At 34.0% G+C, this 144,179-nt stretch overlaps 8 protein-coding genes, 1 long non-coding RNA gene, 1 other non-coding gene and 7 pseudogenes across 11 annotated transcripts; 8 read left to right on the plus strand and 9 right to left on the minus strand.

The window, feature by feature from the left end:
• The first annotated feature begins 17,995 nt into the window (after window positions 1–17,995).
• Window positions 17,996–18,089, plus strand: LOC120188273. Its single transcript, XR_005522402.1, has one exon. It is a non-coding gene; the product is annotated as a small nucleolar RNA SNORD96 family (small nucleolar RNA).
• A 127-nt stretch (window positions 18,090–18,216) lies between these two features.
• On the minus strand, window positions 18,217–23,145 carry LOC120188219 (60S ribosomal protein L4-like). 2 transcript variants are annotated; one of them, XM_039191720.1, is made up of 3 exons: window positions 21,986–23,145; window positions 21,242–21,389; window positions 18,217–18,227 (listed from the first exon to the last, which is right to left on the minus strand). In XM_039191720.1, exons 1-2 carry the CDS (start codon window positions 23,087–23,089, stop codon window positions 21,276–21,278), a joined length of 1,218 nt encoding a protein of 405 aa, XP_039047651.1. In that variant the 5' UTR covers window positions 23,090–23,145; the 3' UTR covers window positions 18,217–18,227; window positions 21,242–21,275. The 2 variants fall into 2 exon arrangements, with proteins under 2 accessions (XP_039047651.1, XP_039047649.1); XM_039191718.1 differs by lacking the exon at window positions 18,217–18,227 and having other exon boundaries at window positions 21,095–21,389.
• Window positions 23,146–23,899: 754 nt separating this feature from the next.
• Window positions 23,900–30,743, plus strand: LOC120188139 (pentatricopeptide repeat-containing protein At5g02830, chloroplastic). The gene is made up of 12 exons (XM_039191652.1): window positions 23,900–24,565; window positions 25,097–25,184; window positions 25,320–25,521; window positions 25,752–25,862; window positions 26,271–26,435; window positions 26,710–27,273; window positions 27,556–27,621; window positions 27,757–27,837; window positions 28,112–28,209; window positions 28,818–29,028; window positions 29,975–30,035; window positions 30,210–30,743. Exons 1-12 carry the CDS (start codon window positions 23,983–23,985, stop codon window positions 30,554–30,556), a joined length of 2,577 nt encoding a protein of 858 aa, XP_039047583.1. The 5' UTR covers window positions 23,900–23,982; the 3' UTR covers window positions 30,557–30,743.
• A 129-nt stretch (window positions 30,744–30,872) lies between these two features.
• LOC120188141 (DNA topoisomerase 6 subunit A-like) lies at window positions 30,873–32,516 on the minus strand. The gene is made up of 2 exons (XM_039191653.1): window positions 31,090–32,516; window positions 30,873–31,054 (listed from the first exon to the last, which is right to left on the minus strand). The coding sequence occupies exon 1, from the start codon at window positions 32,431–32,433 to the stop codon at window positions 31,174–31,176; it is 1,260 nt and encodes a 419-aa protein (XP_039047584.1). The 5' UTR covers window positions 32,434–32,516; the 3' UTR covers window positions 30,873–31,054; window positions 31,090–31,173.
• A 1,636-nt stretch (window positions 32,517–34,152) lies between these two features.
• LOC120188142 lies at window positions 34,153–36,015 on the plus strand (annotated as a pseudogene).
• A 4,058-nt stretch (window positions 36,016–40,073) lies between these two features.
• Window positions 40,074–42,336, plus strand: LOC120188232 (annotated as a pseudogene).
• A 10,524-nt stretch (window positions 42,337–52,860) lies between these two features.
• Window positions 52,861–55,239, plus strand: LOC120188135 (annotated as a pseudogene).
• A 12,032-nt stretch (window positions 55,240–67,271) lies between these two features.
• On the minus strand, window positions 67,272–68,262 carry LOC120188240 (probable protein phosphatase 2C 38). The gene is made up of 4 exons (XM_039191729.1): window positions 68,228–68,262; window positions 68,020–68,109; window positions 67,739–67,960; window positions 67,272–67,623 (listed from the first exon to the last, which is right to left on the minus strand). Exons 1-4 carry the CDS (start codon window positions 68,260–68,262, stop codon window positions 67,272–67,274), a joined length of 699 nt encoding a protein of 232 aa, XP_039047660.1.
• Window positions 68,263–69,694: 1,432 nt separating this feature from the next.
• LOC120188190 lies at window positions 69,695–81,220 on the minus strand. The gene is made up of 4 exons (XR_005522397.1): window positions 81,209–81,220; window positions 70,444–70,544; window positions 70,105–70,340; window positions 69,695–70,026 (listed from the first exon to the last, which is right to left on the minus strand). It is a non-coding gene; the product is annotated as an uncharacterized LOC120188190 (long non-coding RNA).
• A 2,402-nt stretch (window positions 81,221–83,622) lies between these two features.
• Window positions 83,623–89,794, minus strand: LOC120188162 (dirigent protein 17-like). The gene is made up of 2 exons (XM_039191678.1): window positions 89,407–89,794; window positions 83,623–83,948 (listed from the first exon to the last, which is right to left on the minus strand). The coding sequence occupies exons 1-2, from the start codon at window positions 89,725–89,727 to the stop codon at window positions 83,751–83,753; spliced, it is 519 nt and encodes a 172-aa protein (XP_039047609.1). The 5' UTR covers window positions 89,728–89,794; the 3' UTR covers window positions 83,623–83,750.
• On the minus strand, window positions 83,955–85,068 carry LOC120188161 (E3 ubiquitin-protein ligase SGR9, amyloplastic-like). Its single transcript, XM_039191676.1, has one exon. The coding sequence runs from the start codon at window positions 85,032–85,034 to the stop codon at window positions 84,198–84,200; it is 837 nt and encodes a 278-aa protein (XP_039047607.1). The 5' UTR covers window positions 85,035–85,068; the 3' UTR covers window positions 83,955–84,197.
• A 450-nt stretch (window positions 89,795–90,244) lies between the features above and the next one.
• Window positions 90,245–95,790, plus strand: LOC120188241 (annotated as a pseudogene).
• A 9,762-nt stretch (window positions 95,791–105,552) lies between these two features.
• LOC120188206 lies at window positions 105,553–105,736 on the minus strand (annotated as a pseudogene).
• Window positions 105,737–107,410: 1,674 nt separating this feature from the next.
• On the plus strand, window positions 107,411–107,842 carry LOC120188242. Its single transcript, XM_039191730.1, has one exon. It carries the CDS (start codon window positions 107,411–107,413, stop codon window positions 107,840–107,842), a length of 432 nt encoding a protein of 143 aa, XP_039047661.1.
• Window positions 107,843–118,010: 10,168 nt separating this feature from the next.
• Window positions 118,011–120,109, minus strand: LOC120188243 (annotated as a pseudogene).
• An 18,228-nt stretch (window positions 120,110–138,337) lies between these two features.
• LOC120188212 (probable membrane-associated kinase regulator 4) lies at window positions 138,338–139,619 on the plus strand. The gene has a single exon (XM_039191713.1). The coding sequence runs from the start codon at window positions 138,475–138,477 to the stop codon at window positions 139,393–139,395; it is 921 nt and encodes a 306-aa protein (XP_039047644.1). The 5' UTR covers window positions 138,338–138,474; the 3' UTR covers window positions 139,396–139,619.
• Window positions 139,620–142,960: 3,341 nt separating this feature from the next.
• Window positions 142,961–144,179, minus strand: part of LOC120188244 — a 3,296-nt pseudogene continuing 2,077 nt past the window's right edge.

Raw genomic sequence — 144,179 nt, forward strand, 5'->3', positions numbered from 1 at the left:
TACAAATTCATGTGTGACACAGTCCATGCTATAAGAGCTCTGGTCCAACTTATTATTTTACCCCTGATTGAGATTAGCGGTGGATGGGTTTAGCCCGAGAATCTCCGCATCCCCCATAGTTTCCCAATTTTTCCTCTCAAATTTATTCTTTTACCAAATTAGTTACATTATGAACTTTTCAGCTGGACCAAGCAAAATTTGGATAAAGAAAATTCCATCAGTCTTCACTTCAGCACGGATTCTAAAATTACAAAGAGTTCAAGAAGAAGAGAAAAAAAAACTCAAATTCAGCCAACAAAACCAATTACGAACAAATACTTCACCTCTTCCATGAAACACTTTAAAATAAAGAGTACTGATTAAAATGAATGCTAATCGAATCGAAAATATTTAAATAATTAAATAAGAAAAAATATAATTTAAATATTTTTTATATTAAATTAGAAAAATAGTATTCTCTCTAAAAAATTTAGATTCGAGGAACTCCATCACTGGTTAAAAAGCCAGCGGGTCCGTCATTTCAGTCTCGGCATTCAGTTCTCTCAAATCGCAACAATCTTGCTCGTCTAAAATGGGTTTGTTTTCTTGTTCGATTCCATAGCTTTTCTCTTTCCCATAGCTTTCCTGTTTCCGTCCCTTTCTTATTCACAGTGTTTAAGCTGGTTTTGCTCTTTCAACGAAAGAAATGTTTGTCTTTTTGTGATGAGTGTCGGGTTTCAAATGTGGGGTTTGGATCTTTGAATCTTTTTTTCGTTTCTTTTATTTGTTTAGGGTGATGGGTATCAGAAAAACAGAAGCCTTTTATAGCTTTTAAGTTTATTTCCATTTGCCAGTGCTTTAGGTTTTAGGGAACCCTAGGCTTAATTTTTGTTCTATAAGAATTAGGGATTGTGATTTTTCATGTCTGATAAGTCATATATTAGCTTATGGAAGTGAAGAAAATGTTTGTTTAGATAGAGTTTCATGATTTGGAAGAATTCAAGAAGAACTTCCCAGAAATGTTGCTTGTTTAAAGGGTAGTTTTGCGGTACAACCTAAAATTTAAGGCTAAAAACTGTAGAAATCGGGTTAAGCTGTTATCAAAATGTTACATTCTTCATAACATTTTTCGGTTGCAACCTAAACTAGGCCGCCGATTTCTGGTCCCGCACAATATCCGCCGTATTTTAGCCTGAAATTAGGCTGCCCTTTTTTAGACTTACATTGTTTAAAACTATATATTATATCAATTTTTTCTCAGATGATATAGAAGTTATTGGACTAAAGAAAAGTTGGTATTTTTATCCATTTCAAACATTCATGAGACCATTGTGTAGAGTTTCAGCTGTGATGAAATTCAGGACATTAACGCTTTTATCTTTCAGGAAGACTCGAGGTATGGGCGCTGGGCGTAAGCTGAGGACTCACCGCCGAAGGCAGAGGTGGGCCGATAAAGTGTACAAAAACTCCAACCTTGGAAATGAATGGAAGAAGCCATTTGCTGGCTCTTCACATGCCGAAGGCATTGTCCTTGAGAAGATGTTAGACTAGATCTTCTTTTGGTTTTTTTGTGTATTCTGCCTTCAACAACTGTAATTCATTGTGTGTACTAATGAGTTTCAAACGTATATAGAGGTATTAAGGCTAAGCAGCCGAACTCTGCAATCAGAAAATGTGTAGAGTTCAATTGATCAAGAACGGAAAGAAGATTGACGCGTTTGTTCCCGATGATGGTTGCTTAAACTTACATTGAAGAGAATGTGAGTTCCACTCGAATTAAATTGGGCATGCAATTACTTTTTGCTGCTTTTTTCCTGACTGTAGTATATATTGATGTAGGATGAGGTATTGATCGCTGGATTCGGACGAAAGGGTCATGCAGTCGGTGATATTCCTGGAGTTAGATTCAAAGTGGTCAAGGTCTCTTGGCACTCTTCAAAGAGAAGAGAGAAGCCTAGATCATAAGTTAGCAGTTGGAAGGATTTTTATATCTCAATATGAAACCTTGAGCTTTATATATATTTCTAGATACTATTGGATTAAATTTGCTTTATTTGTTTTATATAAGTTAACACTCTTGGGTTTGAGCACGTATATTTTCAGGGTGTATATCGTCAATAGATTAAGAAAATTCTGAACAAATATTATTTTGTAGTCACTCCACATTATTAAAAAAAATTTGTATAACACAACACATTAAATTCAAATTAATATATATTTAATTTTTACCCCTTAGAAATTATGAAGTGTTTTTTAAAATTAAGTTTATTTAACCAATAAGTTTATATCAGTATAATTAATTTATGATATACCACATCTATAAAAATATTAATTAAAATTAACGGATTGGTGTGGTAATGCTAATAAATAAGAATAAAAGAATATTAATTCTAATAAAAATATAATTGAACAGATATTATGTAGTAATCAATCTATATATCTATATTTTAAACAATAACTTTATATAGATAAATAATAATAATAATAATACAATTAAGAATCTATACATTGTAGGTTAATAACTCTATATAGATAAATAAAATAGAAATTCGTATAACAAATAAATAGTAACAAAGTAAAAAATGACTTTTTTCGAGCTTTTTCTTTTTTTTGCATGCTGTAAGATCATAATTATCTTTTTGAAATTAATTAATTACAGTTTCGAATAAAAAATATAATTACATTTTAGATACAATAAATTCGAAACAATTAAATAATTTAAATTTTAAAAAATAATGAGTCTAAAATATTTGGTTCACTTATTATCTTGACTTTATGTTGTGAAATTATATATTTTCATCAAAATTTATAGAATAATAACATTTTATATCAACATTTATTGGATAATAACATTTTATTTAATGCGATTCAAGTTTTAAAAATGAAGTTAATTCAAAACTTGTTTATTGTTATATTCTAATTTTTTATTATTTTATTTATCCATAATATACTTCAACAACACCGTGGGAAAATACTTGAGTTACTGTAAACGGTCCGAGCCATTTTGATTTGAGCTTTCCTGCAAAAGTTTAAATTTGGAGTTAAATAATAAAATATTTTGACCGACAGAAATTTTTTTAAAAGAAATTCTACTATCGTGAAATTCTTTTGTTTTCTCTTTAAATATCATTATTATAGGCATTTCTTCGGATTTCCTCAAATTCTTGAATGTGTAATTTCCGAGCTTCATCAATTGCATCCATGTCCATTTTATATTGTTTAACGGCCCAATAAGCCCGATGTTCTAACTCAACCGGTAAATGACATGGTTTACCGAAAACAAGCCAGTATGGTGACATCCAATGGAACCTTTATAAGCGGTTCGATATGCCCAAAGTGCATCAATTAATTTTAAACTCAATTCTTTCGATCCGATTTAACAATTTTCTCAAGAATTGTTTTAATTTTTCGATTTGATACTTCTGTATGTCCATTGTTTGTGGTATTTTCTAGGAGTTAATGATATTTTTTATTATTTATTTATATATATATATATATATATATATATATATTATGGATTAAATTTATAATTTTTATCATTATCTTATTATTCTTAAATGTTTTTATTATTAGTATTCGATATAATTTATTTGATAAATTATCATAAATAATAAAAAAATAAATGAAGTTATATAAATATAATTTTCTAAAAATATATATAATATATTAAATATTTTTTTCAAAATAAAGATAATTCATCAACCCATTTATTTATTTTATGTTAAATGAAATAAATTATCATAAATTGATTTGATTAACTTTAAAGAGATAAGTTACAAAGTCTCATCACATTTATGTGAGTGATCCAAATTTATCATTAGTTTTTCAACTGCTACTCTATTCTATCTTTATACTTGTATGGAAAGAAAAAAAAATCATTTATACTACAAATTTTCGAGCAATCAATAAAGAATTATATAAATATAAATTATTTAAATTAATTAGAAAAAAAGTCGTAATAAAATTTTAAAATTTAATTTCAAGATATTTTCTCTCATAATAAAATTTCAAAATAGAGATAAAAAAGGAGTAATAAAAATTGCACCAATGAAAATATTGATAAATAATATTTGAACCACCGTCGGTAATAATTGATAAATCTACAAGTTTTAAAAAAATTAAACAGAAAATGCATTGAGATAATTATAAATAAAGGAGGTAACGTATAATAAATAAATAGAGTAGAATTTTAGGTTTGTTAGGAATCTCATACCAAAAGAATATTAAAACACAACAAAATGTATGCCCAAAGCTCCGAATTATACGTCGAGGTGAAGAAAGCAACGCACAAGGTGAGACGCGAAAGCTTTAAGGGTTGTTTGGTTCAAAGAATGTGAGATTTTCATGATAATGAAATTTATTTTTATGTTTGGTTGGTCGGAAATTTTAATTTCGGTAATGTTTTATTACCAATAGTAGATTTTTGAGATATATTACCAGAAATATCATTATCTCTCTTTCCTTAAATATTGTTGAATTACCGGCGTTTTGGTCTAAAATATCCTTAAAAAATTTCTTCAAAAATATCATTCTTTTGTCATTGAATAATAAAAATTCTATGAAGATTAAATTACAAATTTATCCTTAAACTATTTTAGATTTACAAAAAAATCTATAATTAAAATTTTATATGAAGTTTAGGGGTTAAAATAAATTTTACCCTTTCATTAAACATTTTAATATTTTTAATTTTATAAGAAAATATATACATTTTATGAATTTAATTTTTTTAAAGAAAATATATAAATATTTTCTAACTTGTTAAAAAATAAATATATAATAAAGATAATTTGGTCAAATATACATTTCAATAATCTTTTATTCCTTTAACCAAACACGGTAATCTTACATTACTGCTAAACCAACTAAACACAAAATACAACATTCTCATTAATCTTATTTCCTGGTAATCTTACATTCTCATTGGTAATCTTACATTCCATGAACCAAACGTCCTCTAAAAATTCTTGCAAATCGCAACATCTGGAATGGACGACGTCGGTCCACTCATTCATTTTATTTTATTAAATTTAGATCCAATTACTATTTAAATCTTTCGATTTAAATTTAAAAACCGTTATCGTTTCAAGTAAATCAAATTATATTTCTGTTTTAATTTATAATTTTATTTTTAATATAAAATATCATGTTTAAAATTAATAAAAATAATTTCAAAATATTGTACAACTATTTTTAAAAAATTATCATACCGATAAAATTCAATTTGATTTTGGTTTAATTTTGATTTTTTTTTCAAAACCAATTCTAATCGAATCACTATTGACATTAGAAACTTATCTCATTATTTAAAATATAATAGAATTGATGTTATTCCGGTCTCGGCCAGGGTTTCAAATCGCGGTTGCGGTCGTATTTTCGGTTATTTCGAATTTACCGTGATTGCGGCCGTCGCGGGCGCTATTGCGGCTGTCGCGGATACTATTGCGGTCGTCGCGGGTAACTCGGACAGCGGCGAAATCGCTATATCGCGGCTGAAATCGCGGTCGCAAACCGTTTTTTGAAACCCTGGTCTCGGCATCAAGAATGCCAAAGATATGAACGTTTAATGTCCAATGATTAAGAGTTATATTTAAACAGATATTACCTTGTACTTACCTCAGATTAATCAAATATATATATATATATATAATATTATTTCAATAATAAATTAGAGATGAATTAAGGTAACTCAAATTAAAAAAAAAATCATTTCATAACACGGTCTAATGATTTACCCAATCCATAATAATAAACGACCTTACCATCTTGCCTCCAATTCAGAATAATAGGGTGAAGAAAAGCACAGGTACCTAAGCAAATATACTATGCCCCATAGAGCTCAAATCTAAATTAACCCCCTAAGATCTACACAGTTCTTCGAAACCGGAATCTATCACAAAAAAACATCTGACATGCAAACATTACTAGAAAATAGCAACTTACAAGATAGGAGAATGCAAATCATCCGAAATGTCAGTTTTCACATCAGACCGGAGTTTGTTGCAGCACCGGAATATGATATTCGACGGGGTTTAGATGATCGGAATATGATACTCGGTGCCTTGGTTCAGAACCATCAGATGGCTTCGTTACTACAAAAACAGCAAGATGTTAGAACTGTCCATTTTCACACCCATCTAGTTTTAGAGGTCTCCAAGCAAAAGGTCTTAACACAGAAATGCAAGGATTGAAGATCATGCTTCATAGCCAAAAAAAAAAAAAACATTAGCTGTTGATTGCTAAAATGTAATTATTAGAACAATAACTCAATGAGTAAATTCCCAAACTGTTGAAATAGGGGCACCTTAATATTGTTCTCACTTCTATAAAATGAATTAGGTGTTTAAATTTGGGGAATATTGTAGGGGAATTTTTTTTTTTTTTGGAAAATGGGGTGTTTGAGAATTATTTGGGATCTGGGTCATTTGCTACTGTACACGTGGAATTTATCACCGCAGGAGGAGGGGGTGTCGATGATAAGTTCCATAAAATATATTAAAAAAATAAAACTCATCATATGAAATGGAACAAAATTGTATGGAAGTTGTCACAGGAGAGTGATGAGTTCCAATTATTTATTATATTTTATGGAGGGAAACGAGTTCTATGTAGATTGTAGCAAATGAACTAGATCCCAAAATATTTCTCAATTCAAAAAAAAAATTCCCACCTGCATTATTTAGCCGAAGAAGTCGAATTAGGTAGCATACAGAATAAGTAAATAACAAGAGTTAAAAAATATAAACAAGAAGTATTCTAAGTGATGACAGTCAGTCAAATAGCTACTAACTTCTTGAGGATCTTGTCTACCTTGACTTAAAGCATGTGAAACGTATAAAGAGATTCAGCATAATTTAACCATCAATTGTGCCAATTGTTTTATATACATTGTATAAAAATCAGTTCTCAGGTTCAAAACATATTCTTAGATCAATGTATGAACGTAGCAATTGATAAACTCCTAATATAGCTTTATTTACATCAGGGTACAAGACAGCCAACAAGGATTTTCCCAAATAGAAAACATTTTCCACATGTAAGGAAACAAAGAGTAGGACAATTATAAATACATACTTTCCAAAAGATGGAAAGCTCCATGATTATATTCATGCATTGATATGCCATGATGCAAAAAAAAACACACACACACGCACACAGAATGAGAGAGAGAGAGATTGTTTCGGAACAAGCTTCATTCTATATCTACATCATAATAGTACATTGATACATATCAGTATACTAATTGATATCTTCTAAATTGTCACTTCTTAGGCTAAAAGAAAAGCCCATTTTATCTTTTAATGAAGGTATGCATCGATGCACTGCACAGTGTATCGATGCATTCCCTATCGGTGCATCGATGCACTACCTGTGCATCGGTGCATAAAATACATTCGATGTTTGTTTATTACTGGGATGCATCGATGCATGCCTTATGCATCGATGCACTAATTGCATTCGATGTTTTTAGATTAAAAGAGTGCATCGATGCACTACCTGTGCATCGATACACCTTCAAACAATTTCTGGGTTTTAACCTTGATGCATCGGTGCACTATGAATATGCATCGATGCACTCTGCCCAGAATCCTCTTTTTGAACCCAAAAATTCATTCTTTTTGGAATAAATCCTTCATATTTCAACCCCTTTTATATTCCTAACTTACATATACATACTTAAACTCATTAATATTCATTTATCTCATTTTTAACCTCAAAATTCCATCTTTCATATGGAAATCAATAATCATAAACAATTTTCCATGTTATCCAAACTTAATTCTAACACTTCTAACTTCTTATTCTTATAGATGATAATTCAAATTCATCCTCCAAAATTCATCCTCCAAATTCATTTAAACCTTCTTATTCAAAATTTCACTTAAAACCCCATTTTCTTTAATCTCTTCTAACCTCTTCATCTTTGAGTTTTCACTTATCTTTAGACTTCTTTAAGCTTTCTTACTTTTCAAAGAATCAAAACCAACTTAGAATTCAAATAATAATCAACTAATAAAAATTCTCACCTTTGCTCTTGGCTTTCACGCGTGAAGAAGAAAGGAGAAGAAGAAAACTCTGGAAACTCATTTCCCTCATTTCCCACGTTTTTTATATCACCTAAAAGAGAAAATAAAAATCTTCTCTTAGAAAAGACCATAATACCCTTATTACTTTCAAACTTTACTATTAAATCCAACCTCAAAATTCTCCAATTAAAATTCTAAACTTTTAACTTATTTCGAAATTGAACACAATGCTTTCGAAATTCACCTTTAGGTCACTAGCCTGATATTGAGGATGTTACAAATCTTCCCTCCTTTTTAAGAAAATTCGTCCCCGAATTTTCACTGCACATCCTGAGAAGAACATATCTTCTAACGTTCTAATGCTGCTTTCTGAACTTAATCTTTTGTATCATCATTAATAACTTGGTTCTTATCTTTTCAATTATTCAACTACCTTTTTACTTTATATCTCCTATCATGTCACTTATCAGATAGACAATAACATTAATTCTTATTACTCAAACTCATAAATCAATCAAATTCCTTGTCAATCTTCAATTGTCTTTCAAGAATCACCAAACTTTTATTTCATCCTTACTTGACTGACTCCAAAACTTCCTTAATACATATAAATCTTTCTTCATTTCTCTGACTACATCCACTTGACCAAGAAACATAACCTTAAATCTTCATCATAACTGATTAAACATACACTTTGCATAACTAAACAATTTCTCATATCACTTGACATACCTTTCTTACTTCTAGTTAAACTTATAATCTATATCTCAACATAACCTTTATCACATCTGATTCTTTAAACTTTATCCTTTCATTTCCTTCATAAATCAAAATCTTCTTATACATCAATCATATCTTTCTTTCATGTTCACATACTCTATTCTTATCACTTAAACTTATCTCTGATTACCAATCTTTATTATATCTTTATAACTTTACTAATCAACTTCACTTATTCAGAACCTCATTCTTATCGTATCTTGCTTGTATTTTCTTCCTCCAAAATTTTCTTTAAAACACATAAATATTTATCTCATTGCCTATATCATATCTATATGATCAAAATACACAACCACATCCAGATTCGTATCTCATTTGATTAACTTACTTTATGTTTCCTTCAAATCTGATAACTCTAACATCCATGTCATTACAGCTAATTAACAACAACTTTTCAATCTAGGGCGTAAGCCTTGATCAAATTAATCATAAACATCATTTCAGTTAAAATCAACCCAGTGTAATTCACTTATTGAACCCATACTCTCATTCATATACAGTATTATGCCTTGTCTCCTTTATTACCTTTCATTTCAATGATTAAAATACATAAACATATTTCAATCCACGCCATACATAATTAGCTTACCCTGAAATCATCTTCTAATCCTTTAACTTTAATACACTACTATCTTATAACTCTGTTAGTCAACATCAGTTCTTCCAATCTAAAACGTAAACCTTCATCGAGCCATTCATATACATTCTTTGCAGTCGGAATTATTTCAACAATAGTTTACTCAACTAATCAAATAAACATTCAATCTCATACACCATGTCACTTCCATTATTCAAGCTTAACATTCTAACTTCCTTTATTTATAAACTGATCATTGATGTACCCATACTTAAACTCTTCTTATCAATCCTTAGTTTTACTCAAACATTTGAATCCTCATTTCATTCACTCTATCACATTACTATAATCACAGCATACAACTGTATCCAGATTCACTTCATATTTGGTTATCATAACCTACCATATCTTGAAATTTCAATACATTTCGTCCCATAATCTTGTTAGCCAACGCTAACTCTTTCCATCTTAAATAAAAAGACAGTATCTACCTCACTTGATACATTTAAAATACTTCTTATCCTTCACATTATTTAATCTCTAGCAAGGCACTTAATCCATTCCTCCACTTGTTTCAAAAATCACCATATTTCAATACTCATCTAATCTATTTAAAATACTTTTTCTGCTTCGATTTACATAACTTCTGAAAGAGCTTTTTAACCCAATTCACAAGGGTTGTCTTTAACCCTGACTTATCCTCAATTAACTCTTTGTTTAATCTTTCAAGATCAAACCTACTGTTGGAGTCTGTCGAACTCTCATCTGATTTGATTCTCTGACGGAGAATACAACTAATTCATGTCTGGTTTAAAGTTGAACCAGAATCTCTACCTTTCTTTGATGGTGCTAAAATTCTATGAAGCACTAATTCTCTTAATCATCTGAGATTTTTTTTTCAATCCTTTTATTCTTAGCTCTCTCTAGAGCTTTAACACGATCAACCATTTCTTGAAATGAGAACAACTTCAAAACCAATAAAACTCTTTTAATTTAAGGCACAAGTCTTAAACAATCAATCACATGTATCCTTTTTATCCTTCTTAATCAGAATCAATTCAACAATAAATCTGCTTAACTTATCAAACTTACTTTCATACACATGCATGGGTAATTCCCTTGCTTCAAGCTCATATATTCGAGCTTCATTTATCCGCCATACTCTAACTTGTCAAAGTAGTAACAAAACTACTCAATTTAATTTCTCCTCTTTGGAGAAATAAAAACCTTCTATCATATCATCTAACCATAGGTCTGTAACAATAGAACCTTCCTCAAATCCATCCTTGAACTCGGGTGCTCTTAACTTTTCAACTAATTCGATATATTCATTCTATGAGTTAAAAAAATATAAATTGAAAATTCATCAGAATATTCTTCAACATGGTGAAGACATTCCCTAAATTTATACATGCACTTCCTGAGGTTTTTCGCTCTTCTCCCTGCCTGGCCAGGGCAGGTGAATGCTATTACCTTCAGTCTATTACCTTGTGCTTCACTTTGGAAGCTCTCATGATCATACATCTAATATAACATAACATTTTAATTCTATTAGCAAGACAATACACTCCTTACACTATCAGATCAGAAATTGTTCACTCTATGTTGGCATGTATACTTTTTAAAACACTTTTTACTTCGATTTATGCCTAGAATCGGCTAAATCGTAGCTCTGATACCATTAAATGTAACACCCCAACCCGTATCCGACCCGAATACGAATCCGAGGTGTCACATTGACCTTTTAAAACATGTACTTGTATAAAATAGTGAGTAATTTAAAACTTTTATAACATATAAATGACTAATTTACCTAAAAGACATTTTCATTATTACAAAACCAATCAGAGCGTGTATATTTCACTTATTTATTTACATATAACTATTCGAAACATTTATAAAACGGTTCATAGCTTAAACAATATATTCTTTTGAAAACATACCAACTAGAACTTTATATACTAAAATACATATTATTCACCTCTTTTCTAATTTGACCTTTAGTAAGGAGAACTGACCTGCCTTGCTCCACATTGCTCTTTACTCTTCTCGAAACCTACGTGTAAATCACTTACACGCTAAGTCAAAGACTTAGTGAGGCATATAAATATATAAGGTAAACGGTAACTAATAATCATACCTAAACAATTACTACTATCATTTCATACCACTCATACTTTTACATGTAACAAATATATGCATACATATATGTCATTATCATTCATATCTTTTATCTCATGTTCCTATGATCTCTTATGTCCATATCATATAACATATACCATAACCAATTGCACATATACATATCATGTCATGTAAACCATATATATATATTATCATAAAACACGTACACCCAAGCAACTATATTATCATCTTCATTTCTTTCTTATTTTATCACTATCATTGATTCCTTTCATCATATGGTCTTATAAGTTACCATTTGTACAATCAATATCACACATGAAATTCCACAAGGAAACAAACATATTATCATATCACTTTATTAATATTATCTATTTAATAGCCCATGATACACATGTGAGAACTAAAGATATGCGAGTATATAGAGGTTGTGCACTAATGTTGTCACTACAGCTCATATAATTGCACCGAAGTATCACGTAGAATTGCACCGGAGTGCCGCGTAGAATTGCACCGTAGTGCCATATAATAATGTCCATAAGGACCGCATATCATTCCTTAAGAATCATATACATAAACTAGGGATCAAGTATGTGTCTCACCAGACTTCACACATGTTCCAAAGAATACATATATGTCACGAAGGACCACATATCATTCCTTAAGAATCATATACATATGCCAAGGATCAAGTATGTGTCTCACCAGACTTCACACATGTTCCAAAGAATACATATATGTCCCGAAGGACCACATAGACCCTCGACTCTTGGCATGCCAACTATACCCCTAGCTCTCATGACACATAACATGGGCATTATCTTTTATATCCTTTTACATATTCATGTAACCATATCATATATTCATATAAGCTCATGGTTTCATTCACATATACCTATCATTTCATTATCCTTATTATTATTCTTATCATCACTCTTAATTCCTTTTACTTACCATATTCATATCAATAACACATATAAATCATAACAAATACATACTTCTATGAATTCATGTTTTTTCATTATTGGAAATAGACTTATCGCAAGTCTTATTTTCCATTGAACCTCATATACTAAATAATATGCTCTCACCTTAGCCTTGTTTGCTTTGAATCAATCTTAATCCTTAGATTGTTCTGGAACAAGCTTCATTCTATATCTACATTATAATAATACATTGATACATATCAGTATACTAATTGATATCTTCTAAATTGTCACTTCTTAGGCTAAAAGAAAAGCCCATTTCATCTTTTAATGAAGGTATGCATCGATGCACTGCATAGTGTATCGATGCATTCCCTATCGGTGCATCGATGCACTACCTGTGCATCGGTGCATAAAATACATTCGATGTTTGTTTATTACTAGGATGCATCGATGCATGCCTTATGCATCGATGCAATAATTGCATTCGATGTTTTTAGATTAGAAGAGTGCATCGATGCACTACCTGTGCATCGATACACCTTCAAACAATTTCTGGGTTTTAACCTTGATGCATCGGTGCACTATGAATATGCATCGATGCACTCTGCCCAGAATCCTCTTTTTGAACCCGAAAATTCATTCTTTTTGGATTAAATCCTTCATATTTCAACCCCTTTCATATTCCTAACTTACATATACATACTTATACTCATTAATATTCATTTATCTCATCTTTAACCTCAAAATTCCATCTTTCATATGGAAATCAATAATCATACCCAATTTTCCATGTTATCCAAACTTAATTCTAACTCTTCTAACTTCTTATTCTTATAGATAACAAGTCAAATTCATCCTCCAAATTCATTTAAACCTTCTTATTCAAAATTTCACTTAAAACCCCATTTTCTTTAATCTATTCTAACATCTTCATCTTTGAGTTTTCACTTATCTTTAGACTTCTTTAAGCTTTCTTACTTTCCAAAGAATCAAAACCAACTTAGAATTCAAATAATAATCAACTAATAAAAATTCTCACCTTTGCTCTTTGCTTCCACGCGTGAAGAAGAAAGGAAGAAGAAAACTCTGGAAACTCATTTCCCACGTTTTTTATATCCCCTAAAAGAGAAATAAAAATCTTCTCTTAGAAAAGACCATAATACCCTTATTACTTTCAAACTTTACTATTAAATCCATCCTCAAAATTCTCCAATTAAAATTCTAAACTTTTAACTTATTTCGAAATTGAACACAATGCTTTCAAAATTCACCTTTAGGTCACTAGCCTGATATTGAGGATGTTACATGGCATGCCAAGAGTAGAGGGTCTACGTTGTCTTTTGGGACATATATGTATTCTTTGGAACATGTGTGAGGTCTTTTGAGACACATACTTGATCCTTGACATATGTATATGATTCTTAAGGAATTATCTACGTGGTCCTTAGGGACAATCTTATATGGCACTACGGTGCAATTCTATGCGGTACTTTGGTGCAATTCTACGTGGCACTTTGGTGCATTTATACAAGCTGTGGTGACAACATAGTGCACAACCTCACAGTACTCATATACCTTAGGTTCTCAGTATGGTATCATGGGCCAATAATCTTATTAATACGAATTCATGAATGTTAATATATTATGCTTACAGGTAAGGATCATGGTGATATAAACTGCATGGTTAAGTATTTGATTTCATCTCATTCCATTTTATTATGGCATTTCCATTACATTTCTTTGTTGTCATTATTATTATATTGCCTCACTAAGTCGATGATTTAGCGTGTGAGTGTTTCACACGTAGGATTCGAGAAAGTAAATGAGACAGGTTAAGCAGCTGGACAACACTACTCCTGCAACTATCAGATCAGAGGCAACTTAATCAGTAAGTCCTTTTGGTATGTAAATTAATGTTGGCATGTAATCAAAGGGTCACTTGCCCAATAGAGGCTTCATATTGCATCCGGGAGCTCGTAGCTTAACCGCCTTGCTTCCAACAAAAAAAAAAGTCCCAATAAGTGAAGAGGAAGAATAGTGAAGATGAAAAATAACTCTTGAAAAGAAGAAGAAGAAAAGTCGAGGAAAGTTGAAGAAAGAAGATGTTTTTAGGTGAAAGAGAATTTGTTCAGTAAATTGTTCATCAAGACGGTAAGACGGTTGAATTCCAACTTATTAAGTTTGCATTCTTTGTTTGATCAACTCTCTAATATAACAAGTTCATTTTGAAGAAAATTAAAAGGTTGAAAAGTAGGGTGAATGTTAGAGTGTTATTAGTTTGTTATTAGCTTGTTATGGTTTGCTTGTTATTAGTTTGTTATGGTTTGTTATTAGCTTGTTATTAGTTTGTTATGGTTTGTTGGTTACTTGGGCTATATAAGTCATCCTTTTTGTATTAGGTTGTAAGCAGTGTATTTTCTCGTTGTTAATAAAAAACTTCTTCTATCACCTCTTCCTCTTACCGTCTTCTTCCTCATCTGCCTCTTACTGTCTTCTTCCTCATTTGCTAACTCAGGCCACTGTCCTTCCATCACTCTCAGACTCCATGGCTGCATTCTCACAGTGCGAAACAAATAGTCTGAACTCATTTACATATATGACATTCAGATGAAAGGAACAAAGAACTTCAAATTAGTTATTCTTAATGATCTAAAACTATTACAGACATGTTCATGGCTTCAATAATTTACCCAGCCTTGAAAATTTTAAATCCACAAAAATTACCAGGAAGAAAAAAACACATAGTAGAGATAAAACCAAGAACCCAGAAAGTAAAACGTGAAAATTTCTAAGAAACAAATCCGACCCAGTTCAGAAATCTAAGCAAACAAACCAGTGAAACTCAAATTCTTCGAAACAAACACAGAACAAATCATGAAAATTTCGTATAAAGGAAATCGAACGAGGAAAATGTAGTTTCTGATTCAATCGGGAAAGCTTTCTACTAAAGGATGGAAAGGGCTCCAAAGACATCGACGGAGAGAGTATTAGAAGGCTGTGAAACGAGAGAGACGAGAAGCTAGAAAAAAATTGGTTGGGACGAAAACAGGGAAACAGAAGAATCTGAAATTACAAAAGAAGTAATAAATATTTTTTGTTACCTGAGAAGATGATCGTTGACCTCAATAAACGTCACCGGTGAGCAGTCGATGGTGGTGTTTGATCAGACAGTTTTGGGTATCAGCTTTAAAGGTAAAGCTGGAAAATGACTTACACTTTTACAGACCGTAAGTTGTTTTACGGGATAAGGGGCCATTTTCCTTTGACCGGGAAAATATTTTCCTTTGGCCAACCACTTTTACATGAACTAAACAAGGGAAAATAGGGAAAATAATTTCTGTAAATTGTTTTCCAAACAAACAGACCCTTAATTATTTTTTAAAACTTTAAAGAAACTATTAATTATTTTTTTGTTTAACTGATGTTGTTATTTGCTATGGGACAAATGGGTTAAATATGTAGTTACAGTTTATCCTTTCTGATTTGAATGTAGAGTCGCGAGCAATAGATTTTTAATCGTTGACCGGTAATTATTATGATGATGAGATAAAGAGATGAAGAAAGATTATTCAAGAGAGAAAAAGATCTCGGAGATTTCAGAAGAAAGTCGTTAACAGTTCACCCTTCTTCTTCTAATAGTAATTTATATATTGACCTTTTATGTATGATAGTGTCAGGCCTGGAATTATCATTATCTAGACGTAGACCATCAGTCAATAGATTTAACATTGACAAATCTCTTGGGTTTATCAAAGTTCTTGTTAAGAGTTTTTGCTCGGTTGAAGAACTTCCTTCGTAAGAGTCTCTTCGGAGTTGGTTTTCATAAGTAGTTGGGGAGTTGTATCTTCGAACAAATTATGTCTCCGAAGGTATAACATTTTATCTCTCATAATATAGGAAATGTCATGGAGTGATTGACCGAAGACATAAGTGTATCTAAGGGGCGTTTGTTTACTTCAGAATGATTAAGCATTGAATGATTAAAATGTTGAATGATTCAGATGCTTTGTATGAATTAGCTCTGAATGTGACATGTTGTTTGATAATGGCTCTGAATCATTCAGAATGTACTTTGATGCTGAATCATTCAACACTGTTTTGTTGAATCAGTCAGCACTGAATCATTCAGAGGTGAGAAACAAACACATTGAATGTTGAACGGTTCAACATTCAGCGCTGAATGGTTCCATTCAGAGCCAAACAAACAGCCTCCAAGTTAATTAATGTTTTATGAATGTTTGCTAAAATAGTTATCATTATTCTTTCTATCTCCATAGGGCTTACTCGCATGTTGCCCTATTGTTAGCGTATACTAAAAGGTATGGATTGCGACTGTAGTTTTTCTTTTATTTAAAGGGTAAATCAGGGTACCCTTTTCCATTCACCTCTTTATTTCAAAGATTCAACTTCATTTTTGCTGAAATATTTGTAAAAGCTTACTTCCTAATAAAATGGAGAAAGGTGCCTCCGTGAAGGAAGAGGGGGCTTGAGCCAACGAGGTGGCAGAAGAAAATCAAGAAAGGATTTTGAATATGATGATTCGAGGGTTACTTCTTGTTAAAGATTACGAAGAGGAATCAATTGATAAGGTCTTGGTGAAATTTCAAAATTCGAAAAATATGAGAGATAAGTGTAAGTGTAACTTGATTCACACACTTGAAGTTACCTCCATTTCTCAAGGTATATCGAAACAATCCCCTAATATTTTGGGGATTCTTCTGACGAAAATTTATCATTTAACTCCTATAACCCTACTAGGACAACTCAGAAGGATTTTAAGGAACGTTGGAAGCTTTATATTATGAATGACATATACTTTTCCCAAAATACATGCAGAAATTTGTTTAAAAGAAGATTCAAGTGATCTTGTTATTAACTCGGAATATTCTATTGATAGTCCGCCGGTTTAACCTTTGTAACATGTGTTATAATAGCAAACCTTTATTTATCCTGTTTTTGCCTTTTGAATTATTTGTAGTTTAGTGGTATAAATAATATACTGCCCAAAATTCAGTGATATAGGATGTAATTTTTCCAAAAATAAAAGCTGATCCTGGTCAAATTAACCCTAACGTCCCTTTTGTTCAAAAGCAGGAGAGAAAAAACTCAGTGGCGGCGAATTTCGCTATAAATAAACACCACCTTTGCAACATCACGACCAAGTTCTTCCAAGGAAAACTCCACAAATCGTCGTAAGATCTCTAATATTTTACTCTGAAGCTATTTGATTTCTTCTTCTTCCTTCTTCCTTTTTGTGTTTAATTTCAATCGATATGTGGCGTAGGATTTAAAAATCCTCATCTATAAAAACGAGGCAAACTGAAATCGTGTTTGTAAATCTCGAAGATAACGCCATAGAAAAACGCTCGTTGACGTTGACGGTCCTCCCCTCCGGGGAGCTCCGCCATTGACGGGCAGTCTCATATTCCATCGCCTTGGGGAGCGGCGTCGCTGCTATTACCTCTTGGGACCGGCCATGATAAGAACATTCAATTCTTTACCCCCTTTCTTTTAAGATTTCGCAAATTTTCTTTCACTTGTTTTAAAAATATTATTGTAGAATGAGGCCGATGAGGAAAACAATTACAAAAAGAACACCATCTTTCGGGACTGAATGGCTTCATAAAGCCCTGCTGTTATTCTGCAGTTCTGAGGCCCTTTCAAGTGATAGTGGTTTTCGCTTACTCAAAAAAAGATGTTTTACCTGTTTCGTGCATTGATTATTATAAGGGTAAAGTATAGTAATAGTCACTGAACATTTCTGAAGCTTGCATTTAGGTCCCCCAACATTTAAAACTTGCAATACAGTCCCCCAATATTTATTCCGTTTGCAATATGGTCCCCCAACTTAAACCACAGTTAGAAAATTAGGATAAATTATATAAACGGTCATTGAACTTTTCAGTCACTTGAATTTAGGTCCTCCAACTTTTAAAACTTGCAAAACAGTCATCAATTTCATTCTAAACCCCAATTTCCAAAGTAATTTAATTTTATTCTAAACCCTAAATTCTAAAATACTTCAATTAAATTCTAAAAATACTTCAATTTAAGGTAATATAGGCTTGAAGAAAGAGTTCAAGGCACAGACACAACGAATAAAATATATTTTATAAATGTATATTTATATTAGATGTATAAATAAAAAATATATTATATATTAATTATAATCATTATATTTTTTTGAATTTATTTTTAATAAGAAATTAAAATTATTAATTATATTAGAAATACTCAACTTAAGATTATATATAATCATGAATTATAAATATGAAAAATATAATTATTAAATTTAGTTTAAAAATATAAATCTTAAATTTATTCTTTTAAAATATTGTATCAACTAAATTTAAAAAATATATTAAATCTATCAAACAATTTATCAAATATAATATTTTTTATTGTAAAAATATAATATTTTCCCATCATTTATTGCTTTCAAATTTTTTGCCGAAGTTCAAATCTCATTATTTCCATTTTACATTATATTCTTTTTTTTTCTGGCATTGATCTATTAGTATATGTATATTGTAATCTCTTAACACAAACGATGGTGTTAGCTTAGTGGCTCCACTCTGTATCTTTCATTTGCGTGACTCAGGTTTGAGTTTGCCCAAGACCCAAATTTACTTCTTTGTAACTTAATTTCTTCTAATTAGGAGGGTGACATGTGTCACCAATAACACATATCATGATCATGTGTTAACACATGTCAGATCCTGATTAATGATTAATTTATTAAATTTTATTTAATTTAGGACCAAATTGATAGCATATATAAATAATTAGGTGGTAACATGTCACCAATGACACGTGTCATGATCATGTGCTAACACATGTCAGATCCTAATTAAATGATTAATTTATTAAATTTTAATTAGGACCAAATTGATTAAAATAATAAAGACTGAATGTATAATAATACCAATTCCTTTTAACTGCCACATCATCATTTTATCAATTGGTAACGACTAGTGGCTTAGTGAAACATTAAATAATTATGTGGTATGATTGATAAATTTAAAAAACGATGACAAAAGTAAAAAGGGCTAGATAGTTAAGTTGTCAACCGAGTAGTTTACACTTTTATTTATACGTCAAAATAACATTTTATAAATTTAAAATTCGAATTATTTTCAACCTCTTCTATATCCTAACTACTTTTTTTAATTAAAAAATTTCTTCAACAGATAAGAATTATACTATATATTATATAAAAAATACGTATCACATGAAATAAGATAAAATTAAATAATAATAAATTGACATAATTGAATTTAATTTAAGTATTGGAATTTAGGGTTTAGAATAAAATTGAATTACTTGGAAATTGGGGTTTAGAATGAAATTGATGACTGTTTTGCAAGTTTTAAAAGTTGGGGGACCTAAATTCAAGTGACTGAAAAGTTCAATGACCATTTATATAATTTATCCTAATTTTCTAACTGTGGTTTAAGTTGGGGGACCATATTGCAAACGGAATAAATGTTGGGGGACTGTATTGCAAGTTTTAAATGTTGGGGGACCTAAATGCAAGCTTCAGAAATGTTCAGTGACCATTACTATACTTTACCCTTATTATAATTTTGCAGCTTCAAGTAATAGGTTTTATTTCTTCAAAATCTTCTTCAACAAATAGACCTTAATCGCTACTCTGATATTGTTTGCATTCCATCAGTACTGGTATAAATTTAGTGATTTATGAAAATGTTGAGTTTAAATGAGATGTATTGGTTTAATGTTTTATGATTCATTAACAAATGATTTTGCTAATTATATTTTTTTTGGTTTTATGATTTTTATAGATTTTTTTAATATATATTTTTAAAAATTGTAACTTTGACTGATATAGATATTCATTCCACAAATATCACGTCAAAGAATAGCAATTTAACTCATAAAAACAATCTTTATTAACAAATGAACATATATAACACAATTTAATCCGATACAAATAGACTAAGGAGTTGAATTGATCTTATTATCCGATAAAGTTAATTACATCACATGTCTTGAGAATATAACCCTCATTTTAAAGTGGTACCTAAATTTTTAAATTCCAATTTCATCCCTAAACTCTTACACCAAATTATCGGATTGGGTTCAAAACGTAACTGCAATTTTAATTTTCTTTTATATTTCAAGGGACTTGGTTAATATTATAATTTTGAACATAATAAATCTAAAATTTTAAGGAAAATAATTTATACTAATTTTAAAGGGTTAATAATTTCTCACCTCTGGTGTTCACATTTCCATGAATTTAAGGAACATATCAATTCACTACAAAAATGTTATTTTATACTTGTATGTCGCATTAAAAATTCTCTTAAAGACTGTTTTTCATCAACATTTATCAAAGTGAACGCATTATTTAAAATTTATTGTCGATAAAAATGTAAAAAAAAATTAAAAACTCTGGTTAAATAATTTCTGAATATATATTTTATAAGATTTAATTATTTGAAATAATTATGGTGGAAGTTTAAAAAAAATTAATAAAGCTTAATTAGGAAACATAATGAGTCTCAATCTATTGGGATTGGAAAGGGAGGAATATGGTTGAACCATAGGTATGCACAAGTGTAAAAGCAACAAAGAAAATGAGGATGGGAATCAAAAGCTTATTTAGGAACCCAGCAAGAACAAGGAGAATTATAAACTAATTAAATTCCTGTTCTATAATCAAAACTATTCCACTAGCCACAGGGAAGGAGGAGAGTATAATAGCATGATATTTCACTAATTTTCCTGCCTTCCACCCACACACAAAAACTTAAACCAGACAACATCAGCAAAAACGTTCAGACAAGTTCTCATATTACTAAAGCAAAAAAAATAAAATTACTGAGACACACCCAACCACTTCGAGAAGTTCTCAAACTCTGTGTAATCACTGTCGGATATCATAGTCTGATACCATGCTTTGCCTGCTGCTTTAATTGCCGTTGCCTCCTCCTGAAACACACATGGAGTCAAAAACACCAACATACCATTTGAAAATTCACACATTTACAACATTTATCTGAAAACTGCAACATATTAGAATAGGAACTTATATATCTTGCATTTGGCTTCATTATACATGTTCTTGAGTTGTGTTACCTTCATGTTTATAATTTAGTACACTTACTCCTAATTTCTACAAGCACTACATTAACTGCAACATATTAGAATAGGAAATTATATATCTTGCATTTGGCTTCATTATACATGTTCTTGAGTTGTGTTACCTTCATGTTTATAATTTAGTACACTTACTCCTAATTTCTACAAGCACTACATTCATAAAAGACTAATCTCATAAGCACAACTACTTATACCGCAGATTAATCAAACTATGAAGCAGTAATAAGAAAAAAAAACATAAAATTTAAGAAGCAAAACATACAAATGCATTAAACATTAAGTAAAATTTGTCATAAAAAATTAAGTAAAAAACATGTACAATTCCATTCAAATTTTCTATAACACAATAATTCTAAGCCACAGAGAATTGCAATTATCATCGTTAAGGAAACAGCAAAACAAAAACCAAAACGAACATTATATACCTTAGTAATGGGTTTCCTCTTCTTGTCAAGCTTCTCCTTTTTGGCCTTAACACGTTGTGCCTCCGCTAAAAGAGACATCCTCTTGGCGGTCTTGGCATATGGGTTCAACTTCAGCATAGCATTCAAGTTCTTAAGTGGGTTCTTCTTCATAGGTGCCCTCTTGATCTCCTTCTTAATTGGCTTCACAACCGACTGAACCTCATCAGAATTAATGATCCTACCCAGATCAGCATTCACCATCTTAGACCGGGGCAGCACATAGCCTTTCTTCTTCTCTGAAGACTTATCGAATGACCCGTAAATCGAGTCAAGCTTCTCGTAAGCCGATTTAGTCCAAATAACGAACCTTCCAAGGTGTCCACCAGGTGCCAGCTTCAACAGATTAAGCCTCTCGACATTGGCAACTTCAACTCCAGGAATGTTACGGAAGGCCTTAACGAGCTTAGCTCCCTCGGTTCCGTAAACAATCAAAGGACCTTTACGGGAAATGTACCTCCGGTTCCTCATTTTCCCTTTTCCGGGTCGGATTCCTTGGCTGTCCTTAGCCTTTTCCACATCAGGATATGCTCCGATCTGTTTCAAAACCTTAATTGCACCTGATGTTTTCTCTACGCTCTCGACGGCATCAGAAATGACCAGGGGCATCTCCGGGACAGCCTCAATGCGGTGGCCTCGTGCCATGACGAGGGAAGGGATGGCAGTAGCGGCGATGGCGGAGGCAACAGCATAACGCTTCTGGTTAACATTGATTTTCCGGTGCCAGCGGCGCCAGATCTTGGTAGGAGCAAACATGCGCCCGCCACGACACATGTTTCCGAAAGCACCTTGGCCTGCACGGTGAGTACCACCTCCAGGAACACGAGGAATACGCGAGACGGCACGACCGGTACCCCAGGATTCAGCTGAGGTCTGGTGACCGGCGCGCTTGGAGACGGCATAGGGTTGACGGCTGTTTTTGGAGATGTTGTCGTGGACGAAGGTGACGATGTCGGGACGGATTGAGGCTTTCATGACATCGGCGAGAGGAACGGTTGGGGTGGCGTCAGTAGCCATGTCGGACTCTATGGTCTGGACGGAGACAAGAGGGCGCGCGGCGGCGGCCATTTTTCAGGGTTTGGGGTCGAAAGGGTGGGTGAAGGGAATGGAGAAAAGAGAGGGGTGCTAGGGTTTGGAGGTGTATGGTTTATTTATACTATGTTTTATTAGGAAATGGGCCAATGAGCCGAATATAAATAAGACTACACTCCGTACATACCTTACTTTATGGACAGCCCGTCCAAATATTTTTAAAAAAAATTAATTGTAAATAAAATGATATAGTAAATGGGGTTGATAATTACTTAAAATATAACTTTGGTTAAATTATCAAAATTAATATGTTTACTCATTGTTTGATCTCTTTTTAAGAGGGTTAAGGTTTGATTCTCTCTAATATCCCTAAAATAAAGCTTTTAAGAGACAAAAATAAATGAATTAAAATTTTTAAGATTTAATAATCGTGGACGATGGTCAAAGATGATGGTGTAATAATGATGAGCCACAATGAGTAATGAAAACTTGGATTAATGGTTGAATTTAATATTTTATCTAAAATTTAAATATTAGATTAATGCTCTATCTAAGTTTCAAGTTCAATAAAAATTAATATTTTTTACTAATGTGTCATGTTATGAAATTAAGAGGAATTAATGGCTCTGTCAGATAGAAAACAAAAATAACCAAAACACAATTTTTTAAAATAGATAACCAACATAAGACGGAGTTAAAAAAATAGGGACCACTCGTGTCATTTACCCTTTAATTTTTATTCCGGTGATATTTTCATATACGAAATTAATTCCGGGAAAAACACAAAACAATTGGCTCATAAACGTTCAGCAACGATTAAAGATACCTGCCTTTCAAATTCAATCCACAACCCAAAGAAAAATATCCATGGCAGAACAACAAACAATCTGAACCCACCACAACTGAAGCCTCACTTCCTTAGCCAAATAATGAAAGATTTCGTCGTCATCCTTGGCAGTTCCTCCATTCCCAACTCTCCGCCACCGCCCAATCTCCGCCACCGCCACCACTCTTCACCTAACAAAATCAACTCGTCTTTCCACAAGCTTTCTCCTTCCGAAAATCAACCTCAACCCATCTCTTCTTCAGTCCCCACCTCCCATTCTCATCAACACCCTTACCCTCCCCTCTCCTCCACCGTCCGATGGAACCCCTCTTCCCGCCGCGACTTCCCGCTCAAGTACTACGCGGACCTTGCCTCGAAGCTGGCGGAGGATGGCCGTCTCGAGGACTTTGCAATGACGGCGGATATGGTCGTTGCTTCAGGTGTTAATGCTTTGCGTTTTGCTTCTATGTTGAGTGTTGAGATTGTTTCTAAAGGGGTTGCTTTGAGTGTTCGAGAAGGGAAAGTTAAAAACGTCGTTGAAGTGTTTAAGAAAGTTGAGAAGCTTGGGGTTGCTCCTCTGAAATTAGTTAATGGCATTGGTTTGGATTCTTTGAAAAGGGAATTTCAAAGGATTTTGGGTTCTGGTGAAGTGGAGGAAGCTGTTGATTTGTTGGAGGCTCTAAGAGGTAACCTTTAACCAAGCATTGTGGATTTGCAGCTTTATTCTCGTTCATGGCCAAAAGAAAATCATAATTCCTTAGAATTAAACAAGATTATATAAAGCACTGATTTTATGATAATTGTTCTTATCATAAACAATTTTGCACCTTGCTATAATATTCTGAGTGCATTTGGAGTTTCTTAGGAGTGCCATATTCTGTACCCATATCGTATTGCATCAATACGGATTTTAACACAGATGCATGAAGAAATAGAGTATGTTGCTATGCAATTTGCTACATAATTAGAATTTTTTTATTAGTTGGAGTGACCACAAAATAGCATCTACGTATAATTTTCTTAATCAATTGACAATGAAAACACACCCTGGCAGACGCAGCTGCTCGAACAACTTAATTATATTCTCAGTGGCTAAACCACTTAATAGAAATATATTTTTTTTTTAATAATCTTTGGGTGTATTGTCCAATGTCCATATAGTTACTCTGTGTTTTACAGGTTCTTTGCATTGCTTGACAGATGTTTTCTCAATTTAGGTTTTCAATTCACAATCAAGGAATTAGTGAATCCATCACACATTGTAAAAATCTGTGTTGATAAGAGAAACCCAAATCTGGCAATAAGGTACTAGTTTTTGCTTCCTTTATGTTTGTTCCCTGTATTTCTCAACTTTATCAAAGCTAGTAAAACATTAGTCAAGTGTAGCTTCAATGATTTCAGAAATCAACTCTGCTAATCCTTAGAATATTTGCATTGAAGGTATGCTTGCCTACTGCCACATGCACGTATAATGTTCTGTAGCATTATATGTGAATTTGGAAAGAGGAGGGATTTGGCATCTGCATTGACAGCATATGAATTGTCCAAGAACATGAGTGGTCCTAATATGTATCTATACCGTGCTATAATCGACACTTGTGGTCTCTGTGGTGATTACATGAAATCTAGAAATATCTACCAGGTATTTACTCGTCTGCATTCAGAAACTGTATGAAATTTTCTTCCAAGTGTCCATTTGTTTGTACTATAATTGTAACTGGCATTATTCAATATGTATGCAGCATGGACAGTTTGATAATCATGTACTCAGAATTCAATGCTTTCCATGCAAAATCATCCCTTGTTTTGTCAAATTTCTAGTTTGATCTTCTGATGAGTTTTGGCTTACTTTTTAAATGAGTATTATTTCAGGAGGACTTAGTCAATCAAAGGGTCTCTCCCAATATATATGTATTCAACAGTCTCATGAATGTCAATGCTCATGATCTGGGATACACATTAGATGTTTACAAGGACATGCAAGTATGCCCATCTCCTTCTCTTTTCTTCTATGGTTAATCTATCTATTATTCATTTTATTAAATCTATTTTTCATGCATAGTACCAAGCATTCTAAACTAGCTCTCAAATTGGGTATTTTGAGATATCTAATTTCTATGTAATTGACCAACTGTTTGCTCGAAATTCTGATGTGTGACTCAAACACATATTGTGGCATATATTTTGCAAAAGATACAATACAAATATAAATATTAATGGGAAGTGTTGATACATGTCTAAGTGTTGTAGATTTGATAATCTAGTATGAATACTTGTGATGGAGATAAACTTTCCCCATTTAAATATTCCATAGTACTACAGCAGATGAAAATTTATGCTGCATCATCTATATTTGCAAAGATAAGATATTAGTTTGTGTTCCTTGCTCAGAATCTTGGTATCGCAGCAGATACGGCATGTTATAACATCCTTTTAAAGGCATGCTGCCTGGCTCACAGAGTTGATTTGGCGCAAGATATTTACAATGAAGTGAAGCATCTAGAGTCAACAGGAGTGTTGAAGTTGGATGCCTTTACTTATTGCACGATCGTTAAGGTACTTCTTCATGCCTACATTACTCAAACTCAAGTGAGTGTCGTATATGGATATTTTTCCACATGGGTATTTCAATTTTTTATAAGTTTTTTGATGATTTGGAAGATCATATCCCCCTACCCATGTCCGAAAATGTGTTGGACATGGATACTTATAGAAAAACAAAGTCGATGCAACATGGCTTGCTGTACTTTCCCAGAAACAATTTCAATTTCTATAACCTGTTCAATGAACCTTTTATGGTCTATTCTTCTCTTGATAATGTATGCATTAGGTCTTTGCAGATGCAAGGTTATGGCAAAAGGCACTGAAAATTAAAGAAGATATGATATCAGCTGGGGTTACCCCTAACACAGTTACATGGTCATCATTGATCAACTCATGTGCCAATGCAGGTCTAGTTGTACAGGCATTTCAATTATTTGAAGAGATGATTCTCTCTAGATGTGAACCTAATTCACAATGTTGCAACGTTCTTCTACATGCCTGTGTCGAGGCTAGCCAGTATGACCGGGCTTTTCGCCTTTTCCGCTCCTGGATGGGAGGCCAGGAGGGCAATATAGATAGTACGTTAAAGCAAGTAAACAATGGAACTTCAGTTTCTACTGTGTCAAACCACATAACTAATTCACATCATCATAGTTTTTTGAAAAAGTTTTCTTTCAAACCTACGACAGCAACATATAATATTTTAATGAAGGCATGTTGTACTGACTACTATCGTGCAAAAGCGATAATGGATGAGATGAAGTCTCTTGGCCTTTCACCAAACCATGTAAGCTGGACGACTTTGATCAATATATGTGGGGGTTCAGGCAATGTAGAAGGTGCAGTTCAGGTTAGGTATCCTTTCATTAAGGAATTTTATCTTATTTTCCTCTTCAATATATGTGGGGGTTCAGGCAATGTAGAAGGTGCAGTTTAGGTTAGGTATCCTTTCATGAAGGAATTTTATCTTATTTTCCTCTTCCATTTATGTTGTTTCTCTAACGTCAGAACTTTCTTACTGCATATTAGTTCACAGATTCCTAACATTGACGCTAGTCCTGTATTTTCTGTTGGCAGAAGTTCTTTACAACTACATACTTTCTCTGATGATGGTTTTTTCTTTTCAGTGCAGATCTTGAAAACAATGCATATGACTGGAATTAAACCGGATGTTGTCGCATATACAACAGCAATGAAGGTACAAAGCTGTCTCACGTATGCAGCAAACTTGGTTGTTCTATGATTGCTACCTTAGATATGCCAATGCTATTTTCTGTCACAATCTCAAATTGATTGTTGTTGGATGATATTTCAAGCTATTTTTGTATCCTAGGTTTGTGTGGAAGGGAAAAGGTTGAAGTTAGCTTTTTCATTATTTGAAGAAATGAAGAGATATCGTGTTCAACCTAATTTGGTAAGTGATATGTAACGACGCCAATCAGTTCAATTTTTTACAAATTAAAAAGATTGAAAGAATGACTAAATCATCTTGCTAACTGTCAGCATATGAGTTCACCTTGTATTACACTAAAGGGCAGTGTCATCAAAATGCTACAATTCTTCTTTCATGTTTTGAGCATTAAAATCTCTTATATGATGCTGGATAAAGAAACATGGAAGTTGGCATTGATTATATGTAGTACGGTTCAGGTACATCCAGTTAATAAATCTTGTGCTTGTTTTTAAAGGTAACGTATAATACACTTTTGAGAGCCCGTAGCAAATACGGTTCCTTACATGAAGTACAGCAGTGCCTAGCTGTGTATCAGGAAATGCGAAAAGCAGGGTATGTTAGCATTTGCTCTCAACTCCTTTTTCTGCATGTGTGGGTGGTAAATTGCAGATTGCCTTGAGAACTCCTGTGTTTCTTAGAGAACATCATTCAATGGTGCTTGCCATATTTTCTGGACCTAATAGGTTGTGGGATTTTAACAATTTTCATTGAAACTTTTTTTTATGATATTGGGGATTCATAATGGTTTTTTAAGCCAGTCTAGGCTAATGTTAATTTGGATTTAGGTGTGAGTGTCCAAAAAATGTGTTTTCAATTTTTTTAAGTTTTCCATGCATTTGGAGGATCTTTGAGGATCATATCTCCATACCCATGTTGAAATATAGGTCAGATAAGGTTTCTGGACATGGGTTTATCAAAAGAAATGAAGAGCAATACCAACACAGGTCTGGGTTATGGCTTGGGTAAAAGATGCTTGTTCTTGAAAATTTTCAAAAGTATAACAAAAGAAAAGCATATTTAATTCATTTATTTCTTAATTCAATCAAATAAAAGTTTCTTTATTGGACCTGTTACCCTCTGATGAAGCTATGGCATAGATTCATTCGTCGTTGCTATGCAAACCATGATAAGATTCAGTCTCTAAGTGGTATCTATTGCAGGTACGAATCCAATGACATTTATCTCAAGGAACTCATTGAAGAATGGTGTGAAGGTGTAATAAAAGAAAACAACCAGAAACAAGAAGGGTTAAGTGCCTGCAAAAGAACTGACCTGGAAAGACCTCACGGTCTACTGCTTGAAAAGATTGCAGTGCACCTGCAGATGAGTACAACAGAAAGCCCGGCTATTGACATTCGCAGACTTACAAAGGTATGATTGATCACTGTTAAATGCTATTGCAAAATGAAGAATAATTGATGTGAATGTTTCCAGTAGAGATAATATCAGATTTAGACCCTATGATTCAAGTAATTCTTAATGTGGTATTTTTACTTTTAAAATGAGCAATTTGATATCTGTATCATCCATTCGGGTGTGAATCGAGTTGATAAGATTAGTACCGATTAATAAGATGATGACATGACATTCAACAAATCATGTAATGACATGACAACATTTTTCCAAATCATTACTGAAAATCATCTTGAGCTACACATTTGACATCCACATGTAATAAACAAGACCATGAGATGGCACCTAAGTGGATTTTTTTGGAAAACAAAAAATTCAGAAATAGATTAGAAGTTATTAGAAACCATCTCCTCCAAATGTTTTCCACCTTACTTTCTCTTTGTGCTATAAAACATCCATAGTGACTGTTCATTCCCAATCTCCCATCACCCAATTTTCTTTCTTAATCGAATCCTCCAGCAAACAAACAACTAAAGACCAAAGGGGAATAAACTAAGAAGAAAGTTCTTTTGGGGTTTTTTATCATGCCTTTCTTCATGATGTTACAAGTAGATTTCAAGTGTGTAACTCGATGATTTTTAGTATGCCACGCATCACTAAGTAATTGGTTGATCTTTATATCATCATTTTCATTTAGAAATATCAAGTTGATGTACTAGATTGACAGAATAATTATATGACTACCACATTGCAAATTTTAGAAGTGCCTCTTTGAAAAGGTTCGTAAGGCATAATGAAAACCAAAGATATCATTATACATTTTCTATATAAATGTCTGTTTGATTGAACCAATAGTCATCTTAAATTAGAGGCCTTGAACCTTGAATTTGATCTTTTCATGATTTGTACTTTCCTGAGACCTAGTTAGATCTCTCATGAGAATCTGTGTAATGGCTACTGACAGGTTGAAGCTCGGATAGTTGTTCTTGCTGTTTTGCGAATGATCAAAGAGAACTACATCCAAGGTAGAAAATATCTTCACTAGCTTGCTTTAACCATTTCAAACATTTTATACCTTTTCTATCAAGCAGATTAATACTACACATGCATGCATCTGACACGTAAAGCTAAATCCACAATTAAATAGTCTGATTATCAAAGTGTCACATTTTGATGATTCTCACTAAATTCTATTGCAGGGCATTCAGTAAAAGATGATATGTTGATAATCCTAGGAGTCGGTGAAAGGTATGAGGAAGCAGCCAATGTAATAATATCCGGGGTGAAAGATGCAGTAATGAAACTTCTGCAGGACGAATTGGGGCTTGAGGTACTACCGGTTGAACCTCGAGTTAAAAAGGACAGATGGGTAGATTTGCAGGCTCCTATTGATGCAAATACGGTTTTATTAGAAGCAGCTGAAAATAACAGTTTATCAGAAAAGCCCTTATCTTCTACCAGGAGACCTGTGATTCTGCAAAGGTTAAAAGTTACAAGGAAATCATTGAATCGTTGGCTCCAGAGAAGGGCAGATTTTATTACGTGAGTGTTTATGTATTAACCTCAATTTTGTGCATTATTTTTTCTACAATAATTTTTTAAATAGATCTAAAAGAGAACAAGAGAGTCACTGTACAAGTATTGTAAGATTGAAGATGAGGTCAACCGTATAGATGTTGTATGACCGAATTTAACTCAAAATTTTATGAAATAAAATGAGGTTATTTTATTTGTCTCTATGGACTACTCTATTTCTAGTCTATCAATTTGGTTGTATATTAATATTTTTCTTCCTATACTAAGCATTTTCTATAATATGAGCAGCTGATGTCTCCAGAAAGATAACTGAGAAACACAAGTTGTATCAAGCGGGATATTGATGCTACCTGCAGTTGTAACCTATAGTCCTAACCCTAAAATTCAAGGTGATCAAGCAAGCCTTTTCAAATGTATATAATTTCTTACAGATTGTTTCCTTTCACAATTTCCTGCATATGGAAGTTGTGAATGCTACTAATCCATACAAGTAAATGAATAACTGAAAGTATATGAAATCCAAAGATTGCTATCATTAAGAAAATAAACATTGAACAAATTTCCAAGTTCCCATACATAATTGTTAAAACAACAAATTGCACAATGCTTGGTTCTTACCACTCCCACTCAAAGCCAGTCCTGCTGCTGCAACTTCAATGGCAAGTAAACCTCAGACAAATATTGAAACCCGAATGAACTCAATGCCTGAATCTCAGCCTTCTGCCTAGTCTTCACCATCAAATTCAACTCCTCAACCCACCCAGGGTTCTTCTTCACAAAATCTTCCTCCAGTAAATCTTTCCCCGTCTTAATATCCTGTTCTGTCATTGGCAACCTACATTGTTCTGGTATCTTATACTTATCCAAATCACTTGGCCTAATCCCCAACCACTTGATATCTGGGGTAGTCAAATTCGCACTGTCATAAGACATGTTCTTCGATCCACAACCGTATACAGACAAAATTTTTAATCCATAAGGATCACTATCAACCAATGCCAACACCGGAAGCTTCAACTCCGTCTTCATTTTCCTCAAAAACAACCTCGTTGCCACATCTGGCTGCCCTTTTGCAGTCACAATTATACAAGGAAACCGATTATAAAACCTATCTTCAGCTAATCTAATATAAGCTGCATCTTTTTCTACCAACAGAATAAATAATGCATCGCTTTGCATATCTCCAACTCGATCAATGTTAGGCGGAATTGCTTTTCCCCCCATTCCCATTTTAGTACAATCAATCATATCTCCATTGTCGCTAAAAATAAGCCTCCCAACGACCACTCCTTTTTCCGCAGCGATTACGTTTAGGCTGGATCGAGTGCAGCCGAGCATACATGAAACATCATCCAAAACAGCGTCGGATTGAATCTGATCTTGGAATAGTTTAACGTCGGTGTAAAAAAGGTCACGCTTGGTGACATGAATGTTTTTGAGACAGAGTTGGTGGACTAAAGAAAGGATTTTGGAGGTAATTGTGGTTTTCCTTACAGAGGAGATGTGGGAGAAAGGGCGAACGGTGGATTTGTCTCTCAAGACGATGCGGTCAAGTTCGGGAACGTAGAGTTGGTTTGAGGAAGAGCGAGACGGGACGGTGAAGGAGAAGCCTTGGCCGGAGAGGATTTGGTGGGCGAGCTGGAGAACGAGGGATTCGATGGCGGATTGGACGGAGGATAGCGAGAGGTCGGATACTTCCCGGCAGGTGGTGGAGAGGGCGAGGTCGGCTAGGGTTAAGGGTTTAGAAGTGGAAGAGGAGGAGAAACAGGTGGTGAAGGATTTGAGAATCTGGAGGATTTGGTCATCGGATTTTAGTAGGTTCTTGAAAGGCTGAGATGCTGACTCGGAGTCTGAGTCGGCACGGCGGCGCTTCTTCTTGTCGGCCATGGAGATGGTCTGTGGAGGGAAGATCTCACGTAAAAGGCGGGAAACTGGGAAATGACGAAATGCAAGGGTTAGGGCTTGCTGAGTGTGACCGTAGGCATATGTAGTTGAGTTCAGAGCACAGACTGAGCGTTTCCCCAGACGGCGCCGTTTCATCGTATAGGTTAAACACTTAAGCCTAATTCTCATTTTATCGCTCTTTACTTTTTTTTTATTTAGTATCTAAACTATCAGTTTTGATTCAATTTAGTACTTAAACTTTTAATTTTTTCAAAATCATACTTAAATATTAGTTTTTATTTTATTTTAGTATCACATTGTTAAAAACTTAAGGCGTTTGGTACCTAAAATATCAGTTTTGATTCGTTTTAGTACCTAAATTTTTATTTTTTTTAAACTTAAGTATGATTTAGGCACTAAATGTGTTTTGGTACCTAGATTTTCATTTTTTTTCAAAACCGAATGGCAGGATACTAAAATGAAATAAAAAGTAAATTTTAGGTGTGATTTTGAAAAAAATTAAAAGTTTAGGTACTAAAAGGATCAAAACTGAGAGTTTGTGTACTAAATGCGTAGTTTACCCTTTTTTGTATAACCATCGGTATTCGATCTACTAATCGACTAATCCAGGTCGAGTATTGCATAAGCAAAGATGGTCCTCTCAATCCAGTTAAGACGATTTAAGACGACCTAATTTAAACATCATTTAAAACGATTTTAACATAAAATGTTACTATGTTAACTTAAAGAGTTGGGTAAAATTTTAATATTTTATTACAATAAAAAGAGAGAGTTTAGGGATTATAACCAAAATATTATGAAAAAAGTAATATATTTTGTTGCATCTTGTCCAACCTAAAATACTACCCTCTTAATAATATTTTAGATTATAATTGATTTTTATCAATTTTTTAATTTTATATTAACCATTATATTTTGGAATTTCCTTTTCTTTCAATCATCTTCTAAATTATTATTTAATTCTCGATTACCTAGGCATAAATTCAGCTTACACACCCAAAAACAAAATATTACAATAACCAATTAATTATCGGCAGTTTTATTGAGTGACCAGGAAATCTAAAGTTAATTTGAGATGTTATTTTAATTTAAAATATTATAATATTTAATTAAAAAATTATATAATTAATAATAATTTCAATTCCAATTAAGAATATGTCATTAGGAAAAATAAAAACGTTTGAGATTCAAACGCAAAATAATATATTTTATTATTTACCTATAATAATTGTTGATATAATCTTTTAAATATAATTTTTTATTTGAGATGTTTCATTATATTTATATGTATTGTACACAAACATAAGCATATGATTCAATTATTAGTATAATTCAATATTAAATAATTTTTAAAAATAATTATATATACTGATATATTTTATGTATATGTTTATTTCATTTTATTTCTTATTTTATTGGGTTTAAAAATTATATTGATAAAAATCACATGTTAATGTCATTTCTCAACTTCTTAAATAATGGTCTTCACAAATTCGTCAAATTCGATGAACTTAAACAGGGAGAAGTAGAAGTGCGCTTCAACTGTAACCGTTGGATGTTTAATGGGAAACGGTACTCACACGTGGCAAGTTATTAGCTATTCATACTAAAAAACAGGTGTACGTGATTATTACCTTGCACCATTCCACGGCAGCAAAAGTGCGACCCGATTCTCTCTCAAAGGTCAAAACTAGAAAAAAGAGAGAGATCCACATAAATTGGAAAATTAGGGTTTCGAGGACCCAAAAAAAAAACAGTACTCTAAAACTCAGCTCAGCAAACCATATTCTATCCCATTCGATGGCGGCTATAACTCGCTTTTTGAAACCCTCGGCTATCTCTCACGCAATGAGATGCTTATATTATGCTTCGGCCGTCGCTGCCGAATCTAATCCACACGCGCCCTCTCTCTTCGGTAACTACAAGATCACGCGCCGAGATCCGAGCGAGAGGAACGTGCAGTGGGTGTTTCTCGGATCTCCAGGCGTCGGTAAAGGAACCTACGCCAACCGCCTCTCGACTCTCCTCGGCATCCCTCACATCTCCACTGGCGATCTCGTCCGTGAAGAACTCGCCTCCTCTGGACCCATAGCTAAACAAGTTCGTACTTTTTTCGCTGATAAAACTTTTATATCTGTTTAAAATCCGTTGTTTATGTAAATTTTCCCGCTGAGATCCGTTAACACTATTACGAGTTTATGAAATTAATTGGTGAGTTTTAAGAGTTTGCTATAGCCTATATTTTCTGATGATATTGTTACTTCATCGCTTGGCTACAGCTAACGGAGATTGTGAACCAAGGGAAATTGGTTTCTGATGAAATTATAATAAGTTTATTATCAAAAATACTTCAAGCTGGGGAGGCTAGTGAATCGGGATTTATTCTTGATGGCTTTCCTCGAACCATAAATCAAGCAGTAAGAATCTAATTCTATTTGTTTGTCCAGATTTCTATTTCTGCTCTATGTCGTTGGCTTAATAGTTTTTTTTAGGAAATATTGGAAGGAGTAACGGACATTGATTTAGTGGTGAATTTGAGGCTTCCGGAGAGTGTCTTGATTGAGAAATGTCTTGGTAGAAGAATTTGTGGTCAATGTGGCTTCAATAAATGTGAAGGGTCAGACCGGCTGCCCCGGAATTAGTATGGCTCCTCTTCTTCCTCCATCAAATTGTATGTCAAAGCTTGTAACTAGATCGGATGATACAGAAAAAGTGGTGAAACAGAGACTCTGGATATACAATGAAAAGGTATCAGTTTGTTCTCTAATCTTGCTTCATGTAAATGTTACTCAAACATGAAAAGTTTCTTGAAATCTACATGCCAAATGATATAGCTAGAACTTAGAATGATTTTCTTGTTCTCCTATGAAATGGGAAATTTGTGTTCTTTATGTGTAACGCACCTTCTCAGCAGGATAGTTGTTGTTTTTACCTTTTGGGATAGGGTGGGAATCTAGATGCTCATACGGTGCCCATACAAAATGGAAGTTTGTATGTTCAGATTCTCTTTACTGCTAATATACTTTCTTCTTTCACCAATAACCATTTGTTGGTGTCCAATTTTGCTCACAGAGTCAGCCTTTGGAGGACTACTACCGCAATCAAGGAAAGTTGATGGAATTCGATTTACCAGGAGGCATCCCTGAATCGTGGCCAAAGTTGTTGGAGGCTCTCAACCTTGATGATTTTGATGAAAGGCAGTCTGTTGCAGCATAAGGTATTACAGACTACTGTAGTTTTATAGGTGAGTCTCTTATTCTTTGCATGCTGGAGTAGCATGCTTATCAATTTTGCATTCACAAGAGAAAGAAACTTGCATCTTTTTGCAAATAAATACTTTGAAAACTTTTCCTTATTTGGACTATTATATATTTGTTGACAATGGAGAATATGTTGTATCGTAATTTCAGAGAGATACAAAGGGAAGGTTTTGTGAGAGATTTTCATATCCAAGAACAGCTTTCAGAAATAATACTTCCACAATGGTAAAATCATTGTGGGAAACTATATTTTCTTGCTGCAAACTATAGTTGTGATACAAGTACAACTTCATTGTTTATCTTTTGACCCTTGGATCTCTTATGATTAGCAAGCTGAAATTGTGGCAAGTATGCTTGAGGTTACTCTGATTGTCAATTTGACATATCCAATTTTTAAAAGTTAAAGTTATCAACTTGTGATTTTATTTTCCTTAATTTCCCCCCCCTCCATTTCTTTTCTCTCCCCGCTCATTCTCTTGTTATTCATGTTAATCTTAACCCAGAATTCTAAAGGTTGCCCAGCATCGTGCAACCATCAGTTTCCCTGTTCGTCGCTCACCAACCACCAGTCATCAGTCATTAATGGCAGCTTGAGTTGAAACATGCCCCTGAACTTATTTTCTCGTCCTCTTGTCAAATTCAACCTTCATTTCGTCTAAATCATCATTGATTTTCTTAGAGCAGGTAGTTATGAAAACCAAGCTCCAATTGCTGGACTTAGAGACTCCTCCGATAGAAAGACAAATTTTGGGGTAGGAGTAGGATCCTTACATATTATCCAAACCCAGAGATGGTAATGCTTGGCGTAAAATTGGTGCTATTATGGAGAATGGGTTAAGTTTTGGAATGATAACTACTCAGGTCTTGAAGCTACCAAATCTTTAACTACTCAGGTCTTGAATCTCTTGATTTGTTGTTAATTATTCCTAACTCCATATTTCAATTGTTTCTGAAACCATGATTGGAATGGAATTGCGTTTACTATGGTCTCTTTGGTAGGAATGCGCTTGAAGACTCAACTTTCTCATTCCTCGTTTGGTTGAAATCAGGTTTGGATTTCATTGGTATGTTGATCGTTACTCTCTTCGTTCCACAAAATTTTTTCGTCCTTTTTAAAATTTTAAATTATTTCATTTGAAATGTCCTATAAAAAAACTTAATATATATATATATATATATCATATTCTTTTATATTTATTTAAATAAATCTATCAAATGTGCTTTAGGAAGTCCATGTGCTTTCATCTATTATTTGATTGTTCCAAGTAAAATAATAATAAGAATAATGTATCCATTTGCATAAACTTTTATTCTTTCCAAAAATTTGTTTCTACAAGTTGTATAAAAGAAATAAGGCAAAATTATATAGATGGTTCCTTATGTCTTTGGTCCGTTTGCTTTTGATCATTGATTTAAAAAAATGATTTTATCGGTCTGTTCGATTTTAGTCTCTTAATAATTAACTCTTAATAGAAATTTGAGTTATCAATTAAAAAAAGTTACGTGACTTCTTCATCTTCTAGTGTATATGTTTTTATCTTTTGCATCTTCTAGTGTATAAGTTTTTTTCAGAAAAAGCTATGTATATATATTTTTTGTTTTTTTATTTTCAACTCAGATTTTATTTAATGAGCTAATGAGAGTTAACGGTTGAGGAATTAAAATTGAATGAATTGATAACGTAAGAGATCGAAATCACTTTTTTAAAATCAATGATTAAAATCGGACGAATAAAAAATATAAGACTATTTTGTATAGTTTACCCAAGGAATAATTAAATCACCTAAAAAGGATGTAGTGAAATTGAATGCTCTTTAATTTTTCTTACCCAAACATTTATGACATTAGTTAGCAGATTGTATGCTTCGATTTCAACGAACTTATGACCCTGGTCTTAACTCTGCACACCAAAAGTCGTTTACTATTATTTTTATATGTTTACTTTTTTCACATTGAAGTTATACGGTAAGAACGATGTGAAAATTGAAGTGGGAGTAGTATCATATTTAAAACTATTTCATTCGGTTCAATTAAAAATCTATCAAAAAATATACCAATTTTTAATCGTTATAATTATTAATATTAGATTTGCTCATAAATTTTTTTTAGTCATTGACAACCCACATTTTACAAACGTAATTGGTCAAGCTTAAAATCTCTTATGAGAATAAGACTCCTTTTAACTATTGAAATTATTTAATAAAATTTATTAATTTATACTAAATATCGTAAATATCTATTATAAAAATATTTCTTTTAATTTAATTTATCTTATTTATATCAACATCATAATTTGAATTTTATCATAAAAGATGATACCTTATCCTATTAAATCACCTTGATAATATAAGTTAAAATAATTTAGCTTAACGATACAAATATGAGTTACAACGGCATGCCGTGGACCAAACGTAAATCTACCTAAAAAAATAGTTAAAAGTAAGGGTAAAAGGAAAATGAGTTTGCATTTTTATTATATTAGGCTAACTATATATGGTAGTTAAATTATTATTTTTATTTTATTTTAGTATTTAATTTCTTTTAAAAAATTCATACATAACTTTTAGTTTAAATTTCATTTTAGTATCTCACTAACGATGATATTTGACGTGTCCTCATAAAATAAAGTCATGTCATCATTGAAAAAATAAAAATTATTACGTTAGTAGTTTTGTTAATTTTTTAATAACGGGATATAAAATTCAAACTTAAATTAAACAACAAGTATAGTTTTGAAAGAAAAAAAAAGAAGTTTAAGTATCGAAACATAACAAAATTAATAGTTTAGATATTAAACGTTTACCTTATTTATTATTTACTTACGTGAGTTTAACATTGACACGTGTGAAGCAGAGCAGAAAACACAACTACCAGTCAGTGACGACGTAGAAGTTCGGTTTGAAAGTTTAGGAAACAGCTGCCCAACCCAACCACATCTACTCTCGCCCCCAACTAACATTCCAAACACCCACAATTAATCCTCTATTTATTACAAAAAGGTTTTAATTATTTTTAAAATTATAAACTTAGTCACCGGATTTATGATTATTTCCACATTTAATAATTTAATTTCATTGACATTGAAATATAATGTATTCAATTTTATTTATTTTTTAATAATATGAAATATACATTATGTAGACATATTTATTTGAACTCAGGACATTAAAAAATAATATTTTCTTTAATTATCTTGTCCGTTCGATGAGTTTATGTGTTCAAATTTATTTATATGAAACAATTTTTATAATTTAAAACAAATTACTACCTTTCCTTTTTTATTTATTTTTCCCTAGTAAACATCCTCACATTCTCAGTTTCAGACACTGAACAGACATTGAAGATCTTGTGTTTTACCTTGGTCTGAAAATAAATGTATTGCTCCACATGAAATCAACTTCAGCTTAAACCCCTTTCTTCTTCCTGCCTGCAAACCTTTTTTTTCTTCTTCTGGGTTCCATTAATTAGTTCAAGAACAGATGGAAACATCATTTCTTGTATATATACATACATGTATTCAATAAACATAAGTATGCTGTTTCATCTGTTTTTATGTATACATGTAGATCTTCTTCTTTTTTTACTGCTAAAAAATTTTTTTTTTTTTTTACTCTCATTGAATTACTGGGTTTATCATGCAGACTGAGCTGAAAAGAGTGAGATTAAATGAGATTTCATGGGAGCAAACAAGTTGCTAATTTGTTTCTTATCTTCTATTCCGGTTAGTTCTCATTCTCTTTTGCTCTATTTTTATTGTTATATCTCTGAATTTATGCTCAATAATTTTCTGGGTTCTAGTTCAAAGTCTAAAATTTAGCCTCCGTTTGGTACGGGTGAGAATAGAAATTTTGTTATTGGAGAGAAAATATGGGACATAACAAGGAAATTGTTTCATAAAATGGAAGTTTAGCATATTTCACCTCAATTTCATTTTTCTGAGTGAAAACATTGCTTCGAATTGCTGTTGGAGAGTTGAATTTGAACTTTTGCCTGTGTCCTAGTTTGATTGCTGGTATGTTCTGCAACAGTCTGTTGTTTTGTCTTTGACATAAAGATTCTGCTTTGAGAAGAAGCTTTTAGTCGTTTTTCGATTATGGAGGTCGTTGGGATGATCGTGTTAGCTTCGGAATATGGCTCTATGTTGAACTAGAGCAAATTCTCATGAACTCCATAACCCAGATTATGCTACTGGTGTATGTACATATGCATGTAACATATGCATCTGTTTATATAACCCTGCAGCATGTAGGTCTGAATATGTTGATCTCGAGCTGTGAATTACCAAAGCCGACACTTGCAAAGAGTGACCTCTAACAAATCTTCTGCTGCTCAACGTCTTTCACCAAGCTGTCCTTAAGAACACTAGTATATATTTTCTACTGTTATCCGGCTTAATCGGTTTTCGAGGGGTGGCATAAATTGCGTTTCCAGGGCACATTATGCTCAAGTAGAACATAATTAGTCCATATATATGCACTTACTGAAATGGAGGTTAAAGAAGCAGAGAGGATAGTTATAGCTAAACCAGTAGCTTCAAGGCCTACTTGCTCCAGTTTTAAGTCTTTCTCGGAGCTCCTCGCAGGGGCTATTAATGTTTCACCCCCTAATGTCTGTTCTGAAAACATAGTGCCTGCAATTAGGCCGAAGACGGTTAGGTTCAAGCCGGTTGTCAATCGTGCTCCATTCGCCACAGTTTCTTCCCAGGTTTACTCTTCATCTGGTTATCTTTCTCATTTCAAGATATTTCGGCCTCTCATCTTTTCAACATTGGTTGATTTCAGGCAGAGCAGTCAGGAATAGGCATGTCTATCTCATCAGATAAGGTTTTAAAATCCGATCTCAAACGTACCACGGTATACAAACCACAGGCAAAGCTTGTATCAAAGACTACTGTTTCTATATTAGCAAATATGGTCAGTCTGTCTAACTTTTTCTTAATTGGTCAGTTTGTCCGGTCGGATGCTCATTATCTATGCCGTACTCATAGAGATGACCCCCTTTTTTTTTTGCAGGGGAACTTCGGTGCTAGCAATGAACTAACACTTCAATCAATGGAGGTAACAGCTAGACCAGATCTTCATAATACTTCATCACATACAGAAACAGATCAGACAAGTGAACCCTTAAAGGTGGGATCTCAGAACATGGACGAGGACCCCAAAGTATTACCTGCGGTAGCGAACAGCGATCGACCTTCGTACGATGGCTATAATTGGAGGAAATATGGACAAAAACAAGTGAAAGGAAGTGAATATCCGCGTAGCTACTATAAGTGTACGCATCCGAATTGTCCTGTGAAGAAGAAAGTTGAAAGATCATTGGATGGACAAATAGCTGAAATTGTTTACAAGGGTGAACATAATCATTCAAAGCCTCAGCCTGTGAAACGAAACTCGCCCCAAGGGGTGGGATTTAGTTCTGATGGAACCAGTCAAGATGCCAAAACATCACCTTGTGGAGTAGTAATCATAATGAATGGAACGAAGGTTCCGAGAGGAGAGTTGAAAATCATAATGAAGTTGGGTTGTCGATTCCTCCGGCTTATCAAGGCAAAGCTCTGCTATCTTACGAACATGTTACAACCGGAGCTGTTAATGCCGGTGGAACTTCTGAGACTTCGGTTGGACTTAGTGGGGAATGTGAGGAAGGAAACAAAGATGGAGCAGACGGCGAATCTAGAAGTAAAAGAAGGTAATAAAATTAGCTGATATAAAATTTATTGTTCATCCCAAGACTTAGCATGATTTTCTTAATCCGAAAGCATTAAGAAAATCGAAATCAAACGCCTGATTTATGTTGAATAACCGTGATCTGTTTCCTTCAGGAGAAATGAGAATCAATCAAGTGAAGTTGGCACCTTAGGGGAATGCATACAAGAACCTCGTGTTGTAGTGCAGAGTTCTACCGATTCCGAGATTATCGGAGACGGCTTTCGATGGAGAAAATATGGGCAGAAGGTGGTGAAGGGAAATCCGTACCCCAGGTTGAATTTGTACACTTCATATACATACATATATACACACATACACATAAATTATACAAAAGAATCTCTAGGCTTAATTTGGCAGTCTCTAAACCTTTGCCATGCAGTTGGTTCAAGATTGTCTGTTGAAACAATGTAATGATTTCAGCCTCAAGATTCCGAAAAACTACGAAGGATTGTTTGATTATCAGACATGGATCGATGTCCATTAAAATCGGAGCTGTTAAAATATGCTAATTATTTAGTTTTTGCCCTTTTTTCTTCTAACAGGTTATGGTAATTTTGCTTGCAGAAGTTACTACCGTTGCACTAATCTAAAATGCAATGTGCGGAAGCATGTGGAAAGAGCATCAGATGATCCAAGAGCTTTCATTTCAACATATGAAGGTAAACATAACCATGAGATGCCACTCAGAAACACAAATCATGCAGCTTCTTCCGATCCCGATTCCAGTTCGCCTGTAATCAAAGACAAGCGATGACGACTTCGTATTTGGTCTCGAGAAAGGCTCCGATCGAGGACACCGAGAGGCATACCGAGGCGATCGAGTACCAAGCTGACAATATACAACTTTCTCCTACAAAAGTTGCTTCATGAAAGCCAGTTTTTCAGACTTCATGCCTTCAGCTTATTGCATTATTTTCCTTTTATGAATAATTTATTTTTCCCATCACATATTAACTAAAAACTTTTGGGTTATTGTTATGCCAGTAATTTATGTAGCTTATGATGCTCTATGTTATCCTTTACATTTTTTTGGCTTAATATATAAATTCGCCCCTGATTTTGACAATTTTATTCAACTTGATACATGAATTTTTTTGGATCACTTGGTACCTAAACTTAAAATTTTTTCTTAAACTAATTATTAGTGTTGAAATGACGTTTCAACATCCAATTAAATAATGACACGTGAAATTTAATGTCATGACGAATCAATGCTAAATTAATAATATGATTGATTATTGAAATTCTATATCTGAACAAGTACTAGTATGAGAGTTTTTTTCTAAGTTAATCGGTCAAAGTGGTCAAAAAAAAGTTTATACCAAATTGAGAAGAATTACCAAATTTAAGAGCCAATTGATATATTAAGCCTAAGTTTTTTATACATGTATAATTTTAATATAGAGTTAATATATTATTTGTAGTTGAGTTTAAGGGTCAATTGATATATAAATAGATTAGAAACCTCGTAGCTCTATAAATATAAAATGAAACATTGGATTGGTTCAAGTGATAAGCAGTTTGATATTGTTTTAGTAGGTCTCGAGTTCGAGTCATTGTGTATGTAGAAAATTCATATTGGAAAACTCACACACTAAAATCAGATGTACGACCCGAATTAGTCTGAATTAGTCAGGGTGAAACCCGACGAAATATAAGATTATGTATGAATATATTTTATAAAACTATCTTTGTGATCGAACTTTTAAATAAAATTAATCATATATATTTAAAATAATATTTATTATTAATTGTTTTCTAGAAAGAGAAAATAACCTCAGTGACAAAAAATGTCTTATAATATACGATTTTAACCAATTTGTTTTTTGGATTTGCCAAAATGACCAACTAAATCGCAATGCGATCGATAATTCGCAACGCGATCTCCGGTATCGCAAATCAGTTTCCAGATTCGTAACGCGATTCTGACTATCGCATTGCGATTTTCCAAATTCGCGTTGCGATTTTCCGACTATCGCAATGCGAATATGTAAATCGCAATGCGAGTATGACTATCGCAACGCGATTCTGACTATCGCAACGAGATTTTGACTATCGCAACGAGATTCTGACTATCGCAACGCGATTCTGACTGTCGCAACGCGATGCTGACTATCGCAATGCAATTTTCAAAGCGCCATTATTATCGCAACGCATATTTTTTTCAAATTCTAAACACGAATATTAATATATCAGAACACTGAACCGTCCACAGTATATCGTGTAATCGCAACTCATAACCTAAAACCCTAAATCACAACTCAATCCCATCTCCATCTCTCACTCTCTAAGACGAAATCAGTCCCCAATCTCCGACGAAATCAGTCCCCATCTCCGGCGAAATCCATCTATCTCCATCTCTCAGAGCCACCCTCACAATTATTCACGGTCAGAAATGAAAAATCAACCAAATCAACCACCGAGGGTTAGTTTTTTTAATTATTTTTATTTTGAAATTTTTGCATTATTATTAGGTTTTTCATATTGAAATTGATGATAAGTTTACTGGTAATTTCAATAATAGATTAACCATTTCATTTAGATTGCTTATTAAATTCATTCGATTGCTGCCAATACTGCTAAACTGTTTAGTCTTTAAACCATGTGAATTTAGTATTTGTCTTTGTTTTGTCTTTTGGTTGAAGTAATGCAATCCATTCAAGTTTCAATTTTAGTATTTGAAACCGAGAATCGCAACGCGAAATGAAAATCACAACGACATAATCGCAATGCGATTTTAGTTTCGCATTTCGATTTTCATTTCGCGTTGCGATAGTCATTTTCGTGTTGCGATTTTCATTTTCGTGTTGCGATTTTAAGTTTCAGAAACTATTCTTCTTCTGCAAATTGAAACTTGAATGAATTGCATTACTTCAACAAAAAAACAAAGACAAATACTAAATTCACAGTGTTGCAAATTTAAGTTTGAAGAATAAACTACTACTCTTTATGTTTATTGTTCTTGGTATATCTTCACAGTGTAGTTTTTGGTATATCTAACTTGGTATGTTTATTGTTTTTGTAGAACTTTATTCGGCTCAATTGATCTTAAGAAATAAATTAAGCCTGGCCAAAACAATTGCGTCGAAGCTTTCACCTGCACAAAGAAAAATATTTGAGGATACTTGCTTCGGGCCATGGTTGAAAGTACAACATCCGGGTGGAGATGCTATATTGACCAATCTGTTTCTTCAAACCATGACTAGCGATCTACCAGATACTATACAATGTCGTGATGAAGAGATATGGTTTGATTTTCCACCGGCGTATACGTGTTTTGGGCGGGAGGAGTTTTGCTTAATCACCGGTCTACGCTTCGGACACGATAATGTAGGTCGGTACACTAGACATATTACCCGCCTATCATGGTTATCCCGGGTTTTTCTGAGCTGTCAATGGAGAAGCCGAATTTACACGTGGAAGACTTGACGAGATTATCGAATAAGAAAGATGGTTTTACTCGGATAGATGACGTCGATGTTGTCCGAGTATGCCTTCTAATACTTTTGCATGCCAGCTTTTTAGGCAGAGAGGCCAGACAACCTATTCCTAATTATCTAATTAAATTGGTAGAGGACCTAAATGCATGGAAACTATTTCCGTGGGGTTCGTATCTATGGAAAGCTACATGGAATAAGTTGTCGTCTGCCTTTGATGATCGAAAAAGTTTGCGTGGCGATGGTTTCAAATACACTTTGTCAGGCTTTATTTGGGCCTTTAAGGTAAGAATTTTTATATAATGTTTCCAAAATTATAATTAATTATTATTTAACAATTACTAATGTTTGTTATTATATTGTTTGTAGATTTGGATATTTGAGGCTTTTTCCGCCATGCAGACATATGCATTAAAAACTTCTAATGATATTCCTAGGGCTATTTCCTGGAAGAGGAAACGGACATTGCAGCAATGGGAAGATTTACTACCGTATACGACAATAAATAATGTAAGTTAACACAAATACTACCATATGTTTATAAACAAGTTATTACTAGTACACGTTTAACTTTGTTTGAGCTTTTATATTGTTAGGAGTCCAACACTCCATTACAGAGGCTGACACCCACGGAAGCTGAGCTTGCCACTGATTGGTGGCAAGCTAGTAAGCATTTTTTTGATGGCACGGATGACGAGCAGCCTCCACTTCGAGAGCCATCACCTCACCCAGAGCCATCACCTGATCGACCCGACTATACACTTCCACAACGAGAGCCATCACCTATTCTGCCACATCATCGAGCCTCTTCTCCACCATCACCTCATGATAGATGATCGGCAAAGATGCCACGACGTTTATCTCCCTGTTCTCCACCTCCACGGGATGAGTTAGGGGAGTTACGTGATGAGGTAAATGCCTTGCGTGAGGAGGTCGGTACTTTACGCTATGACAATGGTGCATGGCGTGTTGAGGTGTCTACTTTACGTGGTGAGGTAGCCTCTCTACGTGAGATCGTAGTATCGTTGCAGAATGAGGTTCATACTCTACGCAACGAGGTAAGTTTAATATTTTTCATATTTAACTTGATGATAAATTTACTCGTAATTTCACTTAGATTAACCATTTCACTTAGATTGTTTAGTAAATTCATTCGGTTACTGCCAATACTGCTAAACTGTTTATTCTTTAACCCTGTGAAGTTAGTATTTATTTTTGGTTGTCTTTTGGTTGAAGTAATGCAATCCATTCAAGTTTCAATTTGCAGAAGAAGAATAGTTTACTTTTGCAACGCGAAAATGACTATCGCAACGTGAAAATGACTATCGCAACGAAAGAATCGCAATGCGAAATGAAAATCGCATTGCGATTCTCTCGTTGCGATAGTCAAATTCGCGTTGCGATAGTCATTTTCGCGTTGCGATAGTCATTTTCGCGTTACGATAGTCATTCGTGTTACGATTTTAAGTTTCAGATTCTATTCTTCTTCTGCAAATTGAAACTTTAATGAATTGCATTACTTCAACCAAAAGACAAAGACAAATACTAACTTCACAGTGTTGAAAATTTAAGTTTCAAGAATAAACTACTACTCTTTATGTTGTCATTGAACCTGCACTAAACCTATATGTTGTCCTTTTAAATGTTTATATAAGTGATTACTTCTGGAATGTTATCTGATGCATTTTGTGAACAATGATAGAATAATGACTTGGGTGAATACCTTGCAAGTTTGAAATATATTTGTCTTTGTTTTCACTGTTTAATATCATGTCTTTTTATTTACTGATTTATGTATTAATTTATTTTTAGCGGCCCGCTAAGGTGGATGCTCTACGTCGGGTTTTTCTTGCAAGACGGAGTTCACGCATCAGACGGCGTGCACGTGCCATTAAGTCTCCGTTTACCCTAATAGTGCGAAGAATCCATAAGAAAAAGTCCGACTCACATGTCATCGTTCAAGAGGACTCCCCTATCGTTCAAGAGGCCCCTATCATCCCTCAAGAGTCCCCTCCCACCGTTCAAGAGGCCACTGTCATCGTTGAAGAGGTCCCTCCCAACATTCTAGAGCCCGATTCACACGGCATAATATATCGAATTATTGAGAAACCCCCTCACGTGCCGGACATGATGGATGACTGTTGGCTTTCGTATAAGTTACCGGCCAGTACCATTCCGGCAGATGAAGTCGAGAGGAAACAACTACCGGAAACAATTCTGGATAATACCCTTTAGGCTAAGACCGCAGTTGATTTTTATCTACATGAGCGGAGCCAAGGGTGTTACGCTGACATATACAAACTCAACGATGATATGCATTTGTTGATTGAACGGTCTTGGTGGGGTGTGTTATTAGGGGTTGAAGACAATCGATGGGGCGTAAGTTGAATATTTCTTATTATATTTCATTTTGATTAAGTTTTTTTAAATTTATGTAATTCACTAATATATGTCTTTTTTTGTAAAACAGCATATTGATGCATGGGTGTCAGGTCTTCTAATAGTAAGGAAATTGAAGAAAAATAAAAATAAAAAAATACGCGATATACAATTATGCCGACGTCTTTTCACGTAGTTCACTTGAAGAATCAACGATAGGAATCATATGTGTTGGCTAATGGACAAGCTAAACTTTATCCTGCATGGTGGGAGGTTGATAAGGTTAGTATTTATTTTTTTTTAATATTTTAAAGGTGTTCATAAATAAGTGCGCAATTTGAATTATTACTTATGATTGCAGGTGTTTATCCCTGTTTTGGAACGTACTCATTGGCTTCTCGTCGAGCTTCAACTCCCATCCCTGAAGACAATAGTATATGACAGCATGATAAATTACATATCATTGTCTGATTTGAGAGATATTATTAAGGGATGGAGCTCTCATTTGGCTAAATTCTTGGATGCGATTAATTATTGGACTTATTCTGGAAACAAGAAGCCAAAGAAGTTCAATGTTACAGTTATCAGAGACGAGACCGCGCCATAACAAACGCCGGAAGCCAGAGGGGATTGCGGTCCTCTCGTATGCATGTTCTTGGAGCGTTTGATGACAGGAAGTACACAATTTCTACCTCCCACCGATAGAGATAGAGGTGCAGTAGGCTTGTGGTTTCGGCATTTTATGGCTAGAGCGATATATTCGAGACGATGCCTACCTGTATCCGCGTTATGAAAGTGTCCATAAACAATTTGTAAGTCAAATGCAAGTGTTGTTAAGTACCTAGAATTCAATAATAATTTGTTGTTTGTTGGTTTTAGATGTGTAGAAAGTGTTATTTGAGCAAATGTTTAGTTTTTGCAGGTTAATCCTGAAGTGAGATGCGTGAAATTGATGTATGGGTGCATAAATAACTGTCTGGGGTACACTTTTTTTGATTGTTTAATTGATTCTAATTTGTTTAATTGATGAGGAAAATAAGAATTATTATCATTTTTTTCTTGTTTAATTGATTTATAAAAATTGATTTGTAAAAGTTGATTTGTTTAATATTGATGTGTAAATAATTCTTATTTGTGCTTGTTTAATTGATTGAAATGTAAAAGTTGATTTGTTGATTTCAATCTGCATCATATTGAAGGCAAAAGACCTGTTGGAGGTACACTTTCGCAACGCTAAACTTAAAATCGCAATGCGAAAGACAAAATCGCAACGCGAAAGTCAATTCGCGTTGCGATAGTCTAATACGCTTTGCGCTTTTCTCGTTGCGATAGTCAAATACCCGTTGCGATAATCAAATTCGCGTTGCAATACTCAAATTCGTGTTGCGATAGTCAAATTCGCGTTGCGATTTTCTCGTTGCGATAGTCAAATAGTCATTGCGATAGTCAAATTCGCGTTGCGATAGACAAATTCGCGTTGCGATAGTCATATTCGTGTTGCGATAGTCAAATTCGCGTTGCGATTTTTGAGTTGCGATAATCAAATTCGCGTTGCGATCGTCAAATTCGCATTGCGATATTCAAATGAATGTGTAATAAGTGATAACAACTGAACATATCATAGTAATGTTCAAACTCAAGTTACTAATACATGCCTAACTGATAATGTTAAAAGTTTACACATAAAATACACATAATAGTCAAATTCGCGTTGCGATATTCAAATGAATGTGTAATAAGTGATAACAACTGAACATATCATAGCAATGTTCAAACTCAAGTTACTAATACATGCCTAACTGAAAATGTTAAAAGTTTACACATAATACAACGTTTGCATTTAAAAATCACCTAAGTTAATAGTCCCAAAAGGTGAAGCCGGTTGTGATTGGGATTTTGATTTTGATTGCGATTTTGATTGCCTTTTTCTTGACACCATATGAGCTTTGGATTTTGATGAGCATCCATATTTTGGTAGAGGAAAAGATGATTGTGATGGCACTGGTGATCCACATAGTAACCTTGTATGACCACTTTTCTTGCATCGACTACATGTCGATCTCTTCTTCTCTTCACCCTTAGACGGTATACGATCGTGACTTTTTGGTCGGCCAGGTAGCCTTCTGTCCATGGATGGTGGCAAAACTGTTTGTAAGTCATCTGGTATGTCCCACTCAAAAGGATGTGGAATAAGGTAGATAATCTCGGCATAAGTCTGTCGATATACTTCTGTAGTGTAGCAATCCATAGCTTATGCGCTTGAATCATCTTGGTTTAGATGAAGAGCAACTTTTATAACATGCCCACACGGATAACCAGATGTTTGCCATTTCATACAACTACACGTCTTTGCATTTAGATCGACAAGCCCATTTAAGTTATTATCCAGTACTTCAAACAAAGTGTTTGAACATGGTTTAACTCTCCATGGCGTTGACTTCACAACACGTTTTGTTATATTTTTTTCAGTCCATGGTGTAACACGATGTTCCAATGTTCCTGTAAATTTAAATAAATAATACTTAGTAAAATATATGATAAGTTACGAATTTAAAGAAATAATATCTGCATGGTTTCTTTTCTTGTAGTACCACTGTTGAATTGAGGCTCGAATAAGCTCCATTAACATAGTAATGGGTAGTTTCCGGGAATGACGACTTAGAGCGTTGATTGATTCTGCACTATTAGACGTCATGAAATCATATTTTGCTCCAAGTTGATGTACTCTTGACCATCTTTGAAACCCGACATCTTCTAGTGTTTGAGCACACTGAGGCAAAACATGTATTAAACAATTTATATGCTTATTAAAATCCATTTCCCGATAAGCTTTTACAGCCTTCCAATATGTCCATTTATGATTTTTTATACCAGCAGACCTTGATTTTAGATTTCTATATAAATGAAAACCACAAAGTCCATGAAAAGCATCTGAGAAACACCTTATAACAGCATTGTCAATTGAGTTTGCCCTATCGGATATGATTGTCAGATTGCTAATAAGACCTATGCAATCCCTAAGATGCCCCATAAACCATGTCGATGAATCAGAAGTTTCAGATTTGCCAACCCCGTAAGCTATTGGCAGTATCCCATTGTTAACATCCATGGCTACTGCTAATAAGTTTACTCCAAGGTATCGACCTTTTAAATGTGCTTCGTCAACTATAATAACTGGGCGCATGCAAGTAGTAAACGAACGAATCTACAAAATCATATACACAAGAAATATAATCATTTAAATGTGAAATGCATGTAACTAACAAAAATAAGTCAACAAAATTATATTGATTTACTAACCGCAACACTAATGGCGATAAACAGCAACTCAAAGCGTCCATCTCTATCTGTTTTGATATGAGTTACCGACCCAGGATTTTTCAACTTTAAATTGTGACAATAAGCCGGCAGTTGGGCAAACGATGCTTTTGGCGACCCCTTCAACAATTCCAAGGCATAACATTTGGCTCTCCAAGCTTCAGAATATGAGATACTTATCTTGAACCGAGCATTCATGTCAGTCATAATTTCATGTCCTCGATATACCCTGCCATTCAAAAACATTAACTCAGCCAGAAACCACCCAACACCTTTTTGTTTGTCTGTCTATGGTGAGGAAAAACTTGGGTTCTTGAACATGTATGTTTATCAATAAAAGTCCTAACTTGAAACATTTCGCAATCTTTTATCCTCTTTGCAATCATACGCCACGTACAATTTTTGTCAATCATACACCTTGTTTCGAAACGATCTTTGCTTGATTTGTTAACTTTTAGTTGATAGCCATCTTCCACACATTTCGTATACAAAGCTATCTTCAAGTCTTCCTTTGTACCAAAACAATCATCTTTCTTGATACAAATAATTTTTGTGTAACAATCAACTGTTATTTTTACCAACTCTTCTTCCGGTATCTGAAGTAATTCTGACATATTCCAGTTATACTCCCGTGGCATTTTCTTCGGGGACTTTTCTTCGGGGATTTTTCTTCTTCTTTTTCTTCTTCAGGGTTATATGAATTACAAAATGGATGTTCAACATGTTCATTCATAGTCATAACTTTCTCCTTATTATCACCAACAACATCTTCCTCGGCAGCGGCTGTTTCATCATCAAAATTCGGGTATTGATCAATATCAAAATCATTACACGCAGGGTCTGTTTCTTCTTCTGAAACATCATCAAAATCCGAGTATTGACCAAGATCAAAGTCCGGGTATTGACCAAGATCAAATTTCGAATACCGACTAGTACTCACAATTTTTTCTGTTGGCTCATCATCGTCTAACTGGTTAATATGAAAACCAGAATTTGGTGCTGAAAGTTGATTGGGATTTGGATTAGGGAAAGGTTGTGGGTTTTGAGATTGTGTTTGGTATTGGAAATGTGGTGAAACAAAATTTGCTTGGTGATGAAATTGTGGTGGAACCATTAAATTTTGAGCACCATAAACTGGGGTTGAAAAACTTAGTTGATTACTACCCGCTACTGACTCAACTTCACTACTTCTAGGTTCAACAACATACAATGTAACATCATTTTGCGAAACACTAATGTAAGCAATGGATCGTTCAACATCTTCATTGTCAGTTAACAAATAAACTTTACCTTTTCTCTGATAAGATAGCCTAAATCCACTTAAGGGCTCTAAATTCAATTTATTTGCAACACGTAACATTAGAGTTTCATAAGTTAACTTTTTTAATGACAGTTTTAGTTGAAGATTCATGGGTAAAGGCATATATTGTAAAACACCATGAACATTCTCCCATGACCCTCCAAAACACAAATCTATCCAAACATGATCAACATTAGATGATTTCATTATTGTAAATTAATTTACTAAACAAACGAGCTGCGAAACTAAAACCTGTTGCCGGATGGGAAAGGATGTCGTTGGATATAGGAACGGATGTCGTCGGAGAGAGTGATAGATGGAGATGGAATGAGTTGCGATTTAGGGATTTAGGTTATGAGTTGCTTCTGCTGCGTAGTTATATACCCAAAATATTTGTGTTGCGAAACTAAAACCTGTTGCAAATTTGAAATTTAGTGTTGCGACAGTCAGAATCGCGTTGCGATAGTCATAATCGCATTGCGATTTACATATTCGCGTTTCGATAGTCATACTCGCATTGCGATTTACATATTCGCGTTTCGATAGTCATACTCGCATTGCGATTTACATATTCGCATTGCGATAGTCGAAAAATCGCAACGCGAATTTGGAAAATCGCAATGCGATAGTCAGAATCGCGTTGCGAATTTGGAAACTGATTTGCGATACCAGAGATCGCGTTGCGAATTATCGATCACATTGCGATTTAGTTGGTCATTTTGGCAAATCCAAAAAAGTTGGTTAAAATCGTATATTATAAGACATTTTTGGTCACTAAGGTTATTTTCTCTTCTAGAAATATCAAATAGTATTGTTATAAAATCAAACAATATAATGTTGTCTCCCACGGAAGCTGCTCTCGACTTGGTGTTGGGGGCATCCTACTATCTTACCTTCCCTTATCCCATTACTTATGAAAATAAAAGTCAGCTAATTTTTAGTAATTTATTTGTGATGGAAAAAAAATAAGTTTGATCCAATTGATTAGGCCAAATTAAGAAAAAAATTTACAAACCAAATTTAGCGGGCCCGACAGCTCATAAGGGAAAAATATCCCAACGACTTCCAATTTATCGCAAAGGAAAAGTTCCACATAGACGTTTCCCTCGTTTATTCTTCACTCACCCTAGTATCTACACACCAACAGTCACGATGGCAACCACCATCCAGAAACCACTAGCAGCCGCAAGCGCCATCGCAGCCATTCCTGCACCCGTCTCCACCGCCGCCGCCAATTCATTCACAGAACCAAAGAAGACCATGTCATCCTCCACGGATAAGTCAGATCCTCCTACCACCGTTACTCTTTCCAATACTGAAGGAACAGTAAAGGAAAATCGAGGGATCGAAGACCACCGGGACTACTGTGGGATCGGTCGCAAGGCATAGCAGCGGTCCCGTTAACGATATCCAGAAGAAGATTCGCCGAGCTCAGCGGTTCGGCGTGCCTGTCCAGTTGTCCGAGCAAGAGAAGCGCAATTCTAGGGCCGATAGGTAAATTATATTTTACCTTTTTAGTTTTGGTGTTATTTAGGGTTTTCTTTTTGGTTTATACCTAGTTGGTTAGCATTTCTGAAGAGACGAGAAGTTGTTTTATTTTGATTCTAAAATTTATAACCTTGTAATTTTCTTTAGATGTGATTATTGATTGTTGGTGCGCTGAGAAGTCTAGATTAATATTCTTGAAAATCGTTCGTTGTTTAGATTGTATAGGATCTCTTAGAAGCTCTTAATTTTCAAATTGATTGTCTCTTAACTTAATCAATTTATCCATTGGTTCTTTAGAAATTAGTGTAACCCCTTTATAATATTACCTAGTTGCCTTGATAGCCTCCGTTATAATCTTACCTAGTTACATATTTGGCTCATTTCGTGTTTATTTGAAGGAATTTCTTTTTACGATTAAGGTCTAGTAACTGTAGTCGTGGAAGTTGAACCCCAATTCTCGAGTTTTCATTGTGTTTGTTCATTTGTGGATAAAATTTGCAGGTTTGGCACTGCACCTGACTCAAAGGGATCAGAAGCATCTAAGCAATCGGAGGAGGTGAAGAGGAAGGATAGAGCAGAGAGGTTTTTGTCCATATCACCTTAACCCGGTCATGGTATTGCTCAGAGGATTTATCAATTCTCTTCGTTGGTTCCCAGGTTTGGGCTTGCTGTACCCTCTACAGCTGCTGACAAGGAAGAGAAAAAGAAAGCTCGACTTGCCCGATTTGCACCATATGCCAAACCTGATACAATGGAATGGGAAAAGAGAAAAGCTAGGGCAATCAGGTATGTTCCAATGCTAAAGCACCGTTTCCTACATTGTTAGATACCTATAAAGGCCTAAAGAAGTCTTCATTGAAAAAGCTTTATGTATGTTGAGATTGAAATTTGAATTTTTTTCTTGGTCATTCCAGGTTTTCTAATCCCCCGTCAAGTTCTTTAGTACAGGTAAATGACTAGAGGAATATTGAACCAGTAAGGGCTTAATTAGTTTCCTAGCAAATTTCATCGATCTGAGAAAAATACAGTGTTTTAAAGATGTATACTCTTTTCCAGGAGGCTCCTGGAAAGGCTGGTGGAGGGCTCTAAGTAGAAATTACCATAGTTAGAAGGTATCTTTGGAGATATGCATTGCCGTATGTACACATAATTTCTTGTTTAAATAGGTTGATCCATTTTATTATCAGTTACTCATTTTGCATTACTGTTTTCTTTTCCTTTTCAGGTCCAGTGTCCTAACAGCATGTGATTCTCTCGAAGCTTCTTTACAGTGTTTTTTTTTTCTAACATCAAAATTCTAAGAGCAGTATGCCATCTCCAGATGAATTTCTGAATCAGTGGAAGGTGTTTCATGGTGTCTTTTAATTTGGTGAGACCTATTGGAATCAACAACCACCTAAAAGTGTTAACCTATTTTAAATCTTACAAAGAGTATTAGAAATTCTGGAGTAATGGGATAGAAATTTTATACTTTCCCGTAATTTAATTGAGAAAGTATGAAGGTGGTTATTAGATTCACCTTAAAAATTGCTGAGTTTGTTTCTTATACTGTTTTAAGTTATATAGTATGATCAAGTGTCAGACAGCCGTAGTATTCATATTGAGACTGACATCTATTTCCATGGGTTAAAATAGCAAGTGATGTATGCTTCTTTGGAATTCGTGCTCTTTCTAATTTTAATAAGTTACAGTTTGTAGGGGTCTTTCTTTGTGTGTGGTGGGGTTAGGTGGTTTGGCTCTGGATGCAGGACAAATGACAGATACCTTTGTTTGATCAAAGATGGGTAACTTTGTTTTCAGTATTTACATTAAAAATGATTAGGAAGTATGTAGTCTGGGAGTTGGTAAGGAGGCTTATCTTAAGATAATTAGATTGTTTTTGTTCATTCGTTCTCCGGTATCTTGTAGATTTGAACTTGTTTTATCTAAATTTTTGTTGGATATGTACATGAGCATGCATGTTAATTCACGCTGTAGTTTTCATGCTTGCTATGTGTGACGTCTGGCATTAGTTCCACATGATTAGATCCTTGCAATGGTGTTAACTGTTATGGATATGTTACAAATGCTGTTCAGCGACTGATCATGAGAGAAATGCTGAAAGCTGGGAATGCTTTTATAATTATGAAAATTGCTCATGAGCAATATTTTCGTGGGTGATGAGCTAATATTTTCCAAAAGCTAAAACTTTTTCCTAAGCTTGTTACTTGAGAATCTCTGAATTTTTTTTTATTTTGTATTTGAGATAAGTGAACACTTGCCTTTAAGGTGATTGGTAGCTTCCATTGGTCTCGCCAGGTGAATTGGATAATCTCTGCAAGGTAATTTGTGATGCAAGTGAAGGTTGTTTAATCAATGTTTGCTTGTTTGGTTATGTAAATATTATTTTGTTTTTTATTAATAAATGCTAAGCTTCTTTGGAATTTGTTTTTGGGTTGGATATATGCTCATATATTCTGTATCGCTCTTAGTGTCAATAATGTACCATTTGATATTGGTGTAAGTAAAATTAACTCTATTGTTAATAGGAAACCATCTAAATTATATTATGATCCCTTTATAACATCAATTTCCCGTATACGTTTTCATACACGAGTTACAAATGTCACTGGACTTTTGAAACATTCTCGATACTTAAAAATCAGTAAAATTTTCGTTTTCTTTAGATAAAATCATTTAATAATATAGATTATAAGACATTCTTCAATTATATATATTAAACACGTCTACTCCAATTAGCAATACTTGTTCATGTTATCCATATTTAAAATCAATATAAGATGATCCAGTTAATCTATTACAAACCAATTTCTAAAATATTTAAATAGAGCTAATAAGACATTTATAAGTATATGCCACTAAATTAAGTCAAAAGTTACATCATAGGATGTCTTATTGATATTGCAGTATATTTTTTGATTTTTGGAGTTGCTCGGTACTCTTTACTTCTAATATCGGCTTTTACCTACACGTGAAACCAAAACACGCTAAGTAATTACTTAGTGAGGCATAACAATACAAAATGAATTATACTTAAATATAAGCATATCCCAAATTATCAAAATACAAATGAAAATCGTATATTTCATATCAATACATCAAATAAGTTTGGCGAACCAATCTTCAATCAAATAACATGATAACTATCTTTAGTATGCCCAACATACCTATCAATCAGTATTTTCTAATTTATCCTTTGTTTGCCCAATATATGTTGAATGAAAATGCATGGTACATGAGTTGCACCTAAATGTCGTAATTAAAACATAAGTATATCATAATTATAAAAATACAAATTTATTGTTTTCATAACATTATAAGTTCTTTGGGGTGCACAAGTAGTGCCGATACAGTCATTCATAAGCTCATTATGAATTTAGTGGGTTGTAAACTTAGTGTCGATACGGTAATTCACAAACTCATTATGAATTACGTGGAGTGCACATATAATGCCAAAACAAAATTCATAACTAATTATGAATTTCTTAAGTTGCACACACACAGTGCCAATACGGAAATTCATAAACCAATTATGAATTTCTTATGTTGCACACATAGTGTCAATACGAAAATTCATAAATTAATTATGAATTTCTTAGGATGCACATACAGTGCATATACGAAAATTCATAAACTAATTATGAATTTTTTAGGTTGCACACACAATGTCATTCGGTAAATGTAATACATACATTAAGCAAAATACATCTATGACTATCATAACATATAAGTACAAAATTAATGCACTCACCTTGTATGCCTCAATAGGATGCCTTACTGATGTCCGACTAATTGACAACTTTATCTTTTTCATTTTTCTTGCTAGACTCAGGAGCTTGATTTTGATATACACAAGTATCTATAATTACACATACAATACAAATGTTAGTATACTTTCTAACATTTATGCTTCTAATAATACTCAAAAGTACTATTATTTCCAAATTCTATTAAATTTCATCCTATCTTAATATTTCAGGTTGACTGATATCGGTACCCCTTCTATGGTATCAATACTTCTATATTATGGTACCGATACTCCATTTCAGTATCTATACCATTTATGTATTCTGGAATCCATGGTATAGATACCCGCATCAATATCGATACTAATTACATCAGTATCGATAATGTTCATCATATTTCTTCAAATTTAAACCTATAGTATCGATATTGTTCTTTCAATACCGATACCCTTACCTAGATTTTTCATTTTTCATCTCAATTTTTACCTTGATTTTGTTTAAATCTCTTACTTTTAACTCCAACAATATCATTAATGTAACACCCCAACCCGTACCCGACCCGGATACGAGTCCGAGATGTCACATTGACTTTTAAAACAATATTATTATAAAATATCAAACATTTGAACTCATATTAAGAAAATACAATAATATATTATTAAATTATGCTTCATTATAAAAATTTAAGGTAAAAAAATATTTATGAACAGTACTATACGGTATGAACAATACCGTGAACAATAATGAACAATACCATGAACAGTGCTACAGTGCATCGATGCATTGCTACAGTACACCGATGCACTAAAATTTTGAAGCAAAATTGTGAATCGATTCACTGCTACAGTGACTTTCGTAAAACGTTCATAAAACTCGTAAAAATCTAAACTTTCATCCGTATAAAATTTATCAATTTCATATACGCATTTAAAACATTACAAAACTCAATCGTATGACTTTTCAAAACCGATTAGAACATATCAGATTTAATCCCTTATTTACATGCCAACCACTTTCCTTATTACAAAATACTTACTATACATTTCTTTTCTGATCTGATCTTTAGAAAGGGGGAACTGACCTGTCTTGCATAACTTTTATCAATCTTCCTCTTCTCAAAACCTACGCGTGAAACAATCACACGCTAAGTCGTTCACTTAGTGAGGCATATAAAACATATAATAAAATATAGAACATTTCATATAATAAAATGCATACATATACATAACCATCATCATCATCATAATTTCTATTTATCATATGATTTTTTTACTTATCATTTCTGTATATCATGACACACATACATCATATAATTCATGTAACATATTTCATATCACTAAAACATATACATCATATGTATTGTATTTGTTATTGTCTCTTTATTAGCCCATGTACATTTTTTAGAACTTAAGGTATTTGAGTACATTGAGGTTGTGCACCACTATGCTGTCACCACAACTCATATAAATGTCCCGAAGGACCTATCCAGAGGTCATAAAGAACCTCGAAAACTGTCCATAGGTCCCGAAGAACCTAGGTAAAATGTCCATATGTTCCTTAGAACATAGGTATACTGTCCATATGTCTCGAAAGACATAGGTAATTCTGTCCATATGTTCCGTAGAACATAAGTAAACCCTCGACTCTTGGCATGTCAACTATACCACTAGCTCTCATATTACATAACATGGGCATTATCATCTGTAACATTTCATATCACTTATTCTTTCTCTTCTGTCACATACCACATATATGTGTAACCATATATCTCATATCATATCATATCACATGTATCACAAATGCATATATTCACGTAGATCATTTCATATGGCTTATATCATTTCTCATTTGTTCATGTAAACTCGCATGTCATATCATGTAACATATATCACATAATCATATAGGCTCACGGTTTCATCACCTATCATGTTATTTCTCATATACACTTTTATAACACATAAACTCATATCTTCTTATCACATAGCTTCTTATTATATCATTCACCTCATATAACTTATTATCACATAATCTCATATCACCTATACTATATTCACGTACTTCAATATCATTTGACTTATTTCACTTTATTACATTAAGAGATAGACATATAGTCTTATGTGCCCTATCAATAGTATCAGTTCATATAATCTCCTTTTACCTTATCAGTAAATACTACTTATTTTATCTCACATTTCCATTTATTTACATAAGCCACATAGCATTTACAAGAACATATCCACTCATATAATAAAGTATACATACATTTCATGTCATTTAATTTATTCATTTTATTCTCTATATCCTTATCACATAGCTTATTTTATTTCTCATGTTCTTATGTAAGCACATATGTCATGTCTTGTTTACTTATGTTTATATATATATATATATATCACACGACACATAGAACAACATGTCAAACATATCATAGCATTTTAAGAGTTACTTCTTACTATAATAACTCCATCACTGGCTCATTGCAAGCCAATATTCGTTCTATAACCTAAGCACAAATTAAATTGCACTCACCTTAGCCTTGCTTGCTTTGAATAAATCCTAATCCTTCGATTGTTCCGGAATTCGTTTAGGCTATGTATCTACATAAATATAATTTTCAAGATGATTATTAGAAGCCTAAACCTTATACTTCGATGTTATTAACTTAAAGGAATTTAATAAACTCATATTCCTAAATTCCTTTAGGAGTGTATCGATGCACTATAGGTGCATCGGTAACTAAATTAGGTTTGAAATTCCCATGCATCGATGCACCCCTTAATGCATCGATCCACCTTCAAATTTTTGTCTTAGTGCATCGGTGCCCATTCATAGTGTATCGGTATACATGTCAATAATAAACTGGTTTCACCCAAAATTCCACAACTTTTCATTAAATTTCCTCATATAAAACTCCTTTCATACCATTAAACTCAACTACAACCATTTTAATTAACTTTTATCATTTCATGTAACCCCCAGACCCGGTTTGTAAGTTAGACCCAAACCTAAGTGGTCACATATCCAATTCAGAGATTCTTTTTATATTTAAAAAGAAACTTATAAACTATTAAAAGTAATACGGAACAAAATATTGATAATACAATTATATCCAAAATAATAGCAAAATACATGTCACCATACACAACTGAAAACAGGTAGAGTTATTCGTTCATACAAAAGTAAAAGTAGTTGATCTCTCCTGATGCCAAATCTACTAGCTTACTGTCTGCTTTGATCTGAAAAAGGTTAAAATTTACAGAATGAGCTAAAAAGCCCAGTGTGCTCCATATAGTGTATAAAAACATACATATCAAAATAATTCAGATAAAAAAACAATTTATCAAATAAATTTTAATAATATGCACTACCCCCACCAATCATCAAAATGTGTAGGTTCGCCCGAACCGTACTCCACCTGTACACCAGTAAGGCTTAACCTGTGCACAAAGCAGAGGAGCCTAGGAAAACTGTAAGGCTTACCCTTGCACATAACAAAAGGGACATGGGAAACTGTAAGGCTTACCTTTGCACACAGCAAAGGGACCTGGGAAACTGTAAGGCTTACCTTTGCACACAACAAAAGGGACATGGGAAACTGTAAGTCTTACCTTTGCACACAAAATGGACCTGGGAAACTGTAAGGTTACCTTTGCACACATCAAAGGGACATGGGAAACTGTATGGCTTACCTTTGCATACAGCAAAGAGACCTGATAATACTTCCTTCAATCATACCCCCAATGAAAAAAATAAACATGTATGCATTGGAGTAAAAAAAGATAATTAATCCATTAAATATGGAAATGTTTCATATTTAGAAATCATGTACAAAAATACTATAACTATAAACCATATCAGAAATATACGGTAAATCAGACATTAAATAAACATTATTCAGAACACCATATATTTTCTCATAAAATATATTATATCCTCATAATATAAAACAATTCAGATATATAGTTTAAAACTGTAAGATAACACTGTCAGGAAACACATCTGTAACAGTCTGAGAAATCAGATAGGGAAGCCTACTACTAGGTCTGTCGATCACGTTCTGTTGTAGAGCCAGATCCTACGAATTGGAAAAATCCATATTGAATCCTAATATAAATAATCTTAACCTTGATTAAAAATAATATACGAAACCTATGGGTAATTCTCGTAGTACGCGATTCGGACTGATCTGACGAAGGGACAACTCCGGACCTAACTGATCCTCACTCAGGTGAAACACGAGTACCTTCATAAAATATTTTACTAAATCAATTCCTTGACCAAATCTCAGATAAATAATCAAAATACTAAAATACTAAGCCTTTTGGGTTCACATGCTCGATTTGGGGATTTCGGGTCATAATTTGGCAAAACGACTTCGGAATCAGATTCAGGACGTTGAAAAACATAAAATATGACCTTCTAGAAATTTGAATTCTTGGTCAAAATCAAAGTCAACGGGTTTGAATGACGATTTGGAGGCTTTCGGGTTCGAATTTGGCAAAACGGATCCCAAAATGGATTCGAGACGTCGAAAAATATCAGGATATGTATACTTGGAAAAGATTAATGGTCGTTTAATGGCCAGCCAAATCCGGTGAAAGTTCTTGTCAAAAGTGGTCAACAGATGATCAACCATTTTACACAATTATTACCCTTTTAAGAAATATTTAAGAAACTATCACTCTTTTAAAAATATTTACGAAAATAACACCATTTTAAAAATATTTACGAAAATAACACTATTTTTAAAAAATAATTATGAAAATAGCACCATTTTAAAAATAATTACGAAAATAGCACCATTTTAAAAATAATTACGAAAATAACACCATTTTAAAAATAATTACAAAACTAACACTCGGTCAACGGTCAACGATTAACGGGTCGGGTCAACGGGTCGGGTTGGAACCGGTCAAACCGGTTTTTAAACCTTCTCCATGCGTAGTGGCAGTGCGTGGGACCTTCTCCGGCATCGTAAAATTCACATAAAAATTTCTAAAAATTATTTTGAGCGATTTCGAGGTACTTACAAAGCTCGGTTCAAATTTTTGAACGGCGGAGAGCTCGATTTCAACAAATCGGAAACTTTGACCGCCTCACCTCCTCATGTGCCGCCGCCACCGGAGACCAAGGATGACACCGACGGACTCGGAACTACACAAGGAACATGATGGTGCGGGAGGTGTCGGACTCGAAAACTTACATTTCGTGGCCTAGTCTAGACAATTTTGACAACCTCCTGGTTGTTCAAGTGTTCCCAGAGACAGTCCGAAGTGAATACGGGAAACTGGTCCTCTGGATGGAGTTTATGTATTGACAATGATGGCTCGGCGCTGAGGATCGGCTTTTGAAAGGATTCGGGAAGTCTAAATTTAGGCAGGAGAGGCTCTTTGTTGAATTCTGTCTTCTTTAAATATGCATCACCAATGAATCTTGAAACCTGTATCAGTGTAGAGAGTAGTTGCAGGAAGTTATTCTGTTTGTACAGTTAGAGAATTTGTTAGTTAGTTACTGGGTAGTTAGACTCCTAGCTGCTGTATAAATACTTTAGTTTGTAATCTTATACTGGTATAAGAAATGAAGTATATTCAGTATTATCCAAATTATACATTTTAACATGGTATCAGGAAGGTTCTTTCTGGGCTATTGGGTTATTGGGCTTCTGCTTTACTAGTCCCATTTTTCATTTCTCGTTTCCCTTTCCCGTTCTACGATTTTTTTCCTTATCTCTTCGATTCTTCTTCGTGATGCCTCCACAGGACATTTCAGAGATTGATTTCACGCATCCCTTGTATCTACACCCGTCTGATACACCAGGTGCTCTTCTCGTTTCTCATCAACTCACTGGCGTCCATGATTATAGTATTTGGAGTCAATCGATGTGGATTTCTCTGCTTGCGAAGAACAAATTAGGGTTTATTGACGGCGTATGTCGTCGGTCTAATTTTGTGGAGCAACTTCAACCACAATGAGATAGATGCAATGCAATTGTTCTTTCGTGGTTAATCAATTCAGTCAGCAAAGATCTTTACTGGAATTGTTTTACCTCCAGCGCTGCTCTTGTGTGGTCTGATTTGAAAGAAAGGTTCGACAAGGTTGATGGTTCTCGGGTCTATTTTTTGCACAGAGAGATTGCAACCCTCGTCCAAGGCGATTCTTTAATTTTGTCATACTTTACAAAGTTGAAGCTTCTCTGGGATGAATACGGTGCTTTGGTGCCTCTTCCTTCGTGCGATTGTGCTAATGCCCAGCAAAACACTGCTAATGCTCTCCAGCAATGCCTTTTCCAGTTCTTGATGGGCTTGAATGAATCACACTCTGCTGTGCGTAGTCAGATACTTCTGATATAGCCATTACCAAGCGTTAATCAGGCTTATTCGATGATGGTTCAAGAGGAGTCTCAACGATCTCACTTTACTGGTATACCTTCATTAACTGATTCTACTGCTTTCTATTCTAATGTCTCTGCATCTCCTGGCAGTGTTGGTCGGCGTCGGTTCAATGGTGTTTGTGACCATTGTAAGATTAAAGGGCACAAAAAGGACCAATGTTATCGATTGATTGGGTTCCCTACTGACTTCAAATTCAATCAAAAGAAGGATGCTTCAGCTGCTCTTACTGGTCAGCTTGAAGAACCTGTTACTGCTTCAGCTCCTCATATGCCCTCTGCTCCAGTCTTTACTCAAGAACAGTAAAACCAGATACTGAGTCTGTTACATCAAACCCCTACTTCTGAGCCCTCTGTTAATTTTGTGGGACAAACTTCAGGTACTGATTCTTTCATTCATTGGATCTTGGACACTGGTGCTACTGATCACATTACTTTTGAATTCTCTTGCTTGATAAATCCTGTTGCGTGTGCTTCAAAGAATCATTTTGTTCATCTTCCTAATGGTAAAAAGGCTCTTATTACCCATACTTGTTCTTACATTCTGAAAAATAACTACATCATTCACAATGTTTTGTATGTCCCTGAATTTATAAATAACATTCTGTCAATCACTAAACTGACAAGTGAGCTTCAGTGTGTTGTTTTGTTTTATCCTGCATTTTGCATCCTGCAGGACATCTCCAGTGGAAAGATCAAGGGGATTGGTAAGGAACATGGAGGTCTTTACTTGCTCGAGTCTTCTTTTGCATCATCGGGTTTGAGTTCATCTTCTATTCATGATTCTTCTTTTTCAAATTCCTCAGTTTGTAAGCTTGTTGATCATCATTCTTCTACCATTACTGAACTTTGGCATGCTAGGCTTGGGCATGCTGCCATTAATAAAATTCACAAATTGCTTGTTCTTCAGTATGTCAAATTCAATTCTAGTGATGTACAACATTGTTCAGTGTGTCCTATGGCTCGACAAACACGTTTGCCATTTCCTTTAAGTACCTCTAGAACGGATAATCCTTTTGCATTAATTCATATTGATCTTTGGGTATTCTACTCATAGTGGACATCGTTATTTTCTTACCGTTGTTGATGATTTCAGTCGTATGACTTGGGTGTTTTTATTAAGACTTAAAACGGATGTTGTTCTTCATTTAAAAGCCTTGTTCCTCATGATTAAAAATTAGTTCACTACTTCTGTTAAGATAATTCGTAGTGATAATGGGTCTGAATTCTTCAATTCGGTTTGTTCTCCTTTGTTTTCTTCTCTTGGCATAATTCATCAATCGAGTTGTGTTCGTACTCAGCAAAATGGGGTAGCTGAGCGTAAACATAGACATTTACTTGAGGTTGTTCGGGCCCTCCGTTTTCATTCTAAAGTTCCCTTAAAATTTTGGGGTGAGTGTGTCCTTACTGCGTGTTATCTAATAAATAGGTTGCATTCTTCTATTTTGTCTTGGCTTACTCCATTCGAATTGTTGTATAAAAAGCCCCCTTCCTTGTCTCATATTCGTATATTTGGGTGTCTTGCTTATGCAACTCAAACTCATGTAACTGACAAGTTTGCTTCGAGAGCCATTCCTTCTGTGTTTCTTGGTTATTCGTCCACTCAAAAAGGCTATCTTCTATTTGATCTTGAAAAAAAGTTTTCTTTGTCAATCGTGATGTTGTTTTCCATGAATCTGTTTTTCCTTTTAGGTTTCCTCAATCATCTGATTCCTTTTTTCCTACTCAATCTTATAAGGATGATTCTGAATTCTTGGTTTTGTCTCAACCTCCTGTCTCTCTTGGTGATTCTTCCTCACCAGTTTTATCCGAATCATTGGAACCTTCAGTTATTCCATTACGTAAGTCTTCTCGAGCATCTAGACCTCCTACATGGCTACACGATTATGTGCGTTCCAATCAGTCTTCTTCTTCTTCTATTTCCACCTGTGAGTACCCTCTTATTCATAATGTTTCTTATGCTCATTTACCTATTCATACTCAACATTTTCTTGCCACCACTTCCTCCATTGTTGAACCACAATCCTATTCTGAAGCCATTTTAAACCCGATTTGGATTAAAGCCATGCAAGAGGAAATTCAAGCCTTAGAAAACAATGGTACTTGGTCTGTAGTATCTTTACCTCCAGGAGTGAATCCCATTGGTTGCAAATGGGTATTTCGTGTCAAGTATAGAGCTGATGGTACAATTGAGCGTTTTAAAGCACGTCTTGTTGCTAAAGGTTACAATCAAAGGGAGGGTGTTGATTTTGTTGAAACATTTTCCCCTGTTGCGAAGTTAGTCACTGTACGGACAGTTCTGGCCATTGCTGCTATGTATGATTGGTCTCTTTTTCAAATGGATGTGCACAATGCATTTCTGCAAGGTGATTTATTTGAAGAAATCTACATGAAATTGCACGAAGGTTTTAGCAGCCAGGGGGAGAATATGGTTTGTCGGTTGCAAAAATCTTTTTATGGTTTGAAGCAAGCTTCACGATAATGGAATTTAAAACTTACTGAAGCATTGGTAGCTGCAGGATATCAGCAGAGCAAGTTTGACTATTCGATGTTCACAAAAAAGGAGGGTGAAAAATTGGTGGTGATGCTCATTTATGTAGATGATCTCCTTTTAACTGGTAATGATTCAGCCTTGATTAATGAGCTGAAGGATATATTTGAATTACAACTTTAAGATGAAAGATCTGGGAGAGTTGAAATATTTCTTGGGGTTTGAGGTTTTGAGGTCAAAGGAAGGAATCATATTGAATCAAAGGAAATATGCTCTAGAGCTGCTAAAGGAGACTGGTCTTGAAGGAGTTAAACCAGCCATGACTCCTTTGGAGCATAATTTGAAGCTTACTTCCACAGAATATGATGAGCATTTGCAGCAAGAGGGAGATGAAGTATTGGTTGAAGAAAAGTCAACATTTCAAAGGTTAATTGGAAGATTAATATACTTGACACATACTCGGCCAGATATTACATTTGCAGTGCATCATCTTAGTCAATTTATGCAACAACCAAAGAGAACACATTTAGAGGCAGCATTGAGAGTTGTCAAATATTTGAAGAAGGAACCAGGTCAGGGGATTCTGTTGAAGAAAGCAAGCAAAAATCAGTTGTTGGCATATTGTGATTCAGACTGGGCTTCATGTCCTATGTCAAGAAAATCAGTTACTGGTTTTTGTATAAAGTTAGGTGATTCTTTGATATCCTGGAAATCAAAGAAGCAGAATACGGTAGCAAGATCCTCAGCCGAAGCTGAATATCGAAGTATGGCGGTTGTTGCAGCTGAAGTAGTATGGTTAAATGGCATTTTAAAGGAGCTACAAACTGACCTTTCGAAACCAGCAAAGTTGTATAGTGATAGTAAAGCAGCTTTGCAAATTTCAGCAAATCCAGTCTTTCATGAAAGGACTAAGCACATTGATATAGATTGCCATTTTGTTAGAGAAAAGATACAAGAAGGAATGATCAAGACCGAGTATGTATCATCTTCAGAACAGCTTGCAGACATATTAACTAAAGCACTTGGATTACAACAACACAATTATTTGATGGGCAAACTGGGGATGAAAAATGTTTTAATCCCTCAACTTGAGGGGGAGTGTAGAGAGTAGTTGCAGGAAATTATTCTGTTTGTACAGTTAGAGAATTTGTTAGTTAGTTAGTGGGTAGTTAGACTCCTAGCTGCTGTATAAATACTTTAGTTTGTAATCATATACTGGTATGAGAAATGAAGTATATTCAGTATTATCCAAATTATACATTTTAACAATCAGGCCCTTAACACGCCAGGCTTTGTGTTTTGTCACAACAATATGTGGATCATTGGAATGCAACTACCGTAGCTCGTCTCATACGGTACTGGAACTCGCATTTTGTTCGGTTGATAACTGCATTGCCAGTTAGTTCCGCTTACTGATCTGCCTAGGACTACCCTGGAATCACCGGCGGGTGCAATGTATAGCAGCCCATTGCAAATCACTCCCGTCAAACAGCACGATCCGACCGATGCCATTTGCGGCTTAACGAGCCATTGTTTCCTCACAAGGGAAAGAAATTCGTCTTCTGTCACCAAGAAAGCCTTTATGAGATCATTTATCGATATGTCTTGATTCTCAGACACGTGCTGCACATCAAGGGAAACATAATAAGCCTTTCTGTTGCCAAGTTCATATTTGAAGGAACAGCACAGAAATAGACTTACACTTAAAATTGCAAAAAAGGTTGTCATTGCTGAAGCTGGAAGCCTCAGGTCCACCATGTCCATCATACACACCGATGACAGTCACGTACTGACCAAAACGACTCGAACTCAACAACCTCAATTGGAGTTGGCTTCGATCCTCCAACAAACTATTGACTTGAATCACTGCCATCGAGAAATCTCCATAAACATGTTGCCCCAAATCTTTATACCACAACAAGCCATCAAGGCACCCTCTAGAATCACACTCAATAGATGGCTTCCAACAGGATTTAACCATTTTCAGGTTTCTGTTTGTTCCACAATGTTTAGAAGTATATAACCATGAATTCAGACACCATGTTATTACCTGATGGGCAAACTCCACTGCAATGTTTGTGTTTCAGCAACAGACTGAGGTGGAAAAGCACCTTGGGATTCGATAGAGACAAGCTTTGGTCTGAGATCAAAGTGATGAAATGAAGCAATGGATAAGAGGAGAGCTTGGGATTTTTCTGGCAGATCTTGAGCTTTATTTTATGTAGTCAGAGGAGATCCAAGATGAGATTTTAAATCACTTTCTGACATTGTTGTTTTTGTTCCCTAGCCACATGTTCTTGTGTCTTTTGCCCTAAGCCTATTAGATTATTGCATGGCTGAGATTTCAAGTTTCATTTATGTATCAGTAATGAACAAACCCAAGGTTTTAGGCAAGTTTTGTTCATAATTTACTTTACTCAACCATCATTCATGATTTATAAACATTCTGTAATTTCTTCCATCAGTCCTACATTTATGATTTAGATAGATAGTTATAATCGATAAAGATATAAATAATGATCGTTGGTCAATGTTTATTTGTGAGAGACATGGAAACGTAAGGGGAAGATAAGAGTGAAGAAGATAAGAAAGTTGATAGGATAACAATGACTACTCATAGCATGTTAAATAATTCTGATCGTTAAATATTATATTTTACTTTCTCATAAATTATATAGGTTTGTCAGAAGTCTTGTCTACGCATTGTAATTGGCTCAGAGATTATAATAATTTTATCCAGTAAGTGAAGAAGTTTATCGAAAAAACCGACAAAGAGTCGATAGTTTTCAGAAGTAACCTATAAAGATATAGCATTTATCTTCAAGATTTGTGATTAAAATCATGGTAAATCATTCTCTTGATTAGATAATTGAATGGCTGAAAAGAAAGGAGTGAAATCTTTGGGTTCACTGGATATGTAAGGATAAATTTAGGTATTAAACGTGTAGTTTACCCTTATTTATTTATAATTTCTCTATGTTGCACAACTCAAGCAATATCAATTATTACATGGATAGTTTTTATCTTTAAAAGTCTTGAATTCAAACATGTCATTTGCAGAAGTATTTGAACGTTCATTATCAAATGATTGAGAGTATTTCGAACATATATTATCTTATAATCACTCAATCTAATCTATAATGCGAGAAATGGAAAAAATATACAAGGCCAAAACTTTGTAGCCCAAATCAATGTACTAAATTGGAGGGTTATATCATAAGGATATAAATGAAACAAGATAGATCACGAGTTATTCGAGTTTGATTTGATCAAAGTTTGGTTGACATTCAAATCAAATGGACTTAACTCGAGCTCAAACTCGATTTGAATTCTTAACGAGTCGAAACTAACTACTTAATATCCGATTCAAAAAGTTTACAAGCTACTACAAAAATAAATATTTTTTAAATTAAATTATTAATAATATTAACATTAAGGTTCGAGTTCGAGCTTGAACCGAACTCGTGTTTAAGCTTTAATCGAGCTAAGTCTGAGAATGTTTCGAATTCAAGTTTTTTCGAGCTCGAGTTAAGCTTTAATTTTTTATTCCGACTTCGAGTCGAACTTAACAATTTTAAAATCGTGAGCATTTGAATTGAATCAAACTCAACTTAAAACTTTTCAAATGGAACTCTACTCAATCGGTTTACAGCCGTACGCACTCCCACATCACATGGCATGAGAGGGAAACTTTTTTTAACACCAACAAAATAATCTATCTTTTCCATTTTGTACCAATGCAAGAAAACATAACATCTGTCGCTTGCTGTTTTATTATCTAAAATGAGACACTGATTGATGTTTACTTGTATGAATTCAAGACGGTCCGACCCTAATCATTTGTCTTCTTTCCATTGAGCTGTGAATTCTTTCTCTGGCATGCCTTAGAACATCAAGAACTTCACCTACACTTTTTCTGACTATGCGTATCTCAGGGACCGGCTTTGTTTCTGGGAGCTCCAAAGGAACCAATGCCAATGAGTTATCAACATATTCATCATCATCTTCATAATTCATCGTGTTAATCTCAATTGTTGAAGGTTCCAAGCTTGAAGAACTGATCAAATGGATGGTACAAAGTGATCAAATTATAGTATGTTACATGAAGGATAAATTTGGGAATCAAAGTGGGTACCTTGTATGGCTTGAACTTTAGTTACTGCTGAATTTCTCATATGAAGACTTGTCTGGTGCAGTTTCCTTCACATTTTCTGAGATTTCTGGGGCTGTATTTTGAGACATTGAATCAGATTTTGATGAGCATGACCTTTCTGATTCTTCTAAATCAAGCAAAATTTTGAGGGATTCAAGCTTTTTCTTCAACAACCTTGATTTAGTCTCTTGTTTGAGTTTGTTCTCAAGTTCCAGCAGCTGCAGATTCAAGAACAACAAACACAAATTTCAGATCTTTTTAAAAAACTGAAACATAAAGTAAAATGCTTAAAACCCAGATTGATAGATTCAAAAACTTTACCTTACTTTCCATAAGTTGAGCATCTTCTTTAGCAGCCATGGATGCTTGTCTCTCAGCAAGAAGCCTTCCTCTCAAGCACTCAACAGTCCTCATTTTATCATCTCCTCTCATCTTCTTTTCACTAAACAGAAGAAACCCACATTAGATTATGAAGCAGCCAAGCAATTAAGAAGCACAAATGATAAAGAAAACAGAAAAAAAAAGAACCCCCTTTCATTTGATGTGAAGCAATCATTTGCATTGAACAATGATCTTAACTTTATCCTATTGCTTAAAGCTCTTGCAATGACTTAATTTCAGTAATCAACAACACATCAGTGTTCAGTCACTATTCAGTAAGCAACTTTGTACAAAACAAAAAACCCTAAAAGAGTAAGCTTTAGCCTGCAGTAAACAATGGTGTTCTTCTTCCTCTCTTGTTTTTTTCCTTCAAAATTTTATTTTGTTTTTTCATCTTGGGAGGAAGAATCTTTTTCTGATGGCTCAAAAATAAAAGATAAAATGGAAATAAATAAATTATAAGTTTTTAATGAAATAAATAAATAATTTAAATATTATAAGTTTAATTTAATTTATATAAATTATTAAAATTGTCATTAATATAGTATTATTTTATTTAAATATTACGCACACAAATAAGTATATATATATTAATATAGAAATAAGTATCTTTATTTTTTAAAATATATTGAATTAAAATTTCATCATGCAATTGAATCAAAATCAGAGTCTCACTATCTCAAAATTTATTAATATTTCTATTTGTGATTCAATCAACATAATTATATATATCAAATTTCATTTTAATCAATTTTGTTTAGTATAACACAATATTATAAAACTCCACAGTTATTTATTTATTTATCTTTACCTAACCTCTCTTGGCCTGTGAAGCATATAGCTTTAAGCACAATCATGACAATCATGAGGTGAACCACTGTTGCTTTTTTTAGGCGATTTTTTCCAAAAAAAGCATATTTTTTTAATTATTTAAATGTTATATATCGTTAGAGAAAATATTACGGATCTAACACTCTTTGTAAAAAGACGCGACCCATGCACCGCGCCTTACGTTACGTGTTGAAAGACACAGCCCATGCACCGCGCCTTCTGTCACATGTAAAGATCGGGTGTTAGTTTCATAATTTTTTTTCAAAATGGTGTTTAATATGTAATTAATTTTGTTAGTGTAATTTTTGTGAATTTTTTTGTGTGTGCCAAAAAAAAATTATGTATTAAAATCTTTAAATATTCTTTTATAAATTATTTTATAAATTGAAAAAATATTTAATTTTTCATGAAATTACACAATACATATAATTTAGTATATAAATATTTTGAGGGTAAATAATTTAAAATATGAATAATTTTAGAAAAGTTTTATAACTAGTATTTCTTTTACAAAATGATGAAGATGATGATGATAAGAAATATTTTATAATTTTAAAAATTATAAATTTCATATATTTTTGAAAAATTTATTGACTTTTAAAATTAATTGTTTAAAATATAAAAAATAATTAAAATAATCTTTTAATTACAATTGAGGGATCAAATGAATTATTAGTCATTAATTATTATTTTTTAACAACAATTAATAATATTTATTCATTTTTAATAAAATTAGAATTTAATATTTATTTAATATTTTTTAAAATTAATATTAGAAAGAATATTTTAAATATATAGGTGATATTTTTTATCTTTACATTCTTTTTGTTATTGAATTTTGTTACAAGTTTAGAGAGTAACACAAAAGAAAGGAAAATCTTTAGATTTTTATGTATGTATTTATATTTTTCTTTAAAAAAATATTTTACCATATTTTTTTATTAATTAATTTGAATAATAGCATAATAAATGGTTAATTTTAATTATAACTCATATATTTAAAATTTAATAAAAATACAATAGAAAAAGAATTAAAAGTGAATAAAATTCAATAAAAAAGAAGGTAAAACTAAAAAATATCACATATATATTTAAAATATTCTTTCTAATATTAATTTTAAAAAATATAAATAAATATTAAATTCTAATTTTATTAAAAATGAATAAACATTATTAACTGTTGTTAAAAAAAATAATTAATGAGTAATAATTCATTTGATCTCTCAATTGTAATTAAAAGTTTATTTTAATATTTTTTTTAATATTTTTAAATAATTAATTTTAAAAGTCAATAAATATTTCATGTAAAAATAAAAAATTTTCGAGTTATAAAATAATTTGCAAAAGAATATTTAAAGATTTTAATATAAAAAGATTTTTTTACACAAAAATAAATAAACAAAAGTTGACGTTTTTACACAAAAATTACTCTAATAAAAATTAATTACATATTAGTCATCATTTTAAAAATTTACGAAACTAACACTCAGTCTTTACACGAATACGCGGTACATGGATCGTGCCTTATTTGACGTGTCGCCACATCAACGTCATCTACCACGTCTTTATGCAAAAGGTGTTAGGTACATAATATTTTCTTTAACAATATCTGACATGTAAATAATAAAAAAATAATTTTTGAAAAAAACATCATTTCTTGAGAATAGAAAAAAATTGAAAAGAAAAATAATTATATTTTAATATATTTTAATAAAAAATATTTAAGTAATCAATTAAATATTATTATTATTTGAATAAAGAAGAGGTCAACGATCATTCCAGGATGAAATTAATTGCGAATGAAAGCAGGGCAAAAGTTCTCATATAATGCTACAGGGAATTTTTAATTCCCAAACTAAAGTACTCATCCGATTAATTCCTCAAATGGGGTGTTTTCTACAGTAAATTTGGGATCTCTCGGCGTCTTCAGGATTAATCAGATTTTTGGATTATTTATTGGGATTTCTAGGCGTCTTAGTGGAATTCATTAAAAAATTTAGTTTTTTTACACAAATATCACCTTAACATAAATTAATTACTTGTTAAGTACTGTTTAAGAATATTTTACGGATTTAACAAATTTTTAAATACTTTCTATAAATTTAATCATATTTTGTATTAATTATTTTATTATTTAATTTTTATTATTTAATTTAATTATTTTAATTTTTTACAGTTTTAAATTGGAAAGTGATCCTTGAATAATTATATTCGTATTTCTCGGCTTTTAAACTTTTCTCTTGGCTGTAAATACGCTCTCAACCTGTAAACATTCACATCAATCCTCTAAACTAGAAGAATGTCGTCGCTTCAGTATATATATCCACGTGTTGAGAGCGTATTTATAGCCGAGAGAGAAGTTTAAAAGCCGAGAAATCCGAATATAATTACTCAATGACCACTTTCCATTTTATAACTGCAAAAAAATAAAATAATTAAATAAAATAATAATAAAAAATTAAATAATACAATAATTAAATAAAATACTAACAAAATATGATTAATTTTATAGAAAGTATTTAAAAATTTGCTTGATCTGTAAAATATTCTTAAACAGTGCCTAACAAGTAATTAATTTATGTTAAGGTGATATTTGTGTAAAAAGGCCAAATTTTTTCATGGATTTCAACTAAAAACGCGAGATCCAAGCAAAGAGTAAAAAAAATCTAGTTCACCCTGAAGACGCCGAGAAATCCTAAATCTACCATAGAAAACACAAATAATCCAACACCCTGAAGACGCCGGGAGATCCCACAAAAAAATTGGTTAACCCTAAAAACGCCGAGAGATCTCAAATTTACTGTAGAAAACACCACATTTGAGGAATTAATCGGATGAGCACTTTAATTTGGGAATTAAAAATTCCCTGTAGCATTATATGAGAACTTTTGCCATGAAAGCAGGCCATGAAGGTCCCGAGAGATATGAGGAATGATTTCCGGGGGAACATCTGAGAAGATACGTAAGAGACCATCATTGATCGTGAAAAATTTTGCAAGGAAGTCAGCAGCGTTCGCTTCACGACGAATAAGGAGGAAATCCAGCATCCATGGCTTCGACATTAGACGGGCAACAGAGCGAACAAGACCAATGAGATTAGAGTGAGCTAACGGAGACGAAATCAGATGAAACGCTTCGGCACAGTCGGTTTGGACCGTTCAATACCATAAGACCATGCCAAATTAAGACCTTCGCAGACACCCAAAGTTCAGCAAGCAAAGGGGTCGAGACACCGACATACTTGAAGCTAATTACAATCACCAGCATTATTGTGGATCGGACCACTAACAGACCCAAGGCGTGAAGAATTGTGAACAGAACCACCGGAGATAAGAGTACACCGGGCCGCAGGAGCTGAAGTCCATTGAACGAAAATAGGGCCAGAGGTGACCATGGAATCTGAGGAAGAAGGATTGGCAGAGACACTGGCGAACCAGTGTATCTGACACCCCAAAAATTTTTTAATTTTTTTTTATAAATTTAATATAAAATATTTAAAAATAAAATAAATATTTTTTTAAAAAAAATATGGGTACCTTTAAACATAAACCGACACCCATTATTTAATTTCATCTGGTTAAATTTTTTATATGCAATATCTAGTTTTGACACCCTAAAATAATTTTTCTCTAAATTTGACACCTAAAATTTTTTTTTAGCTCTACCCTGGACAGAGATGAAATGTTGAGCCCAAACTTTGCTAAGTTGAAACAAATGGTCGTTCTGAATGTCAGCACCAGTGAAGATGAGCGAGTTCCGACCCTTCCAAACCTGCCAGATGAGTGAAGAAAAATAGACACACCAAGGGATATTAGTTCCAGCAAAGAGACGGTTAGAGCTAGTGTTCATCGATAACCACTCATCAAGATCAAGGATAAAAAAGCTTTGAAGATTCTGATGGCGGATGGTCGACTGCCAGAGATTTGCAGTAGTAGTGCAATCACGCAAGACATGGAGGATTGATTCATCAGCAGCACCACAGATAGGACAAAGGGGATCATCCGTGAGGTTCCTTGTGAAACGGCTGAGATTGGTGAGTAACTGGTACTTGAAGAAAATGCTTTATACGCGTAGGAATAGGGAGCTTCCATAGATCAGACCACTTTTTAGCTTTGTTATCCCATGCTTCTTCGGATAGGAGAGTATATGCCGATTTAACAGAGAAATCAGCATGCTTACCATGTCTCCAGTTGCACCGATCGGGACCATCATTGCTGTAGGCGGCTGGATATTCAATAAAAAAGGCAGTGCGACGGGGTCAAGGTCTCAAGGAGTTGCTGAAGAAGATTCCAATTCAGGTACCGTTAGGCAAGCTGCATCTCGAACAAGAAATTCATCATCAATGTCAATCCCTTCTAGTTTCCACTCAGATAAACGACCAAGATTGGGAATCCAAAAATCAAGCCAGAACCTAGTGCCGGTTCCATCTCCGATGGACCAAGAGAGGAAGCCATAAAAGGTTGCCCAGACTTTCGATAAAGCTCTTCAAAGATGGGAACAATTCGGCCGAGATATGGTTAATGATGATATATAAAGATTATATTTAATAAATAACTTACTTTATTAATGATAAACTTGATTAAAAATAATAATTTATTATTTAAATTAGAGGTCGATTGACGTGTAGTTTACTGATATCAATTGACCTCACTTGAATCTATAAAATCCTTATAAAAAATAAAAAAAAAAAGTTTAAGAGGGAAAAAAATTAAAGGTATTTAAATTTACTTGATACAGCACTTGATATGAAGTATTGATCCACCACTAATTTAAATAAAAGTTAGAAATTGAATTTATTGATCTAGAACGTAAATTACTATAATTTTTACTTATTGTTCTCAAATAGTTTAATATAAAAATAAGTGTTTAAATTATACTATTTTTTTTAAAGTGATATCTAATTTTTTTTTTTGTCAATTTAGATGTCTAACGTTATAAATATTATCATTTTAGGTGTTGAGATCGTAAAGCCTGTTAAATTCCATCATTGAGTGACACGTGTTGCGTTTAGGTAATTTTTATTTTTTAAAAAATAAAAAATAATATTTTAAAAACATTATAAAAAAAACCAAAATCCCGTGATCCCTTCCAACCCCAGCCCCCCCCCCCCAACACCCACGTGCATGTGCCTTTAGCCCAAACTGTCGACGGCCAAAGGCAAACAAGTGGGGATTGTCTCAGGAAAGGCGGGTTAATACACGGTTAATATACGGCAGTACCGGATACATTAAAATATATTTAATAAATTCGGTTTAGCGGTACCTATTATGTTGACAACTAATAATGTTTTAGGTAGAAAATATGAAAAACTATTAAAAAATTTGGTAACCGGTAAACTTTGGTTATCGGTAAGTATCTATCCTTTTTATAAAAGTGTCCATACTTTTAACATATCAAGTAAATTTTACCGGTTTTATCATAATGAATCTGGTTTTGTCATATTTTTACTTGTTATATTGTAAAGTATCTATCATTTTATAAAAGTGTCCATACTTATTTCACTGTGAAAATATATTTATTATTATCTTTGGTTAATATTGTTAAATTTAAATTCTAAATAATATTTTATAAAATATCAAAACAATCAAATAATTTTGTGTGTAAATGAAATTATTAAATTAATATTGTAGGTGGAAAACATGAAACACTATTAAAAAAAATTGAAATAAATTATATAACTTTAAAAAAGTATATATCATTTTTATAAAAGTGTCTATACTTATTTCACTGTGGAAAACATATTTATTATATCTTTGGTTAATATTGTTAAATTTAAATTCTAAATAATATTTTATAAAATATCAAATAATCAAATAATTTTTTGTAAATGAAATTATTAAATTAATATTGTAGGTGGAAAACATGAAACACTATTAAAAAATTTGAAACATAAATTACATAACTTTAAAAAAAATATATATCATTTTTATAAAAGTGTCCATACTTATTTCACTGTGGAAAACATATTTATTATTATCTTTGGTTAATATTGTTAAATTTAAATTCTAAATAATATTTTATAAAATATCAAATAATCAAATAATTTTTTGTGTAAATGAAATTATTAAATAATATGTAGGTGGAAAACATGAAACACTATTAAAAAATTTGAAACATAAATTACATAACTTTAAAAAAAGTATATATCATTTTTATAAAAGTGTCCTACTTATTTCACTGTGGAAAACATATTTATTATTATCTTTGGTTAATATTGTTAAATTTAAATTCTAAATAATATTTTATAAAATATCAAATAATCAAATAATTTTTTGTGTAAATGAAATTATTAAATTAATATTGTAGGTGGAAAACATGAAACACTATTAAAAAAAATTGAAACATAAATTACATAACTTTAAAAAAAGTGTCGATCCTTTTTATAAAAAGTATGGACACTTTCAATATAATAGGTAAAAATAGATGTATAGGTAGCGCTTATATAATGTAATAGGTATCGTTTATATAATGTAATAGGTAGTTGTAAAGTATCTCCTTTTTATAAAAGTGTCCATACTTTTTCATTGTGGAAAACATTAATTTAAGGTTATCTTTTGAGTGAGTTTTAAGATATTAATTTAGTAATTATAGGTGTCTAATGATTTATTTTTTACGTTACGATATATATTATTATTAAATTAAAAATAATAAAAATATATATTACATATTTATTATTATCTTTGGTTAATATTGTTAAATTTAAATTCTAAATATTATTTTATAAAATATCAAAACAATCAAATAATTTTTTGTGTAAATGAAATTATTAAATTAATATTGTAGGTGGAAAACATGAAACACTATTAAAAAAAATTGAAACATAAATTACATAACTTTAAAATAAATGTCGATCCTTTTTATAAAAAGTATGGACACTTTCAATATAATAGGTAAAAATATGATGTAATAGGTAACGCTTATATAATGTAATAGGTATCGTTTATATAATGTAATAGGTAGTTGTAAAGTATCTATCCTTTTTATAAAAGTGTCCATACTTTTTTCATTGTGGAAAACATTAATTTAAGGTTATCTTTTGAGTGAGTTTTAAGATATTAATTTAGTAATTATAGGCGTCTAATGATTTATTTTACGTTACGATATATATATTATTAAATTAAAAACAATAAAATATATATTACATATTATTATTATCTTTGGTTAATATTGTTAAATTAAATTCTAAATATTATTTTATAAAATATCAAAACAATCAATAATTTTTGTGTAAATGAAATTATTAAATTAATATGTAGGTGGAAAACATAAAAACTATTAAAAAAAATTAAAACATAAATTACATAACTTTAAAAAAAGTGTCGATCCTTTTTATAAAAAGTATGGACACTTTCAATATAATAGGTAAAAATATGATGTAATAGGTAGCGCTTATATAATGTAATAGGTATCGTTTATATAATGTAATAGGTAGTTGTAAAGTATCTATTCTTTTTATAAAAGTGTCCATACTTTTTTCATTGTGGAAAACATTAATTTAAGGTTATCTTTTGAGTGAGTTTTAAGATATTAATTTAGTAATTATAGGCGTCTAATGATTTATTTTTTACGTTACGATATATATTATTAAAATTAAAAATAATAAAAATATATTACATATTTATTATTATCTTTGGTTAATATTGTTAAATTTAAATTCTAAATATTATTTTATAAAATATCAAAACAATCAAATAATTTTTTGTGCAAATGAAATTATTAAATTAATATTGTAGGTGAAAAATATGAAACACTATTAAAAAAAAATTGAAACATAAATTACATAACTTTAAAAAAATTATCGATCCTTTTTATAAAAAGTATGGACACTTTCAACATATTATAATGTAATAGGTAAATTTGTAATGCTATCAGTATAAATATACCGGTTTACTTATAAAATAGGTAAATATAAGCCTACCTATTACATTATATAAGCGCTACCTAGTATGTTATTGTACTTTATAATATTTTCGGTTAAATAATATAACATAACCGGTCTAAATTTTAACCGGTCACTTGTTTTACCGGTCACGCCGTATATTAGCCGTTTTTTAGGCGCCGCACCGCAGAACTACCCAAACAAGTGGCCAAGGAATTTAGAGAATTTTTAAGGATTTAAATGTTGGCAATGACCAGAGTAGCAGTGGCGGCAGTCCACGTTGATATAGATATTAGATTTAGGGTTTTTATTTTTTTTTTATTTTTTTAAGATTTAAAAAAAATCAGATTTCCCCCCCCCCAAAAAAATATATATATAGAATTTTAAGTTTTTTTAAATAAAATTTTCAAAATTACTTAAATGCAACATGTGTCACTTAACAGTAAAATTTAACGTCTGCTACGGACTAGATACCCAAAATAGTAATATTTATAAAGTTAGACACCTGAATTAACAGGAAAAAATTTAAACGCCACTTAAAAAACAGTATAATTTAAACATCTATATTTATATTAAGCATTCCCAAATATATGAAAACTAGAGTATTTACCCACAACTTATCCCATTCATGAATGATTTTTCAGCCCAACTACAGCATCTGGGTTTGAAGACCTAGTCCTCTTCAGCTTTAGATCGTGCGACATTATATTTTTTAATAATTACGTAATAATTTAACATCAATATTAATTTTTTAATATATTAAAATAGATAATACATCACAAATTATAAAATGTTAAATTAAAAATTATTAAATAAATATATTATAAGTAAAAGGGTTACATTTGTCTCTGTAGTAGACCTAATTTATCATTTTCGTATCAATTTAACTCTTGAAGTTGTCTAATTGCATCATTATATATCTTAATCCTAACTTAAAACCCTAATTTGAGGGTTTTAAGTTAGAATTTAAGGTTGATGGTCTAGAGGTTATGAATTATGGTTTAGGGTTTAAGATTATCAATTTAAAGTTTTAAAATAGTTGTATAATACAAAATGATACAATTACACAACTTTAAAAGTCAGACTAATGCGAAAATACAATAAGTGCGAAAATGATAAATTGAGTATACTACAAGAATAAAAGTGACCCTTAAGCCTATATTATACCTTTTACTTTAGATCTTTGTGAACCTTTTTAGCCTCATATTTTTATGCTTAGATCAAAATTATTGACTCGTGAGAGGACTCTATTGATGATATTCCGATTTCTTTCGAGAATAAGTATTATAAGAAACTATTTTATATTATCTCTTTTTATTTAAAATACCAGTGAGCATGGTCATGTTTCATATATGTTATTTTATATGAATAGTACCCTTTATATTTTAATTTTTATTAATTTATTTTTTAATTTTTAATTAATTATTTTTTAATTTTTATGTTATGATATTTATATTTTTTAATTTTTTATATTTTAAAAAAATTAAATAGTCACTGAAATTTCAAAAAATCAATTTAACCCTCGAATTTAATCAAAAAAATTAACTTAACACAACATTCACGTCATCAACAACCAGACTGTCATGTCAACATTATTTATCGTAATGTCAGTATCTTAAACTGTCATATCAATATCGTAACAATCAACGATAAAAATTAATAATCAAATAATCACATTAAATTTTATTTTTAAGTCTAAGATTCACATTAAATATAAAAATAATTCAAAAATCGCATTGTTTTTTTCTTTTTAAATGTGAGTACCTCACATTCCATTAATCCATTAATTAGGGTAGTTTTGTTGTACAACAACCTTAATATACGGTTAATGAAATACTTTACCGAAAATGTTATTTTTTTTAATATTTCCAAAAAAATGTTACCTCAAACATTATTTTTTTTATCGAAAATGTTAATTTCTCTAACTAATTTTCAGTAGAACCTTATATTAATATTTTCGGTAGAAAAATAATATTTTAGGTAACGTTTTACTACAAATGTTAAACATTTTAGGTGGCGGTCAATATTAACATTTTCGGTAGAAAAATAATATTTTAAGTAACACTTTACTAAAAATATTAAAAATTATTAACATTTTTGATAACGCATTTCCTTGGATGTATATTAAGATTACCATACCAAAATATCCCTATTAATTATAATTATTAATGAATGCGCTTTTCCATTAGTCAATATCAGCTTTCTATTAACTCTAGTTTCCCAAATTTATTTATAATAGATATATTGATAAAATTATTCCTTTAACATTTGTATAAATAATTATTTTGATCTATGTTTTTGGGTTTATTTCGGTTCAAGGTAAGTAATATGAAAATATTTACCACTCGAACTAATTTAAGTTGGTTTTAATTTCTATTTTTTTGAGTATTTTAGTTTCAAATATTTAAATTTTAATTAAATATTCCTCATTGGAAAGAAATCATTAGTTAACTAATGATCAACATATGTTGTTGATATAACATTTTCACGTATGTTTAATTACTGATGTAATACATGTCACATTATCAATTGACAAAAATAATACAATCATTTGTTTTAAATATATTTTTAAATGATTAAAAATATTAATTAATACAAAATCATTAAGTTCAATAGTTTTGATAAAAAAAATTCCAAAATGTTTAAAGAAATTTATTGTCTCAAGTAATGAAATTAGAGTAATAAATCAAATTATCATTTCAAATTATTTAAAATATGCGATGAAATGAGATATGGTGTTAAAAAATAGATTAAAAATAATTAAAACCTGACAAAATAAAAAAATACATAAATTTACGAATCTAGCACATAAAATATAATTTAAATTATAATTATAAATTGTTTAGACGTAATAATACTAATAATAATAATGGATCTACACATGTAGATTTGATTGGATTGGGAGGTTTGGGGAAGCATGTGTGTTTGGTACGGAGAGGAGATGGTGTGTAGCTAAGAATGTAGGGTTTTTTGTCCTAAAGTTTATGTCGTGTTAATACATTATCGACGTCCCCATTTCTTTTCATTATCTCTTTCATCTTTGATGGGCAACAAAACAAACACAAGAGGAAAATGAAATCTTCACCCATCTCATACCATCTAACTCCATCCCATTCTCTATTGTTATTTACGACAACGAACATAAGATTTTATGATAGAGTTCAAATTTATAAAATTTTAAAAGGAGACGAACTTACAAAATTTTATGGGGTGAAAATAGGTTTTTAATAGAAAATACAAAAAAATCTAAAATATATATAAATTTAAATTTTTTTAGGGGAGTGACCGTCTTGGCCTAAGTCCACCCTTAGCTACCTATTTTCTTTTAGGTATAATACTGTTTGTGATTAGACTATGATTTATCGAAATTATAAAATACTCAGAATTTGGATTTATCGAATATGTTCATATTATATGAATTAATATATCTTTTATAGTTATTTTTGAAGATTGATTATGAGAACAAGGTGGACTCGTCGTCCCTTCTAATTTGGATGAAGAGTCACAATCGGTGATTGAGTGGTGGTAGTCGGTGTTAGAACAAAGTCCTAATTGATATAAAATCAAGAACCCAAAATCTATCATGTGAAATCATCAAAGGGTTTGTACATGAATTAATTGAGAGGTTAAAATCTTTGAGTCTAAATCTTTGAGTCTTTCTTTGATTGTGATACTCCAAGAAGATATGTTTTCTATTGCCGTAAAACTCTATGACGGGACAAGAGTAATAAAGTTAACTTATTCCTTGGGGACCGGTACATTTTTTTTATAGAATGAATATTAGGTCAATCTATATTAAATATTTATAATTCTACTCTTAATTAAATTATAATACAATTTATGACATCTACACTTTAATTCCATGATATTTTAATATCTATGATACATGTAACAAAATTAGCCATTTAATTTTGTTTCATTAAGGTGGTTAATATCAGATCTAAGGTCATTATAACTATTAATAAATTATCAGTTTGCATAATACAATTGTCCATCATCATATTTGATTATGAAAATCATATCAATTGATGAATGAGAGCTCCAAGTAATCTCACGTTTTTAGAAGGTTTTTAAAGTTCTTGTTTAGTTAGTGTTATGGATAACAACGTTGGCCGAGTGTCAATTTTCCGGAGAATTACCATATTAACCGATCTCTAATTCCATTAACTTTTAACATGATTTTAAATTGAATGGATTGAATACAGCCTTGGTTGCAACTGGCATCCTAAAATGGCTTATTTTGTAAACACACAAACTTCGCATATTTTTTTTATCATCTTCTTGCTTTGGAAAATGAGTTCATTTTCTCTTCTTCAATTCATAGGGGGATACTTGGATGTTACCAATTTACTTGCTAAATGACTGTCATGAACTCATAAGATTAACCTCTTAAAATAGTCTTCAGATTCGTTGCAATAGGGGACATGGGGCCCCAGAACCCACCAAAGGAAAGATGATACAATTATAAAATAGTACATCACTGTTAACAAATTTGTACATCACAGAATGCTTCAAGTGCAAGTTCTGGTTTTCCACATTAGCATAAGAAATAAAAGCAAAGCAAAGAAATAAAGATGTGTGCAATATTGTGATGATTAAAGGGTCTGTAATTTCTTTCCCACATGCTTGTCCTTGTGAATTTCAGAGGCATCAGCTGCCCATCTATCTGATTCCTGTTCAACACCTTCAATGCTACTGTTTTCAAAGGAACTCCAATGTCTACAGGCAAAAGCACCTCTTCCAATTCCACCCTTTCAGTATACGTAAGCTATGCATATATTATATATGGATTGGTTTAGGATTATAAAATGATATCAAAATCGAATTCTGTAAGGCACTATGATATCTAAACGTAAACCACATGTGTCCTTATCATAAGAATAAGTGATCGCCTTCACCCAATTCCTCCCAGCCTTTCACCAAGTAAACCTCCCCCGACACGACACTCTGATTCTCCCACGTGTCGTTCGTTGCCAACATTTAATCACGACCATTCATCATCAAGACTTTTGCCACCGGCCTTGACCAGGACACCCCACAGCCTTTGGATCTCGCCGAATATATTGTCACAAGGAAGCTGAAACCTGCAGCAAGGGCAAGTGTTCCTCTTCTTCAGCCATGGCAATATGCACATCCAATGGAACAAATGCTGGCACGGCAACTTACACACCTCTCGTCCTTCTCTCATCTCCTCTTTGCATATCACGCACTCCACGCCACCGCCTCTCACCTCCACCGCCGGCAACGACACCACCGCTTCCGGTGATGCGGCCACCTCCTTCCCTTCTTTCCCACCGCATCCCATTATTCCTAGCAGCCTCTTACACCTCGTCACCATTTCGATATACGGGATCAAAGCAGCACCGTCGAAGATGCCAGTGATACCGGTGATCTTCAACGTGATGTTGGAGCATATACTAGCTAAGACTTGGCGCCATTCACCGTGCGGTCTCTCGAGTGCTTCCGGGTTATCATGGTATGCTTCACAAAGAAAGAGGAGGAGGAGGACGGCGTCAAGATCGCGGTGGTTTATGGTGGTGGAACGGTTTGACAGCCGTGGAGGTGGAGGCTGGAAGTAACAGGTGAGGTGATGGAGGGAAAAGAGGAGGTGGCGGGCGATGAGGAGGGTCTTTTGGGGGAGTGATAGAGTGTGGAGGCGGTGGAGGGTGAGAAAGAAGAGACAAGGGGAGGAGAGAAGGTGGCAAAGACGGCGGCGGTGATGGAAAGAAAGGGAGAAGATGGAGTAACTGAGATCTGAAAGCTGAGAAGGGCGGAGAGTGGAGATTGCCGCCATAATTGTCGTTTCTTCTTCCATCATCATATATGGGATCGTGTGCTGTGTAAACTCTCTTTAGAAATGCGTGGGAATTTTGATTACTGCGGCTTTTTATGTCAAAGTTTTGGCCCATCACGTCCCTTTTTGTAATTAACGTATTGAAAATACCCTTTAAATACACCATTAAAAATAAATAGAAAAATACCCTTTTTTATTAAGGGTTAGTTTGGTAATGTTGTCTAAACGTATTTTTATCTAAAAATCAGATTTAAAAGTAAAATTATTAAGAAACGAGTAAAATTTAAAGATAAAATTATTATCCAATTTTTTTTTTAAAATTCAATTATTTTATAAATTATGTATTAATTTTATACTAATTATGTTTTCTCCAGGAAAAAAACTTTTAAATTCATTTATATTTTTATTATAACTAGATTCGTCATTTATATTTTTTTATAATTTAATTGATATATTCTAATACATTGTTTAAAATATTCTATATTTTAAAATTTTCCTTGTTAATATGCAAATCTTACTCATCGAATTCATTTACCAACCATCTATTTCAATATATTTTTAAATAATTAAAAATATTAATCAATAAAAAATTTCATTAAATTGGATCATTTTGATAAAAAAAACATTTCAAATATGTTTAAAAAATTTATTGTCTCAATTAAATGGAATTAGAGTTAAAAATTAAACTCGTTACAAAATTATATAAGATTGAAATGAACTATGATGTAAAAATATATTAAACGTGATATAAATTGAAAATTTACATAAGATTATATAAATCATGACTCTAGCACTTATAAAATACATTTTTTTTATTAATTTAAGGTACTTACAAATGATAGTTTCTATTCTAACATATAAAATAATAATAGTAAATACAATAATAGTAATAATAATAGATCTACACATGTAGATTTGATTGGATTGGGAGGTTTGGGCAAGCATGTGTGTTTGGTACCGATAGGAGATGATGTGTAGCTAAGAACGTAGGGTTTTTTGTCCTAAAGTTTATGTCCTGTTGATACACCATCCACATCCCCATTTCTTTTCATTATCTATTCCTTCTTTCATGAGCAACAAAACAAGCACAAGAGGAAAATTGAAAATCTTCACCCATCCCATATCATCTAATTCCATCCTATTGTCTGTTAGCCGTGATTAGACCTATGATTTATCGAAATCAAGATTATTCGAAATTTGGATTTATCGAATATCATAAGATTATATGAATTAAAAAATCTTTTGTAATTGTGATTAAAAAATCAAATTGTATAACTGGATTATCAAATCATTCGATCTCGATTCAATTGATTTTGTAAATGTGATTTTAAATTCAACGTATTGAATACGACTTTGCATCCTAACATGGCTTATCGTGTAAACACACAAATTTCATATTTCTTTTTCATCATCTTCTTGCTTGGGAAAATGAGTCCATTTTCTCAGTCTTCAATGCATTGGGGGGAAATACTTGGATGTTACCAATTTACTTGCTGAATGACTGTCATGGACTCGTAAGATTAAACCCTTAAAATAGTGTCTATATTCGTTGCAATAGGAGACATGGGGCCCCAGAACCGACCAAAGGACAGAATGATACAATAAAAAAACACCATTTGTCAACAAATTTGTACATGATGGAATGCTTCAAGTGCAAGTTCTGGTTTTCCACTAGCATATGAGAAAAAAGAAGCAAAGCAAAGAATAAAGATGTGTGCAAGATGGTGATGATTAAAGGGGCTGTAATTTGTTTAAAGTAATGCCTCAGATCAGTTCCTAAAAGTTTAATTTGCAACAGAAAAAGCTTACAAGTGATTGTATTTTTAGCTGGGAGCCAACAAAGTGTCGATTTTTGCTGGGAATTAAAAGAGAAATGGGAATATAGGATCCAATGTACTCCACATCTTTAGCCACAGTACTCATTGTGTGGTCACTGATTCGCTGGAACATAACAATCTTTTCTTTTTGTCTGAGGGTGAATGCCATATTCGTTGGAGCTTCATCTACCTATCAGTATGTGCACAAGCAGTTGACAGTGTAGAGAGATCGAGCTGAATTATATAATACATTAAATTTACTTAAATATGATGTAAAATACATTCGAATTTGATATACAAAATCAAATTTATTAATAAAAAGAAATAATAGTTTAAATTTTATTAATTTAACTTCTCCATGGCAGCATATATGCTGCGACTAATATTGCTGTTCAGATGATCAAGCTCCTAAATTTTGATTGATCAAAAACCCTTTGCAGCCTAAGCAGAAGCAATAGGCCTTTTCTTATATATATATAAAAAAAACAAAGAAACAATAGATTTGAATCTTTAAATGGTGCCAAAATTTATACATGGATAAATTTTGTATTTAGTCATTCAACTTTCATTTTTTATGTTCTGATCCCTCAACTTTTAAAATTTCTAACTTTGTCACTTAACTTTAGAAGTTTTTTTTTGTCACTCAGCCTTTAATTGTTTAATGATAGTACCAAAACCATGTGTTTTGGACATTTCCTTTTATGAAACAAGTCTAATATTTTACCCTACTTCCTTGTAACCGAAACCCCTCTCTAATGTCATTCAACCTTCATTGGTCATCATTCACGATGTCACTAGTACCAAAAAAAAAATCCACTTTCTCCCTTTGTAATCTTAATCAGACATAATCTTCATTATCTGACTATTGTGAAATCAAGATATGTTGTTTTCCTCTTCTTATCGACCTCTCAACTGTATGAATTTAGAAGAAAGTACTTCAGTACCAAAAAATCAAAGGGAATCTGAAAATATGGACTTGAAAGAAAAGTTTCAGGGACTCATTGCATAAATTTATCCAGACAATTTAAGCCACATTAGATACTAAAGGGTAGAGTTAAAAAAAAGTTTCAAAACTTGAGTGGAAAATCAGAAAATTAAAACATTGGATGATTAAAATAAAAATAAAGTGAAAGTTAACTGAGACAATGTGTAATTTACCCTTTATATATTCTAATTTTATTACTATCAATAAAGGATTTAAATAGCGATTGCGGTTGCGTTTATCACGTTTGTGGACATAACATGCGCTATTGCGATAATTAAGGGTATCGCGGTCATATAATAGCAATATCATAAGGCACCGCTACCACTATAGCGCAATATAACGGTAGCAGACTGCTATTTAAATCCATGCTATCAATTTAAGATTGATTACTTGTTCATAGGATCGCGAAAATAAGCACCTGTGGTTTCCTCCGTTTACGTAAAGGTAGGAAGAGTGTATGGAGTCTGAGAGCATTGGGCCTAAAACAACGCGCTTGCGTTCCCTAGACAAACCCAAAATCCCCACTGCTTGAAATCAAAGAATTCTATGTACTCAATCCAAGATATTTTCAATTTGTAGAAGAGGTCCATAACAGATACATCAATGCACAGGTGAGCGGAGCATTAACATCTCTAGTCGAGTTCTCAACCGATGAATTTCCAGTCTAAAAAATAAGACCATTGGAAAAGTTGCATCTTTGGATCATCTTCAGTATCGTTCACTACCTCAACAACAATAGTAGAATCCAAACCCCTGGCTTGTATTGACTTGACTGTCCATGTTGGTGTGTCGGATTCATACTCGAACTAGACCCTGATTCAACAAAGATGCAAGTACAATCGTTTCAAGCTTTGGGGGTTTATGGAGTGATTTGGTTCTTTTGCTCTTCATTTTTCTTCAAATGAATGAGCCTACAAGGTGGGTGCTTTGCTATTGATACGAGATGTGGCGTTACAGGTTAAGAGTGTTGAAAGTCGGGAGTGATGGTTCTAGTGAGCTTAGAGAGGAACAGAAGATTCTAAGAGAATTTTGGAATGAAAAGTAAAGAGTTTTGAATCTTTTGGGTGATGAAGAGCATTTGAATATGTGAGAAGATAGATGTGGGTTGAATAAATGTCCTAATATGCATGGTTGGTGACAGTCATGGATATCCTTACTAATTCATGGCTGGCAGCATTCCATTAATGTTTTCAACAACTGAAAGGGTAAAATCTGGGAAATCAAAGCTACATTTTTTTTTTGGATAAGTAGAATCAAAGCTAAAATTATATTTCTGCAAACGTTCAGATTCCCAAACTACATTTCCCATGGGAAAAATGTTAAGATATCAATGCCTAAAAACATGTTACACAAATGGGAAGTAAGCTTCTAATTCTTTTCTTATACTACCATGCAAGGAAAGAATTCTCAGTTTCAGAATCACCTACCAATTTCTTGTTCATCAACGTACTCTAGTCTTCTTCCCCTTCTTTCCCACATGCTTGTCCATGTGAATTTCAGATTCTGGAAGCACCAGCTGCCCATCATTCTGGTTCTTGTCCAACACCTTCAATGCCACTGTTTTCAGAGGAACCCCAATGTCTACAGGAAAAAGCACCTCTTCCAATTCCACCCAATCAAGATCCTCAGAATCCCCATCTTCATACTCCACCCTATACCACCCAGTTTCCTTGTCGAATTGGATCACTCTCCCATGATAATATTTTCCCCCAAACAGTTTCCGAACTTCCCATCCTTCCAACCATTCGCCATACCCTTTCTCTTTCCGAGACCCGTCGTCTTCCTTGATGGAATTAGAGGGAACAAGGGTGCTGCAATTTGGGTCTATCTTAGGGACGCCATTGATAACAACAGCCGACTCTCCCCGAATTTCGTATACAACAGGCTCTGGTTCTCCCTCCTTGGATTTCTTTTCCATTTCAATTAGGGTTTAACGAAAGGAAACATGGAGGAGGATTTGAACTAATTTGAGAAAAGCGAAAAAAAAACACCTAATCTGCTTTCGAGAGTTTGAATTGCGAGTCCGAGGCTTCATGGGCTATGATTCTATACAGGGTTTTAAAAAATGATCCGCAACCGCGATTTCGGCTGCGATATAGCAGTTTCGCCACCGTCTGAGTTACCCGCGAAAGCCGCAATAGCGTCCGCGACAGCCACAATAGTGCCCGCGACGGTCGCAATCACAATAAATCCGAAATAACTAAAAACGCGATCGCGACCGCGATTTGAAACCCTGATTCTATACACCAAGCGCCAATGTAACTGTCACTGCTTTCCATTTAATGATGTGATTTTGAACTCAAATTTCACCTGTCGCATTTCAGCTTGTCCTATTGGATTTGTGCTTATTTAAAATTACGAATCTCTGAAATAGTATCTCCCCGAGATGTCTCAAAATACAAAACTTTCTTATTAGGGAAAGGTAGATTCTTCTTCTTCAACCACAAAATCTGTAAAGCAAGCTCTTAACATGAACATGAACATGAACATGAACATGGTGGATTTTCACTCTGAGTTTCACCTTTCAATGGATGAGGATTGGATGTTTGAGTTCTTAAAAGGCATGGTGAAGCCAGTGGCTTCCCTTGCTGTTGTTCTCATAGCCGTGATCTTATCTTTCATGCAAAATATGGGTTTGGAAAAAGAGATGGTTTATTCCATTTTCATAGCTTTTCTTTAGCTTTCTATTATTGGGTTTGTTCTTATTAGGTATGGCTCATAAATATATCGGTAAATATACCATGTTTTATTTATTATAAAAGGAGATGTAACCAAAACCTATGAGATATTAAATAAAAATTCTAGCGCCGCCTAGGGCACCAAGGACGTAAGTACATTGTTGAACCTCGTTAAAATTCTTGTGTTCTTTCCGTTTCTTTACCCGATTATTCAACAATTGGTATCATATGTCAGGAGCCAAATTCGAAGTTGCGAAATTCGATGGTCAGGGTAACTTCGGATTATAGCAAACAAGGGTGAAGGATCTGTTGGCGCAGCAAGGGATCCTGAAGGCTTTGCGACCTACAAAATCGGCGTCGATGGAGGAGGAAGATTGGGAAGAATTGCGGAAGGAACCATACAATTATGTTTGGCGGATGAGGTCATGTATCACGTCATGCATCTGTCGTCTCCAGATGAAATTTGGAAGAAGTTGGAAAGTCAGTTTATGTCCAATTCCTTTACGACTAAACTGTATCTAAAGCAGCGGCTGTATGGGCTGAAGATGCATGATGATCATGATTTGGCGCAACACGTGAATGTCTTCAATCAAATCATTTCTGATTTGGCTCGGCTTGATGTGAAAATTGAGGATGAAGACAAAACGATGATTATGTTGTGTTCGTTGCCTCCCTCTTACGAACACATGGTTACTACTCTTACATATGGGAAAGAGACTATCAAAGTTGAGAAGATTACTACAGCCTTGTTGGCTCACAACCAACGGAAGCAGAATGCAGGGGAAAGCTCTCAAGTTAATAGCTTATATGTCAAGGGTAATCGAGACTGTGGACGGAAACTAGAGAAGACAGGGTTTGGGAAGCAGAATTTCAGATCCAAATCTAGGGATAAGAAGACAATTCACTGTTACAAGTGCAAGGAGGTGAGACATGTGAAGCGAGACTGTCCAAAGTAAAAAAAACAGGCTGATGAGAAGCGTGATGACTCATCCAAGTCTGTGAATGTGGTTGAGGATGAAAATTCTGATTGCAGTGATGGTGATATGCTCTCTATTTCAACGACTCAACTGATAGATGCCTGGATTCTTGATTCTGGATGTTCTTATTACATCACGCCAAATAGAGAATGGTTTTCGACATACATGTCAATTAATTCTGGTTCTGTTTATTTGGTTGATTATCGATGTTTCAATATTGTTAGTATTGGTGATGTCAGAATTAAGATGTATGATGGTTTTGTTCGGACGTTGTGTGGTGTTTGGCATATCCCAGATTTGAAGAAGAATTTGATTTTTTTGGACACTTTGCACAAAAACGGTTTTATCCCTAAGGCTATTGAGGATAGGGAAACCATTCAGATTGTTAAAGGAGTTTTTATTATGATGAAAGGAAAGATGACTGCAGAGAATATTTACATATTGTTAGGGAGTACCGTTGTAGGTGGAGTTCATTCTATTGAGTCCAGTGATGATACTACCAAATTGTGGTATATGCATCTTGCTCATCTTAGTGAACGTGGTATGACTGAATTACATAAAAGAAATCTATTTCATGATATTAAAAGTTGTAAGCTCGATTTTTGCAAGTATTGCGTTCTTGGTAAACAGATTAAAGTTCGTTTCAAGACGGGGAAGAACACAACTGAAGGGATTCTTGATTATGTGCATTCTGATGTATGGGGGTCTTCCACGACATCATCTTTGGGTGGATCTAGGTATTATGTTACTTTTATTGATGATTTTTCAGGGAAAGTTTGGGTGTATTTTTTGAAACAGAAGTCTGACATTTTTTAGAAGTTCAAACTGTGGAAAGCTGAGGTAGAAAACCAAACAGGACGAAAAATCAAGTGTTTATAGACTGACAATAGTACGGAGTACAGAGATTCACAATTTCTAAACCTCTGTAAGGAGCATGGGATTAATAGAGATTTTACAGTGCGCAAGACACCACAACAGAATGATATTTCGGAACGGATGAACAGGTCGTTGAATGAAAGAGCTAGATGTTTGCGGTTGAATGCGGGCTTCCCAAACACTTCTGGGCTGAGGCTGTTAACATGGCGTGTTATCTTATCAATAGATTGCCAAGGGCTTCATTGGCTGGGAAAGTTGCAGAATAGGTATGGACTGGTCATGATGTTACTTTTGATCACTTACGGATTTTTGGTTGTCCTGCTTACGTGCATGTACTTGCTGATGAGAGATCCAAACTAGATGCAAAATTGAAGGAGTGCATTTTTCTGGGTTACAAGACAGGTGTCAAAGGATTCAATTTCTGGGATCCAGTTGTGAAGAAAATTGTGATCCGTAGAGATGTTGTTTTTTATGAACAACCCATGTTGCAGCAGAAGAAAGACACGAAAGTGGTGGATTTCTAGCAGTTTCCAGTTGAGAAAATAGAAACTTCTCAACCGACTTTTGGTGGTTCCTCTACGGTTTATTTGTAGGATTATAGCCTCGCCAGAGACAGGGTGAGACGGACGAATATAAAGCATCCGAACAGATTGAGTTTTGAAGACTTGGTCTCTTTTGCACTTACTGTTAGCAGTAATGATCTGATTACTTTTCATGATGATGTTACTAGTCAGGAAAATGACAAGTGGATGGCTGCCATGGTTGAGGAGATGGAGTCTTTGAATCACAATCGCACATGACAGTTAGTTCGTCTTCTTGAGGGTAAGAAGCCTATTGATTGCAAATGGGTGTATAAGAAGAAACCAGCTGTAACAGAAAAAGAGGGGTAGAAGTTCAAGGCTCGTTTGGTAGCAAAGGATTTTTCACAGTAGAAAGAAGTTGATTATAATGAAATTTTTTCTCTTGTGGTCATGCACAATTTAATCCGAGCAGTAGTTGCATTGGTGGCTAGTTGGGATTTGCATTTAGAGCAAATGGATGTTAAAACTGCTTTTTTGCATGTTGATTTAGAGGAACAGATCTACATGCAGTAGCCTGAAGGTTTCACTCAACCTGGAAACGAGCATTTAGTTTGCAGTTTGAAGAAATCTTTATACGGGTTGAAACAGTCTCCGAGACAATGGTACAAATGGTTTGACTCCTATATGATCAAGATTGGCTACAAGAGACGTGAGTATGATTGTTGTGTCTATTTTAAGAGCCTTGATGATGGTTATTTTATTTTTCTGTTATTGTATGTTGTTGATATGTTAATTAATGCGAAGAACATGGATGATGTTATCAGTTTGAAAACTTTATTGAGTCAGAAATTTGATATGAAAGATTTAGGTACTACAAAGAAAATTCTTGGAATGGAAATTTGCAGGGACAAAGACTCAAGGAAACTGTGACTATCTCAATGGGGTTATGTTGAGAAAATGTTAGAAAGGTTTGCGATGAGCAACGCAAAACCAGTGAGCACTCCATTGGCGAATCACTTTAAACTCTCATCAGAACAGTGCCCTAAGACAGATAAGGAAGCTGAAGATATGACAAAGGTTCCGTATTGTAATGTTGTTGGCTGCTTGATGTATGCAATGGTATGTACTCGTCCTGATTTAGCTCATGTTGTTAGTAAAGTTTGTTAGTACATGTCTAAACCTGGTAAGCAACATTGGGAAGCAGTCAAGTGGATCTTTAGGTACTTAAAGGGTACTGTGGGACATGGAATTGTTTTTGGTAGTCAGTGGGATAATCCTTTGGTTGTAGGATATGTGAATTCAGACTATGCGGGTGATTTGGATAATAGAAAATCTACAACAGGGTATGTCTTTACTCTTGGTGGAGGGCCTATTTGTTGGAAGCCAATTGTTCAATCAGTTATGTCATTATCTACAACTGAAACTGAATATATAGCAGTGGCTGAAGCTGCAAAAGAAGCTTTATGGATTACTGGTTTAGTGAAAGAGTTGGGTATTCAGCAAGGTGGAGTTAAGTTGCTTTGTGACAATCAAAATACTATTCACTTGGCTAAGAATTAGGTATATCATGCTAGAACTAAGCATATTGATGTAAGATTTCACAAGATCAGAGAGTTGATTGCATCTGGAGAGATTTTGTTTCAGAAGGTACATACTGATGAGAATGCCGCTGCTATTTTCACCAAGCCAGTTACGACAGACAAGTTCATGCATTACTTGGACTTGTTGAATGTCGAGTTGTTAAAGAAGTAAGGTAACCCAACCCACATTGAATGTTTCTTAAAGGGCAGGATATTCGCCAAGGTGGAGAGTTGTAAGGTATGACTATACTGATAAAGATAGAGTTATTTTTGTAAATATGTACCAGAGTTTATTTATTATAAAAGGCGATGTAACCAAAACCTATAAGAATGTTTTTGGATATTATACAGAATTCTTGGTTTCTTTTTGGGATTTGAATATTAAATTGTATGCTTTTGGAGTGTTTGAATCATATCAGAATGTTTTATTTGTTGTTTCAAATTTGGTTCAGAGATTTCTGCATACAGATAAGTTTATCTGATATGATCAAAACACAAAATAATTATGCATTGCATCCTATTCTATAAAAACAGAAAAGATAAAAATATATCCTAATTTATCTTTAGATGGATCTTGCTTATCAATGTTCTTGATTGCCTACAATGCTGGGACTTTGAATAGTTTCCACTAAATTTGACATTCGATCTTGGGTGCTTGGAAACATGGGTTGCAGGTTTCGGTTGCGGGATACACAGCCGGACAACGTGCTAAACATGTGCCTCGCTGGAAGTATGTTGCTGGAGTATCTATCATGGCAGGAACAACGTTGACAATGTTTGTTCTTGTTGTACTAATGTTTTCCCTTTCACTCCGAGATACATTATCCCCGTCGCCGGAATGATGGTCGGAAACGCTATGACAGTAACCTGAGTCACCATGAAAAAACTTCGAGATGATATCAAGATACAACTGAACCTTGTAAGTTCTAACTTTCATAGTACCGAATACCTGTCAATGGTACAACATTTCTTTGGCTTTTCAAAATCCGTACTCTGTTAATGAGTTTGTATCGGTTTTCCATCACCCTTGGCAGGTGTAGACAGCATTGGCGCTAGGGGCGACTCCGCGTCAAACAACGGTAGAACAAGTGAAAAGGGCTCTGGTTATTGCACTGTCTCTGGTGTTGGACAATGCGAAAACAGTGGGTCTTATCTTACTTCCAGGGGCGATGACGGGACTCATAATGGGAGGCGCTTCGCCATTAGAAGCAATTCAACTGCAGATAATTGTGATGAACATGCTAATAGGTGCCTCTACAGTTAGAAGCATCATGCCAACATACCTTTGTTGGCCTGCTTTCTTCACTAAAGCATACCAGTTGGAGACAAAGGTGTTCTCTTCTTATTAATGAAGAGTTCCTACATCCCCTTCAATAAATGGATTTTAACATGCGAAGCAATTCGACTGCAGATTGTTGTGATGAACATGCTAATGGGTGCCTCTACATTTTGGTGCTAAAGATGCACTTGGTTTTTTACTTAAAGGCTTGATACAAAAATAAGTGCCTTAAATGCTTGATACAAAAATAAGTGCCTAAACTTTGGTTGAAAAATATTTTAGTGCCTAAAATTTTTTTCATTAAAAATGTGTCTAACGTTGACTTTTAGGTGCCTTGATCGTAACGATGGTTAAATTTGACCGTTAAGTGACATGTATCACGTTCTGATAATTTTGAGAATTTATTTAAAAAATTTTAAAAAATAAAATATTTTTTATTAAAAAAACCTAACCCAACAGCTCACGTCTCCCCTCTCCCCTATCTCTTTTTCCCTTTCCCCTTTCCCTTTCTATGGTCGTCAATCGACCATCCGTGACCGTCACCACCACCTTCACCGACGTCGATCACTGATCAAACTTCCGTTAGCCTTTCGTCGTAAAGTGTCACCATTTGTCGTAGAGAAGCGTTCAAAGGTTTGTCGGATTTTAAGCCACCGTTATTATTTTTCGTCTATTCTGACGTCTATAAGCTACACCTCCACCACCGTTTGAATCGCCGTGCAATTCTGATCAAAACTCAAGTGTTCGGCGACGATGGTGGCCGGAGATGACCGACGACGGTTGGTAATGGGAGTTGAAATGAGATATTTTAAGTTTTTAGAGGCTTTTTTTAATTTCATTAAAAGTTTACGTTTTTTATAAATAAATTAAGTTTTTTAAGTTTTTTTTAAATAAAATTTTTATTATTAAAAAATGTAAAAAAATTAAAAATATAACAGTAGGCACGTAAAAGTGTAACTGAGAAAACGTTAGACACTTTTTTAACAAAAAAATCTTTTAGGTACCAAAACATTTTTCGAGATAATGTTTAGTATTAAGCTTTTCCTTTAATAGTTTCGGCCTAAATTGCACATAATTTACTAGAAAACAGTCTTAGGTGGCGTTTTGTTGGATGAAATCCCTCGGAATTGAGGGGAATTGGAATCCAATTCCACCACTTTCTCATGTTTGGTTCAAGTTTTCTAAGGGAATTGGAATCCCTCATGGCTTCAACTTTCCTCGTCAATCTTTTGGTAACTTATTCATATATTGAATAAAAATATTTTTTTATTATTTTGGGTCGGGTCAGGTTTCTAATTCATATATTCGGGTCGGGTCGGGTGAAACTTTATTTTGGTCGGGTCGGGTCGGTTTTTTTAAGTGTGATATTCGGGTCGGGTCGAGTTCGGGTTTAGGGTAAAAAATACCCGACCCGAAAATATATATAATTTTACCTTATATATTTAGGAATAATTATAATAATACCCCTTTATATATATTTTTTCCAATTAAGTCACTGTTTTTATTGAATAAAAATAAATTTTTATTATTTCGGGTCGGGTTGGATCGAATTTCTAATTCATATATTCAGGTCGGGTCGGGTGAAACTTTATTTTGTTCGGGTTGGGTCAGGTTTTTTAAGTGTGATATTCGGGTCGGGTCGGGTTTTTTTAAGTGTGATATTCGGGTCGGGTCGGGTTTTTTTAAGTGTGATATTCGGGTTGGGTCGGGTTTGGGTTTAGGGTGAAAAAACCAGACCGACCCGAAAAAAATAAATAATTTTACCTTATATATTTAAGAATAATTACAATAATACCCCTCTATATATAATTTTTTTTTCAATTAAGTCAATGTTTTTATTGAATAAAAATAATTTTTTTATTATTTTGTGTCGTGTCGGGTCGGGTTTCTAATCCATATATTGAATAAAAATAGTTTTTGGTATATGTTTTGGTAACTAATTAACATACTCCGATTGGAATGTATCGAAATATTGCTCTATCTTTTGGTAACTTATTAACATATTTTGATTGCGATGATTTTAACTTATGATGTTTATTAGCATGATTTTTATAATTTATTGAAATGAATAATCAATCAATAAAATGAAAATTTAATTTTTTTTAATTTTTTATAATATATTAATACATGTAAGTTGTAAAACAAACTAAAATAAAGAAAAAAAAACAAGAAGGGCAATTCTATCATTTTACATTAATGAAATCAAATTCATCTGACATGTCTGCGAACTAAACAAATATGAAATTGGATTCCAATTCCATTTCTTGCCAACCAAACAGAATATGGAATTGGATTCCAATTCCATTTCCTGCCAACCAAACAAAATATGGAATTGGATTCCAATTCCTGACAGATTCAAATTCCTTCACAGATTCCAATTCCCTCATAAACATTCCAGCGAACCAAACGCCACCTTATATTCTCTAGAATACAAAAGAAAAAAAAGGAGGGGCGGGGTTGGCTCTGTAAATAATCTATACTATATTCTTAAAATTAACGCGATAACAAAATTTGAACTGAAAATAAACAAAAAAAATTACAACAAAATTGAAGATGCGGGATCAAATCCCCATACCTCTCACATGCAAAGCGAACTGTTACGAAATTAGGCTTATTCCCCATACTTTGGGCTGTTTTGGGCCATATTTGGTCTTGGAGGTTCATAGAATAGTATAGATTACTCTAGAACCTTCAAGGCTTGTACATATGTAGAGTATTCTAGAACATGCTTGGATATATTAGAGCATTCTAGATATTATCTAGAGTATTCCATGTTAGGTAGAGAATTATGGAGAATTCTATAGAATCTCTCCCAACTGTAGGATCAAGTCAATCTCCACCGTCCATTGAGGAGGTGGGATGCTATAAATAGGTGTAGGATTCTCATTTGCATATTCATATAAGAGTTGTAAGCACTCAAGAATATAAACAAGCTTTCCCACAAAGTCTCTTTACTTGTCTTTTTCGTTTCCTTGCCAACACTTTCCTACACTAGCACGAGTTTGAGTGAGGCTAACTTAGCTATCGCGATGGGCGAAAACAAGCTAAGGCCTCATGAGACTTATTGAGAGATTAAGTCTATGATAGTTGGTATCAGAGCCAGGTTAAGGCATCAATATCGTGCACGTGTCTTGTAGGAATGGTCGGGAACTCGAATGAATCAACTGTTACTGAGGAACGTGGGAGAGAAGCTGCACCTGCCAATACAAGGAAGAAGAGGGACCAGAGTAAAGCTCGCGAGGAAGCTCCCTTAGAACCAGTGGTGGCGGAGTTTGGCGAGAGACTGAAGAGGGTCCAACACGACTTCAAGATGCTGGAAGACCATGTATTGGAGCAAGTTGACGCGCTAAAGGGGAGTGCCGAGGAGACCAGCAACGAGGTAGAAGCTCGGTTCGTACGGCTAGAGGATATGATCCAAGTCTTACGCGAAAGCATCGAGGGGATGCGGGAGGACATGGCGCTCTGCAAGAGGGCTACCGTTAGCGGGGGTGCTAACATCACCGTCTCCACCCCGAGGGTCGAGTGCCCCAAGCCGTAAGGGTTTAACGGGGCAAGGGACGCCAAGGAAGTCGAAAACTATCTATGGCGGATGGAGCAATACTTCGAGGGAATCGGCCTTAACGACGAGGCCGCCAAGGTAAAGACTGCTGCCTTATATCTTTCAAATACTGCTATGTTAAGGTGGCGTAGGAAACATGCCGACATAAAGCAAGGGGCTTGTCGGTTAAATACGTGGGATGAGTTTAAGAAAGAACTCAAGAAACATTTTTATCCCGAGAATGTGGTATCACAAGAAATTGCGGGAGTTGAAGCAACGGGGTGCTATGCTGGACTATGTAAAAGAATTCACAACCCTTATGCTTCAAATTCCCAATATGTCTGAAGATGATCTCTTGTTTTATTTCATTGATGTACTACAAGGATGGGCCAAGCAAGAGATACATCGTCGGGACGTTAGAACGGTTGATGAGGCCATTGCCATCGTCGAGTCAATCGTCGATTTCCATCCCTACTCCCACACCAATGCGGCGAAGAATAAAGATAAATACCCAACCAAAGGTGGGGGAGAACGGTGGGAGAATAACCAAGGCAACCGAGACCGAGATCACCAAAAGTCACAAGCTAAAGAGGCAGATCGAGATCGACGTCCGGGCCGAAGGGACTACGAAGAGAAGAAAAAGGCCTTCGTTCATAAAGGGGGATGTTTCTTGTGTAAAGGGCTGTATTCGATGAGTAGCTGTCCCAAACTTGGTTCACTTTTCGCCATCGTCGATTGTCAAGACACAGAGTCTCAAGCAGAGATGGGGTCGCTTCAAATTCTAAATGCCTTGAAAGCCAAGTCGTTGACACCAATACCGAATAATGGGCTCATGTATGTGGAAGCGGTAATCAACGAAAAGCCGACAAGAGCTATGGTAGACACGGGGTCTACCCACAACTTCGTGTCTAAAGATGAAGCCAACCGTTTGGGATTAAAATACACTATGAGCACAGAATGGCTCAAGACGGTAAATGCACGAGCAGTACCACTCTACGGCGTGGCACGAGGGGTCGAGCTACGCTTAGGCACTTGGAAGGGCCAAGTGAACTTTTCATTCGTTCTCATGGATGACTTCAAGGTTGTTTTGGGGTTGGACTTTCTGCGACAGGTAACTGCTATCCCTATGTCTTCCTTTAGTTCAGTTTGCATATTGGAAAAAGGGTCTCTCTGCATGATCCCCATGGTCGAGGCATCAAAAGAGCAAGGCCAAGACGCCAAACAACTCTCGGCCATACAACTTGGTAAAGGCATCAAGAAAGGGGACATGACTTATTTGGCCATGCTAAAGGAAGATAACGAGATTGAGAAAACGGATGACCTACCACCGATCATCTGCGAAGTCTTAGAGGAGAACAAGGACGTGATGCCGCCCGAGTTACCAAATAAACTTCCACCAAGGCACGAGGTGGATCATAAGATCGAGTCGAAACCCGGTGCCAAGCTGCCTGCCCTGGCACCATACCGAATGGCCCCACCCGAACTTGAGGAACTTCAAAGGCAACTCAAGGAGCTACTTGACACAGGAAAAATTCGACCTTCGAAGGCACCGTATGGCGTACTGGTACTCTTCCAGAAGAAGCACGATGGGTTGTTGCGCATGTGTGTCGACTACCGGGCGCTTAATAAGGTAACAATTAAGAATCGCTACCCGATTCCTTTGATTGCTGATTTATTTTATTGACTTGGAGGAGCCAAAGTGTACACGAAAATGGACTTACAAAAAGGCTACTACCAAGTCCAAATTACCGAAGGTGACGAGCCAAAGACCGCATGCATCACCCGATACGGATCGTATGAGTGGTTGGTCATGCCCTTTGGTCTAACTAATGCACCGACGACGTTTTGCACGCTCATGAACAAGCTCTTCCAACCGTACATGGACCAGTACATGGTGGTATACTTGGACGATATCGTGGTATACAGTAACTCCATTGAGGAACATGTAGACCACTTGAGGACTGTGTTCAAGATACTTCGAGAGAACGAGCTATACGTAAAGAAAGAAAAGTACACGTTTACCACCGCAGAAATACACTTCCTTGGATATGTAATCGGCCATGGAAAGATACTAATGGATGTGAGCAAGATCAAGGCCATAACCGAGTGGGAGCAGCCGACCAAGGTGAGTGAACTGAGGTCCTTCCTTGGTCTAGTAAATTATTATCGTCGGTTTATACAGGGTTACTCGACGTGAGCATCATTATTGACGGACCTACTCAAGAAGGGGAAGACGTGGGAGTGGTCCAAACAATGTCAGAAGGCCTTTGAGGACCTGAAGGCAGTAGTGAGCCAAGAACTTGTCTTAGCCTTACCCAACTTTACCAAACCGTTCGAGGTTCACACTGATGCATCCAACTTCGCTATCGAGGGAGTACTAATGCAAGAGGGACATCCGATAGTATTTGAGAGTCGTAAGCTGAACGACACCGAGAGGTGATACACGGTGCAAGAGAAGGAAATGACGGCTATCATACATTGCTTGCGGGTATGAAGACATTACTTACTCGGCGCACACTTCACCATCAAAACCGACAACGTGGCGATGAGTTACTTTCAGACCCAGAAGAAGCTGTCACCTAAACAAACAAGGTGGCAGGACTTCCTAACCGAGTTCGACTACAAGTTGGAATACAAGCTGGGCAAAGCCAACGTCGTAATTGATGCCTTAAGTCGAAAGACGGAGCTCGCCACGATCTCTCTAGCCAAGGGAACTGTGTTGGAGCGCATCAAGGAGGGCATTGAACAAGATCCAATGGCAAGAGAATTGATAAAGTTAGCTGGAGAAGGTAAAACCTAACAGTTTTGGGTAGAGGACAGCCTACTCTACACCAAGGGACGGTGAATCTTTGTTCCAAAGTGGGACAACTTAAGGCGAGATCTTATTAAAGAGTGCCATGACACCAAGTGGGCCGACCATCCGGGCCAAAAGCGCACTATAGCATTACTAGAAACATCATACTTTTGGCCTCAGATGAAGGATAGTGTAGAGCTTTATGTGAATACTTGTCTTGTGTGCCAACAAGACAAAGTGGAGAACCGAAAGTCGACGGGATTACTCAAACCTTTACCAGTTCCCCAAATACCATGGGATTCGATCACATTAGATTTCATTAGTGCATTACCCAAGTCCGAGGGATACGGGTTGATCATGGTCATCGTGGACTGATTTTCTAAGTATGGAACCTTTATACCATGCCCCAAGGATTACACTGCTGAGGAGGCTGCGCGAGCGTTATTCAAGAACGTCGTGAAGCATTGGGGCTTACCAAGGATCATCATCAGTGATTGAGATCCTCGATTCACTGGACGCCTATGGACGTAATTGTTCAAGCTCCTTGGCACCGAGTTAAATTTCTCCACTAGTTTTCACCCTTAAACTAATGGGCAGACCGAACGGGTGAACACTTTATTGGAGTGTTATTTGTAGCACTTCGTAAGTGCTAACCAGTGAGATTGGGCAAAGTTGTTAGACGTCGCCCAATTCTCTTATAACCTGCACCGGAGTGAAGCCACATGCCGGAGTCCATTTGAGCTTGCGACCGGTCAATAACCGCTCATGCCACACACATTGACAACGCCACTTGACGGGGGTAAAAGTCCCGGAGCAGCCAAGATGGCCAAGTCATGGGAGAAGAACGCCGACAACGCCCGCGCATGCTTGGAGAAAGCTAGGAAAAAGATGAAGAAGTGGGCGGACGAAAAGAGGTGACATCGAGAATTCACCGTTCCTTGTGAAGCTTTTGCCACAACAGTTCAAAGTAACCCGAAGCGTTCACAAAGGACTAATACAAAGATATGAGGGATCGTTCCAGGTACTTTCCAAGGTAGGTAAAGTGTCTTATCGGTTGGACTTGCCAATTACACTCAAGATTCATCCGGTCTTCCATGTAAGCATGCTCAAGCCATATCATGCCGATAATGAAGGCCCAAGCTGAGGGTATTCACATCGAGCACCTACCGTAGTAACCAAGTCTTACGATAAAGAGGTTGAAACGGTGCTTACAAGGAGGACGGTCCGCAAGAGAGGAGTCCCACCGCGTACCGAGTATTTAATCAAGTGGAAAGGACTACCGGAGTCCGAGGCAACATGGGAACTAGCCGAAGACTTATGCAGTTCGAAGAACATCTCAAAGAGTACGAGGCGACGAGGACGACGCCGAAATAGGTGGGGGAAGATGTCACGAAATTGGGCTTCTTCCCCACACTTTGGGCTGTTTTAGACCATATTTGGTCTTGGAGGTTGATAGAATAGTATAGATTACTCTAGAAGCTTCAAGGCTTATACATATGTAGAGTATTCTAGAACATGCTTGGACATATTAGAGCATTCTAGATATTATCTAGAGTATTCCATGTTAGGTAGAGAATTATGAAGAATTCTAGAGAATCTCTCCCAACCGTAGGATCAAGTCAATCTCCATCATCCATTGAGGAGGTAGGATGCTATAAATAGGTGTAGGATTCTCATTTGCAAATCCATCCAAGAGTTGTAAGCACTCAACCATATAAACAAGCTTTCCCATAAAGTCTCTTTACTTGTCTTCTTCGTTTCCTTTCCAACACTTTCCCACACTAGCACGAGTTTGAGTGAGGTTGACTTAGTTATCGCGAGGGGCGAAAAGAAGCTAAGGCCGCACGAGGCTTATTGATAGATTAAGTCCGTGACAGAACGCTCTACCATTTGAGCTACACCCCTTTAGTAAATTTCTTTAAATTACATATATTAGTCACTCTTACTATTGCTAAGCAAATTATATTCGGAATCAAACAGAATAAAAACAGCATTAGCCTATACACTCTTTGCCTAAACACACACACACCCCATTATATAAATGTATATAATCTTTCTTTGCAATCAAAGCTTCTTTGAAGCTCACAAAAAACCTTTGAAGAAAATGAGCTCCGTCTGCATGTCTACTTGTTTGACTGATGCTAGAGACCCTCGGGTGCCATTAAGGGAAACATATATGAATCTCTACAAGTGGCCTGAGTCGGATGCTGAGTTCGTGAGCCCAATGAGCTCACGTGCCACCATGCACGGCGATGTTTCGTGTAGGCAGATTAAGGAGGTATTATATGTTTTCCGGGAGAGAAACTGTGGTTAAGAATATCGTGAATTTTATATTCTTCGTTCATTCATCTTTTCTTCTGCTTCATTATTCACATAACATCATTTATTCATCTTTATTTTTCTTCTTAAAAGCTAACTTGTTAGACTTCTAGCTTTACGGGTGCATCTGAAGTTCGTTTGAGGAAGAAAACACCTTCCATATGGTATATGGAAAGCAAGGAAGTTAAGCGGCTCTCCCCATATTTTCTACATGAAATGTTTTCTATATAGAATAAGCAACATGCATGTACGGAGGTAGGCGTGAGCAAAACTCGACTCAAAATTTTCAAACTGAAGTCGAGTTATAAAATAGAACTCGAATATTAATTCGAATAATTCAAAACTTTTAGTAATTAGAGGATTTGTTTTCAAGTTTAAGCAGAGTCTTTCAATTCTGTATGAACATGTATATCACATATGAAAAAAATGTAAATAAATATATATTATATATGTTTATAGAAAACGGTTTAAATTGGAAGCAAATAGTACCATGATATTATATATATTTATAATTAAATTTAAACATAAACTCGAATAACCCGATTTGATTCGAATTTGACTCGAAAAAATTTCAAATAAAATTTAAGTTGTAAAATAGGACTCATCAATTCGAACAATTCAAAAAAATTTGACTCGGCTCGATCGAATACTCACTCTTAACAGAGGCACGTTGTAGTGGGAGGGGTCATGGCCAATTAATGATTTAATTACATTTTAAGCTATGATAGTTTTGAAACCATTACAATTAAGCTCTTGCATCTTTAAAAACAACTGATTTAATTATATTTTAAAATTATGTCGATTTTAAAATTAATAAGGTTAAAACTTGGCCCTCATTTTTTTCCGGTTGAATTACTTTTAAAGAAATAATTTTAAAATTAGTGGAATTAAATCTTCATTCTCTTAATTTTTATGATTTAATTACTATTTAGAACCCTGTTCATTTCAAAACAAGCAATTTACGCCTCATAATTCAATCTTGACAGCATACGCTTTTTTGGTATTAGCCAAATAGCTGCAAAGTTGGGTTCATTAACAGAACTATTACCGGCTAGAATATCAACACTTTCTTGAAGGGCATGTCAATCATCTTTCCTTATAGTTGAAAGAAATCTTTAGTCCCTATTTCATCTTCATCATGTTATATGAGCATAAACCCGAAAGAAGGGAAGGATTACTGATTAGTTGTAGTAGACCTCGAGGCCTATGCCATCGTGAATCTCGTAGAGGATTATGTGGTCCTTGTAAATGCCACGGTGCACCACTTTTGGATTCAAACAGGTTACTATCACCGATGGTGTCGTCCTCGTTGCACTTCACCCGCACCTTCTTCCCCAGCATGTCGTTCAACACCACCTCTCTCATCTTTTTTTTTTCAAACACAAACCATTAGTGTTTGCCCCTAGGTCATTTCACCCATCAACATCCACTCTGTACCAACAACTACCAGAGAAGAGATCATCTCCCCAGTAGCCACCACAAGAAGCGTCATATGCAGATTGCCTCTCATGTTGTACCTGATAATTAGCCGTCTTTTGCCACGGAGAATCAAGATAAAAGTGGCGCGTATTGAACAACAAAGCTGGTTCTTCACTAGTACCAGTAATAACGGTAATTATAAATGACGGAGGTGGTTCTTCACCAGAGCATCCTATGCAAAAAATATCCGATCAACAAATTACACCAACTAGCAGTTACAAAAGGGATGTTTGGAATTCTATTTATAAATATAAGTTGAAGCATTAAAAAGACAAGGGTTATAGCTCAAATGATAGAGCGTTCGTTTTGCATGCGAGAGGCACGGGGGATCGCACGGGCTCCATTAAATTCTACTTACTTTGGCATGACTTCTTTTTCCCTTTTGTATTCGCAGAGAATATATATATTATATGTCACTTTTCTAGAAAGACTGCAAAGGTAGAGAAATAGAGGATAACATTGGAGGTCAAAGGTAGAATTCATAGATTAAGAATACTATTTCATTTTTGTTTTATTTGACTCACCATCCTTTTCTTTTTCTTTTTGGGGGTTTTATTACACATTCAACCGCTAGCTAGTTCACATTGAAGCTCCTTACCTATGCTCGAACTTGCCAGAATAAAATCAGTGTAAGGGCCATTTCGGTCAAATAAAATAGGGTTAAAAGACTTAAAGTACACAAATGGTCCTAATTATATAGGGTATTATTTTACTGAGTACATCTATTATTAAAAGTTATGGAATTGTCCTTCAACTATAGAATGCTTTTTAAGTTTTCTGACTATTAAAAGTTATAAAATGATCACTTGATTATTTATATGTTTTAAACTCGTTCTTTCCCTTAAAAAATGATGGGCATCTGCGCTGGACGTTAACCTGATGGTTGGGATATGATAAAATTGTATTTTAGTGACGTCTATCAGCACCATCGTTGCTTTCAAGAACTGACTCGATGGCATAATGTTTCAAGCTCTGACTTGACGACATATGTAAACGAAGACTTGATCCAAAAAATACAGCTTAAACGGTTCTGTGATCAGATTTTATCATATCCCAATGGTTAACGTCAAGCTAAAATGACCGTCAATTTTTTAACAGAAAAAGACGAGTTTGAAATATATGAATATGTGGATGACCATTTTGTAACTTTTAATTGTCTGATGAATCAACAAAGCAACACCCTATAATCATAGATTATTTTATAACTTTTAATATTTGTTGGAGGACTCACCAAAATAATGCATTATAATCATAAGACAGTTCTGTAACTTTTAATGATCAGAGAACTTAACAAAGCAACACCCAATAATCTAGGGACCATTATGTACTTTACCCAATAAAATAAAAAAGAGCAGCCTATCTATTATTTGCCTAAACACGACCACCATTACTAAAAGAAAACATTCATTCACTGCTATAAATAATAATCCCATTTTCAACCAACTGTAACCATCCCCATCATCTCCCTCTCTTTTCATTGTATATATAACCTGTCCTTGCAACCTAAACTTTGTTCAAACTTACAAAACTCCCCCGAAAAGGAAAAGCCCTTTGAATAAAATGAGATCTGTTTGCATTTCCAGTTGTTTGACGGACGCTAGAGACACTCGGGTACCATTTAGGGCTACATATGTGAATCTCTACGAGTGGCCCGAGTCGGATGCTGAGTTCTTGAGGTCAAGGAGCTCGCGCACCACCGTGGATGGTGGATATAGTAGAGTGGTGGATGGTGTGTCGTGTAGGCAGATGTATCTGAGGAGCTATAGGTTTTCAAGGAAAGAAATTGTGGCTGAAAAGAGTTTGAAATACTTTGGGAGAGCTAAAGAGAAAATGGGGAAGAGGTGGAAGAAGAGCATACAAAGGAGACGTATGAGGAGAAGGAAGTGTTTGGTTTGGAGGAAAATTAAGGTTGCATTGTTTAGGTTTTTCAATAACCTGCTTGCTTGCTCTGCTTCTGTAGATGTTGTTGATCAAAGGGGTGTTTTCTTCTGATTTTGTTTTCTTCTGATTCTCTTTTACTTAGCATCTGATGCTAACTTTATGATTGTGTTTGTTTTGTTTTTAGTAATATTATATTTGTAACATCCCAAATTACGGGTTAGTGATTAAATTGTAAAATTTTGGAATTTGGTGATTAAAGTAGAATAGTTCAATAGTTCAATGATTTATTCAGAAATATTTCCGGAAAGTTATTAGTAATTATCAAAGGAATTAAAGGGCAAAATGATCATTTGACAAGAAATATATTCCCCCCTTTTATATGAATGATTCACGTGGGGTGGGGGAGTTATCTACAAACTCTTGTCCCTTCTTCATCTTCTTCTTCCTCTCGTATGTCCAAGCTCAAAGGTGAGTTTTCTATTTTGTTGGTTATTTGTTGAATTAAAGGTTGGGTTTTGATCATTAGATGATAACTAAGCTTAAGGAAAGCTTAACTTATCTTAAAATCAAAAGATAAAGGAGTTATGACATATTAAAGAAAATGGGTTTTAAAGTGAAATTTTGAATAGGAAGGTTTAAATGAATTTGGAGGATGAATTTGACTTGTCATCTATGAGAATAAGAAGTTAGAAGTGTTAGAATTAAGTTTGGATAACATGGAAAATTTGGTATGATTATTGATTTCTATATGGAGAATAGAATTTTGAGGTTTAAGATGAAATAAATGGATATAAATTAGTTTAAGTATGTATATTTGAGTTAATAATAGAGAATGGAATGAAATATGAAGAATTGAAGCTAGAAATAGTGAATTTTTGTATTAGAAAAGTAAAATTTTGGGTTTACAGATTACGCAGGGGATACAAATACCCCCTGGGGGTATCGATTCCCCCCTAAAGAAAAAAATGGAATTTTGGTTCATTAAACCAGCTTAAGTTATTAACATCAAGTTTAAGGTTTAAGCTTCTGATAATTATTTTAAAATGTTATATTTATGTAGATATTGAGCCTAAACAAGTTTCGAAACAATCAAAGAATTAGGATCGAATCAAAGCAAGGCTAAGGTGAGTGCAATTGAATTGTACGTATGTTATTGAATAAACATTGGCTTGCGATGAGCCAATGACAGAGTTACTGTGGTAAGAAGTAACTTTTAAAATGTTATGTGATTCTTATGTGTGCATTAGTACATGGAAATGGGTGTATGTTATTATATGTTACATGATCTACATGCTTACATGAATATGCAATATGTGATATATGATGTATATATGAACATATGTGAACAAAATATGACATGCATGTTTACATGAACACATGAGAAATAATATAAGTTATATGATATGATTTATATGATTACATGCACATGTGATATATGTTATATGATATGGATCTATGTGACTACGTGAGAAAGAATATTTGTCTATGAGAAGACATAAGAACAAGGTATAAGCTATGTGACATGTGAATATGGATCATATGAAAATGTTCTACGTGTAAGTGAACTATGTGTCGATGTGAATATGTAATAAATATGAAAGATAATGACCATGTTATGTGTCATTAGATCTAGAGGTATAGTTGGCATGCCAAGAGTAGAGGGTCTACGCGGTCCTTCGGGACAAAATTCTACATGGTTATTCGGGACATATATGTATTCTTTGGAACATGTATGAGGTATTTGAGACACCTACTTGACCCTTGGTATATATATATGATTCTTAAGGAATTTCTATGTGGTCCTTATTGTAACATCCCAAAAGTCGTGTCAATAACCAAAATAGAATTTTTGGTAATTTAGTGACCAATCTCAGAAGAGATTGAAAGTTTAGGGATTTAAATGAAAAGTATTGATGTTGGATTTAAATAACAAAGTTTGAAGTAACAAGGTTATTATGGTCATTTTTTAGGAAAGATTTTTATTTCCCTTTATAAAGGGTAATAAGCACGTGGGAATGAGATAATTTCTCCAGAGCATTCTTTACACTTCTTCTTCTTCCTCCTGTATCTCCAAGCTCAAAGGTGAGTTTCTTTGCTTGTGGATTAATTATTGATTTTAAGGTTGGGTTATGATCATTAGAGGATAATTAAGCTTAAGGAAAGCTTAATTTGTTCTAAAACAACAAGATGAAAGATATAGAATAGATTAAATAAAATGAGTTTTTAAGTGAATTTTTGAAATATAAGGAGTTAATAGATTTTGAAGTTGAATTTGACTTGTCAAGGGTTAAATTAAGAGATGTGAAGTGATAGAATGAGTTTTAAAACATGTTGAAAATCTGGTATGATTCTTGAAGTTAATGAAGAGGAGAGGATATTAAGGTTAAAGACGAGATAAATGAATATAAATGAGTTTAAACATGTATATGTAAGTTAAGAATAAAAAAAAGGGATGATATATGAAGTAATTAAGCTGAAAAGAGTGGATTTTCAGGTATAAATTGGAATTCTGGGCTATGTGCATCGCTGCACATTCAATGTGCACCGATGCATCAAGGGTAAATCCCAGAAATTGTTCAAGGTGTATCGATGCGCCTGAAGTGCATCGATGCACTCTTCTAAAATACGAACATCGAATGCCATCAGTGCATCGATGCACAAGTAGTGCATCGATGCACCCCTTAAATGTAAACATCGAATAGGATTTATGCATCGATGCAAGGTGTGGTGCATCTATGCATACATTCATTAAAAGATGAAAATGACTTTTCTTTTAGCCCAAGAAATGATAGTTTAGAATATATTAATTAATATACTGATTAGTATCAATAAATTAATATGTTTATACAGAGCCTAAAAAAGTTATGGAACTTGGCAAATAAGATCGATCAAGGAAAATATAACAGATCGATATTGACTAGTGAGACCAGGTGAGTACATGATATTAACTGTACATGATGTTTATGGAATTAAGACTTGCGATGAGTCTAATTCCGATAATAGATGACATGAGTACAATAATATAAATATAATATGATATGATGTTTAAAAGTACCTGAGCATGATCCTGTAATAATATGGTGCTAGAAGTATATGAGTAAATGCATAGGTTTAATTGTCGAATGTATATTTATATGTGAACCTTTTGAATGCATGTATGTGTGATAATAGGTTATATGATCATAAGAGATAAGATATATGATAAAATATATGTGAAAGTGATATAACTCATATGTGTTTCTATGAGAACGTTACACGATATGCTATGTATGTTATATGAGTGATGTCAATATATGTTATGAGATAAGAATCATAATTATGAGCTATATGAAAAAAAAAAGAATACAAGTACAAGTGGAAAGTTATGTGATACGTGAATGTGAATTTCATGGAAAAATGCTACGTGAAAGTAAACTACGTGACTATGTGATATGAATATGTGAATGTGTAATGAGGTAAAAGATAATGCCCATGTCATGTGTTATGAGAGCTATAGGTATAGTTGGCATGCCAAGAGTCGAGGGTCTATGCGGTCCTTTGGGACATAGTGGTCCTTCGGGACATATGTGTTATAAGTGGTCTTTCGGGACATCTACATGGTCCTTCGAGACAAATTCTATGCACCCCTAGTGGGAATTATACGAGCTGTGGTGACAACATAGTGCACAACCTCTATGTACTCACATACCTTAAGTTCTCAGAAGTGTGCATGGGCTAACAAAAATGATAACGATAAAATGTGAGTTGCAATGAGAAATGTGTTACATGTTTTATATGATGATATATGTGAATGTTTGTATATATTACAGGAAAGAATGTGTGTTATGGGTTATAACATTTGTTATGGGATGTACATGAATATATGTTAAGGTATATATATGAATGAATATCAAGGACTCATATGATGATGTAAGAACATGTTATAAGATATAGAATATGAAAATAAGAGATCATATGAAAAAGAGATAAGAGATAGAAAGGATAACCATATAAGAGTATGAGAAAATATAAATGGTGACATGCATGTGTGTATGTAATTGTTACATGAAAAAGTATGTATACCAGTATGACGTTGTATTACATGATATGTACATGCATTTGATGATTTACATATGTATTTATATGTCTCACTAAGTCTATGACTTAGCGTGTGAGTGTTTCACACGTAGGTTTAGGAAACCAGGAAGAGAAGCTAAGAGGAGCAAGACATGTTAGTTTTTCCTTACCGAATGTCAGATCAGAACCTAAATGAATAACATGTATTTTGTTATATATAGAATTTAGTTGGCATGTAATTAAAAGATTTGTATTAGATGCGCTCTGATCAGTTTTGTAAAAGCATATGTTTTATATCATAGAAAATAAATGGTTTTATTAGAAATATCAAATTGAATCTTGGGTATTTTGTAAAAGTAAATGTTTTGAGTAGTCAATGTGACACCTCAGACTCGTATTCGGGTCGGGTACGGGTTGGGGTATTACATTTAATGGTATCAAAGCTAAGGTTTAGACGATTCTAGGCTTAAACCGAAGTCAAATGAGTTTTAAAAATGTGTACATGCCAACATAAACTGACAATTTCTGATATGATAGTGTAATGAGTGTGTTGTCTTGCTAATAGAATTAGATTACTAAGTTATAATAGAAGTATGATTATGATAATTCCGAAATAAAGTGAAAGGTGATATTCCTGATTGTTGTAGCTATTCACCTGCCCTGGCCAGGCATGATGAAGAGCGGACACCTCAGGAAGTGCCTTGTAAGGTCAAAGGTTGATTTCAAAAAGTTGAAATCATATCTTAATAGTGATAGAAGGTCTTTACTGTTTTGAACCGGGAAAGTGATATGGAATAGTTTTGTTATTACACGAATAAGATAGAATATGGTGAACAAGTTTCACCATAAGAAAGTTAAAAGATCTAACGATGTGATTAGAATTTGTAGAAAAGTTCAAGAATAAGTGAATTAGTGATCAGTTTATAAGATAAATGGAATAAGAGATATGAATTTGAAACAAAGATATAGTATCGTGTATAAGAAAGAGTGTTGCATTCTAGATGGAAAGAGTTAGTGGTGGCTAACCAGATTATGTGATGGAAAATGTATTGAAATTATAAGATTTTGAGATATTGTCAGGATAAGATAACTAAAGATAAGGTGGATATGGATATAGTTGTATATTTTGAGCATAATAATATGACATAGTGAAGAAGGTGAGGATTCATATGTTTGAGTAAAGCTAGGGATTGATAAGAAGAGTTTAAGAATGGGTGCATCAGTGATCAATTTATAAGATAAAGGAAGTTGGAATATTGGGTTGGAACAACAAAAATTTCATGGTGTATGAGAATAAATGTGGATTGATAAGTTAAGTAAACTATTATTGAGATAATTTCGACTGGAAATAATCCATATGAATGGTTCGATGGAGGTTTATGCTTTAGATTGAAAGAATTGGTGCTGACTAACAGAATCATATGATAGTAAGTGTATTGAAGTTAAAGGATTAGAAGATAATGTCAAGGTAAATTAATTAAGTATGATGTGAATTTGGATGTGATTCTGATCATATAGATATGATGTAGGTAAGAAAATAAATATTTGTTTGTTTTAAAAAGGGGCTTTAAGGAAGGAAATACAAGTACAAGAGATGGTAAAGAATGAAGTTCTCTATAAGTAAAGCGAATTATCAAAGTTACGAAGATACGATGAAGATCAGTAATCAGAGATGAGTATAAATGATAAGAAAAGAGTAAGTGAACTTTAAAGAAAAAGATATGATATGTATAAGAAGATTTTGATTTTGAAGGAAAGAAAGAATAAAAGGATAGGAAAAGATTGTGTGTATAGTAATACAGACAAGGATTAATAAATGAGCAAAAGCTTGATTTATGTACAAAGCACATAGAGACTGATGGAAAAGATCAATTGATCTATAATATTGAGGAATAAGGATTTGGGGTTGTTGTCCATGTAATGAATGATATTATATGGACTTATACAGATGTGAACGTATTTTAAGAATTGAGTATGGGAAAATGGTAAGTTTGCTAGTGGTAACAGGAAAGATTAAGGGAAACAACATGAAAATATTAGAAGACATGATATTATAAAGGTATGCAGTGAAAATTCGAGGATGATTTTTATTAAGGAGGGGAGATTTGTAGCATCCTAAAAGTCGGGTCAATGACCAAAATAGAATTTTTGATAATTTAGTGACCAATCTCAGAAGAGATTGAAAGTTTAGGGATTTATATAAAAAATATTGATGTTGGATTTAAATAAAAAGTTTGAAGTAACAAGGGTATTATGGTCATTTTTCAGGAAAGATTTTTATTTCCCTTTATAAAGGGTAATAAGCACGTGGAAATGAGATAATTTCTCCATAGCATTCTTCAGTCTTCTTCTTCTTCCTCCCTTATCTCCAAGCTCAAAGGTGAGTTTCTTTGCTTGTGGATTAATTATTGATTTTAAGGTTGGGTTATGATCATTAGAGGATAATTAAGATTAAGGAAAGCTTAATTTATTCTAAAACAACAATATGAAAGATATAGAAGATATTAAAGAAAATGAGTTTTTAAGTGAATTTTTGAAATAGAAGGAGTTAATAGATTTTGAAGTTGAATTTGACTTGTCAAGGGTTAAATTAAAAGATATGAAGTGATAGAATGAGTTTTAAAACATTTTGAAAATCTGGTATGATTCTTGAAGTTAATGAAGAGGAGAGGATATTAAGGTTAAAGACAAGATAAATGAATATAAATGAGTTTAAAAATGTATATGTAAGTTAAGAATAAGAAAGGGGATGATATATGAAGTAATTAAGCTGAAAAGAGTGGATTTTCAGGTATAAATTGGAATTCTTAGCTATGTGCATCGATGCACATTCAATGTGCACCGATGCATTAAAGATAAATCCCAGAAATTGTTCAAGGTGTATCGATGCACCTGAAGTGCATCGATGCACTCTTCTAAAATACGAACATCGAATGCCATCAGTGCATCGATGCACAAGTAGTGCATCGATGCACCCCCTTAAATGTAAACATCGAATAGGATTTATGCATCAATGCAGGGTGTGGTGCATTGATGCATACCTTCATTAAAAGATGAAAATGACTCTTCTTTTAGCCCAAGAAATGACAGTTTAGAATATATTAATTTATTCATTAGTATGAATGAATTACTATGTAGATACAGAGCCTAAACAAGTTCCGAAACTTGGCAAATAAGATCAATCAAGGAAAAGATAACATATCGGTATTGACTAGTGAGACCAGGTGAGTACATGATATTAAATGTACATGATGTTTATGGAATTAATACTTGAGATGAGTCTAATTCTGATAATAGATGACATGAGTACAATAATATAAGTATAATATGATATGATGTTTAAGAGTACCTGAGCATGATCCTGTAATAATATGGTGATAGAAGTATATGAGTAAATGCATAGGTTTAATTGTCGAATGTATCTTTATATGTGAACCTTTTGAATGCATGTATGTGTGATAATATGTTATATGATCATAAGAGATAAGATATATGAAAAATATATGTGAAAGTGATATGACTCATATGTGTTTCTATGAGAACGTTACACGATATGCTATGTATGTTATATGAGTGATGTGAATATATGTTATGAGATAAGAATCATAATTATGAGCTATATGAAAAAAAAAAGAATACAAGTACAAGTTGAAAGTTATGTGATACGTGAATGTGAATTTCATGGAGAAATGCTACGTGACTATGTGATATGAATATGTGAATGTGTAATGAGGTAAAAGATAATGCCCATGTCATGTGTTATGAGAGCTATAGGTATAGTTGGCATGCCAAGAGTCGAGGGTCTACGCGGTCCTTCGGGACATCTACGTGGTCCTTTGGGACAAATTCTATGCGCCCCTAGTGAGAATTATACGAGTTGTGGTGACAGCATAGTGCACAACCTCTATGTACTCACATACCTTATGTTCTCAGTAGTATGCATGGGCTAACCAAAAAGATAACGATAAAATGTGAGTTACAATGAGAAATGTGTTACATGTTTTATATGATGATATATGTGAATGTGTGTATATGTTACAGGAAAGAATGTGTGTTATGGGTTATGCCATTTGTTATGGGATGTACATGAATATATGTTAAGGTATATATATGAATGAATATCAAGGACTCATATGATGATGTAAGAACATGTTATAAGATATAGAATATGAAAATAAGAGATCATATGAACAAGAGATAAGAGATAGAAAGGATAATCATATAAGAGTATGAGAAAATATAAATGGTGACATGCATGTATGTATGTAATTGTTACATAAAAAAGTATGTACACCAGTATGACGTTGTATTACATGATATGTACATGCATTTGATGATTTACATATGTATTTATATGTCTCACTAAGTCTATGACTTAGCGTGTGAGTGTTTCACACGTAGGTTCAGGAAAGCAGGAAGAGAAGCTAAGAGGAGCAAGACAAGTTAGTTTCTCCTTACCGAAAGTCATATCAGAACCTAAATGAATAACATGTATTTTGTTATATATAGAATTTAGTTGGCATGTAATTAAAAGATTTGTATTATATACGCTCTGATCAGTTTTGTAAAAGCATATGTTTTATATCATAGAAAATAAATGGTTTTATTAGAAATATCAAACTAAATCTTGGGTATTTTGTAAAAGTAAATGTTTTAAGTAGTCAATGTGACACCTCAGACTCGTATCCGGGTCGGGTACGGGTTGGGGGTGCTACACTTATGGATAATCTTACATGGCACTACGGTGTATTTCTACGCGGTCCTTCGGGACAAATTCTACATGGCACTTCGGTGCAAATTTATACAAGCTGTGGTGATAGCATAGTGCACAACCTCACAGTAGTCACCATACCTTAAGTTCTCAGTAATGTACATGGGTCTATAAAAGACATCAAAAGTATTTACAAGATTCATATGTGATACTATGTGTATTCCTAAGTGAAATGTATTTATTATATGAGATTAGTAATTGTTTATGCAATGGTGTGATTTAGAGTTTACATTATATGCTGATATGGTATATAAAGAAATTAGTGACGATAAAATGAGAAATGATAAGCATGTTAATGATGTTATGTTACATGATATGTGCATGTATGTATATATTACAGAAAAGAATATATGCTTTGGTATGATAAGGTAATATCAAATGTTCATGCATTGTAGAAGTTACAGTGAGCATATAATTATGTTTTATATGCCTCACTAGGTCATCGACTTAGCGTGTGATTGTTTCACGCGTAGGTTTTAAAAGAGGGAGATTGATAAAAGTTATGCAAGACAGGTCAGTTCATCATTTCCAAATATTATATCATAAAAGAAATTAATAGTATGTATTTTGTAATTATTATAGTGGTTGGCATGTAAATAAAGTTTTGAATCTGATATATTCTAAAGGGTTAGTAAAATCATATAACTGAGTTTTGTAATGTTTTCAAATGTGTATATGTAAATGGAAATTTTATACAGATGAAAAATTAGATTTTTATGAATTTATATGTATTTTACAAAAGCACTATAGCAGTACTGTAGCAGGGAATCCGTACCCTGTAGCAGGGGAACCGGTTCCCTCAAGTAATTTGAAAAAATTTTAACATTTGGCACTGTTCACAATACTGTTCATGATACTGTATTAAAAAAGCAAGAAGCAAACCGAACTAAATAGAAGGTCTAAAAAAACTAGATCGAACCGATCTCACCCATACAATTGAAAACAGTTTTAATGAACTTTAGTTATTTAAAAAAATATTAACAGCTAATTTTATTAAATAAATAATAAATAGAAAATATAATAAAAATTATAATTTTAAGAAAGAAAAGTCTGCAACTTTTAAAGTAGACTAATTACACTGATATTTTTCTGGGTAAACTACACTTTAATAGTTAAAGTATTACTTTTATCTGCTTTGGTACCTAATTTTTTTTTCTTCAAAATCATAACTAAAGTTTAGTTTATGTTTCAATTTGATTCCTTGCCGTTAGAAAAAAATAATATAACTACTGATGTGGCATTTTATTTATTTTTTCAATGATGCTGTGAAATTACCTTATAGTGATTTTTAACGACATATATTAAATTGAAACTTAAACTAAAAGTCAGACATGATTTTGAAAAAATAAAATTCAGTTACTAAAACGGAATAAAAGTATTAGTTTATGTACTAAATGTATAATTTATACCATTTTCCGTAAAACTATCAAAGAGAAGCAAAATTCATTATGAGCTTCATTACAATTTCATTAAGCACTAAGCAGAAATAGAGTGACAAATGAACAAGTTAAGCAAAACTATAACAGTAAAGACAAGAGCAAAGCAAGTTGCAGACCAGATGCAGCAATTTGTATCCGTAAAATTTACAAAAGAGAAAAAAAAACTGCAAAATGATCCCAAATGCGTCAAAAGTTAAAATCAAGAGTAACCCTTTATACTAATTCCCTTTTCAACAGCCCATATGTTGTCAAAGCTCGAAATCTTCATCTCTAAGAGCGACCTCAGCAGCCTCTTCATCTTCTTCCGAAAGAATGAAGTACTCGTTTTTCTTCACGGGTCTAGACATGTAAAAGATAATCAAATAGAATGACAAACTCGCAGTCTCCTCGGCTGCATTGCTAACCCATTGATACTTGTAAGCTGCAATGATCCTCAAAGCAAACACCACAATTCTGGTGAAATTCAGATACCCAATCACCACAATGTAGAACTGCCTAAACGGACTCAATTTTGCCAAATTCCTCGTTGCCTTCCCATCAGTTTTCGAAGTTTCTCTCAACGAACGAATGGACCAAACAATTGGGAAAATTATGGCGCAATAGCAGATAATATATCAACCAGCAAGAACACCTGATTCCACGTAGCCCAATCTTTAATAAACGACCCGGTTTCGCCGATCACAACCGACGCAATATTAGCTAAGACTTGAAGCGGTATCACGATCATCAACACCTTTTCCCTTTCTTGAAAGAACAACTTCAAAAACGACCAACCGGTGCCGATCAAAACAATGACGGTAAATAACAAAACGACACGAATAAACTGAAAAATGTAGAACAAAACATCCCAACCGTGAGGAGTCCCGGTAACTTTAACGTAATGCTTATCTTCGGCGGCGTAGATCAGATTCAAAGCTTTGAATAACAGCAACCCTGCCATTAATAAATGGGTCCGATGTACGGATCGTTTATTAGTATTGCAAACGAAGATCCAATAAGCTAAGAAGGGATTAATCAGTAAGAAATTATTCCCATATTCTTCAAGTTCTTAAACCTGCTCTGCTCACTCCATTTATATATTCTTTGATGACCTTCAAATGTTTTGTTGGGGTTCATCCTGTAATGAATAGATAGTTACGTGAATAAAATCAAAGCCATTGTCTCCAAGGATGGACTGAGAGAGCTGGTAGGGATGATCGTTTCATTCACGTTTATGAAATGGTCTCTCATGATATAAAATCTTGCGTCTGTCTCGTATCTGTCTTGTACCTTTTGGATGAATAATATCATTCATGAAATGGTCCCTCCTTGGTAACCATTTTAATAATTTCGTTTTGCAGGATAAGAATCAAATGCAACGTATGTTCTTCTGGCTAGGGACAGTGACCTAACAAGAGCTAGCATAAGGGCATTAATGGTGTTATATTAGAAAAACTCCGAAAACCCAATAAATTCTTGCAATAATTTCATACTAGTGTAGACTGGTAATACTAATCTTGCCTGAAATCCTAAAAAATATTGCATTCAAATCAATAGTGATAACAGGTATGTCTAAATTACCCAAAATAAAACGACTTTTTGGAAGTTAGTAGCATAGATCCACTTGTAAAAGGTGTTTCTGAAAGTGACTTCCATGACACATGGAGCCTTTCTTTCTCTTCTGTAACACTCCAGTGCTATCTGGTAATCTAGGTTCGATTATTCTGAAGTTGAATCGAATCAAATCGATTTGTAAACGAAAGGAGCGCTCTTCTAACCTCTGTTATTTTCCATTCATAATATTTGAAATCGAAATCTTACTACCACTCAATCCAATAGTGGATGGTATGACACATTGGGCCTTGGTGTTGAACTTTTAGATCTCAGATTGGAGTTGAAATTGCAATTTGGAGTGTTTTGTGACAGTAGCTAGGTGGAAGCCTGAGAAGGCACATGCTTGCAGGCTGGCATTGAGAGCTAAAAGAAAAGCTAATTGCTCATATGAAAGTGAGAACTGAGTAACCTTGATGGACATGAACAAAGCTTTGGGTGCAGCATCACGTGATTACCTGCTTCATTTGTAGCAGTGAAAGCAGTGATTCGGGTTTGTATTTGGTTCCTTCCATTTGTCATCCCTCAAACAAAAAGCTATTTATTTTTTACTTTTACCCCCTCAGTTAAAATTTACATCTCGAAACTCTTTTCACTACACAAGAGAGTATTAACATCTGCAAAAGGATTGAACAAATTTACAAGGTGACAATGATTATCATCTGCCTGTGTTCAGTGGTGGTTGCACACCTATGTTAGGATAGATAAATGATTACTCTAAAATTCAAATTTCCTTTCATTAATAATTTATGTTACCGATTGTGTTCACTTAAAAATATTTCTGAATGTTTAGCAAAACATTGATTTTATCAGTTCATTTCTTTTATATGATACATATCCAGGTGCAGTGTTCTTATTGAATATTGCAGATATCTTGGATAAGCGGGAAATGCTTACGTGTGGCAGCTTTATATACGGCTAAAAAAATGTCTTATCGGTTTTGTTATTGTTTAAATAACAAAATCGGTAAAAAATGACAGAAACATTATTAGGAGCTACCGGTTTTGTTATTATTGGACGTTTTACCGGATTTGGTAAAAATGACCAGAAATATTATTAGGCGTTACCGATTTTATTATTGTTGCATTTTTACAAAAAATGTTAAAAAAATTGATGTTTTAAGTAAAAATAATAATATTTTAGGTAATTTTTTATCGATTTTATTATTTAAACAATAACAAAACCGATAACACTTATTTTAGTCTTATATCAAATGTCGTACCGTATAACTTCTGGTTCAGCGTTGGACCAAAATAAGGAGTTATTACAAGCGGAGATAACCAAAATAATAATAATAATAATAATAATAATAAGGTCCTAGAGCCTTGGATAAACCGCTTCCCCACACCAAAATGTTGGAGCTTAGTATTTGGTTATTATTATTGCTGCTTTTCTGGGGATGAACGGATTTTATGGTTGTTTTTAGCGAGGTCAGCAGCTGCAGTCAACGTATACATAGCCCCTATGGCAGTGATTTTTTTAAAGGTTCATGGCAGTTAATTTTCGGGTGAATGTTTGATCAACGTGTATGTTTTTTTGCATAATTGGTAAATTAAATAATAATATATTATATTAAAGGTTGATTTAAGTGGTAAACAGTTTGATATCACTTATACATATCTCGAATTTAAGTCATTGCGTATGCAAAAAATATCGCGGAAGACTCACTAATCAGGTGTGCAACTCGAATTGGTTCAGATTAATCAAGACAAAACCATAAAAACTAATATTAGATTGAGCCATTATAATATCAAGGTTAGTGTTTTTTTTTATTTTCAAAATGATGGTATGTCATCCCATCATCATTTAATACAGTAATTATATTAAAAATATTTTTTTATAAAAAAAGGCTAGTTTTATTAAAAATAGAAAATATTTAAATTATAAAAAATATTTACAATTAAAACAAAAACTAAACGCATAATAAAAATATTTTCCTAAACACAAGAAAATTAATTACTTAAGATCACACAATTACTCTACAAGTAAAAGGTTAAAAGCTTAACCAAATAAACTCGAACAACATGTAGATATAAAGAGATCTGATTGCATCAGCAAACGAACCACAAAAGGGATGAAACTATTGAAAGACCACCGACAAACCGTAAATCAGAATTGAGCAACATCAAAATACTGTCGATGAACGTAAATCACATATCAAAATTCAATATGAGGGTCCAAAGCAGGGAAGATCAACATGATAATAAATAAGCGTCATCTTGATCAGTTGCGACGATGTAAAATCCAATCCTAAAAAAAACAAAAACAACGGACAAACGACCGAAAATGTACCATAAAGATAAAAAAAATGTGTCATAAAAACAGAATTATTAAAAATAAAAAAATAAAAAAATAAAGATACGATATAATAAAGTAAAAAAAAAACAATAAATAATGATGATCGCGATTATCACTAAAATTAGTACGACCGTCGATCACAAAGATAAAGATGAAAAAAGACTAACCACGAATAAGAAAAAAGAAAGAAAAATTATGACAAACCCTATGCTTAACTATGTTAATAATATATTAAATATAAAGTTTTTGTAAAATTTTTATAGTGTAACAGAAATATTTTTATGAATTATAATATAAATATTTTTAATTTATTGAAAAGAAAATATATTACAGAAATAATTTAACAAAATATATATTTTTATAACCGTATATTTTCCATTGAATATTGTAGTCTTATATTCTTGCATAATAAATCAAATAGGATAAAGAAACATTACACTGATAATATTATCTGAACCAAACGCACCTCTTCAGTTTTAGAAAAACTTGTATTCCTTCCATCTCAACAAACTTAACACTTTTGAATTTTTAATTTCTCGTTCAAATTAATTAGTAATTAACAAAGTCAACAATTATTAAAAGTCGTAGTTCCTTTTCTACCGTTTTCGTTTTTTTAAATTTTTATTTCCTATCAAAATTAAATTATTATTATATTTTTTAATTAATATTTTGTGACTAATTCAGATCGAATTTTGTAAAGATTCATTATAGGGACATTCCTTCAAATCTAATTTACTCTATCAAAATAAATCTATCAATTATTATTTTAGTGATAATTTTTTTAATTAAATATATCTTATAAAATTATGTATATAATTAATATAAGACACAATTATGAGACTAGCGTTATATGTGATAATTTAATCAGAACGAAGTATTGAAAATTGGTATAAATGCACCGAAAGTTTGCAGTAGAAATTCCATCGAAAGTTGCACCGAAATTGTTGGAAAAAATGACATGGTAAAATGTCTCAATTAGTCTATGTACTTTAGGGTATTTACAAGATTAGTCCTTAAGCTTCAACTATAAATACCCTAACCCATTTAGCTTCAAAATCATCCCAAATTATTCTAGTTTTCTCCCAATACTAGAGAATTTAGAGAGTTTTCTTGAGAGTGATTTCTCTTTTTTATCAAGAGAGAATTGTTATTGTTTTCTCATTGTTAGATCGAGAGAAGTTGTAATTCCTATTTTTTCATAGTGAAATTCTTCTATATTTACCCGTGGTTTTTACCCTATATTATTTAGGGGTTTTCCACGTAAAATTTATGTCTTCTTTATCTTCATTTTTATTTTCTCAAATTATCAATTACGATTTTGCTCTATCCGATAGCCGTATTCCGTAACAATTGGTATCAGAGCCAGATTTGAGTGTGTAATATCTACTTATTTGTCTTTGTGGTTGTCACCAAAAGGTGGATCCTCAACATAAGAAAGTAAGAAGGTATTACCCATTCTTTGAAGGTTCTAGAGAATTATTCACGATAGTGAAATAGTGGGAGTGATCCGTAATAGAAGTTATGTCAACGAAATTTGATATTGAAAAGTTCAATGGGAGAAATTTCTCATTGTGAAAATTGAAGATGAAGGTCATCCTGAGGAAAGACTGTTGTCTAGCAGCTATTAGTGAAAGGCCATTAGATTTCACAGATGACAACAAATGGATCGAAATAGACGGAAATGTTATGGCAAACGTTCATCTAGCATTAGCAGATGAAGTATTGTCAAGCATCGAGGAGAAGAAGACAGCTAAGAGATATGGGATCATCTCACCAAACTGTACGAGCCATCATTGCACAATAAAATTTTCCTTAAGAGGAAATTGTACACTCTCCGTATGACATAATCTACTTCAGTGCGGCACTTAAACACACTGAACACTTTATTTTCTCAGTTACATCCTTAAGATGTACAATAGGAAACAAGAATGTGCTGAACTTCTACTTCAAAGTATACATGATTCGTATGATCAACTCATAATCAACTTGACAAACAGTAATGTCACTAGTCTATTCTTCGATGACGTTACAACAAGCAGAAGCATTGACAACGATGAGATGTAGATCAACAGAACGTGGCCAAAGAAGCAGTCACAAACATGGTAGATCAAAGTCGAGAAGCAAGATGAATTTAAGGTCCTACAACTATAGAAAAAAGGGTCACTTGAAGAAGGATTGTTGGAGTCTAGGTAAAAACTCCAATCCACAAGGCAATATTGCAAACACTTCAGATAATGAAGATGTTTTATGTTGTGAAGCGTCAACCATCGTGGAAGGTCGAAAGAGATCTGCAGATATATGGCTCATTGATTCAGGAGCAATATATCACATGAACTCAAGAAGAGAATGGTTCCATCATTATGAACTATCTCAAGATCTGTATATAGTTGCAATGATCATGCCTTAGAGATCATTGGCATTGGAACCATCAAATTGAAGATGTATGATGAACGATTAAAGTTATTCTAGATGTGTGACACGTGAAAGGCCTGAAGAAAAACTTATTATCCTATGGATTGTTGGATAATAATGCAAGCAAGATTGAAACACGAAAATGAATCATGAAGGTGTTTTGTGGAGCGCTTGTGGTGATGAAAGGCGAAAAGATAACAGCAAACTTGTACATGCTGAAGGGATAGACTTTGTTAATGTAGTTTAGATTATGCAATGCTATGGCATTAGAAACTTGGACACATGTCAGAACAAGGAATGAAAGTCCTTGTGGAGAAAGCTACTTCCAGGCTTAACAAAGGTATCACTTACTTTGTGTGAGCATTGTATAACAAGTAAGCAACATCAGTTAAAATTCAACACGTCAAATTTTAGAGGCAAGAGTGTTCTCTAATTGATTCATTCTAACGTATGACAACCAATTACATCCCTAAGCGGAGCAAAATACTTTGTCTCATTTATTGATGACTACTCCAAGAGATATTGGGTATACCCTATTAAGAAGAAGTCAGTCGTGTTTTCAACTATCAAAAACTTCAAAGCGCGGGTGGAACTTGATTCTGGAAATAAGATCAAGTGTTTCCGAATAGATAATGGAGGAGAATACACAAGTGAAGAATTATATGACTTTTGTAGGAAAGAAGGCATCAAAAGATAGTTCACAGTGGCGAACATTCCTCAACAAAATGGAGTGACAGAGCGGATGAACAGAACCTTGTTAGAAAGAACAAGAGCAATGTTGAGGGCTGCAGGCATAGAAAATTCATTTTTGGTAGAAGCGGTCAATACCGCCTGTTATTTGGTGAATCGAGCTTCATCAACTACAATAGAGCTGAAGATACCAATGGAGATATGGACTGGTAAACCAACTGATTATTCAAACCTCTATGTGTTGAGTTAATCGATCGACATAATAGGCCAAGAGGGGGGTGAATTGGCACAGCTATTTAGAGTGGTTCAACTTTCTCAACCAAAGTCTACGTCCACTACCTTAGCTATCCATACTAAGGATTTTCCATAAATTCACTAATTTGTCTTTCTTTTGAGGACAAAGAGTAACCTTACAAATCCCTCAAGAATTCCCCAAATTCTTGAGAACATTCTCTCCCAAAGAGAATAATACAAATTTTGCAAACTTACAAGAAAATCCTCATAAGGAAATATATGTTTGCACAATTCTAGAACAAAGAAAGAACACTCAAGAATAAAACAATTGAGCACAATAAGTGTTCTTGAAAGCAAAAATGAATATCGAATGTAATAGTCTTGAAAATGCTCAAACTTGAGGTTTGATGCTTTCTTTTTTATTCTCTCTTGATTCTTGTTAATTGTTGTTGATCAATGGCTTCTAAGCTTGTTTAAATACTCATTTGATCACTTCTGAACGTTGGCGATCATTAGTGGAGCCAATAGAGTCGTTATTGTGTAAAAACAATTAATAAAACAACTTGAAGCATAGGGGTATCGGTACCCCTTCATAGGGTATCAGTACCTGCAGTGTCAAATTCAAATATTTTGACCGTTATAAGACTGAGGGTATCGGCACCTCATGGGGGTATCGGTACCCTCCGAGCAATCTGCTATTTCTCGGAGCCAAATCTTACATAGGGGTATCGGTACCCTCTTGTGGGGTATTGATACCCTCTGAGCAATCTGTCTTCTCGGTTTAATATTTATTAAGAAAATATTTTTGGCTCGATTAAGACTCGTTAAGGCTCAAAATACTCTGTAAAAGATAAAAACACACTTTTACACTTGAGTAAGGATAGAAATTGACATTTGAAAAACTTGGAGTAATATTTTGATATTCTAAAGGTTTAATCGAATATATACTTGAAAATGATTAGAAAATCTTGAAATCCAATAACATTTAATTTGTTATATTTCAACAATCTCCCCTTTTTTGATATAACAAAACATTTTAGTAATTTTAAGATTTTCTAATTTGAAAATCATTTTTTTAAATCAAGTTTTGAAATTACTCCCCCTTACTCTAACACATTTCTTCTCCCCCTTTTTGTTAAATCAAAAAGGTTTTAAAACAGTGTAAACAAGATAAAGTGTAAGCTGCTAAGATCACAATCAAGAGAAATGTTAGCCATTAGTTCCATTATTCAATATTCAGAAATAATGTGAAATGGTAAATTGGTCATATTTACTAATATGTAAATGATGCAAAACATAAATCAAACATATATATAGAAATAAACATTTAAGTTCAAATATCCAATCATCCAACAAATTCAAACATCCAAAATAAAAGCAATCCATGGACATCAAAATGTTTCACAATTCAAAGTTTTGAGTTCGAGAGTTAATTCAAGCAGACTAAAGCAAGGTAGGTCTAGTCATCCATAGGAGGATCGGGAGGAGGAGGATAATGTTCTCGCACTTCAAGTGTAAGAGCATCCATACGTTCACGCATCTCCCATTGAAACTCAGTCAGTTGAGACTCCATGAAGCAAAACCTTAGATCAAATGACTCCATAAATATTCGAAAATATGGAGGCATTTGTTCCTCTTGCTGTACTTGTTCCTCATGCTGCTTGATTCATCATTGGGAACTTCGTCAATGTCTTGCATAAGCTGTTGAAATTCTGGATCATCTTCCGCAGCCGGTGCCTGTGGAGGTGGAGCTCTTGAAGAACTAGCTCCCGGCGTATGCTCACAGATATAACCCATTGCCTGGTTTTCTTATCCTTTATCCATCCCGATTTTGTTAAGGAAATAAGATTAATTTGATTTTTGAGAGGGAATACTCATCAAGTTGTACCCTAAGCTCGACTTTGACAAACAGATTACTTAGAAGACAACCATAAACTAGAGATGCACAAAGTTTTTTATTAGGAACAAGGTTTACGGTTTCAACAATTTCAGCAAAGATAATCCGGGGTAGGTTTATTTTATTATTGTTTTGGATACAATGTATCCACCAAAGATCTAGGGCTTAAGAGTGAAGTATTTTCCTCTGGATGGCGAAACCACCAAGAGATCATCAGATGAAGAAAACGATCATGGAGATCTAATACACTCGCACTCTTCTTTCTTTTATAAGGAGTACCTACTGTTTGTTTTTCATTGTCTAAGCCGACATTATCTAATCCAAATGCACGAGCTATGTATTCCGGGTCAATATAGATGAATTTTCCTAGAATGTAGGATCTAATTCCTATGGTTCCGGTTTTATCTCCGATTTTGGACACAAATGGAATTAGAATAGAAGATTCGAACATGTTGATGATAAACTATTGGTTCGAGTTCAAAAGTTTATCAAATTTCTACTCTCGTAGGGTATGAAGATATCTAAAATTTATTTCTAACATAGCTTGAAGAGATGGGTTCATTCTTCTCGAATTTTATATAACTCAAAATATTGAGAATACCTGAAGAAAAGATTTTGTCTGCACTAGGTTCATTGAAGCATGAATTATGAATCATATTAGGATCAATGGGATCAGGAATTTGTTGGATAGGAGGTGGATTTAGAGGAGGGTTAGGAGGTTGGTTTGAACGACTAGTGGACGTTCTAGGGCGTTTGTGAGACATGACTTAGGAAATCGGAATAGACAAGATTAACCTGCAATTTTAAAACACATGTATGCAATAATATCAATCCCAAAACTCAAATGAGTCTTCAATATTTCAAGGTTCTCTAAAATAGTTCTAATGGGCAATTTTGGAAAACCATATTTGAAAACAATGTTTGAAAATCAATACACGTATAGTTTTCATGAAATCAACATAACTAAATCAAAAACAACAATTAAAATTCATTTTTTTAATTTCAAAAAAAAATTGGTCAAATCTTGTTTTTTATGAAATTAGTTGTAGAATATAGTTTAAAAACATCATATAATCAAAGCCCGATCACTATTTCAACATAGAACTAATCGAAACTAGCTCTAAGTACAAAAATCAATAAAATAGAGTTTTTAGAAAAATTACCTTGAAAGATGAAGATTGAGTGGATTTTGATAATGTTTGTACTAAATTAATTAAGCTAGCAGGTTTAGGAGTTAAAAATTGAGTGAAATCTAACTTGAAATTGTTGATTTTAAGCAATGTAAAGATTAGGGATGAGTGGAGGTGCACATGTCGTGAGAGAAGAAGAATAGAGGGTTTTTGGCAAAAAGAGGTTCTGAGCGTTTAATAATCAAAACCCGTGGAGGGTATCGGTACCCTAGGGGAGGGTATCGGTACCCATTCAAAGGGGTATCGATAACTCATGCGCCAAAATATCCAAAAATCTAATTTTAAACACTTATAAAGCTAATTTAATCAGCTCTAGTGGTATTGGCAACTCATATTACGAAAATTAACAATGTTCAATTAATGTAAATCTATCCTTAAACATTATTTGAACATATAATTAATTCTCACTAAGAATCATAAACTCCCCTAACTAATAGCAAATGATGCAATCAAAAGTATTATTTTTATAAGCATTTCCTAAACTAATTAAAAGTGCTAAATTTATTTTAAACACTAAGTCAAGGTAGGTTGGTCAAACCTAATTCTCTCCTAAGTGTCCAAAATCTTTCTTTATCTAAAGGTTTTGTAAAGATATCCGCTAATTGGTGCAAAGTATCAATATATTCTAGAACTATATCTTCTTTAGCGACATGATCTCTAATGAAATGATGTCTAATTTCAATGTGCTTAGTTATAGAGTGTTGGATGGGATTTTTAGTGAGACAAATAGCACTAGTATTGTCACACTTGATAGTATGGTACCTACTTCAATTCCATAATAAAAAAGTTGTTGTTTCATCCATAAAACTTATGCACAACAACTACCGGCTGAAATGTATTCCGCTTTAGTGGTAGATAATGCAACACAATTTTGTTTCTTTGAAAACCAATAAATCATCATATTTCCTATGAATTGGTAAGTACCAGAGGTGTTTTTCCTATCTATTTTGCATCCTCCATAATCCGCATCAAGAAGGCATGCAGGCTAAGGCTAGAGTCTCTAGGATACCAAAGTTCTAAACTAGGAGTGTCCTTAAGGTATCTAAATATCCTCTTAACAGTTAGTAAATGTGATTCCTTAGGGCATGATTGAAATCTAGCACATAAGCAAATACTAAACATAATGTCCGGTCTACTTGCGGTTAGATAGAGCAAAGAGCCAATCATTGACCTATACAATTTAACATCCACACATTTACCTCATTCATATTTGTCAAGCTTTGTCGATGAGCTCATTGGAGTGGCGTGATGTTTCCCATTTTCCAGTCCAAACTTCTCGAGCATATCCTTGACGTACTTAACTTGATTAATGAAGATGTCATCTTTTCTTTACTTGATTTGGAGTCCCAAGAAAAATTAGAGCTCCCCCATCATCTCGAATTCACTTTGCATTAGCTTAGAAAATTCTTGGCAAAGAACATCATTAGTAGAACCAAATATTATATCATCAATATAAATTTGAACTACTAATAAATCTTTACCTTTATGCTTTAAAAACAATGTAGTATCAATCCTTCCTTTTGAAAAACCTTTTCAATTAAAAAGTTTGACAGTCTTTCATACCAAGCTCTAGGAGCTTGTTTTAAACCATAAAGTGCTTTTGTCAATTTGAAAACATGATCTAGAAATTTTGAATCTTCAAAACCAGGAGGTTATTCCACATATACTTCTTCTTTTATAAAACCATTTAAAAATACACTTTTAACATCCATTTGATACAATTTAAATTCATTGAAACATGCAAATGCTAATAACATTCTAATTGCTTCCATCCTAGCTACGAGAGCGTATGTTTCATTATAGTCTATGCATTCTTCTTAAGTATACCCTTGAGCAAAAAGTCTAACCTTGTTTCTCACTATATTACCACTTTCATCAAGCTTATTTCTAAATACCCATCTAGTACCTACAGTAGATTTATTACGAGGCCTTTCAACTAATGTCCATACTCTACTTCTCTCAAATTGATTTAACTCTTCTTGCATAGCCATAATCCAATGTTCATCATTTAATGCTTCTTTAATATTCTTAGGCTCTATGCATGAAATAAATGCAACATAATTACATATATTTCTAAGAGAAGATCGAGTTGTTACCCCTTTAGATGGATCACCTATTATTTCACCATCCTTGACATAGTTGAATTCCCTTGGGTAAGAGACTTCCCTTTATTCAATGGTTGGATTCTCGAGAGGATCTTGAGTTTCCTCATCTTTAGTTTCTTTCTTTGATGATGGTTCTCCAACGTCATGTCTAACGTCATTTGTGTTTATAATACCTACATCATAATTCACACAAGAATATTCCTCGGAAGGGGATATCATCGAAAACAACATGTATAGACTCTTCTACAACTAAAGTTCTTTTATTAAATACTCGATAAGCTTTAGAATTTAAGGAATAACCCAAAAAATTCCTTCATCACTTTTAACATCAAATTTGCCAAGATTTTCTTTACCGTTGTTTAAAACAAAATATTTACATCCAAAAGGATGAAAATAGCTAATGTTAGGCTTTTTATTTTTGAAAAGTCATATGGAGTTTTCTTCAAAATAGGCATAATCATTACTCGATTAATAACATAACAAGCGGTATTTGTGGCTTCCCCCAAAAATATTTTGGCAAATTGTTTTCACAAAGCATGGTTCTAGCCATTTTTTTAAAGTTCCATTTTTCCTCTCAACAACTCCATTTTGTTGAGGGGTTCTAGGTTCTGAAAAATTATGGCTAATACCATTAGAATTACAACACTCATAAATCCAAGATTTTCAAATTCAGTGCCATGATCACTCCTAACACTAGTTATAGAGTATCCTTTTTCATTTTGGATTACTTTTGAAAATGTGATGAATTTTTTTAATGCTTCATCTGTAGTACTTAAGAATAGAACCCAAGTATATCTAGAATAGTCATCTACCAAGACAAATGCATATTGTTTTCCACCCAAGCTAGTATTTTTAGATGGTCCCAAAAAGATCTATATGGATCAATTGTAATACTCTACTAGTTGATACATCATTAATGGACTTAAAGGAAGCTTTTCTATGTTTTTATTTAGCACAAGCATCCACAAATTTTATCATGATCAAAGTTTAGCTTAGGCAACCCTCGAACTAAATCTCCTTGAATTAACCGTTGCAAAACACTCATACTAGCATGTCCTAATCTTTTATGCCATAACCAACTATCATGCTCATCCTTAGAAACTAGGCATAAATTAGTCATATCTATAGAATCTAAATGCACTATGTATATGTTTTCTATTCTATGACCAACAAGCATAATCCGATTAGATGCAATGTCAATGACTTTATAACCATTAGTTTCAAACATGATATTGAATCCCTTATCGCATAATTGACTAATACTCAATAGATTATGCTTTAATCCATTCACATATAAAACATTCTTAATTTGTATGGAAGAGGTATTATCTATAGTACCTATACATTCAATATGACCTTTTGAATTATCACCAAAAGTCACATCTCCTCCATTTTTGGCGTTAAGCTCTATGAACCGGCTTTTGTCTCGGTCATGTGTCTTGAGCATCCACTATCAAGGTACCATGAATTTGAATTTGTTTCCCTTGCCTTGTAGCAATGCTCCTTTTCCTGAGAATTTTCCCCGATGGCCATTAAACACAAGTTTGTAACTTATTGTTCCTCTTCATCAGAGCCTTCTTCATTGCTCCATGTAGCCACATGAGCATTGTGCTTATTCTTTGATTGACCCTTCTTTTTTAATTGTGGCAATCATATTTGACATACCCTGGCTTTTTGCATTCGTAGCAAATGATCGGGTTATTCTCTTTTGGTTTATTCTTAAAGCCTTCATTTCGTTTGATTTTTCTTCCTCGGTTGAGCCTTATTAATTTTCTGAACCGTTTTGGAAATAATGTCATTTCCTCGTTATCGTTATCTTCATCTGAATCACTCTCATCTCTTGTGGATTTGAGAGCAACTCCCACGTTCTTTTTCTTTTCCGACTCCTTCTTTGGCTCGTCTCTTTTCTCGAGGTATTCCTCTTCTTTAAGCATCATTTCATGCGTGAGGAGAGAGCCAATAAGCTCACCGAGGGTCAAGGATTTTAAGTTCTTAGCCTCAATGATCGTCGTCTTCTTTGATTGCCAAGCTTTTGGAAGACAGTAAACTAACTTCCTCACAAGCTTGTCATTTGGAATAATTTCTCCATATGATTTGAGACCATTGACAATCGTGGAGAATCTATCCGTCATAGCTTTGATATCTTCATCTGGTTTCATCCTGAAATTTTCATAGCTATGAGTTAGAAGACTAATTTTAGATTCTTTTAGCTCGTTTGTGCCTTAATGAGTGACTTGTAGTTTTCCCATATCTCCTTGGCAGTTGTAAAAGATGAAACTCTCTCATATTCATCCGGTCCAAGAGCACAAAAAATAATATAGATAACTTTGGAGTTGAGCTGAAACATTCTTGTCTCTCATTCACTCCACAATCTTGGATGAGTGAAAGGTTTGATATATCCGTTTTCTACGATATTCCATGCTCCCATGTCACTTGCTTGAATGAAGTACATCATTCTATTCTTTCAATACGCATAATTAGCTCCATTGAAGAAAAGAGGTTTATTGGCGGGCAATGAATCAAGACCGAAGTCGTGGTTTGAAGTGGAGGCCATTGATGACTTGATTATTGATGTAACTCTTCCCGGATCTACTCAAGAGGTGATTAAACCTTCAAATGAGTCAAGCTTTGATACCAATTGTTGAGTTAATCGATCGACGGAATAGACCAAGAGAGAGGTGAATTGGCAATAAAAATTTCGGTGGAAGCTTTTGCAGAAATTTGAAAATTTTTACACAGCTATTTAGAGTGGTTCGACTTTCTCAACCAAAGTCTACGTCCACTACCTTAACTATCCACACTAAGGATTTTCCACAAATTCACTAATTTTTATTTCTTTTGAGGATAAAATGTAACCTTACAAATCCCTCAAGAATTATACCTCAAATTCTTGAGAACACTCTCTCCCAAAGAGAACAATACAAATTTTGCAAACTTATAAGAAAATCCTCACAAGGAAAGATATTTGCACAATTCTAGAACAAATAAAGAACACTCAAGAATAATACAATTGAGCACAATAAGTGTTCTTGAAAGAAAAAATGAATATTAAATGGAATAGGCTTGAAAATGCTCAAACTTGAGGTTTAATGCTTTCTCTTTGATTCTCTCTTGATTCTTGTTAATTGTTGTTGATCAATGGCTTCTAAGCTTATTTAAATACTCCTTTGATCACTTCTGAATGTTGGTGATCATTAGTGGAGTCAATAGAGTCGTTATTATGTGAAAACAATTAAAAAACAACTTGGAGCGTGGGGGGTATTGGTACCCCTTCATAGGGTATCGATTCTTGCAGTGTAAAATTCAAATATTTCGACTGTTATAAGACTGGGGGTATCGGTATCAGTACCCTCCGAGTAATATGTTATTTCTCGGAGCCAAATTTACATGGGGGTATCGATACCCTCTTGTGGGGTATTGGTAATTAAGGCTCGTTAAGGCTCGAAATACTTTGTAAAAGATAAAAACACACTTTTACACTTGAGTGAGGATAGAAATTGACATTTGAAAAACTTTGAGTAATATTTTGATATTCGAAAGGTTTAATCGAATATATACTTAAAAATTATTAGAAAATCTTGAAATCCAATAACATTTATTTTTTTATATCGAAACATTAAAATGTTTTTAACACCATGTATTTGGAAGTATTGTGTACATGATGTACAACTCCCAAGAAATTTCAAAGTTCGATCAAAAATCCAATAAATGCAAATTCTTAGGGTATGCTGATGGTGTAAAGGGGTATCTCTTGTGGGATCCCACTGCCTATAAAGTGATCATCAACAGGGATATTATCTTTATAGAAGATAAACTACAAAGAAAAGAAGAAGATAGTAGCGTTGAAAAGTCAGAGATTACACAGATACATGTGGAAAAGGTGTTTGAACAAGGATATTCTTCTGAAGCAGAACCAACACATGATGAACAAGAACCAGAGAGTTCTGAAGCTCCAACAACTCATCAATCAGATCGTGTGAGAAGACGACCCAATTGACACTCAGATTATGTTATAGAAGGAAATATTGCATACTGCCTTTTAACAGAGGACGATGAGCCATCAACATTCCAGGAGGTAATAAACAACTCAGATGCTTCACTACAGATGATGGCGATGCAAGAAGAAATTGAAGCCCTTCATAAAAATAATACATGGGACCTTGTGTCACTACCACAAGGAAGGAAGCCAATTTGTAACAAATGGGTCTTCAAAATCAAGCAAAATGTGACGATCAAGTGGAGAGGTATCGTGCAAGACTGATGATCAAAGGATATGCTCAAAAAGAATGTATTGATTTCAATGAAATCTTTTCTCCTATGGTTCGACTAACAACAGTTCGAGTAGTCTTGGCAATGCGTGCTACATTGAACTTACATCTAAAGCAACTAGATGTTAAAACAACTTTTCTTCATGGAAATTTTGAAGAATGGATTTACATGCTCCAGCCTGAAGGTTTTGAAGAAAAAGAAGAACTTGGTTTGCATGTTGAACAAATCTTTGTATGGTCTAAAGCAGGCATCGAGGTGTTGGTACAAGAGATTTGATTCTTTCATTATGTGCCTTGGATACAACAGACTTAATGCATACCCTTGTACTTATTTCAAGAGGTTTGGTGATAACGATTTTGTTATATTGTTGTTGTATGTGGATGGCATATTGGTTGCAGGACCCAACAAAGATCATATTGAAGAATTGAAAGCATAACTGGCTAGGGAATTTGAAATGAAGGACTTGGGATTAACAAACAAGATTCTAGGGATGTAATTTCAACGAGACAGAAGTAATAGGAAGATTTGGCTTTCACAAAAGAATTACTTGAAGATATCTTGTCAAGATTCAACATGAAATATTGTAAGCCAATTTCTACCCCTCTTCCTATTAACTTCAAATTATCCTCCAGTATGAGTCCTCACAGTGAAGAAGAGAGGATGGAGATGTCTCGAGTACCGTATGCATCGCAGGGGAAGTTTTTACTGTTCGCTATGATATGCACAAGACCAGACATTGAACAAGCATGGGAGTGGTTAGTCGGTACATGGCGAATCCAGCAAGAGCATTGGAATACAGTAAAGAGGATCTTGAGATACAGAAAGGGACCTCAAATGTTGCATTATATTACGGATGATCAAACTTACTTATCAATGGTTATGTCAATTCTGACTATGCAGGGATTGGATAAAAAGCAAATCTACTAAAGGATATGTTTCAAAGTTACTGGTGGAGCTGTAAGCTGGGTTTCAAAATTGCAGTCAGTTGTGGCTACGTCCAACAGAGGCATAATATGTAGCAGCTACACAAGCAGTAAAGAAGCAATCTGGTTGAAGATTCTATTGGATGAGCTTGGGCACAATCAAAAGTATGACTCTCTATTTTGTGACAATCAAAGTGCCTTGCATCTAGCAATGAATCCAACATTTCATTCAATGACAAAACACATACAAGTTCAGTACAATTCATTCGTGAAAAGGGAAAGAAGGACGGTAGATATGCAAATCCATACAAAAGCAACATAATAATTTCATATAAAGGCATCAATGTTGATAAATTTACTTGGTGTCGATCATCTTGTGGAATGTTAGAAACGTAAGCAACATGATGGTACAAGGTAGAAAGAATGGTGTGAAGATATGATTGTTCCAATCAAATCTTCAAGTGAGAGATTGTTGAAAATTGGTGTAAATGCATCGAAAGTTGGCAGCAGAAATTCCACCGAAAGTTGCATCGAAATTGCCTGTTAGAAACGTAGCACATATGGTACAAGGTAGAAAAGAATGGTGTGAAGATATGATTGTTCCAATCAAATCTTCAAGTGAGAGATTGTTGAAAATTGGTGTAAATACATCGAAAGTTGGCAGCAGAAATTCCACCGAAAGTTGCATCGAAATTGTTGGAAAAAATGACATGGTAAAATTTCTCAATTAGTCCATGTACTTTAGAGTATTTACAAGATTAATCCTTAAGCTTCAACTATAAATACCCTAACTCATTTAGCTTCAAAATCATCCCAAATCATTCTAGCTTTAAAATCATCCCAAATCATTCTAGCTTTCTCCAAATACTAGAGAATTTAGAGAATTTTCTTGAGAGTTGTTTTCTCCTTTTTATCAAGAGAGAATTGTCATTGTTTTATCCTTGTTAGATCGAGAGAAGTTGTAATTCCTATTTTCTCATAGTGAATTTCTTCTACCTTTGCCTGTGGTTTTTATCCTATATTATTTAGGGTTTTTCACGTAAAATTTATGTCTTCTTTATCTTCATTTTTATTTTCTCAAATTATCAATTACGATTTTATTCTATCGGATAGCTATATTCCGCAACACGAAGGTAGTAATATAATCGTATCCCTCTTCCATGGAGGCTGTAATTCATTATTAAATTGTAAAGTTGACCATGCCGAAAACCAGGTTTTGGAGTAAAGGCTGGCGTTTTGAAATTTTTAAACTTTGCAGCTTTGTTGATGTGCAGACAACAAGTCTGTTGTATAGTATAAAATTGGGATTTATATTCAAGAAAGTGATGATGTTTCAACACTTGATTAATTCAGAATCCAAACAAAATCAATAAACTAAACAGGAAAACATAAATGTTCAACAGTACTAGTTTGCATGTAATGAGGTAACTATAAACTATAGGCACAATGTCAAATTTAGTCCCTAATGTTTATCAAAAAATTAAAATGATCATTTTATCCAATTTCTTTTTGGAGTATTTTGACCACAACGCTTCATTTTAGGCCAAAAAAAGTATCTAATATTTGACCAAATAATCATTTTGACTCATACTTTTTTCCTGAAGTATTTTAATCCTCAACATTTAATTTTAGAATAAAAAGATCTCTATTTTAGAGTGTTAACCGTTTGTAAACGAATTATTACAATCCATGTAGGGTATTTTTTCCCTAAAATAAAATGTTAGATAAAATACTTTAAATATAAATATATAGTGACTATTTAGTCAAACATTAAGGATTTTTTTGATATTATGCCTAAACTATATAACCTATGAAGTTTAACCAAGGCAGACGGGCAGCAGATGACTGAGAATCCTTGAGAATTCCCAAGTAGATACACTATTTCATGCATGTCATAGTTTCAAAATATGATTCCATCCATCTAAGCTCCTTTCTTTTCATCTATTTTCTTCTATTTCGATTTTCCTTTTAACAGTGTTGATGAGCATTGTTTGGTGCTACTTTCATTGAAACTTCCAATGAAAAACCAAAGGGTACAGTGTACTTCTGTCACCTTCTTTCTGGTTTTGGAAGATTCCTTACCTTCTGCGCAACATTTCTAGTTCAAAGTATATACAAACATGGCAACTCTCAAGTGTCCTAAGAAAAAAATAGGCATAATGATAAATAATATATTTAACGTTTAATTAAATAGTTATTTTAACTTTAATTCTTTTTTTTGAAGTATTTTGGCTCCAATGATTTTTTTTGAAAAAAAATGTCTCTTTATTGATGAAAATTATTAGTCAACAAACGGTTAACGTTATAAAAATAGAAGGCTTTTGTCCTAAAATAAAATGTTGATGGCCAAAATGCTTTAAAAAGATAATAACGAAAATAATTATTTAATTAAAAAAAGTATGGGGTTGCACAAATATATAGTTCCTTTTGCATTGTAGGGCTTTTAATCAGAGGGGTCTAAGCTAACCTCAAGCTTATTAGTTATAATATTTGTCGGTCTGTCAGAAGTTCATTGGCTATGGATGTAAGTCAAAAGAGGACAAATGGCTATAATTCACATTTTGTAAAGGGCATGAGGTAAATGAAGGGTACTGTATTGGAGCCACATGAATTTTTGGATGCAGACTTGAAGGGATAAATTGAAAGGAAAAAAAAAAGTCTTCGAGCCATTTTATTGTTTGGAACCATTCAAGATATTACTATGGAGAAAAAGTGTGGGGGGAAACTGGAAGAGATCCTGACAAATCCTTATGATTTTTATTTGTTTTAACTTGGCTCCTTCCTTACTTTAAAGGATGCCCCTTTGGTCCTCTCTTTCCTCACCAAAGCTCTCACATTTCTTTCCCATCTCACAAGAGAGTTCAAAAACATGGCCATAAGCCAAGCTTCATTCAACAATGATGCAGATGAAGACTATATAGACATGGAGTTAAGTTCATCTTCCTCCTCCAAGTTCTTGTGTTACTCCATAAGCTCTCCACCACAGAGCAGAGAGTTTGAGTTCCAAATGTGTGCAGTTGATTGCAATCGAGAGATTACCTCAACAACTTCACCTGCTGATGAGCTTTTCTACAAGGGGAAACTCCTCCCTCTCCACCTCCCACCTCGGTTGCAAATGGTTCAGACACTCCTGCAAAGTTCAGAAACTCATGCAATTGGTTCAACGAATGGGAGTGTTACAATGGAATCATGTACAGTGAGTAGTGAACTCAACCCAGATGACTACTTCTTTGAATGGTCAACCGAAATGAATGGCTTCAGAGCCAATGATTCAAATAACTCTTGGTCTAAGAAGCTGAAGCAGATGAAGCAATCTTTGATGACACAGAAGCTCAAGGCATCCAGAGAGTATCTCAAGTCTTTGTTTACCAAATCTGCTTGTTCAGATGAATCTTGTGCCAAAGCTGCAACAGAAAATGGTTCAGAGACCAACAGCAAGTACATGAAAATGGCAAAGAAGAAGCCATTTGGGAATATTAATAGGGAGTTAGCTGAGGATGTTGCAGATAGCCACAGGAGGTCTTTTTCTGGGGTGATTCATAGGCATTCTGCAACAAAGTCTTCATCTGGTTCTTCTTCTTCTTCAACATCTTTTTCATTCAGTTCAAGTGGCTTCTGTGATTTGCAGTTGCTGAAAAGGAGCAACAGTGCCAATTCAGAGATTGAAAGTTCAATAGAAGGGGCCATTGCTCACTGTAAGCAATCTCAGAAGCTTGGGGTTTGTTCACTTTCAGCTTCAAAGATCTCTGTTTGTGGGGACCAAGAAAGATCAGAACTTTGCAGCATTTGAGCTGGAAATCCAACATAAGAAAACCCAGTTCCTGTTACATTCTTCAAAGTGAGTGCCATTTCACAATGCAGTGTGGTATTTAGAAACATGTTTGAAAATCCATCATTGTTCAAGTAATAAAAGGAAAAACTAAATTGATTTTGTAGAATCTTCCATGGAAGTTCTTTATTCAAATTTCAAAAAAAAAAAATAATCCACCCCACCCCCACTGTATTCCATTTTGTACTTGCTCAAGATTCTATAATTACTTGAACTGGGACAAGACATTCTTTTTGCTAAGAATTCCCAGTTTCCGTACAACTTCTTTTCACATTTGACAATGATCCATGTCACCTAACTGTGTGATATAACAATGAACTGAAACATCTTGAAACACAAGTAAATTTCTACTTAAAATGCACTGATACAAGCAATAAATAGGGTAGTTTAAAACCCAAAAATGCTACCACTGCAATTTGTTTTTCATTGAAACACTTTCATTTTATTTTAAATAGTTGAAGTAATTACAAGGTAGTATCTGGTTAGAATTTTTTTTAACTGTCAACGCCCAACCTTTTTTCCCCCTTGAACCACATTCTGTATCACTGTTTCAGCTAATAAGTTTGCTGCTCATTTTTTACATCATTAAAGAAGCAATAATATATCCAATCATTCATGGTATAACGGCCTTAAGCAAACAAGAAAAGGAATTGCATGCCCCTAATAGACATTGCTGGGACCATTCCACCAAATGAAAAGCATGTGAGAAATGTCAGGATAGATTCAAGGCATCAATATTACTTCCTCAAGACAATTTCTAAATTTAAGAATAATATTTTGTAAAACAACTCGTTGTCTTCTTACACTGTTCTGGGGCACAAACAATGAAACTTCATCTACAATTTTTTTTCTTTGCTTAATTACTTGGAAAACTAGAAAACGTTAACCCGCGTAAGTAGGTCCGTCTCTTTTATACCTTCGTCTTTGCTACAGTCTCGATCATCGACAAAAAGAGAATGAAAGAACAATAATAGAAGCAAAAGGTTCATTGCATTCAGCACTGATTGAAGACAAAAGAAAAGCTCAACCAAAAACACAAGCATAACACAGCAAACTACATGTTGACAACCTATGAAACTCGTGGACTTTGTACGAATATCGACTGCTTCGCTACAGGAAGAAGTCAGATAACAAGAATTTATATGGGAGAGACACGAAAAGATGTACTAGGAAGTGAATGTCTTACTAGCAGGTAGAATCTATGACTATCATGGTCAAGTACTGGTGCCCTCACTCAAATGAAGCCATAGTAGTATTCAACATTACCAGAGTATAAAAAGTTTACGGCTTTCATCTTCAATGATTGGCCTATGGAACCTTTTGAACTAACCTACAAATTATAAGTTATATGAAGAAAAATTGAAGACATTACAGAAAATCGGAGATGCAGGGCACGGTAAGCAAGGAGAAATGAATTTCATCTTCAATGTGTAAAATCTAAAAGGGCTTAGCCTATCCATGTCAAGTATTTCAAGATGCCAGACAAGAAGGAAACTATGTGGGAGAATTATTGCAAAACTCACTGGCACTCTTCCTTTGTTGTCTTGCAAGAAGAGGAAAAGGAACTGTATGACACTGAGAATCTTGTGCATGTGACATGGGAAAAGCACAATTAAAAGAGATATAGATAGATATTTCAATTATTTTTAAATAAAAAGAAATCAGTAAGTTAAATATGACAATGTTGATAGATGATCTAGGCAATCAAGCCAAATCATTGACTGATTTCTTGATCCATTGAACTCCAAAAATTAAATGTCTACATATTCTCCGCTGTTCTGCGATCTTCATAAGCTCAACCTTGCAATTTGCTGACATTCTGCTACGGTTAGTCAAATCTATATACGTGAGATAAAGAGTTTCTGGTGCATAAGAGCTCAAACTGCTTATTGTTTCTGGTACATAAGAGCTTGTGCTCATTGTTTAGAATATCTGTAAACATTTAAATAGGTGTGTCTCAATCTCGTGCTACACTTGTATGTGTACTGTATATGATGACTATGTATATTGCTGCTTGTACTGTTAATCTATAAGTAGGATTGTTCTGAAAGGGCATAACAAGATACCTAACATATACAAAGGCAAATCTAAACATTATTGTTACAATTACCGCTACTTAACTTTAATAATTAAGGTAGCTTGCATCCAAATTTTCATAGTGTAGACAGGGCCAACCACATCGACTTAGTGATCACCTCGACGATCCTTTTCTCTGCGTTCAATTCTCCTTTCTAGACAGTGATTAGTGCAAACACGACCGCGAGTGAAGTAAAGAGTGTGATCGCATTAAACAGGCAGAAGATCTTAAATGACATTCCCGGGCTGCAATGGCCTTCCGATGTCCAAATCACCCCGGGAACTGTGAAAAAAGTTGTGAATGCGACGGTTAAAAAAAAAGCACGGCTACCACTGTGAGTCTGTGACTGAATTGGTGGCATTGTAAATGCCTTGCGGGGAAGTTTGATCAACTCCAGGACAATGCCGTCCACGTTTCTGTTTGTTTTGAGGGTTTGTTCGAGCTGAGTATGCACTTCTTTCTTGATCTCTTTCATGGTTTTCGTAGTTCATTCACTTCACTCACAATTGCTAACTTTATCTCTCCCACCTTGTTAAATTAAGAGGATCAAAATGACAACACAATTAAAATGTTATATACTGACATGCAAACATTGTTGCTTATCTCAGCATTAAATTCTTCTGCACCAACTGTACCTATCATCTGAGCATCAATTTCTGAAAGAATCTGCATGACCGCTGCAACATTGCCGCGCTGAGCGGCGAGGTGTAGTTCAGTGTCGTTGTGGCGACCGGTGACTTGATTCAGGTACGTATTTTTATCTAATCGAAATCTGGAACAAGAACCGGATGTGAGCGACCTGCTCCAATTCGACACCAAGGATTTGCTTGAATTGGATGCCAACAAGGCCTTCCCGGAATTGGATAGAAGCGTGCTGTAAGGAAGTCCTTTCTCCAGACATTTCATTCATGTACCAAAAGAAAATGTAAAATCAATGAATTCTAAGATATCCCATGAATCCAATGATGAAAACCAATCCATCTCATTGTTGAATATCAAAAGAATCATCAAAAAACAGAGAGAGAAGGAACCTTCTTCTATACGACTATACCAGACCCCATCAAGAATTGCAAAATACAACACTATGAGAAAGCAAATGAATTTAAACTTCGGAGTGGAACAAAAAGAAAAAGAAAAAAGTGTGGACAAGGGGAGAAGATAGGAAGAACATGCAGCTGTCGTGCCGGACTTGTCGACCACCGTGTGTATATATATATATGGGTTAAGATCTACTTAGACAATATAAAATTTTTAATTTTATACAAATTTATGATCATTAGATGAGTGAAACAAATGGTTGATATCCACTCTTGATTTTTTTTCCCAATGATATCTTATACTTATACGTTATAAAGTCGTTATATAACGATCTCGGAAGGATCCACGATTATTGACTATTACATAAAATCGCCATACTGTTTTCTTTCTAAAATCCACAAGTGAAAAACACTACGCTCTTAATGGTGAGCGTCGATGACATGATGATCCTGAAGAAGAGGTAGATGAACTTTCGGAATTAATCGTCATAAAGAAGAGATTCGACAAGTAATCCCCAACATCTTCGGGCGAAAATCTGGGGACTAATTTCGTTCTACTTTCATCTCCAACCGTTGATTTATGAGTATCATGAAACTCCCTGTACACTCCGACTAGTTTCGTCCCGATGGAAACCTTGATTTTGTGTCGAAGCTTCGGGTCAGGCACCACAGAAGAACTCTGCTTAATGTATGCATCTTCAAAGCTTGAAGTAAAATTCTTGAAACATTCTTTAGTTTCTCCATCGGTCATCGAAGCCGTTGGATTCTCCGGCAAGGAATCGAACACTTTGCCCCAAGCTAACCGCTCGTAGTTCGCCGCATACTGCCTCACCTTTGCTTCATGTTTCGCTAACCAATCTTCGCCGAGTAGATTCAGGAGATTCGATGTACGGACCCTGGAGATTATGTGTTGGAGATTGTTGGTTGGAGATTGTTGGTTAGAAATAGGTAAGATAGCGAGACGTCTTTGTAATGGTTTGACTTGCCGTCGAGTTTGCAGAGTAGGACGACGGTTAACTGCGCAATGTGGACGGATATGGAAGGCGCCGGAGACTCGTCGGAATCCGGACTATCTAAGAATGATTCTGGTATCGATGATCTCGCCGGCGGTGGCCAGGCCGAGATAATGTCGGTGAGGATATTTCTGTAATCGGCTAGGACAGTGAGGTAATTCATCGAGTATATCGTTAAAGGATGCAGACCGCCGCCTGGAATAATCGGTTTGGACGAGTCCTTTTGGATTTTGGATTCGAAATCAGTCAACAACGAAATCACCGACTCACTGAGTCCTACCAGTGAGTTCAGAGCTAGTGATCGGACGGCTGAAGCTGATTCAAAAGGAAAGATCGTTTCAATCTCTTGCCAGTCCTCTGAAACAGCAATGTACATATCGAGACACAGAACATTTTCTCCGTCGGCAATTTTTTGGTCTTGGCGACGAGTTCCGGGAATCCAAACAGAAGCATGGCTCCTTCTTTCGAAATCTCTGCAAAATAAGATTCCTTGATGGATTCCGACGAAGCAAAGACGTGATCGCAGAGGATTCTCTCTCCATTGAAAAGCTTCCTCATTGAAATCTTCTCTGCTCGTAACCAGTTCTTGATTTTCAAATCTAGTACATCCCACTCCAT

The sequence above is a fragment of the Hibiscus syriacus genome, unplaced genomic scaffold, assembly GCF_006381635.1.
Source record: "Hibiscus syriacus cultivar Baekdansim isolate YM2019G1 unplaced genomic scaffold, ASM638163v2 tig00116939_pilon, whole genome shotgun sequence".
Classification (NCBI taxonomy): domain Eukaryota; kingdom Viridiplantae; phylum Streptophyta; class Magnoliopsida; order Malvales; family Malvaceae; genus Hibiscus; species Hibiscus syriacus.

What these genes read in the sequence shown, in the direction of transcription:
- LOC120188219 (XM_039191720.1), bottom strand. Translation starts at nt 23,089, where the DNA reads ATGGCCGCCGCCGCGCGCCCTCTTGTCTCCGTCCAGACCATAGAGTCC. An exon ending in AGAGGAAACCCATTACTAAG is followed by an intron (nt 21,390 to 21,985) that starts GTATATAATGTT and finishes TGTGTGTTTCAG; the next exon opens with GAGGAGGCAACGGCAATTAA.
- LOC120188139 (XM_039191652.1), top strand. Translation starts at nt 23,983, where the DNA reads ATGAAAGATTTCGTCGTCATCCTTGGCAGTTCCTCCATTCCCAACTCT. An exon ending in ATGTTTACAAGGACATGCAA is followed by an intron (nt 25,863 to 26,270) that starts GTATGCCCATCT and finishes TTCCTTGCTCAG; the next exon opens with AATCTTGGTATCGCAGCAGA. An exon ending in CTTATTGCACGATCGTTAAG is followed by an intron (nt 26,436 to 26,709) that starts GTACTTCTTCAT and finishes TGTATGCATTAG; the next exon opens with GTCTTTGCAGATGCAAGGTT.
- LOC120188141 (XM_039191653.1), bottom strand. Translation starts at nt 32,433, where the DNA reads ATGGCCGACAAGAAGAAGCGCCGCCGTGCCGACTCAGACTCCGAGTCA.
- LOC120188240 (XM_039191729.1), bottom strand. Translation starts at nt 68,262, where the DNA reads ATGTGGCTAGGGAACAAAAACAACAATGTCAGAAA. An exon ending in CAGTGGAGTTTGCCCATCAG is followed by an intron (nt 67,961 to 68,019) that starts GTAATAACATGG and finishes TGGAACAAACAG; the next exon opens with AAACCTGAAAATGGTTAAAT. An exon ending in TACGTGACTGTCATCGGTGT is followed by an intron (nt 67,624 to 67,738) that starts GTATGATGGACA and finishes ACTTGGCAACAG; the next exon opens with AAAGGCTTATTATGTTTCCC.
- LOC120188161 (XM_039191676.1), bottom strand. Translation starts at nt 85,034, where the DNA reads ATGATGATGGAAGAAGAAACGACAATTATGGCGGCAATCTCCACTCTC.
- LOC120188162 (XM_039191678.1), bottom strand. Translation starts at nt 89,727, where the DNA reads ATGGAAAAGAAATCCAAGGAGGGAGAACCAGAGCCTGTTGTATACGAA. An exon ending in ATTGGGTGGAATTGGAAGAG is followed by an intron (nt 83,949 to 89,406) that starts GTGCTTTTTCCT and finishes GAATTGGAAGAG; the next exon opens with GTGCTTTTGCCTGTAGACAT.
- LOC120188242 (XM_039191730.1), top strand. Translation starts at nt 107,411, where the DNA reads ATGAGATCTGTTTGCATTTCCAGTTGTTTGACGGACGCTAGAGACACT.
- LOC120188212 (XM_039191713.1), top strand. Translation starts at nt 138,475, where the DNA reads ATGGCCATAAGCCAAGCTTCATTCAACAATGATGCAGATGAAGACTAT.